Raw genomic sequence first — 144,179 nt, 5'->3', positions numbered from 1 at the left:
GTAAAGGAAGCAGCATTTCATTTAATCAAATCCCAAGTTTGTTTAAGTCGTCTTTGAAAAATTAGTCAAGTTTCGTAAGGATAGCAGAAGAATCCATTACTATAAACCATGCCCACAGCTCCGTGTTACGTGACTTTAGCATTTACCTCGGGTCTCTGTCCAAACAGGATACAATTTCAGAACTGAGCCTGCAACCATCCTGCCCCTGGTGGAAAGGGAATACTTATTTCTGTCTACAGCATAGCAACAAGATACCAGTAGCTACTCAGGCAATTTTTTTGTGCATCTGATGAGGAGATATTGGTGTTTTCATATAGGATTTCATAAGAGGTATAATGGAGAGTTTAGTTAAAATGTTCTTTTCTGTTCTTTCTCATTTTACTGGTGGCCAGTGTCAGGATAGCGGGTCCCTGTGTTACACAGGAACTAATGACCCACGTCCACAGGCATCTGTCATCCTTGCAGGCTCCCTGTCGAATCAGAGTATTGTGAAAAATCTCAGAACTTTTGAAGAATGAGTGGGTTTTTAAAAATTTAACGTTTATTTTTGAGAGAGAGAGAGAGACACCACAAATGGGGGTGGGGCAGAGAGAGAGGAGACACAGAACCGGAAGCAGGCTCCAGGCTCCGAGCTGTCAGCACAGAGCCCGACGCGGGGCTCGAACTCATGAACTGCGAGATCATGACCTGAGCCGAAGTCGGATGCTTAACCGACTGAGCCACCCAGGCGCCCCAAGAATGAATGGATTTTTAGCTAGAGGAAAAGTAGAAACTGCCCAAAGTGTCATCAGTTAGAGGAAGCTCTCTGCCTAGATTCTCTGACATGAATCAGTAGTCCGTATGGTAACCCCCAACTCAAAATGCTGTGCACTTGATTGTGTTTTTTTCAATTTTGTTGTTCTCTCTGGAATTCCAATAATTAGGTTCAACTTCGTTTACAAGCATCTCCTTTTCTAAGAGTGAAGGTGAAGGATTTGTCATTAATTCATATAATAACCAGGGTGAATCAGATTGCTTTCTTCAAAGTAGGGTCCGCAAGGTCAGCCACTGTGAGAGCAGCTAACTGTGTTTGGTGGAGAGAAGAAGCCCTTTTGGAGAGTGGACATTTCGGGAAACGGCTAGGGCAGAACTGGTCAGTAGGAGAAAGTGAAGGCGTTGGGGCAGCTCTGCCCTGAGGACAGGGGAATATTGGGGTTTGTGGGCACTGAACTGTAAGAGGGGAGAGAGAAACTTCTGCTTTTTCAAAATGTTCCTAGGAGTCATCCTCTATCAATACAAGTGGTGCATCCATGTAATGGAATATTCTGCATCCGCTAAAGAAACAAGGTAGATTTATGGTTAAAAAGAAAGTACAAAACAGACTGTAGAGTATGCTCCCACTTCTGTATGTGATTTTTGAAATGTTAATATGCATATGTGCATGCATTTGTTTGCATGAGTATATGCAGAGAGTATTTCTGGATGAAATACAATAAACAGTCGCTTGGCTGCCTCTGGGAAGGGAGCCTGGGGATCCGGGTCTGAGGTAGGATTTGTTTATTTGCAATTTTGGGGGTACAGTTTGATTTTTTTACGTATATTACTTTTAAGTTAAAAAAAAAAAAAAAAGAAATCACTTCCAGGATTATTCTTGCCCTGAGGAAAATTGGTGTGTGGTTCCGGGAAGGAAGGGAGGAGGGGCGTGGGGGAAGCCAGGAGGAGGCAGTAATCTCTTTGTCCTTCTTTCTTCTGAGTCACAAAGCTCAGGGCTCTTGTATGCCAGACTCCTTGTTTTATTACCTCAGCTGGATTATGGTTAAATAAGCTTCTCTGGGCTGACCTGGCACTGAACTACTATTTATAATCTCTTTCTGTAGGGAAAACTCTACAGTGTTCCAGAGAGCATACGAAACTACTAAACTGAATCATCTCCGCCCATCCTCTCTCAATTTTATGTCTATTATCTTCCTAGTTTAAAAAAAAAAAAAAAAAAAGGACTTCAGATTTATTCTAGGAGGTTCTGCCTGTCTCTTCTCACTCATCTCGGAAATGACAGAAACGCTCTACGCAGTTGTGTGCTTGCCTACCTCCGGGCTTTTGTTTGTTCCAACATGCTGTTCCGCACTTTTCTTTTCCAGCTAGCTTATAATTTTTCTGAGGGAAGGTAGTGCCTTTTACTTGTTTGCATGCCTAGTAGAGACCTCGAGGCGTTGAGTGAATGTTTGTTGGATCATAACTTAAGGTGTGGGTGTCTGAGCAGACTGGCTTACGCCCACCGTAAACTATTACAGATAAAACTTTCTTGGCCCCAGACACATCGTGGAAAGGCCTTGCGTGTAGTACAGGGATTCTCCGCATCGGCACTGTGGACTTCATGATCCTGAGCATTCTTTGTTGTTGGGTAGCGTCTCGTGCCTTTTAGGAGGCATAGCAGCATCCCTGGCCCCTCCCCACTAAATACCATTACGAACCCCCCAATGGGAACACTCAAAAATATCTGTAGACGTTGCCAAATGTCCCCTGGGGGCAAAAGTCACCCTAGCTGATGGTCGCTCATATGGAGTGATTTTGAATTTGCTCTTCAGTCTCCAAGAATTGTTCTATCTTGAGAGAAAAGTCTTCAAATCTTGGAGACCCAGGGGTGGGGTCAAAGCAAGACTCTCCGGAAGCTTTACACTGCGCTTTTGTGCACAGTTAGAAAAGGTGGCTCCCCGGGGCGCCTAATTAGAAAAGGGGCGGCGAAGGAAGTGTAGGCTGGATCTCATCTTCCATTGGCCCCTTCCGTCATTCCTGCTGGACTTTTGGATAGGAGGAGTTCCGGTGCCTAAGTTCAGAAGTCTACCTGAATCGGGAAATAGCAGGTTCTTGGAGCCAGGACCCGGGTGAAAGGGGTGGTAGGACAGACCGGACTGGCTTCTACGTGACATCAGCTGACTTCCACATGGCCCATCGGGAAATCTCTTCCTCATTAAATGGGTAAGGGGCTGATTAGGCCTCTCAGATGCTTTCGCCTAACACGTGTTTATTGAACATCTCAATAAGTCAGGAGGAAAAATGCTCTCCTCCCCCCAACCCTTATTTCTGAATGAAGCCTTCTGTGTCTCTGCACTAGGTACGATCAGTGTATTTTATATTATTCAGAATCTTTCTTATTAATACAAAGTCTCCTTTCCCCCCCTTCGCCTGGGTTTACTCACTTTCTGAAGGACCATTTATAATTAAAAGCAAGAGGAACAGCACTCAGAGAGGTGGCTGGAATGCTCACGATGATTCTTAGCTGCGTGTCAGTGCTCCGTGAACACACACATGCTGGGCTGCGTTCTGGAGACCCTCTTTAACTGTTCTTATATTTATAAGTTATCCTCCAATGCATTGGCGTGTCAGCTGCCAAAGCAGTTTGTAGAATCTCCTTCCCTGGAGGTCTTTAAAAATAGAACTAAATACCCATCTGTCCAGAATGGTTTCGATGCAGTCCTGCTGATTAGAAGGAATAGGCTAGATATTTCTGTCAAGGTCCGTTTCAGTCTTGAGCACTCTTAAATGGATAATCAGTTTGCTTTTTGGTGGGGGAGGGAGGGGTGTAAAGCGACACTCTGAATTTACTGATGTAGCACTGTATGCATTCTGGCGAAATAGAACAAATGATATATTTCTCGTGCTTTTAATGTTTCTGGAGCACCTGGTGCATTTGGAATCTCGCAAGAGTCCCACGAGGTAGGTGGGGCCCTTCTTTGGGTCCCTGTGGTACAGAGGAGCGAGCAAGGCACACAGATGTCCAGTTATTGGCCCCACGCCAGGGCGGGGACGCTCTTAACCTGTCAGCTCTCCAGATTCATGCTCTTTTCTCTTGACCCTCGTGCTTCTATGTGTCTATGAGTTTTGCTCTACCTTATGAGTATAAAGAAAATTGATTGGGAACCAGACATTAAAAAAAAAAAATTGGGGAGCCTATTTAGGGCCATTACCTAACTCTATTTCCCCTTCCAAAAAAGGGCATTTTCATGTAAAATGGTAGTAAAAGTTATTGCCAACCTCACACCTGGACACACACATAACGTTCATATGTATGTATTTCTATGCATACATGTGTGGGTTTGTGTGTGCATATACAAATATAGGAGAGCGTGTGTATGTACGTATATTTGTGGATATGTAAGTACAGCAGTGTGTGTCTGTTCCTGTATTGGTCAGGGTTCAGCAGAAAACAGAGTAAAGCCATGTGACGGCAAATGAAGAGACTTTACTGAGGTTTGGGGGTGGTTAAGGGAAAAGGCAAGAGATAGTGAGGCACCCAGAGATTCAGGGGGTCATGATCCCGCTCTGGGGCGGGGGTGGGGGGGAGCCCACGGAGAACTTGGAATCAGGGTTTTATAGTTGTGAGGATGAAGCTCCTACCAGAGGAGGGCACCACAGGAGGATGGGTGAAGGGAAGAAATACCCTCCTTCTCTCTTCTCCTACCTTCTGATCTCCTGTTCCTGGCCAGACTCCATTAGAAGAGAGCTTGCAAGGAAGCCATGGAGATGCAGTGCTCAGGGCGCCCCCTCTGGGACAGACTGGGGCAGAGGAGCGGGGGAGGAGCTGAGTTGGAGGCAGATAGACACTAACCAGGTGTGTGTGTGTGTGTGTGTGTGTGTGTGTGTGTGTGTGTGAGAGAGAGAGAGAGAGAGAGAGAGAGAGAGAGAGAGAGGATCTTAAGTAGGCTCCCTACTCAGTGTGGAGCCTGACATGGAATTTGATCCCACCACCCTGGGATCATGACCTGAGCTAAAATCAAGAGTTGGGGGCTCAACCAACTGAGCCACCTAGGTGCCCCTATTTCTAATTTTTTGAAGAACTTCCATTCTGTTTTCACAGTGGTTGTACAAATTTACATTCCTACCAATAGAGCACAAGCGTTCCCTTTTCTCCATAATCTTGGTAACACTTGTTATTTTTTGTCTTTTTGATATTAGCCATTCTGACAGGTATAAGGTGATATCTCATTGTTGATTCTGATTTGTGTTTCCCTGATGATGAGTGATGTTGAACATCTTTTCATGGCCATCTGGATTTCTTCGGAAAAATAGCTATTCAGGTCCTCTGCCCATTTTTTAATTGGATTATTTGCTTCTTTAGTGTTGAGTTGTACTAGTTCTTTATGTGTTTTGGATATTAACTCCTTATTGGATATATAATTTGTAAATATCTTCTCCCATTCAGTAGGTTGCTTTTTTGTTTTGTTGATGGTTTCCTTCACTGTGCAAAAGCTTTTTATTTTGGTGTATTCCCATTAGTTTATTTTTACTTTTGTTTTCCTTGCCTGAGGAGACATCTAGAAAAGTGTTGCTAAGGCTGATGTCCACGAGATTACCGCCTATTGCCTTTAACGAGTTTTATTGTCTCAGGTCTCACATTTAGAGTTGTAATCCATTTTGAGTTTCTTTTTGTGTATGTAGTGTAAGAAAGTGGTCCAATTTCATTCTTTTGCACGTAGCTGTTTGGTTTTCCCAGGAAACCTGTTGAAGAGACTGTCTTCCAACTGTATATTCTTGCCTCCTTTGTCATAGATTAATTGACAGAATAAGCACAGATTTATTTCTGGGCTGTCTATTCTGTTTTATTGATCTTTGTGTCTGTTTTTGTGCCAGTACCATACTGTTCTGATTACAACAGTTGTGTAGTATAGTTTAAAATCTGGGATTGTGATACCTCACACTTTGTTCTTTCTCAAGATTGGTTTATTTTTCTAATTTCACCTTAGACCTGAAAACTTTGCCATGGACCAGCACTACTGTATTTTCTTTTAACAGTAGAAAATACTGTTGGATAAAATCTTGACATTTGTTTCCTAAATAAAAAAAAAAAAGGCACAAATTCAGTTTCTCAGTGATTATCTCAGATTGTTCATGAAGATAGATTGAAAATCGTTTTTCTGGGGCGCCTGGGTGGCTCAGTCGGTTAAGTGGCCGACTTCGGCTCAGGTCACGATCTCGCGGTCCGTGAGTTCGAGCCCTGCATTGGGCTCTGTGCTGACAGCTCGGAGCCTGGAGCCTGCTTCTGTTTCTGTGTCTCCCTCTCTCTCTGCCCCTCCCCCGTTCACGCTCTGTCTCTCTCTGCCTTTCTAAAATGAATAAGTGTTAAAAAAATTAAAAAAAAAAAAAGAAAATCGTTTTTCTAATATTTTGATTACCGGTTTTTACTGGGTTGTCATTATTTCTAGACATCTTTAGTGGACAGAGTTAGTAAAACACACTTTTTTAGAAACAGAAAAATATGCTACTTACAAAGTAACAGCCTTGTTGGTACCAAATATAGTGAATGCAACATGGCAAAATACTAAAAAGAATTCTTTTTTGTGTGGCTATGCTACTTAAACCAATGTATCATTAGGTCCAATTATTTCAATCTGATTTTAGATTTTAGAGGTTGCTTTATATTTGTCTCTTTGAATTATTTATACATATTAGCTATATAAAATATTTACATGATTTTCCAAAATCAAAATATGAAATGAAGTATATTGGAAGAGATATAGCTCCATTTCTTCCTTCTTGTTCATAAACATTCCATTTCTTTCATAAACATTGTTCCATTTTCTCCTTTTTATTAATTTATTTATTTGAGAGAGAGACAGAGAGACAGACAGAGAATCCCAAGCAGGCTCCGCACTGTCAGCGTAGAGCCTGATGCGGGGCTCAAATTCATGAACTGTGAGATCATGACCTGAGCAGAAATCAACAGTCAGATGCTTAACGGACTAAGCCATGAGGCCCCCCCCACCTTTTTTTATTAGTTTTGGCTTATTCCTTATGTTTTAAAAAAATATGTAAGTAGCTGCGTTTATATAGCATATCCTCTTTCTCACCCAAATGGTAACATTCAGTACATACTTTTCTGTACTGGGCTTTTTTCCTTTATTGCTGTATCCTGGGGAGCACTCCATAGCAGTCTGTGGTGATCTGCCTTATGGATTAGAAAGCTCCTTTTTGTGGCTGTGCTATGGTTTAATTACCCAGTCCCTAGTTGATTGACATTTGGGTTATTTCCAGTCTTTTGCCATTATTGGTCCTGTAATGAATAGTCTTATAAATGCATCATCTCATTTTTTTTTTACCAGTACTTTTGGGAGTTGATTTTTATAAGAGGGCCTGATGGGTCAAAGAGTAAATGCATCTGTAATTTTTCTAGATATTGCCAAGTTTACCACCATTGGAGTTGAATAGTTTTTTGCTCCCAACAGTAATATACAAGAGGGCCAATTTTTCCACAATCTTATCATCAGAGTATGTTGTATACTTTTGGAAGTTTTGCTAATTTAAAAGGTAAAAAATGAGATCTCATGTTTTAATTTGTATTTCTCTTATCATTTAGGAAAGTTGAGCATCTTTTCTAATCCCGAGGACCATTTGCATTTCTTTTCCTGTAGACTGTATGTTCAGCTTCTGTCCATATTGGGTTGTTGGTCTTTCCATCTGAATTTTTAAAAGTTCCTTTTACTGGGGCTGTTACTCCTTCACGATCTGTTTGCAATTACCCGCCCCCACCTCCACTAACTATATTTTGCTTACAGTGTTTTATTTTTATGTGTAAATTTTAGATTATTATTTATTTTTATTTTTATGTAGTCAAGTTTTTGTTTTTGTTTTTGTTTTCACATAGTCATTCTTTTCCCCATTGGTTCTGGATTTTGGTTAGGAATGGCTTCCCAGTCCCTGGTTATAGAGTAATCCCTCCCCGTGATCTTCCATGGCTTTGTATTTTACATTTAGGTCTCATTTAAAATTTATCTTGGTGTGGGGTTTGGGGAGTGGATCCAATGATAATTGTTTCCCGTGTCGTTCTAACATTATTTCTTAAGGCATCTTCCTTTTCCCCACTGACTGGAATGCCTTTTATCCTATGCATGTGGGTCTGTCTCTGGACTATTAATCCCATTCTATGTGTGAATGTTCTAGTAGCACACAGTTCTAATAATAGAGCCTTTATAATAGGTGTTAAAAAATCCTTTTAAGGCAAAAGTCATGGTGACAGGATTCCTGTGTTTATAAAAACACACAAAGTGTGAAATGGAAGCATTTTTAAAGATAACCCATGCATGGGCTACATTTATTATTTTAAGGGAGGCAGGGCTTACAAAGATAGTACGGCCTCACCCACCATCACCCAGAGGGTCAGCAGTGGGACCGGAATCCATATGCTCGCCTAACACATTGCATGATTTTTCTCACAAAAATATGATTTTCTCAGAAAATATGGGTGACTCCTCTCTTAGCAAGAAACTAGATCCCCGTTGGATGCCTTCTCTTGCCATAAAATATTTTCTTAGTTTTGGATATTTAAAATAATTCATGATCTGGTTTATTTTTAGTGATAGTATATTCATTTTAGAACCTTTGAAGAACCCTCATACTGATCCCCAGTAATACTTTAGTATTTTGTTCAATTTTTTTCCAGAATTTTTTATTAAAAGTTACTAATGTTTATTAACTTTTTTAATGTTTATTTATTTCTGAGAGAAAGAGAGAGACAGAGCAAGCGGGGGAGGGGCAGAGAGACAGGGAGACACAGAATCCAAAGCAGCTCCAAGCTCTGAGCTGTCGGCACAGAGCCTGACGCGGGGCTCGAACTCATGAACTGCAAGGTCATGACCTGAGCCCAAGTTGGATGCTTAACCACCGAGCCACCCAGGCGCCCCTGTCCCAGAAGTTTTTAGTGCATAGTCTTGTGCTTTAATTTGATCATGTTAAGGGGAAACAATTTTGAGAGAATGAAAATAATACGAAGGATTTATTAAGCGCTTACTGAAGTGTGCTGATGAAAGTGCTCTAGACACGTGACCTTATTTAATTGTCACAAAACCCAACTAGGGCTGCAATCTTTGTTATTTCAACATTACTGATGAGGAATGCTTGGCTCTGAGAAGTGAAATCACTTGACCAACCACACAGAGCTGCTAAATGACGGAGCTTGTATTCTAACTCAGTATTTAACGCTAGTAGTTAGGTTTTAACCACTGTGCTCATTGTGTCCTGTGTAGATTGTTCTGGATCCTATAGTTTTATTAATACGTTAGCAGAAATGTTTGTCTTTGTTTCCTCAATGATCATATTAACTTCCATTTATAGTATCACCTGCCTGTTAACATAAATTGTTTATGCCAGGTTGTAACAGGAAGGAGTTAAAAATACTTTTCTTGTTTTTTTTTTTTCCCTTCAGATATTAATCATAAGATCTTGGCATATACACAAAGAAGTATCTTGAAAAATAAAATGGAATAATTTTTTTTTTTAATTTTTAATTGAGAGGGAGAGAGAGAGAGACAGAGAGAGAGGGAGGGAGAGCAGAAGTGGGGGAGGGTTAGAGAGAGAGGGAGACACAGAACCTGAAGCAGGCTCCAGGCTCTGAGCTGTCAGTACAGAGCCCGATGCGGGGCTCGAATTCACGAGCTGTGAGATCATGACTTGAGCCGAAGTCGGACGCTTAACCGACTGAGCCACCCAGATGCCCCCAAAATAAAATAGAATAATTATAGAGAAGGTTAGTGTGAGACAGAAAAACACATTCATTTTGTGGACATGTTTGCTGCTCAGGCATTTTATATGCTGTTCAGAGGGAGTTGACTTTCCTATGTTGGCTTAACATCCTCCCTGTAAGTTGGTTTATATCAAAATTGGCATAGCTACCTTGATTTTTTCCAGCCTCTCCAAGATCCAAATTGTTCCAAATTACAAGTTAGAGATGTGTGATACATAGCGATGCGTGGCCCAAGTTGTCAATAGTTTGGAGCTTGGTGTGCATTCGGAAGTAAATAAAATAGTCTACGGCCATACTACCCTTAACGCGCGCGACCTCATCTGATCTCAGAAGCTAAGCGGGGTCGGGCCCGGTTAGTACTTGGATGGGAGAAGTCAATAAAACAGCCATTTCCCGAATTGCCTCAGACTGCAAACCAGCTCCGTGGTGCACATCCCACTATTGACTTGGGTTGTGACATCAACGGATGTATCAGTAAGAGAGATGGAAACTTTACTGCCATTTTACACTTATTCCCTCGGAGAAGTAGTGGAGAGGACATTTTGAAGAGACAAATGAATTAAGTGTGTCAGGCCAGTGTGACGTTACATTAGTGACCATTATAGAGGATAGTGTCAGCACAGAGCCCGATGCAGGCTTTGATCCCCCGAACTGTGAGATCATGACCTGAGCAGAAATCAAGAGTCAGACGATTAACCGACAGAGCCACCCAAGCACCCCTCTTGCTGGCAGTATTCTAAGTGCAATTGTGCGTGTTCTGGGAGGCAACAAAATGGCGGACTTTGGATTCACAAGCTGAGTTTTAACTTTGTAAAAATTGATGCTCTTATCAGCTCTGTACTAGGCGCACACGGGATTATTAGGCCAAAGCAGGATTGTTCGTGTCATCAGGTTTATAATTTAGTGCACCGAGCTTGTCTTTTTCACCATGCCATTCCTGTCAGCAGGTAAAAGTCTGAGCTGATTCCCCAGTACATTTTATATTTACTTATACATTACATGTATGTGCCGCTGTAGATCCAGAAACTAGTAAAGTTTTCTCTCTTGAATGTTAAGACAAAAAAAAAAAATAGATGATATTCTAGTAATTTTTTCTGCAGGTCAGTGCGGTGCGAGATGCCTATGTCCTGTTTCAAATATCCTGTATCTATCTGTCACTCTAGTGGTGGAGTATAAAACAGTTTGTCATCTTACAGAGCTTCAGCTAGGGACGCATTTCATCCCTAAACAAGGTTAGAGGCTTTCAGGGAGCATTTAGAAGTTAGATTGTTTTCTTCAGAACTGCCTGAGAAAGATTTCATAATCAGACTCTAGATATTTCTACATTTTAAATTTTTTATATTTAAAATTGATTTTCCTTCTATTTCTACCCCTCCTTTGTAGCTGTTTCATATGGTTATGTTTCAGGGTTGTGTAGACCAAGAAATTGGGAAGCAATAGTTCTTGCCTGTAGTTTTAGAATTCTGACATTTAGTAATCTGTACTCATCAAACATCTTGTCAAACTAGATGACTGGTTAATTACCTTATGATTCATTATGTTTCACTTCTCAGGAAATAAAAGGCTAGCTGTTTCTGAAATAAGGGAGGACTTAGTTAATAAGGATTTATCATAGAAAGACAGTCTTTTATGTATTACTATGCTGTATAACTAAGTGATAAGGTTATGATAACATTTGGAAATGAGTTTTCGTTATTGTGTTTTTAATAGAATGTTCATTTACTATCCGGATATGAATATGTTCTGTTAGCTTGCGGATCTGATTTAAAACATTAACTTTAAAATTTTCAAAGCCTTCTGCTTTATATATGTAACTGTCTAAAAAGTATTTTTTAGTGAAGTATTATTATAGTGATCGGTTCATTTATTAGATGCCTGCTGTGTACTCTAAAGAACTTTTATTAAGAAAATTTATAAAAAGGTGGGGCGTCTGGGTGGCTCAGTCGGTTAAGCGTCCAACTTTAGCCCAGGTCATGATCTCACGGTCCGTGAGTTCAAGCCCTGCGTCAGGCTCTGTGCTGACAGCTCGGAGCCTGGAGCCTGCTTCGGATTCTGTGTCTCCCTCTCTCTCTGCCCCTTCCCGGCTCACACTCTATCTCTCCCTCTCTCTCAAAAATAAATAAACATAAATATATATATATATATATATATAAAGGAAATCTCGAGAGCTAGAATCATCAGTGCATATTAAATCTGTTATTAAAGTCGTCTTGATAATTTGAAATCCCCACTTCCATTATTTTTACGCTCTCATGCATTTCTTTCAAGTTTTGAACATCTTTCTGGATGTGTGGTTATCTCTTCTGGCTCAGAATCGGATTAGATTATTATTAAATTCAAAACCCACAAGAGCACATTATGTTAATAAATCTTGAAAATACAAATGAAATGGATTTTTAAAAGAAATATAGGGACTTCCAAAATTGATGCCAGAGGAATTAGAAAAGCTGAGCAAAGCAATAACCAAGGAAAACACTGAAAAAAATTATGAAATAATTAGCTTTCTAAAAGGCTCCTGTCCCTAATATTGTCTTAGGGGTGTTTGGTTCCAAGGAATGGCTTAAGAAAAAAGGGATATATAGGCAAGATATGGGATAATATCATAGCAAACAGTTCCAACAGGAGTATTGGACGCCACGGGAATTGTGAAGCCATTAGAAAGCAAATCTCTTTAACCATCTCTTTTAGGGTCTGTGTAGTTCTTTGTCTCTGCTTTTCAATATGGGATTTCTTAGCCTCCTTCTCAGCATCTGATTGCAAAACAGCCATCTGCCTGAGTGTACCTGGCCTTATAACCCCAGCAGTCACCACCCTCTGATTATCTACAACGAAATGTCTTCTCGTTCAAACTCATGAAACACATTCTTATTAGTCAGTGGATGGCCAGTGCACTTCCTTTCCCCAAGTGCAATGGCTGCTCCTGATCTAATGAGCCATGGCTGGATAGTCAGGTCATGTGATTCACAGTCCGCTTACAAGAGTCAGGGACCCGAGCATGGTTCATGCAGGTAGGTTTATTGACATGTATGATATAGCTTTATTGTTGAGTCTGTCCTATTTTCAGGGAACAGCCATTCCAAATGTACATAAACTGGCATAGAACCCCAAAAAAGGTAATAGCCTTGAAAGAAAACTCAAGTTCATGAACATCAGTGGCTCTGGTCATTAACATAAATGTTCATTATTACATACATATTGTTATATAATAAAATGCTATGAAATCATATTCATTTAAAGAGTAATCTACCAAGAGCAAGTAGTATTTTACTCACGAATGCAAGGATGGTTAGATATTAGGAAATCTAGTAATATTATAAAGTTAATATACTATTGATATTAATCAAAAAGTCAAATAAGGAAAGCCACCTAATGCTGAACAAGCATTTGATAAAATTCGACAACAGTTCCCAATGCAATATTTCAAACATTTGGTGTTTATGCTTTTTGCTATTTCCAGTAAACCATGAACATTTATCATTTTTTATAACCAGACAAGAATATGTAAATGGTTTTAAAAGCACCTTTGGGAAGATGATAAATTTCCTAACTCCTACCTCCTGTAAGAGTGTCCTAACTCCTATAAGTTCCTAACTTCTATAAGTCCCTAACTCCTATAAGAGTGTCCCAATAAATACTTTTTTTTCCAACAAATACTCTTAATGTAGCATTCCATTAAAACAAAGTAGTCTAGTTTTTGAGAATTGTTAAGAAAACAGAATAGAGACAATATTTCTTTGTCCCCCAGGAGACCTTGTTTGGGGAGTGGACCTTTTCCTATGTTGCAGCGTTAACAATCAGCAGTGCCTGTGGAGGACGATTTGCTGTTCTTTAGGAGATGCCTTTGTAAAACTGTCTTCTTTACTTTCTCCGCTATTTGCGCGTGCCTGTCTGAACTCGGACTCCTGTCTCAGAGCTGAGCCAGTGCCCTAATCTGACCACCTCACATTCCTAACTGATGGCTCTACTTCACCTGAACAGCTCCACCTTAGGTTCAACCGCGTGGCTAAGCGCACTTCCCTTTCTAGGCAAACAGCTCAACACCTTAAAAAAGCCTTTCATTCTTCACATCTTGTCTGTTGCTCTGCCTACATCTTTTTTTTTTTTTTTTTTCTTTTGAGATAGAGAAAGAGAGTCGGGGGAGAAGGGGGCAGAGGTGGGGGGAGAGAGAGAATCTTCAGCAGGCTCCACGCTCAGTGCAGAGTCCCACGCAGGGCTCGATCCCATGACTCTGGGATCACGACCTCGGCCGAAACCGAGAGTTGGATGCCCAACCCATGAGCCACTCAGGCGTCCTTCTGCCTCCATCGTTATAGCGTCTCTCAAATCTTTACTTTTGGCAACTCCGTGACCCTGGTATCCGTCTTTACTTTTTCCATGGGCTCTTTTGCAGAAATCTTCTGATATTCTCTTTCCTTTTGTGTCAGCCCATCGGAACTAGATTAACCTTTTTATATTGGATTTTTATGTCACTCCTCTGCTTAAAACTTCAAGATGCAACATTTCTGATTGAATTATACATAAAATTGTTGGCTTGACATTTGCAGCTGTCCTGTTCTGCCTTGCATGCATTCCTTACTCCTACACTTCGTCTCTGCACACTCAACTTATTTCTCACGGGGGCTCACGTATGGCTATTCTGCTGTCTTTGCTTGTGCTCTGTCTTCCCTCTTCCCTTTTCTCACTTGTGACAAGTGGACTGGTCTTCCTAATGTGCAGATCAAAGGCAGTGTTCCTCGATTAGAGTCTCCTTGATATTTCTGATTTCTTCCATCTTCTGAATGGTTACAGCCCTCTGCAATTCTCTGACGGCTTTAGTATCCTCTTTAATTGCTTCATGGCTGTGAAAGGCTAGATTTTATTCAGTGTTATATTTCTTGCAATACCTAACGTAATGATTTGTATGTAGTAGTTCAAATATTGATATTTTGATCCAAATACTGAATTATTTTAAAATAATATATACATGGCCAATATATGTTTGCACTTCAAACATATCAGTTCCATTGATTTACTCTCCTTATAAGCCGCAGTCCCCAAGCATTCCTTTAGGAGATGGTAATACAACTGAAAACATAAAGCAGAACTAATATAAAATAAAGTTGTGTTGGTCATGTCGTTTATTTTTAAATAGTGATTTTTATTTTTTCTAGTTCGCATTCATATTTACAGAACTAAACTACTATTAGGGTGAAGAATAATAAAAGTTATTATTATAACCTTGAAAGAGAATGTGTAATTAAATTGAGGGACAAGGAACTTAGGGACACATGCTTAAGATAACAATTGTTTCCCCTTTGTGATGACATGAAAACTGTATTTTCTCATATTGAGTCAAACTGCCAAGAAACTCTTGCAACAGATTGAATGGTATGGTAAATATCTGCTTTTTAGAGCTTTGGACACTGTCATTGCTTGCAAAGCAAGCTTGAACTCCCCATGAGATCATTGTGGAGATAAATGCTTAAAAGCTTTTCAAAGCCATGCTCTTGGCTCTACTAGAATTTAATTTCCCACTGATTATGTTTATATCGACTTTGGAACACATACCCACGAAGATATTCAGCATAGCTACATCACCGATGATTTCCCATGCCTTGGGAATACATCCCTATTTTATGCACATGTGGAACCCTCTTATAGTGTCATCTATATAGGTACCTTGAGTTAATACTCTCGTTTTTAGAATAGACTATGAAAATGTCTTTGTAGTTGTTTAAAGGCCTTGTCTTTATAACAGTTCACGACATACTGATGTGTATGGGAATCGGTTTTATAAATATCTCATGCTTTATTAGCCATTCAGTCATACCTGCTGGGTTTCTGACCTGTAGTCAAAACACAAGGGGACTCTTTAAAAGTAGAGTCCAGCTGTATAACATCACAGTGTTGAATACTCGCCATGGGTTTATATGGGGAGAAGATGCATAAACCTACAGAAGATCTTGACTCCAGTCCTGTTGATGTCACTTTAAAGCAAATTACTCTACCTTTTTGAGCTTCGGTGTGGGGATCCCGACAGGATTTGCTTTCTAAAGAGTTTAGGAACATGCCATGAGATAAGATACGTAAAGGATACTTACCACAGTGTCTACTATTCAATACAGTTCCACTTTTCCCAAAACCAAAAGTGATTTGGTAAAAGAATTTGTTGATCGATGATGTTTTTATCTTCGAACTCTGTGCCCCAGCGATTAGGAGATAAAGTTGGTAATCATACAGTCTCAGAACCTAGAAAGGCTGACCTGATTTTGAACAGATAAGAAAATAAAGGACCAAAAACTTCAAATGACGCCACAGGGCTAGCCAATAGCAGAGTGGGGTTTTGAACTCAGATAGTAGACTCCTCGGGGCAGGGCTGATGCTTTTTACCCTCTGCACACCAGATGGGTTTTGCCAACAATGGCTCAGCGACTCAGGTTCATTCCGTGAGGATCTGGTGGGCTTAGCGTCTCTTCTGTGCTTAGTCATTTTTGCCTGGTCAGTCGTACTGTTTTTGCCAGGATAGAAAACAGCATAAAGTTCTGCTATCAATTCACTGTGGAATATAATTTCAGGCATTTTTTTTTTTTTAGCATAATGTAAAGGATTTGAGTAGAAGCCTCACCGTAACATAGGTCCTGAGTCGGTTGTAATCTTTGCCAAGCCATGACTCCGAATACAGTCGCCAGTCCTGTCCCTGAAATACAAACGTCACAAAAGCCTGTAATGTACTTTAAAAGATACATTTTTGATGATGTTTTGAGAACTAGTTAGTCCTTATATCATAGATATTTAAACCTTTGAATATTTAAACAAAGATAGTTTGTTTAAACAGGACATTTGCTATTGCTGTTTTAGAAAAGTAAAAAAAAAAAAAGAAATTAATACAACACTGAACTTAGAGTATAATAGAAAAGGTAAATTAAATAAAGCACTAGTTAAAGCATAAAATTGTGTGTAGTTTTCTTTGTAATAAAGTCTTCTGCAACTACCCCAGAAGATTAGATTTTATCATATAGATGATTTACCCCTTTAGAGAAACCTTTGTATTTTGAATTGGGCCACACTTAATTGATAATCAGATGATATCTTTAAAACAAAATCTTGTAAGGTTTGTTAAGCAAATCTAAACCTATTCTAAGTTTTTTAAAACCCATGCATATGATATTTTAATGTAGGATAATACAATTTAGCTATTTATTCTGATTAAGTTTAAATCTGAGACTTCCCTCATGATTATTTGTATAAGAGAAAGTAAATATCATAAATAATTATCAAATCAGGGGGCGGGGCACCTGGGTGGTTCATTCAGTTAAGGGTCCGACTTCTGCTCAGGTCATGATCTTACAGTTCACAAGTTCGAGCCCTGCGTCCAGCTCTGGGCTGACAGCTCAGAGCCTGGAGCCTGCTTCGGATTCTGTGTCTCCTTCTCTTTCTGCCCTTCCCCCGCTTCTGCTCTGTCTCTCTCAAAAATAGACATTAACAGAAAAAAGAATTATCAAAAGAATTATATTGTGATTTTAAATCTTTTTTTTTTAAGTTTATTTATTTTTTGAGAGAGAGAAAGAATAGTCAGAGGAGGGGCAGAGAGAGGAGAGAGAGAGAATCCCAAGAAGGCTCTGAGCTGCCAACACAGAGCCTGACGTGGGGCTCGAACTCACGAACCATGAGATCATGACCTGAGTCGAAACCAAGAGTCGGACACTTAACTGACTGAGCCCCCCAGGCGCCTATATATAGTGATTTTAAATCTTAAAATAAGGAACTAAGCACAGCTTTGATCAGATGCACGTGTAGTGATATTTCTGTAGGAAAATTCTTTCATAGGGTTATAATAGTGGTCTGAAAAAAGGTGTCTTTGCTACTTCATTAACGTATGTCAACCAAAAGACCTCCTTTACAGCAAACTTTATCCTTAAGTAAAAATTTTGACACAAGAAAGACCCTCATAGTGGGATTGCTCTTCAAAGAGGTCAGTTTTATTGGACAGTTTTGTCCTAGAAAACCTTGAAAGTAGCTACTCTGTGTTTTAAAGATGGTTAGATTTACAAGAAGTGTCTAGAACACATGCGCTTCACAAATAAACAGTATTGTTAAGTGAAATTGTAATTTTTAGCTCAGAGTACATTTCAGGCCAGTATTTCTTTAGTACAATTATTATTGTCCTTATATTTGAGATGAATTTTTCCTAATATTCTAGTATAAATCCAGAGAATTCAGGTTTTTTGCAAATTATCAGTTTTGTCTAAATCAGGGAATGCATGCTACAAAAATGTCACTGCTGTCACACTGTTTTCAATGAATACTTACAATATTCTGAATTTTTAGTGTTTTTTTAAAATTCTTATTGAGGTATCATTGACATATAACATTGTCTTAGTTTCAGGTGTCGAACAAGATGATTCAATATTTGCGTGCACTGAAATGATCACCACAATAAATCTAGTTAATATCCATCACTATACAGAGTTACAAAAAGTGTTTTTTTTTATGATGAAAACTTTTAAGAATGACTCTTTTAGCAAATTTCAAATGCAATACAGTATTCTCAGCTACAGTTACCATGATGTATATTATATCCCTGTGACCTATTATTTTATATCTGGAAATGTATACCTTTTGATCCCTTTTACCCATTTCACCAACGCCCCCCCCCCCCCACCTGCTTCTGGCAATCACTAATAATCTGTTCTCTGTGTCTGGGAGCTTGGTGTGTATGTGGGTTTTTTGTTTTGTTTTGTTTTGTTTGTTTTTGTTAGATTCCACATATAAATGAGATCATATGGTATTTGTCTTTCTCTGGTATTTATTTCATTTAGCTTAATGCCATCAAGATCCATCCATGTTGTCTCAGATGGCAAGAATTCCTTCCTTTTATGGCTGAAGAATGTTCCAGTATGAGTATATATATATATTATATATATATATATTATATATATATATGTATGTGTGTGTATATATATATGTGTATATACATATACGTGTATATATATATATGTATATATAGATATACACATATATATATACACGTATATGTATATACACATATATATATACACACACATATATATATACACATATATATATACACACACCATATGTTCTTTATCCACTCATCTGTCAATAGACACTTAGGCAGTTTCCATATCTTGACCATTGCAATTAATGCTGCGATGAACATGAGGGTGCAGATATCTTTCTGAGTTGGTGTTTTGTTTTGTTTTTTCAGATAAGTACCCAGAAGTGGAACTGCTGGGTCATATGGTGTTTCTATCTTTATTTTTTTGAGGAAACTCCATACTGTTTAAACAGTTATGCATTGAATTGCATTAAAGGAAAACTTGTCAAATCTTTTTGGGTATCAAGGCAGTTATGTAGAAAGGGGAGACTCTATTTAAATACAGTAAAATCTGCCTCTTACATTACTTTTCATCCCATTTCCTTCGTTTGTGTGTACAGTATCTGATAATGCATTTGAATTATCTTTAAGAGTAACACAAACACAGACTTTATGATCTTAGTATATGGCCATCAGTAGAGAAAAACGGCTGGTCTGATAAATTTGAAATGTTATTTCTTAGCACGATTTCATCAGCATACAGATATGGGACAGAATAGCACTGGGCCATAACTGTGTATCTTGAAATGCCTGTTTTAAAGTTTGGAAGATTAGTCTCTCAGGTCTACCGGCAACCTTTGGTCCACTCACTGTGAGATGCAGGCTTTTCATTGTTGTTACTCGCAGTGCTTCGTGTTTCTGGCTCATGTCAGCTCATCTGAGTCAGTTGTGTTCCTTCCGTGTCCGTCCTTCCTTCCTTCCTTCCTTCCTTCCTTCCTTCCTTCCTTCCTTCCTTCCTCCCCCTGGGAGAGATGGTTGTTAAATATTTTTCCAGCTTACTACTGCTTATAAATGTATCATTATTGAATAACAATCAGGAAAGCTTCTCCAATTAGGTTCTTGCCGGGTCAAGAGTGCTCCTAACGCTTTCATTATTATGTGCTTTACCATTGCTTCCGACTCCTGGGAAGTCTCGTTTTTGCCACAGGAACCCAGTTGTCCCCACACCACAAGCACTCTTCCTGTCACCCATGACACTGTCATCAATGACAATTACTTTGAAGTTGGAAATTGGAAAAGAGGATAGAAAATAATAATAATATCACTCGCAGAAAGAAATAAGTCATTGAATGTTCTCCCATTCCCTGTTTCCACAGATTTTACACAGATTGAAGCGATACGGACCTGGGTTGATATCTCTTAGTGTGAGAACTTGAGCAAATTATCTCTCCGGGTCCCAGTGGCTCATCTGTGAAATGGATGGTGTGAGAATTAAGTGGGACTTTATAGGTGAAGCCCACAGTCACGGTGCTTGGCATCCTGTGACACACACAGTGCTTTTGTGCCCTCTCCTAGTACCCAGCAGGCGGAGTTCCTAAGAGTTCTTGACTTCTAAGAGTTCTTGACTGAGGGATGACACAAGTAAAATTTAAGTCCTTGGATATCACTTTATGTAACAGCATTTTTGATTCAAAGCACTTCATTGCATTTGGATATTATCGAAGATCCTAGCAGTTACAAAATATCCATTTTGCTGGTTCCATGGGTCCTTTGTAGAACAGAGGTGAGAGATACTGTGTTTCCTCTCGCTGCTCAAGGGCTTTTCTGTTGAGAATTTGAAAATTTAAAGTTTTTAATAGAAAAAAATCTCATTTCAGTGAGACACTTCGGTTCTTTAAATGATCCATCAGGCCTCTTTAGCAAAGGATCATTGTAACATTGCTTTATAACAATGGCTTAGGTAACTAAGCCAAGCTGGTAAACAGTTGCTGGTATATTTTAAATTAGGTTCTAGGAGTTAAAAATGGGAGGACCAGTGGAAGATATTTCACTATCTGGACTTTTTTTTTTTTTTTTTTTTTTTTTGTATTTAAGTAGAGAAAGAAAGAGTCAATATCTATTATTCACTCATATAATTATCTATTTATTAGAGAGATAATTAAAGAGTGACTATTTATCCTGAAAACTGCTGGGACCTTAAATATGTCATTCTCATTAATGAAACAAGATAGCATTTTGAAAATACACCTTCGGTGAAGTTAATTAAAACATCATTTAAAGAGTTAATTCATTATTTAGAAGAACCGTTGAAACCTTTAATACAATACATCCCCATACAGGGGACTCTGACTTAAGTAGGTCTGGAAACGAAATTAGATTGCAGTTTTTATTGCTTATTAGGATTCTGAAACCCTCCTCTTAAGAAGTTTAATGTTAAATGTATTTTTTTTTCACATTTAAGGTATATACAATTAAAATGAAAAACATAGCGAATGGTTTACAATTTTTATAACATTATTGTACAGCTGTAATGTGCAATGGTAGGTCACTCTCCAGTACAGCTCATCTGAATTGGGATGAACTGCAAATATGAGATGAAAATACACTGGATTTCAAAGACTTCGTATAAAAAAATGTAAAATACCCCAGTACTTTTTATGTTGATTACATGCTGAAATGAATATAATCCGGATATATTGAGCGAAATCACATACATCATTAAAAGTAACTTATGTTTCTTTTTTAATGTGGCAACCAAAATACTTAAAATTGCATATGGAGCTCACATTATAGGTCTCCTAGACGGAGCCGCTCCAGCGAATAATTTCTGATATAGTTAAAACATCATAGATAGACATTGCCCAAAGGATGCCACTTTAGGGGCAAATCAAAAGTATGCCAAGCGTATTGGGGTTCGGAAGGAAAATTTCCCACACACGATTTGAGGGAAAAAAAAGGATGGAGAAAATCATCTACAGATATAGTGTACAAAATAGGATAGAAAATTGGGGCTCCTGGGTGACTCAGTTGGTTAAACATCCGACTTTGGCTCAGGTCGTGATCTCGCGCGATTCGTGAGTTTGAGTCCCACGTCTGGCTCTGTGCTGACAGCTCAGAGCCTGGAGCCTGCTTTGGATTCTGTGTCCCCCTCTCTCTCTGTCCTTCCCCCATTCGTGCTCTGTCTCTCTCTCTCAAAAATAAATAAACATTAAAAAAAATAGGATAGAAAATTGATATCTGTAAATTATTTGCACATTGATAAAAATTCGTTAAAACATGCTGCTTTGTTGAAAATGTAGGTTTTATAAGCCCAACGCATTTTTCGTAGTCTAAGAAAATTCATATTTTTAACTGAACATACCAGTGAATATTGACGGTCATATGTACATTCAGTACTTGGAATAACCTCGGGACACAATGCTTACTACGGAGCAAGGCACAAAGTAGATATTCAAATATTTGATGAAGGAATATATGATTGAAATAGGAGAGATGGGTAGGGATTTTTATTGGTTTTGTTCATTGATTATTTGAAGAGATTAAAATAGTGCCTGGCCTGCAGAATGCACACAAAGTTATGTGTGAAGTAAATGAATGAAGACACACACACACATACACACACACACACACATATTAAATAATAAGAGAAAGTATAAGAAATCACCCCAAATAATGTTAAACTAGTTCTCGCTCTTCAAAGGGTACCAATTGTTTCCAAACATCACTATATAGCTGTTTTAATTATACATTTACTTTAATTATGATTCTACTTTGATATTATGTTGTATTTTGCATTATACATGAAGAAACTCCGTGGAAACAGTTGGAATAAGATGCAGGAATTAATGCTTCACAAGTTCTGAACTTGTGAGAATCACTTGTGTTGTTTTCCCTGGCTTAGAACTCGGATGAAATCACGATTTCAGGATAAAACAAAGCCTTAGTGAATGTAGGTACAGTAATTGGATACTTAAGGTTTAAGTAGAAACATTGATATGACTTATTTAGGAAAAAGGAAGAAAAAGAGGTGCATTCCAATAATAAACTTGAAATTGTGGAGATGTGAAAATATGGAGCGCCTGGGTGGCTGAGTCAGTTAAACGTCTGACTCTTGATTTTGTCTCAGGCCATGATCTCACGGTTCGTGAGACTGAGTCCCATGTCAGGCTCTGTGCTGAGCAGGGAGACTGCTTGGGTTGTCTCTCACCCTCCCTCTCTCTCTGCCCCTCCCCTCCTCATGGTCTCTCTCTCTCTCAAAATAAATAAATAAACATTAAAAAAAGAAATGTGGAAGTATGAAATTTGTATTATAAACACCTTTGACATAAATTCCATTTAATTGGGGGTGTATATAACACAAATATATTTCCCTTAATATTTTTCTTTGTTAAACTAGTAAACCTGGGAGAGATTTCTTCACTATGAATTTTCGTAAATTCTAGATACACAGAGTATTTCAATTGACTCACGGTAAAATGAAGGGGTAGAAATTAAATTTGAGGCATATGAAGGGACTAGAGTGGGTGTGGAGGTGCTGTTTCTGCTGTTAATTGACCAGGAACTGTGTTCTTTGTAAAGGGTTCATGCTTCAAACTGGTTTAAGCTTCTTGTGTTAAGATAAGTGATTTCCGCCCACGTACTCTTGTCAGTCTCTCCCCTGAGGTGTCCTGTTCTGCTACCCTCAGCTCTTCCCACTGTATTCTCCAGTGACGTTGAACTTTTGGTTCCTTCAACTCTTGTCTCTGGGTCTTTGCAAATGCTGTTTGGATACATTCCCTAAACCCCATCACTTTGCCTAATTCTGGCTTAAATATCCTCCCTAAGGAGGGATCTGTCCGTTCCTTGGTTTCTACTAAATCTCCTTGTTATGATCTCATGTAACTCCCCTTTTAGGAACATTATTCCACTATCTCCAAAAGGGCCAAATTGTCTAGTTTTGCGTGTGTTTATGTAAATTATTGTTCTGTTGGCTGTTTTTTAATCTACAACCCCAAAGCCTTCCCCTTTATTCCTAGGATTTAAGGATTTCCTTATTATTTCCACATTGTAATGCATGATTTCCCCCCTGAAAACATGACAAAAACAGCTTTTCTCCATAAACGACTAGGAAATCATTTACTTTACTGTGTTTTCATAAATCGTGTTCCTGCTTCGGACATGTTATAAATTAATTGGTAGAACATCTATCTCCGAAGAGTTAAAGAATTGCCAACAGTGATCCAACCCCACACTCTCTCTCTGGCTCTTGATATGGTGTTGACAGCCAAGCAAAGAGCTTCTTCAATAAATCCACTCTCATATTCAAGTTTTTCCAGATGTGAGAAATAATTAAGACTTTGCATTTATTGAAGCCTTGTATGCTTTTCAAGAGGGAACTAGCAGCTGTGGTGAATTAACTCTACTCTAGTGCATATGCATGGTGTGTGTGTGTGTGTGTGTGTGTGTGTGTGTGGTGTGTGAATGTACATATATACAAGTACACATGTGGCATTTGCCAATAGTCGAGCGAGATCAGACCTCAAAACAAAACAAGACAAAAAGCTAATTTCAATAAACACCCAAAATTGTTACAGCTATATTTCACAATTGAGAGGAGGGCTTTAGCCAATCAGCAGTATACCTTCTCCCTTTCTAGTTTTGCAAATGTTAAAAGAAAGCGACGAGGATGATTAAATCATTTGCATCTGTTAAAGGATATATTTTTTTTAAATGGCGAAATCATGATTCTCACGAAAGGTAAGATGAACACATTTAAGAGATTTTAACTCATTGATTAATGAGGGCACCAGTAAGAGGTTAAGACTGGGTCAAAGGTACATTTGAAGAATGCACAAATATGAGTAATACGGGGATGCTGAAATGAATTTACAAATAAATGCAAAAAGGCCCTATTGACAAGGCGATAATCAATTGCTTTTCCCCAGGACACAATTAATTTGCATTTGCATGGATAAAGCATCATTAGCATTGTTATCGGTTTTTAACATTTTATGCTGCTGTAAAGCAGCTCAAAGACAGAGAAAGGCCAAATTAGCCAGAAGGTAACACTAGATAACACAGGAGGTAATTTGTGTGAGTGTGTGCCACTTCCCAAGTCTTTCACAATTTTTCCTGACACAGCTCACACCAAATTCTAGGAAAGAGATACTTTTGGGGACAGGCAAGGTATTTATGTGGGACTCTTTGGTTCTGGGCACAAGCCACACAGGGGCCACTCACGCCTCGAGCTTCTCTCAGCGGGAAGGCTTGTGCAAGTGAGCGCATGATTAGCTAACTTCACTGTGGTTCATACTGAACTAATGTCTCAAGGAAGCAGTGAATTAAACCAAAGTCCTTCAGTTCACGGGATGCTTGTGTTAAAGTCGACTCTGAATGAGAATAGCCCCGCCCCGTTCCCAGTCAATACATTTAAAGGAATAGATAACTTTTGATTTTTGGCATTCCAGCTACACCCAGCCCGGACATTGTGCAAAAATGGTTTGCAGCTTTCTGTTTTCCTCCTCCTCCAATACCAGTGTGGATACATAGGTCTCATTTGTGAGTAGCCTCTCTGTTTGTGAAAGCAGGAATATGAATCCAAAAAAGCCGACTCTATTAAATCTTATTTTAATGGCGTAATTAGTAATGGTGACCATTATTCAGGTTGCTTTGTGTTCTTTTGATTTCTAATTAACAAACAGTAATGAAATGGCCATTAAAAAGGAGAAGATGGTCTTAATGAATGTAAATTGTAAAAATAGAGTGGGCTAATATTAAACAGAGCTCTTCTCTTTTTGTAAAGAAGACAAATTGCCCAAGAGAGTTTACATTTCTTTAAAAATTTTTTTTAAATGTTTTTATTTACTTTTGAGAGAGACAGAGAGAGACAGAACGAGTGGGGGAGGGGCAGAGAGAGAGGGAGGCACAGAATCTGAAGGAAGCTCCAGGCTCTGAACTGTCAGCACAGACTCGACTTGGGACTTGAACTCTTGAGCTGTGAGATCATGACCTGAGCTGAAGTCGGACGCTTACCTGACTGAGCCACCTTGGTGCCCAGAGAGTTTACGTTTCTTGTGTGAAGAGACGATTTCAGACCCTCATCTTTTAGTAAAGTTCTCTTCTGGACAGATGCCAAACAATGAGGAAATATGCGAGGCAAATGCGAAGTGACCAGGGATTCCGCTGAGAAGCAAGAACCTTCTGGGGGGATAGTCATAAAAACAAAACAAAACGAAACAAAACAGAAAACCCAGGCAACCGAAAATGAGTATCTAAATGGACTGCGAACACAGGCGGACAAGTCAGATGAACCAATTCCTCTCTGACCTAACCAATCAGGGAGAATATTTTGTAATAAGACATGTTGAATTAATTCTTTTTTTTTTTTTTTTTTTTTTTTTTTTTTTTAATTTTTTTTTTCAACGTTTTTTATTTATTTTTGGGACAGAGAGAGACAGAGCATGAACGGGGGAGAGGCAGAGAGAGAGGGAGACGCAGAATCGGAAACAGGCTCCAGGCTCCGAGCCATCAGCCCAGAGCCTGACGCGGGGCTCGAACTCACGGACCGCGAGATCGTGACCTGGCTGAAGTCGGACGCTTAACCGACTGCGCCACCCAGGCGCCCCTGAATTAATTCTTAAAGTGGAAAAATTCAGTTGATCTCTGTAAGTTTTCCTCCACTCAGAACTGCACCTCCATTTTAATTATTACGGATTTTCATTTGCAAGCCCCACTCATCACCGTGTTGGCGAAAAGCACGTGTCCTATCACTATAGAGAAAAGAGGAAAAAGTGAACTAAGTATGAAACGTTTGTCACATTCTGGGAGATCCTTACTGCATGTGACCAGGATACCGATAGCAGTCAAAGCACTGCATGGCCGGTGATGAAACACAAGAGTCTCCTTGGTCAGGGGCTCTGTCCCCAGAGACCTGAATCACCCCTGGGACTTGGAAGTTGCCATGGAAACACATTTGCTTGCACAAAAGCATCAAACTCTAAGCAGATTCAGGACTTCTGTATTGTACCATGCAAGTTAGCTCCTATCTTTAGACTGTGAGGAATGACGATGCCCCTCTGGCCTTTAAAAACATATCGATGTGATAGAGTCTTACCCTTTCAAATGAGAAGACCCTTTCGTACAGAGTGCTTTTCCTGCAGCTGTGTGCCTTTGTTGGATAGTTGACAAATCTTGTGTTTGTAAGGGGCTTTGCTATTTTTAAACTGCTTTGCTTTTGTTAACTTCTGGCAATTCGGTTTTTCGCGTTAACTATGGAGAATTAGGGTGGAGAGGGATTAAAAAATTTGCCTTAGAGGGTGTGGGAGAGGCAGACCTGGGGAAGGAGAGGGCCTTGCCAGAAACAGTGTGATCCCCACATTGCTCTCATTCTGTATCAGGGCATGGAGAGAGCACTAACGTAAAAGGTAGGCAACGTAAATGAAGTACACGATAAGTAAAAGGGATTAGCGGTTTTTCAGACACTCTCTTATTGGCGTGTCCCAAGGTGAAAACATATATTAAAACACAACATTTAACTTGGTTTAAAAAAAAGAAAAAGAGGACAATAGGGAATTTTGAAACATGATAGCTATCTATGAAGAACTTCCTTCTTATTCCCCAAGTCACATTTGGGAGCTATTGACAACAGAGCTTTGCTGTGATAAAGTGCAAGGCTTTATTTAAAAAAAAAAATATTAAAAAAATTTTTTTAATGTTTACTCTTAGAGAGAGAGAGAGAGAGAGGTGGGGAGAGACATGGAGCATGAGCAGGTTGGGGGGGTGGCGCAGAGAGACAGAGCAGCGCGTGATTGGGGAAGGGGCAGAGAGGGAGACACAGAATCTGAAGCAGGCTCCAGGCTCTGAGCTGTCAGCACAGAGCCCGACGCGGGGCTCGAACTCGTGAGCAGTGAGATCATGACCTGAGCCGAAGTTGGTTGCTTGACTTGTTGAGCCACCCAGGTGCTTAAAATGTTCTAAAGAAAACTACATGAATTTTATATTATAGTTACAGGTGAAAGGGGAAAAAAAGATACATGCAATCAACAGGAATAATGTATGTTGCATGCCAAAGAATCCATTGAGGAGGGAGGTCATCTAGCATGTTATAAATAATAGTTTTGTTTTTTTTTTTTATTTCCTGCCTTATCTTAGCACAGAGAATGCTTTACTCATCATTGCATCCCTAGCACCAAGCACAGTGCCTGGCATGGCAGCCCTTAGTTGAATGAAAGAACAAAGCTCCAGTGAGTTCTGGTCCCGGTGTTCCATTGAATACCTCTGTGAATGAGACAGATGATTAATTTCTCTTGATCTTCATTTTGTCCTCTGTAAAAGAGCGAACTTTTTGGGGTGCCTGGGTGGCTCAGTTGGTTGAGCATCCGACTTCGGCTCAGGTCATGATCTCAGTCTGTGAGTTCGAGCCCCATATCGAGCTCTGTGCTGATGGCTCAGAGCCTGGAGCCTGCTTCGGATTCTGTGTCTCCTTCTCTCTCTGCCCCTTCCCTGCTCATGCTCTGTCTCTCTCTGTCTCAAAAATAAATAAAAACATTAAGAAAAAAAAATAAAAAAAAAAAAGAGCGAGCTTTTAGTAACATTGATTTCTTCAGGATCCCTGTGGCTTTAAAATTCTGACTCTAAAATCTCAAATGGAAAATTTGTGTTTACATTGCATATGGTGTTTGGTTTTGCTTTCAAAACTTCTGTGCGTAATCTCAACAAATTATTTTCTTCCAGCACAGTGGAGAGTCAATAAGAACTTATTACACGATGGGAAATGAGAAAATAGCAGCCGCTGAAGTCCACTGAAGGTAATTTGCATGGGGAATGGATGTCACTGTGAACAACACAAGTCATCTTAAGTAGCTCTGGCAGGATGTTCTGCCTACACTTCTAGAAGTTTGTTAGCAAAGCTCATAGAAATGGCTCTTCCCCTTTTCCAAATAAAGATAATGTAATAGATCTTCTATGGAATATTAGAACAGTCTTTTGGCAGAAGACTTGAGAGAAACAGAGTTCACACATTCTGCTCCTTTACGGAACAAATCTAACACACAGAGAATTTCCTTGTCGAATTCTCTACACAGCCATGTTTAAAATAACAGAGTTGTTATTTTAAAAGTAAAGGTTTCCAAATTCATCGGTCCTGGGGGACTTCTTTTTGGCATTTTGCTAGTAAGCAGGATATGTGATGCCATTAACTTAGCCTGTATCAAAAATCATTTCAGGGTACGCCTGGTGGCTCAGTTAAGCGTCCGACTCTTGATTTCAGCTCGGGTCATGATCTCACAGTTTGTGAGTTCGATCCCTGCATCAGACTCTGTGCTGACCGCTTGGAGCCTGCTTGGGATTCTGTCTCCTTCTCTCTTGCCACCCCCCCACCCCACTTGCTTTCTGTTTCTTTCCCAAAAATAAATAAAAATAAAATAAAAAAAACCAATTTGTGAAAAGACAAACAACTATTCTAGAATACAACATTTTTGTTTTTTCAGAGTAGGATAATGTTTCCCTAAGTAATACTTCACAGAAGAATGTTAGTTTTCTGGAGCTTGGGCATCATTAAAAAATAAGTAGGTAGGTAAGTAGGTAGATTAGATTAGATTAGATTAGATTAGATTAGATTAGATTAGATGAATAGGATTTCATGTTTCAGAAATGCTGGATTAAGGAGAGCTAAATAGTGTTTTTCGTTGTGGGTCTTCTTGGCAGTTTCTGATTTGTCATTATGCCATGTGGATCTCCAAGTGATAGGGGTAGAAATTAGAATACAGGTTTTTCCAAGCACATTTGTGTAAGAAAACCCCTTTTTTCTCCAGAGTATTCTGTGGAACTTTAGCCTCGTGGAAGACAATTCGAGGAATAATCTATACATGATGACTGTTTAGGATATATTTCATGTCAGAATTTTTAGTTTAGGTAAAGCCAAAGCAATTTCTTGAAGAAAATTGAAAACTAGATATGATATCAAGAGAAAATAGCATTATACTTGGCTACTTAGAATAAAATATTTTGAGTAAAGTTGTATTTTATAATTGATTTCATTATACACCGGGAGATTTTTTTTTTTTTATGTCCAACACTGTTATGTTATGGTTTTGTGAAACTTAATTTACCCTAGAATTTGAATAATCAAAATGATAAATTATGAGTTGTATAGAGCCTTAGGATCGCCTAAATTGACAATAAAGAATTTTTTTGAGAAATATATTTTTAATTATATAATTGATGACACCACATTATAAATACCATTATAATTTATTTTTTCCAGACTTTTCCAAGAATGTAGTACACATTGCGGAATATATAAAAAGTGAATATTTTATAATATACAAACTGGTGAATTTGTAAAAATTGACACAATGGGCCGAATTGGAGGAGCACGATTATTATGTTTTTGAAACAATGATGTTTCTAGAATTCTTAAATGATATATCAACCCATGTTAACTGCGACTTCTCGTGTTTAATGATGTTTACAATTAAAATAATACAACAGCAATATAAGATTAACGGTCATAATTAACTCAGAATAGATTCTTTGAAGTGGTTCAAAGGGCTTTTCATAATAAATTACTAGCCTTTAATCAGCTAATTTAAAGCTAGTACTTTTTAGAATGTGAGAAGTATGTGTTTGTCTCATAAAAAAGTAACTTAGGTTAATGAAATGAGTTTGAATGATCCAGATTCACTATATATACCAAACGAGAGCTATGTCTGATATTCCAGTGAAAGCTTTATTTAGATGGAGTCGAGAAATCTTCGAGATAACAGGCTTTTGACTGTGCTATCTGGAGTGTTATAGCTGAGTCGTGTTCCCAGAAAAAGATCGTTAAGTCTCTTTCAAACTATTGTATGAATGCATTAAATTGGCGAAATAGAAATAAATGGTCTCTTTCGGATTCCTTTCCAAGTTCAAAGAATGTTGACTTTAAAAGGTCACGAAGCCGAATTTTGCCTGTTAAAGTGGTATTTCCACTTGAGAGGCTGGCCCTGGCCGGCCTCCACAATCCTGTTCTATCCACTCACATGCAGTTGTGATAAGGAGAGTGAAGTGTAAGCTAAGTTGGGACGAGGCCTGGGCAAGGACATTTCTGCCCGAACACCGGAGACTCCAAGGTCTCAAGGGTGCTGAAGTACAGAAAAAGGGGCTGTCCTAGTGAATGAGAAAAACAAAACAAAACAAAGCACCTCTAGATGTAAAAAGTAAAAATGGGGGTCCCTGTATTTGAGGATGTAAACGATGAAGCTGAAGAGGAAAAAACAGGGGAAGAAGAAAATGAAGACACGGTGAGTAGGAAGGCATCTGCCGAGGAAGGGTATTTGTTTCTCAAAGTTGATCGTTAGAAAAAATGTCTCCTTTCCTTGTTTTTCTGGACAGGTATTCTTTAAGCCTGTGATTGAAGACCTCAGCATGGAATTGGCCAGAAAATGCACCAAACTCATTAGTGACGTAAGTGGCTTAAGTAATTTTTGTCTTCCTTTGCACTGTGTGTATGGCACTATTATGTCACAGAATCATCGAGTTGGGGACGAACATTGAAATCCTCTGTTAAAACACAATTGTTTTTCAGATCATAGAAACTAAGTCCAGAAGTTTTCGCTGATTCCTTCAAGGTCACCTATTCAGAGAATTTCTGTAGGGAGCAGGTGTCCGTGTTCCTAATCCAGAATGCTGTCCCTTATGAATTTCGTTGTCACTCTGGCATGAAATCATAAAGCATTGGATTTCAGAGCACTTTCCTTGTGCGAACCCCAAAGCCTTCTTAGTTTGTACGGTGGTGTAATTTGTTTCGGGAGGATCTCTGTCTAAATGAATGGAGGTTTAGAAAACATTTGGGGGATTTTTTGAGGACTTTGAGAAATGCAATAGTTTTCTAAACTATTTCCAAACCAGGAAAACAAACCATATATATACTTGTATATACATAGTGTGCGTTTACAATTTTGGATTTATGGATTACCGAGCGGCATGTTAAGAACTCTGAACTAGATGATGATGGTATGAGTAAAAAAAGAAGCATTTTTCTTGTGACTCTTTTCATTAACTGAGATCAGCTTCTATTATATCTCCAGGGAATCTTAGGATTGTAGAATTATTTAACACACATGTAATTATGTATTGGTAAACCAGTAAATATGGAAGCTAGAATTCTAGAAGCCCAAGGAAAAAGGGTTGCCCACCAGGGAAGAGCATTTAGATCCTCATTAAAACGATTGTCAACTATTTGCCAGTACAGAGGTGAATAGGTGCCCGGGGCTGTAGAGAAGCGAGCCCAATACTGGCCATTTCCGTGGTAGTGAATGAGCAAAGTGATCAGAATATTTGCAAATGTTTGTTTTCGAAGGCGGTCAATCCAGGGAAGTGGGGTAGTGTGCCGGCAGGGTCTGGGCTGACTGGGCTCAGTTCCTCAAGGACACCATCTATTACGGTAAGATTAGGTCATGGTAACGCGTCTGAAATGTTTAGTGAACTGTCTCGAACATTGTATGCACTCAAGAGATGTTAGCTGTTATTAACTCCTGAGTCTGTAAATTTATGTCTGTATCCATTCTGTCCCATTTTAGATATAACTCTGACTCCCTGTGGTTGGTCAGAAAGAGCCAGAGGATGGTGGGAATCATACGACTTCCATATATTTGACGTGTAATGTAATTGGATTTTAAATGGAGTATTTCTTTGTGCTATTACTTAATAGTCCTAAGCTACCACGTGTGAAAGTTCCCCGTAAAACTGTAAGAATGATAAAACGATGACAACAACGAATCCATCAGCCTAGTTAAGATTTACTTGAGTGACAGGCACAGCGGCGTCTGACGTAGATTCCATCGTTTTTCTCACTTTCGAGGTGAAGAAACGAAGGCTCAGAGAGGTTCATGTCTTGCTGGGTCACACAGTTAAGCAGCGGGGACAAGGAGTAAACACAAAGCCCTTTGGGCCTTAGCTACTCTGCTGTGCTTTCTCTCACTGTGGATTTCCGTGCAAAGTTTATCTTAGTTTTACTCTTATTTATTACTCTAGTATTGCTGATAGTAATGCTACCATTGAAAACCCTAAGTTCCAGAACTCTGGAAACAGTACATCTTCCAGCATTGTTATGTTTTTTATTAAAACAGAATTGTGGATGAGCTAAATTATATAAACCGTTGGCACGGAGGTGGCAACTTCAGTTAGCAGGTGATTTTATTGGAGTTATTTTGGATGAGATAATTTCTCAGTGACTATTTATTTATTTTTGTTTTTAAAAATTTTTTTTAATGTTATTTATTTTTGAAGGAGAGAGAAGCAGAGCATGAGTGGGGCAGGAGCAGGGAGAGAGGGAGACACAGAATCCGAAGCAGGCTCCAGGCTCTGAGCTGTCAGCACAGAGCCCGACGTGGGGCTCGAACTCACAGACTGTGAGATCATGACCTGACTGAAGTTGGACGCTTAACCAACTAAGCCACCCGGGCGCCCCTATTTATTTATTTATTTATTTATTTATTTATTTATAATTTAATTTAATTTAATTTTATTTTATTTATCCCTATTTATTTTTTTAAAGTTCATTTATTTGAGAAAGACAGAGACAGTGCGAGTGGGGGAGGGGCATCCCAAGCGGCCTCCTCACTGTCAGCACAGAGCCCCACATAAGGCTCGAACTCACGAAACCACAAGATCATGACCTGAGCCAAAACCAAGAGTCAGACGCCTCACTGACTGAGCCACCCAGGTGCCCCATTTTTCAGTGACTTTTAAACCGACCTGATGGTGAGGGGCATGGCTTTCTATCATTTTGCAAAAGCCAAAGCCATGTTATTTCACTTCCATGCAGGAAAAATCAAACACGTGGCCGTAAGTTTTGTATATTATAGATCTGTGCGGCATAGCAGAATATCTTTATTACTTACATATTTAGATCATAGACTGTGGCCTAATTTATATCTGTGTACATGTTCACATTTTGTTTCAAAATAGAATTCTATGTGTGTTAAGATACTGGCTTAATTTTTGGAATTTATATATTTACCAAGGAATCATCTGAACAGTTACTTCTTTTTTTTTTTTTCTATTTATTTTTACTTTTGAGAGGTGGGAAGGGGCAGAGAGAGAGGGAGACACAGAATCCAAAGCAGGCTCCAGGCTCCAAGCTGTCAGCACAGAGCCCGGTGCGGGGCTCGAACTCACGAACTGCGAGATCAAAACCTGAGCTGAAGTCTGACGCTTAACTGACTGAGCCACCCGGGTGCTCCTACTTCTTTTGCTTCTAAAACAAAAATGAAAAGAGGAGTTCGGACAATCGTTTTTTAAAAACAAATTTTAATGTACACTTTCTGGACCAAGCAAAAGTTCTAGTTTTTAGAAGTTTGGTTAAAAAGTAAGGTATATTATGAAACAGCCACTTCATTCACTGTGTGAATAAAGTGTGAGGCCGTTTTTCAGTTTGGTTTTTGGTTCCACCTAGTTTCCGCCTTTCACTTGCCCTGCTCATATTGTACAGTTTCCCTCTATGGAACTCACTTCCCAATCTTAAAGACACCTGGTCCTCTGAGGCCACCTCTTTTATTTTTCTGTTAACTATGGAATGCTTTTTATTTCTCCAAGATATTCCCTCTCTCATTCTCTCTCTCTAGGCCTGTTAGTCAACTATCCAGTGAATTCTTTGACTACGTCAAACCTGTCAAACCTGGCTATTGAGCCATCAGAATCATTGATCTAGTGGCCTTTTGTGAGGTGGTCATAAAAAAATACTAGGTTAAAGGGGATGTTTTGGTACGTTTCTTGCAAATTAGGCAGCAAGAGTTTCTGCTGAGCGAGCGCAGCCACATCTGCACAAAGCCTGTGACTCAGTGTTTTGGTTCAAACCTTCCGAGGGTGTTCACTTGCATGGCAGCAGAAAGAACATTTTCCAGGCAACTGGGCATTGTTTGTTGTGGGTAAATCCTTCCAGCGCTGAAAACATTAGATTCCGTGGCAACCCCTCCAGAGAGAGCCCCGACTGTGTGAAGAGAGTCTGGGACAGCAGATTTGCTTATGAGTGTCCCCCACCCCCCCCACCTCACAGTGATGGGGCCACAGTTCTTTCTTCCAGGGTTTGCTGCATTTAGCCAATATGGTTCCATTTGAGAAAAGACTTTGTCTGTACTTTTGGTTGAGCGCCTTAACAAGGAAGTATCCTCGGACATTTCTACATTTGTCATCCACGTTCAGCCATTAGCTAACCTCATGCCAAGAGACTGGGCTAAGTGAACAGATTTAACTCTAACTGTAGTTGAGACATGGCAGGATTCCTGGGCATGGTCAGAGCAGAAGCTAAATACTTGGGGTATCTTATTGATTATTAAGTCATCAACTTTTCCCACCTTTCCCCCCCCCTCAATTAGAAAGGAACTTGGATGGGGGCGCCTGAGTGCTTCAGTCGGTTGAGCATCCGACTCTTGACTGTGGCTCAGGTCATGGTCCCAGGGCTGTGGGATTGAGCCCTGCATCAGGCTCATCACTGAACATGGAACCTGCTTGGCATTCTCTCTCTCTCCCTCTGCTTTTGCCCACTGCTCACTCTCTCTTTCTAAAATGAATTTAAAAAACCGGAAAGTAACTTGCACAGGATCTCGGTTATGAGTGCAAGATGGCCACGAGTAATAGGCAAACCCTAGCACAGAGGCTTAACAAATAGGTGAGGTTTTTTATTTTCACATAATGACACCTGGAGGTAAGGGTCCAGTCTTGGTACAGTGGATGTTGTCAGTCTCTCAGGTTCCTTTCCCTCTGCTTTGTCATCATTAGTTTGATGACCTTCTGATGACACCACTGCTGTTGCATCCCTGTGACGGGGGAAGGAAGAAGGTAGACGAGCAAAATGTCAAGGGATTGTGCCAGGAGGTCTCTCCCCTTTATTCCAGAGACACCAGGGACACTGCTGGGAAGACTTCTACAAATGTCCCCTGGCCAGAGCTGGGCAGCAGGGGAGGCCGCTCACTTGCCAAGGGGAGGGAGCAAAACATGGCTGGTTTAGAGCAATTCGTCCTCTGACACTCAGACAGGGGCCTGGCTACTCTCATAAATACATTTGAGTTCTGTTATTGGAAAAGAAAGGGGTCGCATAGGCAATCTAGCCAATAAATGGGGCCATGGCCATATTAGGAAGTAGCTGTCGACTCAGTGTTTTATTTCCCCTAGGATTTTGTGTCCCTTATAGGTGTAGTTCCCTTTCTTCTAGCTTTTTCTACGATCCCGGTATAGGAAGGCTAACAATACGTGACATTCTTTAGATAAAACTTTAAGTCATTTGCTTCTTGTCACTCATGTTGTAAAATTCACTACAAGTACAATATGAGTGTCCATAAGCAAATCATACGTGTCCGTGTGTGTGTGTGTGTGTGTGTGTGTGTGTGTATCTTTTCAATAAAGACCAAAGAAAGGAACGGGGATCCCACTTAAGACTGAACCATTTGCCTGCACAGCGAAGGAAGGAAGCACTTCACCCTTATCCTGTGCGCTTGTCCTGAACATTCTGCTCAGGTCAGAGCTTATCGGGAGGCCCGTAGCCATAGTGCATACCACTGCAGTGAAGAATGTGGTGGCAAAAGATAAAAATAATGAGCCAAACTTAAGCCTAATGATAGGTTCTTTTCTCTCACACTTAATTATATAAAGGGGCTACTTTTTTTTTTTTTCTCCTTATGATCAAAATAGCCTACTATTTATCATACTGCCATTAACGGTTTAATTACTGGTGGCTGAGGAGGGTGATTTGCAGAGACCTAAAATTATGGCTAATCTCTGAGAAGAAAAAAGGTAATTTAGTGCTCAGATAAGATAAATATGTTCCAATGTTGATTTCAGGAACAAAGCAAATGTTTAACGCGGTGGGCGTCTGATACCTGAGTCGCAGCCGTGAGACACGGTATTTTGAAATAACTTTACTTAGTACGTTCATATCTGGTCGTACCCCAGGTCAAATTACGTCCCTCACATCAGGTTGACACGTGGTAATATCTCTAGGCAATGCTAATGTGCAAGAGCAGTGTTAGTCGTGTCCTTGAGGAACCAGGTAGGTATTCAACTGAACTTCACTTTTAGGTTCTAATTAGGGAGACCATGTAATGTATGATCCGAACTGGGACGTGTTTTTCAGCCAAAGCGTTTACAGTGTTGGGTAGCCAAACATGACTTTATTACAGGGTGATGCAACCTGTAGCAAATTACCTTCATCCTCTCAACTAGTCATAAATTTTGCCTCGCCAGTTTTCAGATCGGGTGGCAACTGGTGTGGCAGGGCGGACAGGGCCTTGTCCACAGATCCTGACTTCTTTTCAGCTCATGTGTTCCTGCAGGGTCTACCCGCAGAGTGACAATTCTGGCCCCTTCTTAAGGGGAAAGGACTGACTCATTTTACTGCGGGGGGTGGGGGGGTGAGAGAACAGATGCGCGTGCTCAGCTCAGCCTCTCTGGCCTTTGTCTCAGGCACCTGCCTGCCCGTGGCATTCTGGAGTGGTCTCCTCCACCAGGTGGCAAGCTTTCAGGGCACCGTCTGCTCCTGTCGGGGGAGGGGAGGCAGCTGGGGAGGCCTGTGGGTGCTCATAAATTCGGTAAGTTTGATTTGAGCAGAATTAATCAGTAAAGGAAGCTCATCGTGGCCACAGTTTGAGCCCCTTCCTCTAATCCAGCACGGAATGATGCTAACGGGAACCTCCACTTCTTTGGTTTCTGCTGCTCCTTGTTAATTGGTTACATCCCTCCCGATGGCTACTTGTTCTAAGCCTAGAGGTAGGCAGCTAAGTTTCTGTTTGATGTAGGCTTAACTGTGTTGTCAGGGGCTTGAAAGTAACGATAAACTAGGACACCTGTCGAATGAAAGAGGAGTGTGTGGTAATAGGCTGAGCAAGCCGGGCAGACAGGACCCACGGTCAACGGGAGTCCACCAATGTGACCCTTGATGATAACGGGATGCTTACTTACTTAAGCAACAGTCTTTCTGTCCTGTGTCTCATCACCCTTGCAGGTCTGTGTTAGATACCTGTGTATGTGACTTGGCTGGTGTCGAGCATTATTCCTCATTTGAGTATTTCCTTCAGAAAACGGGCTTTCTCAAGTAATTCTCATTCTCCTGTTCAAAAAAGGACCATTCAAATGGTTTTTCCTCTTTCTTGTCTTATGTCAGTTATTCTCTCTTTTAGATTCATTATAAAGAAGAATATAAAAAGTCTAAGGACAAGTGTACGTTTGTGCCTGACACGCCCATGCTAAACCATGTAAAAAATATTGGTGCTTTTATTTCCGAGGTAAGGCACCCAAACTTTCAGAATGGCTTGCATTTTCATTTTCTGTTTGTGTAGATAAAAGTCTATGCGTTAAAATTAGAGAATAATAGTTTTGAGAGCACCACTGAATGTTGGCAATATCTATATAATCATGTCATTCTACACACAATGTCAATTAACTCTAAGGTTGACATATTTTATTATATATGTCTCTATTTTGAGTCCAGCTCTTTCATATGTATGTAGGATTACTCTTGAAAAGAAAGATTTTATTCAATAGGTAGAAAGTCCTGGAAAAATTGTTTTAGAAGTTCCATTATTTTATTTCCGGAGAGGTGTATTAGATATAAATTGTTGAATATCATTTTGAAAATCAGTAAAATTTACCAGCTGATTCTATACAATGTAGTGTCTTTGGTAAGTAATTTTAAATCAATTTCAACCATTTTTGAGTAGGATCAGTTCAACAGAGACACTTACGAAATCACAGAGTGAGAAATGCACTCCATTCATTTTCCAGCTGAAAAATCATATAGTCTCTTTCTGAGAGCATTTCAAGCTACAGTTTATTCTGCATTATAAAGCACACTATTAACAATGATATCTGTGAGAAGGCATTTCTGTAGTCTGTGACTAGATCACTTAGAAAAGATAAATGTGAAACGAGGATGAGTGAAATCGTATTGTAATTGACTGACCCCTAGTGTTTCGTCAGCTATGTTGGAAAAAGATCAACATGATGTTCTTGGGATTATTTTCCCTCACGTGAAAACATTTTGGGAACTGGCAAATTTTCTTTTATTAAACACCCAACTCCAAAGAGTCATGAGAACACGAGGTTTACACCTTGTCTACGCTTGATAAACCCACGCTCAAATCTAGCCCCGAGTGGGAGCTATAGAGTGTGGAGAAACGTGGTTTTGTTTGTTTGCGTTAGCTGTTATTTCTCTGGTGCAGAGACTCTCTTGATGTCTTTAATTCCTGATGGATTCTTTTTCCTGAAGGAGTTAACTGCAGAGCAAGGAAAAAAGGAAAAAAAAAAAAAAAAAAAAAAAGGAAGTGGACAATCTGTTGTGTTACTTTGAACCTAATCTTCCTGAGGGAGACGGTGAATGAAATGAGTCTTTCTTTTTATGAGTAATGAATGTTTGGGATCACATTCATTAGTCGTGTGCAGATTGGAGGTGGGAAGGCACAGAAACAGCACCCTCACCGCACCCCCCACCCCAATCCCTGCTGCAGTCGTGGTAGAAGGAGGTTAAAAACATTTGAATAAAGGAACACTGTGCATTCGGGTTCTAGACAGTACACTCTAACAACTTGTGTTTTCTGGAATAGCTCACTTGTCTCATTTTTCTCATGTTTTTCTTTGCTGATCAAACATTTGAAACTCTCAATATATACAAACAGATTTACTTTTAGAAATGTGCACGGGTTTAAATAGAAAAATAGTCATTATTTCCTTGAGCGTCTCATTTAAAGCTTTGTCCGCGATACATTGGATTTCTCTCTCTTCGGAATATGTTCTTCAGCCTAGTATCTAAGGTTCAAATGGTCTTCGGGTTTTTAAATTAATTCTGTTCCTGAAGAAAGTTGCCTTTTATTCTCTTTCAATATTCACAGTGAAAAAAAAAGTAATACTTATTTTTTTTCCCTTTTTCCCCCTCTGTAGGCAAAATACAAAGGCGCCATTAAGAAGAATCTTTCCAATTCTCTGTATAGGCAGATGCCAGCCACAATTGATAGTGTCTTTGCAAGAGAAGTTACCCAGCTTCAGAGTGAGGTGTGGTTTTCCTAAATTGTTATATATATATATATATATATATATATATATATATATATATATTTGTATATATTATATATTATATTTATTATGTTTATAATTATATATTATTGATTATATATAATCATATATATTAATCATAGACATATATGAGTTTAACTTAATATAATTAGTATCTTAAAATATATTAATATTTAAAATATTTAAAATGTATACTTAAATATATTTAGCAAAAAGGTTGTTTATCTTGGGTCTCACATACTGAATGAAACTTAGAAGCTGCTCATTGATGTGCTATCACTAGTCACTGGTGGAGTTACAGAACATGAAAAGGACAGGCAAATCTGTCATCACCCGATGCTGTTTCCCCTAATCCCAGTCACAACTCTTAATAGAGAAAAGTGTGATCTAATTAGGACAGCTTACTTAGGTTGACATCTTACAGCAAATATTAAAGGGTTAATGGTTGAATTCAGAACCCACAGGCCTGTGCTTCCTCCGTTAGGCAAGTGGCTCCTAAATTTCCTTGTCCGTGGATTATGGTTTCCCCGTAGAGTACCTCAGCTGGAAGTAGCCATTTCAGTGGTTGCGCGGTGCAGGGGAAATTAAGGACTGTCATCCTATAAGCCCCTTTTGAATCCAGAAGAGTAATTTCCCCCTTTTGTACATCGAGACATAAGGAATATGTAATGCATTTCATTTGTTGTATTTCTTAAAATAGAACTTCAAAATAGAGTATTCCACCTCTCTCTCACCCACTTACTGTTTCGTTTTCTTCATCGCACGGTTTGTTTGTTTTTTTTAATGTTTTAACTTCATTAATCTGTTACTGGTTCCCTAAGTGACATGAGAGCGGGGACCTCACATGTCTTGTTCTCTGTTCGACCCCCGACCTTAGAATATTCCTTGGCAGACAGGGGGATATTCAGTAAATACTTGTAAAATGGATTTTGTTGAACTTGTTGATTCCTTTGGTAAGGAAATGTTTCCTTTTACATGGTTCATACGTAAACTTTATGCTACATTTTAGGTTAAAAATAATAGCGAACACATAGATGTGCTTCCTGTGTGTCCGGGGCCGTTCTCTGCATATATTTGCATCACATAATCCCCATAACTATACTCTGTGAGATAGTCTCACTTCGGAGATGTGGAACCTGAAACAGAGGAGCTAAGGAACTTACCTGAGCTCACACAGCCAATAAATGGCAAAGCCAGCACATGAATGTGGATCCAGGGTCTGGGTTGTTAACCACACACTGTTATCACCTCTTTTTACCACTGTTTTTCGTATTCAAAAAGTTTACTTCTTCCTTCGGAATCTTTTTAAAGTAGAGGATAATTTAAAAATAGTCTGAAAATAAAGTGCTCTTGAAAACGGCTGAACATCGTTATCTTTTGCAGAACATTTCTAAGTACCTGATTATTACAAATTTAAATGTCTGCTGTGTACTCAGCTTAGCAGTTAGCGAACCTGAGCTGCACAACACGAGGCTAAAAATATATGATATCAGGGTTTGGCATGGCTGACCATGACTAATGTGCCCCCTTTTTTTCCTTGCCAACATCTGATCACATACCCACTTACTGATAATACAGACTACTCTGTAAAGCAAATCAGTACAACACTTGATATGGGAGAAACAACAGTTATACAAGAGAGGAAGAATATTCTTTTTCTAAAAAAATTATGTTTATTTTTGAGAGAGAAAGGCAGGGTGCAAGTGGGGAGGGGCAGAGAGAGGAAGACACAGAATCTGAAGCAGGCTCCAGGCTCTGAGCTGTCAGCACAGAGCCCAACGCGGGGCTCGGGCACATGAACCACGAGATCATGACCTGAGCCGAAGTCGGATGCTTAACCGACTGAGCGCCCCAGGAATATTCTATTCTTAGTTTTATACTTGGGAAGGTAACATTGTCAGATATTTACATCCTCACTGCTATGAAAATGTACAACTTTTCTCACCTTGTTATGGCAGAAACAGAGCTATAGTACATAAACACATGCAACATAGAGCTTAACGTGAAAGATAATCCATAGTGTATATTGTAGAATCTTTTTTTTCCCTCCAGAATAAGTTGTCACTTACATCGTTAACATGTGTTATATGCATAGCACATGTTATAGAGAGTGTGCACGCTGGGAAAGACATGTATGTGCCCCCAGCACTGCCCACTATTGTAATTAGTCACTGAACTTGTGAGGAAGAAAAAAACCTGGATTCTGGATAAAGCATCTATTTCAATGGAATAATGTAATATAATAACCTTTCAGTGTGATGTAATCACATTTCTTGAGATTTGTGTAAATCAGTTTTATTGTTGTTAACATTAAAGTTCTCAGAGCTTACCGGGTAATAAGACTGGCAAGAAAGTAAAACTATTTGACAGTGTCTGAAAAAATTAAACAACTAACCTTTTACTGTGTCCAGATAGTATCAGATTTGTGGTAGGCTAAATTAGAGTATTAGACAGATTCTGGAAGTTCATGGTGTTCTGGGTTCTATTGAAAAGTCTCCTTAAACTTAGGACACTGGATCAAAATATTATGTTAAAATCAATTTGTAGACATTGTCAGATGCTTTCATTCAAACTAGAATAAGGTGAGATTAGCTAGATTAATGCTCCTTATAGAAAACGACTAAGAGGAAGAAATATCTTTTAAAAAAAGAGAGAAAGATGTAGAGGGTTTTGGATGCCATTTTATTAGATATCCTCCCCACCCACCCCTTACAAATTTTATGAATGAAGACCACAGAGAAAGTTTCTGGAAATGCATGGACCATGCCATGGAATGGTGAGATCCTTCTCACCAGGGCTTTTTCACGCAGAGGCTCAATAATCTCTTATCACAGAAGTAATACAGGCTACTCAGGTGTCTGAACTCAGGAGATGTTTGACAGCCTACATTTTATCTGTAGTGGCTACAGGGTCCCGCCTCAGGAGCCTCTGAGGTGTCTATGCTATGGGGTTAGAAGTGCCATTTACCCAGACAGTAGTTCTAAAATCTACTGGAAGTTAGAAATGTATACAGATCTCATGCATATATGTGACATAAATATATACTATCTTATCAAATGTATAGGATAAACGTATACACTACTTTTATAAACATATTTATATATACGTGTATAAGACTGTTGCAAGGTGGGGCACCTGGGTGGCTCAGTCAGCTAAGCACCCAACTCTTGGTTTTGGCTCAGGTCACGATCTCACGGTTTGTGGGATCAAGCCCTGCATCGGACTCTTGGCTAACAGAGCAGAGCCTGCTTGGAAATCTCTCTCTCTCCCCCCCTGTCTCTCTGCCCCCTCCCTGTCTCTCTCTCTCTCTCTCTCTCTCAATAAATAAATAAATAAACATTAAAAAAAAAAGACTATTGCAAGTTGTCCTCCATTAGTTAGGTGTCCAGTACCAAAGTGACTTTAATTCTCAAGGTATGAAGAAAACAGTGTTAATTTAGGGACATGCCACACCATAATGACAAATCCTACGAAATCAAATTTATCGGAAAATTGATTGGCTTGACATAATTTTCCATTAGCTACTCTAAGTATGAAAATTAATATGATAAATTAAAGTTCGGCTGCCTCCAATTTGATGTAATCTTAATTCTAAACTGGTGCTTAGTGGCAGCTATAAATGAAATGACTTTTAATGCTGCAGGGAGAAAATTACACAGCCTTTTAAAGAAAGGGTTCTTTTTAAAATTGTGCTTGATGACTCGCCATTTCTATGATAACCCACTAAATGATCAGCTGCATTGGTTATGTTTATAAAGTCACAAGTAATACAAATTAAACCAGGCACCCAGAAAAAAGGAAATAGTACATGCTGTCTCCTTTTATTTAAGAAGAAGAAACAAATCTGATAAAAGTTTCTTCTTGGCTTAATAGACCTGGCCACCCATTAAACTCTTCCTCCTTTCCCCCAAAGTTATAATATAGAATGTAATGAAACTGACATAATGGTCTTTGTCGACTTAAATGGTGGTTCTTAATGGGTTTCCTGTTTAACATAACTAATTGGTGAAAATGTAAAGATAATGTTCATGAGAATTAGATATCCTGATGGATTAAGTCAATGGACAGATACTAACAAGATGAATCATCCCTGGAATAACATGGGGTGCTGTGTGTAAGTCCTGATAATCAACTAGACGTGCAAGATTGGATGTGAGAACAGAGCGGGGCAGAACCGAACAAGACTTAAGGGCATTAGTTGACAGAAATCTCAACATCGCCGTCGAAAGGAAAACATTGTCATCTATGGGTACATGAGTAATAGCGTATAGCACGGAAGAGGTCATAACCTGGCTTGGACAGTTCTAATTAGGAGAGGTCAGACCATATCTGGAACATTCTGGGCATGTTAAGAAAGAGATGGCCTAATTGTAAATTGTTCACAGGAGGGCATTTAGGGGTATAGGGCCTCAGGGCCTTACTCTGTGCAGGTGGTCTGGAGGAATGGAAGTCATTGATAGCTGTGCACCTACATTTGAAGTTCTGTCCTGAGCTAGACTCCTGCATGGCTTCCAGGGGAAGACAGATGGGGGTTTCATTAAAGGAGGAACTTGGTATCCCAGCTTTCACGATTTAGAGACTGTGATGCCCCAGGGTGAGTTCTCTTTCATGTAGAAGTTTTCAAGAAGAACTTGGTAGGGGAGCCAGAGAGGGGATTTAAATATTAATGGTTGCAACAGGTGACTTTCTTTTTTTATGGTAAATTTCAATGATTTTATTTTTAAAAATTAGTTTTACAATTATCACTTTAATTCTCCAGACAAGTATATTATATCTAAGATAAACAAGTGGTTAATAGTGTTTATTAAGACCCATGAGGAGTTTGAGTTCATGAGAATATTTATCTTTATTAAATTTTTTTAACGTTTATTAATTTTTGAGAGAGAGAGAGAGAGAAAGAGAGAGAGAGAGAGAGAGAGAGAGAGCACACGTGCACATGAGTAGGGAAGGGGCAGAGAGAGGGAGACACAGAATCCCAAGCAGGCTCCAGGCTCTGAGCTGTCAACACAGAGCCCGATGCGGGGCTCAAACCCATGAGATGTGAGATCATGACCTGAGTGGAAGTTGGATGCTCAATCGACTGAACCACCCAGGTGCCTCAATTTTTATTTATTTATTTTGTATTTAAAGTTTCTTTACTTTGAGAGAGAGAGAGAGCTCGGGAGCAAGTGGGAGAGGGGCGGAGAGAGAGAGAAAGAGAGAGAGAGAGAGAATCCCAGGAAGGCTGCATACTGTCAGCACAGAGCCCAACGCCGGGCTTGATCCCACGAACTGTGAGATCGTGACCTGAGCCGAAATCAAGATTTGGACACATAACTGACTGAGTCAACCAGGCACCCCATTTTTTTTTAAAAGTTAAGAATATTTAATAAACTCATTTATTCATGCATTCGCCAAGCATTTATTGACTTCTATACTCCATCATTCACTATGATAGACACAGGATATTAAAAGATATCTAAGAAGATATAGACATCGCTGTCAAGGAGTTTGTATTAGTAAAAAGTTTTCCTCAAGTTTAGCTGTATTCCTTTTCATTAAAAATTAGATCTTGTTTTGTTCTTGATGAATACTCTTCTAGTTTTTCTCTTTAAATTGTCTTTATTCTCTTGTTTCAAGTTATTCTAACTCTATAAATATTTTCGTATTATAGAACTTTTAATATATATTTAAAACTAATTTTAAAATCATTCATTCATTCCTGTTTTATTTTCGTTCGTTCATTCATTGAGCAAATAGTCATTCTTCCTTACTTTATGCCAGCACTATTTTGGGTTCTGAGCATTCAGTGAGCTAAGCAGTTATGTTCTAGTGAGGGAAGACCGAAAATCAGTAATTCTACAAAAAATGAGAGTAATTGAAAATTGCTAGGGAGAGACATAGGATTATAGAATAGACTAGGGGGAAGGGGTTTGTTTGTTGCCTTCTGGATCTTCTTTTTTCTAACTCTGTTGTTGAGTTTGGTTACTTCCATTTTTGAAGCAATCTTTCTCACGCCTTCTCTCCATCCCAGGAGGGAACAGATTGGAGTGATAGCAATGGATAGTGTTGGCATGATGCTCGTTTCTCTCCCAGAGGACATTATCTCAGAAATCTGCCCGCATGTTATATTTTCTCCCAAAGGTTAGGGCGTTTCATGAGGTTTATGTTATAATATAACCGTGCCTACGGAAAGTCATAACAACTAATTAAAAGATGAAAAAATTCCCCTATAAATGTCTGATCATTTCCCCCCACCGTGTCAGCTGCTTTCCCAAGATTTAAACCTTGGACATTTATGACCCCCAAAGGCTCAGAGATTTGGAAGGTTTCCCAAAACTGTAGCTGAGATTCAAGAGAGCTGCATATGGGTGGGAGTTTCAGCGTACAGTGAAGAGTTAGAATTACAAGTCTAACCTGAGGCACTAACATTAAAGCACTGTGTATACTCTCTCATTATAGAAGCTTAGGCGACCATGTCCATCATGATGGTATTCAAAAACACAAACTTCTAGCGAAAACACTGAACTTTAACAGGTAAGAATTTAACATACCCCTGAATGAAACTAACTGATGTGTGTTTTTTAAGGTTGCCTATAAGCAGAAACATGATGCTGCCAGAGGATTCTCAGATTATGCTCATATGAAGGAGCCACCCGAGATCAAACATGCCATGGAGGTCAATAAACACCAGAGTAATGTAAGGAAGCCGTCCCTCATGATTTTCTGGGGAATTGTAGTTCACCACATGAGGGCTAATGGATATGTTGTCAAAATTTAATTATTACAGCTCTCCTATTCAAAAAGGACTGTAAAATTTTTCTTTCTTTCTTTCTTTCTTTCTTTCTTTCTTTCTTTCTTTCTTTCTTTCTTTCCTTCTTTCTTTCTTTTTCTCTTTCTTCTTTCCTTCTTTATTTCTTTTTCTCTTTCTTTTCTTTTTCTTTCTTTCTTTCTTCTCTCCTTCCTCCTTTCTTTCTTTCTTTCTTTCTTCTTTCTTTCTTTCTTTCTTTCTTTCTTTCTTTCTTTCTTTCTTTCTTATCTCTCAGTGTTCAGTCAGAAGTCCATCTGAATTATTCTGTCAAAAGCATAAAAACCTTGTGGAATGCCTTTAAAATGTCAGGCACTTACAGATATTAAAAACTGTGCTTTGGACCTGTTGGGTTATTAGCATTTCCCAGAGTGCCCTTGACTTGATGGTGAAGCTCCCATAGTTTCCAGTCTAGAATTACAGAAGAACTTGGAGAAAGGGCCCCATAAATCACTGATCCAGGGAAGAGTCACAAATGCTAGTGAGATTGTACCCCACTCCTGTTTCTTTTGGAATGTATATGAAGAGCAAATTGTCAAACTCAAGACCCATGGAGAACATGAAAGCAGTTAAACAAGCCCATAGAAAATGAAAATGAATTGTTTTTTAAATTTTTATTTATTTTTGAGAGAGACAGAGAGAGACAGAGAGAGACAGAGAGAGAGCGAGCGTGAGTGGGGGAGGGGCAGAGAGAGAAGGGGACAGAAGATCCAAAGCGGGCTCTGTGCTAACAGCAGTGACCCCATGCGGGGCTCCAACTCGTGAACCTTGAGACGAAGCTGGATGCTCAACTGACTGAGCCACCCAGGCACCCTGAGAATGAATTCTTTTATAAGTTAGCAGATTATACAGTTGTAAGTTAGCAGGCACATGAAAACCTTCATGTGTTTGTTCAATGACCACCACTCTCCTGGTGGCCTAGAAGAATAGTTTCTTCCTGAAATTTCAGTGGAAGCCTGTTTCTCTCCCCGTTGTCAGTTCTTTGCTCTCTAGAAAGAATGCAGGAACTGTGTGTTTGGGTCTTTATGGGTTAGAATCAGTTACGATAAAGGTGTCTGCCTTAGCTGGGTCAAGAAACTCCCTTTCTTTGGAAAGTACCTGATACATCTTGGTCATCTCACGTGGGCTCTGTCCCACCACTGCGTTCCTTTATTGAATGGTGCTTTGCTGACTCTGTCCCCAGAGCCCCGGCTGTTCAGTGTCTCTTTGCAGGTTGGCAACAATTATCTGATATTAAATTGTAATAGGTCAGTGCTTAAGTAAAAACTGAGCGAGGTTTTACATTTTAATTCAAATGTGTAAACATATGCCAATAACAAGACAATTTTCTAAGATGGTTTAACCTTGATAAGAGATGAGGAAGCTACGTGTCTGTAATTACCAGCAAGGCCATTTTAAGGGGATGCTTTGTAAGAACGGTTTGCTTACAGAATGAGGATCATAATCATAATAACTACCACTTAGCGAGCCCTGCTGCACGGCAGGAACTGTGCCAAGACCCTGATCATTTCCAGTTCTCGCAAAGTCCCTGCACTGCATCCCAGTTTGTAGATGAAGAAAACGAGACCAAAGAGTCAAACTCCCAAGCCCACGCTCTCCATTACGCCCTGCTACCTCCCTCTTAAAAGTCACTGGTTACTGGTCAAGATTTTACGTGAAATTTTTTTTAAATGTGGGACCTAATAGGTTATCATCAGAATTTAGATGAACAGATTCAAGGCACTGCAGGAAAGAAGGTGGCGGCGGTGGTCCGGGAGGGGCCGGACCACATTACACGGACCCTCGGGAAGCCTTTTCCAACTCTATAATTCAATGAAATTCAAATACGGAAGTTCCTTATCATAGAACCGGGGTTATTATTTTAACTGTGCCTTTTCTTTTAAAAGGTCTTTGATTGAGGGATTGAGGGAATAGAGTATAAAGGCCTTTTCTCTTCCATTCAATACTGTGTACTTATGGGAGAAGGGTGTATTTACTTACACTCCTCTGCCTTCTCGGCTCAACCTTTACATGCAAAGTTTGTACATATAATAGGATTTAGAAAGTGTTTAAGACTATTTGCTCAGATTTAAAGTGAGAATGATATTTGTATTCTACCTGTGAAGTAGTTGATATTCCCCTAGAGTCAAGGCACTCAGAATAATACATTTGTTGTCCCTACAATATGAGATTTAAACCTAGGTCTGGAACGCCCCAAGAAAGCAGGAACTTCTCTTGGCTCGTAGGTGAGGCGACCGCATCTCCACGGTAGACGACACCCTGTCTCCCATAAAGCTTCAGTCTGGTCACCCTCATCTGCCTAGAACTAACTAACAGAATGACCCTTTCGTAAGGTGGAGTGCCGCTTTACGTTGTGCCCCGAAGTGATGCGATTTAATGTAAACTAAAATGTGTGGCACATGTACATCTGATTTACCTAGAAGTAATGCAAAGAGGCCTCCTGGCTTGCCTTTTTATGTTTCTCCCCAAAGCAAGTGAGTTTCCACTCTCTGTTAAGAGAACCAGGAAACCAGGACAGCTGTGCTTTAAGCCTTGTAATTTCTGCCTCCTTTCGGCTCAAACTTTTATTAGAACATCCACCAATGGGTTTAAGGGTGTGATCTTTCTTTTAGAACCTCTCTCTCCCTCCGGCCTTGAGAGGAGAGGGCTTCGGTGAGGGCCATCTGAATCCTCACCTCTGCGTAACTGAGAGTTTCAAGAGGAAGGCTATTCTAGGGGTGCTAGTCTCTTCTGTCACCCCCAAATTCAGTGAGCACAGAACAGGGGGGAAATCATTTGTCTGAATACCCCCCACGGTAGCACATAACAGAAAAGGAATTCAGAGTCAGACCACATGTTGCCTGGATGACCTTGGACAGGTTACTTAATATCTCCAAATCTCAGCATTCCCGTCTGTAAAATGGGGCAGTGATAATCTACCTCACTGGGCTCTCACGAGTATTAAATGAGATGGTACATGTGAAGGGCTTTGCAGAAGAGCTGTTCCATAAAATATGAGTCCTCTTTGGTCCTCCTCCAATTTTAAAGGGTGATCTGAGAGGTTAGGATGATTTCATAGTCAATTTGAAATAATTAAAAGAGCTTAGATTTAGAAAAGAGCCAACTCAATATGCAATTTATTTTAAGAAGCGTTTAGTTCAGAAGGGCATGTTCAAAATATTTCTGAACCCATATAACTACCTATCTTGTTGATACTAAAATCAAGAAATTATTAAAAACAGCCAATCTAAATCCTTTCGTATCTTAAGGGATGTACCCCTGCCAAATTCTTCTAATGTAATTTAGAGGAACTGGAGGTAATCTATCCTGTTACTTTCCCCTAAAGATGGGCTCGAAATGAAAACCCCAGTAACATGATTAGTTCTCATCAATCTTATCAGAGACGTGAAACCCAATAGGTCTGAAGGAAGTCAAACAAAGTTTGAATTGCCATCTTCAGTTTTGCAAGTAATGTGGTCTGTATAGACTTGGGGTGAAATTGGAGTGATAAACTTTTCCAAAACGCCATATTGGTAATCAATTCAATGTGTATTAGAAGGAAGTATTCAGCAGGGAAACAAGAGACTTAATGTCCTTTTTGAGCATGATGTATATACTTCCTTGATGGCAATAAAAACTTATCAGGAGATACAATTTCTTTTCTTTTCCATCAGAAAGTGAAAAAGCTTAGAGATAAATCAGTAAAATGATACTGGAAAAACATTCGTGGTTCCCTGTGATTTCCTGGTGTGACTTACAATAACAGCACTTCAGGACTTAGTATTAAAATAGACACATTAGTATTTTGTTCATCTCCAAGAGTAGTTAGTAATACCCATTCTGCCTTCTTTACAAGATTACGGTGGTGGTAAAATGAAGTCATGAGTAAGAAAATGTCTGTCAACTCTAAAATGATTTTTGTAAACAAGACAGGCATAAAAACGACAAAGATAAAGCTCCATATTCTACTCCATCTTTTAGGAAATGGAAAACTTTTGTGCCTTCTGATGAATATCAGATCCCGCATTTACTTGTAAATAAAAGGTTTACATTCTCTCAAAAAAACATATGTACAATGTAATATTTTACTAGTTTTTTATGTACAGCGTGCCCAGACGGAAATAAGCGTACGATGGGATTTCCAGTCCATGCGCCTATCTGATGATACCTGGGAGCTGTTCTCATGTGAGAGTTTCCGATGACAATAAAAGTATTTCTTGAGAATGACTTCACCAGCGCTTTGAGATTATCACTAAGTACAGGCCACACGACTCACTTCCGTTCTGCAGACTTAAAAGATGTCCGTCCTATCTAGTCTCTTCTCACCAAGAATCATGTTACCGTTCAGCAGAGTAGCAAAGGGAATGAATGGTTCTGGGCCAGTTGGATTTGATTTATTTAAGTCTACTCAAGTGAACGTGGTGAGCTAAGAAGTTCAAAAAGAAATTCTGATGGGATTAATATCTCTATTGGAGGCAACGAAGAACACATTGGACACTGCAGAAAAACATGAAGTGGAGATGGCATTCGTCGGGAGTTTCTAGAGTTAGCACCAGAACTCCGCCTCAAGTTAGCTAAGTAAAACATGAGAATTTATGGGTTTACATAATTAGACATTCAAGCTGCCTTCAAGTGTAACTGGATCCAGAGATCACAGTGTCACCGGGACTCTTCCTCTCGACCCGTCTCGTGGCTTTGCTTTCGGACGGACTCTGTCTAGGTGGTCTCAAGATGACAGCTGGTGTTTCCAAAATCAAATCGTCCCCTCAGCAGCTGATCCCAGAGAGAAAAGACAGTAGGTCTTTCTCCCTCAGCCTCGGATCTGTCGGTGCCTCTGGCCCCCCCCTGGGTTATGTGTCTGCCCTCTTATCGATCATGGTTTCCAAGGGGTTGGGGTATCTGATTGGACAGACTGTCATGTGGCTGTTTCTGTCATCGAGAAGGTAGGCTGCATTGGACAGCCCCACCAATTCACGTGGAGTGACGGAGAGGCAGTTTCCAAAGGAAAAATCCCAGGCGGATTAGAAGAAAAGGATAAATGTCCATTACAACGGAAAATGACCCAGAGACGTGGGAAAGGGCAGGGAAATAAATTTAGTGGGGGGGGGGGGGGAGATAAGAGGAAGAGATCAAGCAGGTATAGTAATAATTCTAGGTGTTCCTGAAGAAGAAACCGTAATCATTCTCTACAGATATTATTAAAAAGGTAAGGAGTTTATCTTGGATACAGGATCAGCGTATAAGAAAATGGTCATCGTATGAGAATTCCTTTATTGCCTTGGGTGGGACCTATAGAAGGAAACAATCAAACTTCATTGAAAGGTATAATAAGAGATTTAAAGAAGTGGGGAAACACACTTTCTCCTGGGAAGAGACTGAAGTATCTCTCTTCTCCTTTTTTCGTCCCTCCTCCGGCTTTTTTCCTCCTCTCCTATGCTCTGAGGACGCAGTAGGGAGCAACGGATTACACAAAACAAGGTAAAATCAGTTGCTGGCCCTCGAGCTTGCACGCCTCCTGGGCTTGACGATTTTCAGGAGCCTCCTGTTTTCTCCTTCTTCAACAGCGTTCTGTAGAACACGAGAAGTTTCTAAGATTCAAGATTCATGAGAAGACAGCCTGAAGAACGGAGACCGGTCGGTCCACTGTTCCAATACAGTTAGCACTTGGGGGTTTGAAGTCATTCCGGAAATAGGGGGAAAAAACCATATATATTCTTTGACCTTCCACTGCCAAACCTCTCTTCGGCCGCGTACCGTTTTTCCTCTTCCCGGGTTCGGACAGACTGCAGAACGGAGCTAAGACACGTTGGGGACACTTGAGAAATGGCAGGCGAGCCCCCCTCAAAGCCGGGCAGCCGGCACACCACCAAGTTCAGACATCGTTGCTCACGGTGCAGCCCAGGAGCTGGTGGCCCTGCGCCTCCCCACATGAAGCCCCGTTCCCGTGGGATGTCCCCACGCACTGATATTCTGGAAGATCTGACTAGCGACCGGGCTCCCGTGCTGCTCTCCTGTGTGGCTCTGTGCCGTCCGCTTGTTTGAATCTGCAGCTCTTGTCAATCTTCATATTTGTTTTGAGTCACGTATGCCGGCCTCTAATTTGCAATTTACATGGATGATGGGGCCCTATTCAGAGTCCTGCTCCTGCTGCCTTTGTGCCCCTCACCTCTCTTCACGCAGTCATTAGGCTGAGCAGCATATAATTACATAACCCATGCAAAGCTTAGATTTCTGGAAGGTTGCAGCTCTTTTCAGAAAGTAAGGGTTTCCGTTTTTATCCTCATTCTTTTCTAAACAAAAAGACATTCCCCCCCTGTGGTTTTTGTATGAATGCAGTAACTTAGAAACAGTTAGCTTTGTAGGTGGGTAGTAATTTCGGTTTGTTTTCACCTGAGAGTCGGTTTTTGTTTACACAGCTTGTGTTTAACTGAGCGCCGGCTGAGGTTGATTGGCCATCGTTGGAGCGGGAGCGTGTTGCTATTTGAAGCCAATGAAATTGGCTTAATTTTAAATCCCGAAGGATTTAAAATTCGCCCAACAATATAACTCAGTTTCCAGCCCGTTTTCATGTTTCTTTTGCTACCCGTGTGCACAAAACCTCCCTGAATTACTTGCTAAGGTAAAGCCTGTGAAAACAGAAATAGTGAAGAAAACAGATGCTCTTGCTGAAATTACGCGAGTTCTATCGAAGCTGTGTTTACTTGTTAGACAGATTCATGATTATAAACACAGTTTAAAAAAACAGTCTTGGTGGTGAGGCAAAAGCAAGCCCTTGAAAGAATAAATAGAAATGTATGTAAACATTTCACCGAAATGAAATAATATAATGCGTAGGGAGCCTATCAAAGTATTAATGCGTTTTCATTTCTTGTACCTGATAATTATTTTTGAAGGAAGTAAGAAAGTACAAATGGTTTTTAACTCTACAAGACTGAAAGGAAAATAACAAGATACATTGATATTATCTAGAACACTGGCTTATATAGATCAACAGGGGAATTCATTAGAATGCGGATTCTTGAGCCCCATTTACCGGAATTCTGTTACGTAGGGTTGGGGATGGACCTCAGGAATCTAGGTTTTTTTTTTGTTTTTTTTTTTTTAACGTTTATTTATTTTTGAGACAGAGAGAGACAGAGCATGAACAGGGGAGGGGCAGAGAGAGAGGGAGACACAGAATCGGAAGCAGGCTCCAGGCTCTGAGCCATCAGCCCAGAGCCCGACGCCGGGCTCGAACTCACGGACCGTGAGATCGTGACCTGAGCTGAAGTCGGATGCTTAACCGACTGAGCCACCCAGGCGCCCCAGGAATCTAGTTTTTGAATAAGTACCTTAGATGATCCTACTGTAGAAAATTCACAGGCAGCATTAGAAATATTTGTATTGTACCAATATAAATAATTGTGCATTTTGTGTAGATGTTCAGTTGTAAGTTTCTGTGTCTTACCTTTCTACGCCTTGAAAAAATGAAGGTGGGTCTTAAAAACGACCATTGCTGCACTCTTTGCGTTAGAACTTTAATAGAACTAATGTAATGGACAAATCAATCAGCCCCTGGTGACATTGCCAGGTAGAATTACATCTGGAAAATAGATAAATATTCCTTTAACTTATGACCAACCTCGAGAAACAGAGAAGTGGACAGATTGGTGAGGTGTTGACCGGGGCAGGGGGCATTATACTAGTTTTGGTCTGGTCTCACTTCCTGTTTGTCAGTCGAATTCAAATCTGAATAACCACCATCACCTAAAGTAGGTTTGATAAAATTTACATATATTTTTCTCTTTAAATTTACATATATTTTTCTATTTTCCGCGCTTCAGTTTGGTTGCATCTCATGTGCATTCAGAGAATGAATGTTCCTTAATGTAATTGCTTTTATTTTTTGGACTCATTGTGATGGTAGTTGCTAGAAAATAAAACTGTCAGTAAGCATGACTAGTCTTCCCACACACGGGCATTTTAAGAGTCCAGTCAGAAAAAGAAGAGAAAGCCGGAGAGGAACAGCTTCACACACCCTTACCCCAGGAAATGATTTTCTACTTTCATGTGCTGGGCTTATCCTGCATCCACTGGGGGTCAAGACTGTGTGATGGGCAAGTTAAGGCCCTGATGAGGATATTCTGTATGTGAATATGCACATACACACATACCCACGTTGACATGCTTATCAGAGCGGTCTCTGTAAAATCCTGTAAGATTGGTTTTGTGCCAAAGTCTTGGGCTCACATTTTTTTATGTTGTATGAATCCAGTTCATATGCAGTAATGCTAGTGAGACTTAGGTATGGTAGAAAAAAGAATGTATCTATTCAAATAAAGGTTGTGCTTAAAAAAACTTTAAAAAACAGCTCATGGTCGGTGGGTTCTCTAAGATGATTTAGCACAGATAAATGATTTTATAGACATTAAGTCTGGTAGTTATATAAATTTACTAATTTCTTTTTCTTTCTTTCAATCAAAACTGCCTCTTGGATCAGATTTCTTATAGAAAAGATGTACAGGACACCCACACGTACAGTGCGGATCTCAACAGACCAGACATCAAGATGGCAACGCAGATCTCCAAGATCATAAGCAACGTAATCTCTCTTTCTTATCTTGAGCAGAAATGGTTTCTTATTTTTTGCAGGAGACAACCTGTGGCTTTGGTAGTTGAATGGTTAATTGAATTGGTGAAATCAATCTGAATTCATGACGTCTCAATTTTTTTTTAGTCTGAATCATCCACTTGACTATGTAGGTTATTCAGGTATATGCAGAAACTGCTCAAAGTTGCCTTCACTATGGCTAATGCTGCCATACTTTCAGAGAAGTAAGTGCTGTGCTCGCATTCAGATGTCTCAGCCTGAAAGTCAACTTTGTCAGTCATCTGGTCTGATATTATCTCTCACCTTACCTTGTCCCGAAGAATATCACTCGGCCTTATTCCCATCGCGTTCCTGTTAATTGTGCAGATTCTTTTTAGCCACCATTTACCCTTGTACATTTTCTACACATCGTGGCTGTTTTCTTATCTTCTCCAAGATATCCTTCTTGGTTAATACCATTTAACTTAAACATACCTTTGCACCTTGGTTAAAAATGATGACCTAACACAAACCAAATATTTGAATAATGTAGACTATACTCACCCTAAAAGTCAATAACTATTTACGAAATTTAACTTCATGTTAACCAAACAGGGCTAAATTCCTGAGATCAAGCGAGCCATACAGGCTGTCTGCCTGCAGAATTTGGGATCTCAATTATCCAGAAATTTCTTCTAATATTTTTTTTCAGTGTTTATACAGAAACACAATGATGACAATGGTGACAGGGTACAAAGATTCAAACTTGGTAATTATTTTACTACAAAAGGGTTGAGTTTATTTATATAACCACACGAAGTCAATTTCTGCCCTAGCAGTCAGCATTTTATCATTTGGTGGATTGTAACGGATGTTTTTTTGTGGACTGACCATCTATTATATTTTATTTCAGCTAATGTTAATGTAATGCTTCATTGGAAAGTAGGAATATTTAACATTGTCATATTTATTCATTTTAGGCAGAGTACAAGAAAGGGCAAGGAGTAATGAATAAAGAGCCTCCTGTAATTGGAAGACCAGATTTCGAACATGCTGTGGAAGCTTCTAAACTTTCTAGTCAAGTAAGACTCGAGTGATGACTCCACAATGATTTGATTGAGAGATTTTGTTTCTAGTGGCACAGGAGAATATTTCATCTTAGATAATATCTTTAATTGCAAGACTATGCAAAGATAATGTTTCTGAAACTATTTCAGATAGGATTGCAATAATTATAAATTTCACTAAGGCATAAAAATAAGTCCAATTGTAAGCATGAGACAAAGGTTTCTTTTCTCCAGGCTCAAATTCTAACCCTTTTTAATGAGGTGGGCTGTGTTGTCACATTTCCTAGGATTTCGAGAATTCAGCAATCCTGATACCAATTAGATTAGATCAATAATTAGATTGCTATCTATCTATACACACATACACACACTTTGTAACTTGGTAATAAAATATCAATTTCCGAATGCTTTTGTTTAATCACAAGATAAGAAAGAGGTGAGACAAATGAAGGAAACTTTGAAGTCTTACTGAAGACCATCAAATAAGATCTGCAAAAGTATAAAGGCAGGTCATGTTTTAGGCTGAAAGTCTCGGCAGGTAAAAATTGCAGTTCTCCCCAAATGAATATATAAATGTCACGCAATTTCAATGACAAGCCAGTAGAACTTTTTTTAAGTATGGATAAACGATCTTAGAGTTTGAATGGAAAGGAAATGCCTGAGAATAGCCTTTAAAAGTATGAAAATGAAGACCAGTGAAGAACTTTAGTTGTGAGTTACCATAACATAATATAAAACCACTGAAATTAAATCAATCTGGGATTAGTACAGTAAGAGATAAAATGATCAGTAGGCTAGCATAGGGAATCCTGAAATAGACTCCAATATGTATAAGAATTTAATATACGATGAAAGTGTTGGTTCAAGGCAGTGGGAAGAAGTTGTATTAGTTAATAAATGGCGCTGACATAAATGTCCATCCATCAGAGTAAAAATAAAATTGGACCTGAATTTTAAACTACATACAAAATGAATTCCAGATGGATTAGAGATGTGAATGTAAACAATAAAATAATTTTTTAAATCTTAAAAGAAAACCCAGGAGAATATACATAGCACATAGGGATAACAGAGTTGTTCTTAGATAAGACCAGAGATCCAGAAGCTATATAAGGAAAGTTAGGCGTATTTGACTATAGAATTAAAACTCTCTCGATGGAAAATGATAATATTTGCCAGGTCAACAATAGTAATATCAAAAGCGATTTTTATACATTTACGGTGTTTTCAACTTTGACAATACCCGTTCCTCAAGTTGCAAAGTTGGATTACATTTCAAAATGGAGAGGTGTAAATGAGGAAAACTGTGAAACCAGATAGAAGAACATGATGACATTTGCACCAATGAGAAGACCTATTGTGCTCTAGCTCAGGTGTCTCAATACTCAATATTGTAAAAATGTTAATTCTTCCAAAATTAATGTTAAAAACTCCATGCAAGGGGCCCCTGGCTGACTCACTTGGTGGAGCATGTGACTCTTGATCTCAGGGTCATGAGTTCGAGCCGCATGTTGTGGGCAGAATTTATTTTAAAAACTAAATTAAATCGGGGCACCTGGGTGGCTCAGTTGGTGAAGCATCCAACTTCGGCTCAGGTCACGATCTCATGGTTTGTGGGTTTGAGCCCTGAGTCAGAGCTGTCAGCGCAGAGCCTGCTTGGGATTTTCTCTCTCTCTCCCTCTCTCTCTCTCTGCCCCCCTCACACACTCTCTCTCTCAAAATAAATAAACGTAAAAAAAATTCAACAAGTTAGATGGTCTATAGAGAAGGAAGTGTCTGCGAAAGGCTTTTTCTAATTTTAATTTTTATTTATTTTTTAAAATTTATTTAAAATTTTTAAATTTTATTTTGGGGAGTGAGAGTGAGCGAGCATGAACAGGTGAGATGGGCAGAGAGAGAGGGAGAGAGAATCTTAAGCAGGCTCCATACCTAGCACAGAGCCCAATAAAGGGCTTGATCCCATGACTCTGGGATCATGACCTGAGCCAAAATCAAGAGTCAGGCACCCAACTGATTGAGCTAACCATTCGCTCCTATTTTGATATTTCAGATTAAGTCACCAGAAATCCTACCATGTGATCCTCCCTGGGTTTTTAGGCAGGTTAAAACAAAAAAAATTCAACTCCTTTAGCAACTGTACAACCAGATACCTAAGCAGATCGTAATTTGCAAGTTACATCTTTATTTTCCCCGTGACATTCTTGCTGCTCTCATAAACTCATGAGAGAAAAAGGAAAACTGGGCAGATGAATATAGAGGACTTCTGGAATGAAGGCGACACGTTCCGTGTGTGTATTTTCAGGGGGGTGAACTAGAATCGAGGGCAGAAAGTGTGGTTTCTTATTTTCACTGACAATTCGACCATCATGTATTGTCTTGCTCCTCACCTAATGACATATTGTAGATACAGGAGCACTCAAAGGCGAAGAAATGCCTAGAAAGGAAGTGACTTAGGAAGGCAGGAGGCAGAGGACCCCGGGGACAGGTGCAGGAGGGGGAGAGCAGATAGCACCAGGAGCACTGAGGGAGAGGAGGTAATGCTCGCAGCGTATAGTGGAAAGACCTGCCTGATGAAGGGGTGAGAACGAGAGGGCAGGGGGCAGAGTTCTTCCAAGTAAGCAGTAAATTGACCTCTGAGGGGTTGAGCCTGGGAAAGGTGATGGAAACCCAAAACCCTTTGTTAACTTGTACAGCAGCTTTGTTGCCATACTTGTGAAAGTTTCCTTTTTTAAAATCTGGTAGGCACATAAAATGATGGTCAAGTAATCGGGAGAAAATGAGTTAAAAAAAAAAAATTAAAGTGACACGTCGCGTGCCAAGATAATGAGATTCGTGTATTTCCGGGTATCTCAAATGTTAGTGGGGTAACTGTTGAAGCCATCATCTTACAAACTTCTTTTCTTTTTTAAGATTTTTTTTTTTAAGTTTATTTTGAGAGAGAAAGAGAGAGAGAAAATGAGTGGAGAAGGGGCAGAGAGAGAGAGAGGGACAGAGGATCCGAAGTGGGCTCCAGCAGAGAGCCCAGTGTGGGGCTCGAACTCACAAACTGTGAAATCATGACTTGAGCTGAAGTCAGACGCTTAACCGACTGAGCTACCCAAACGCCCCCTTTTTCTAAAAGATTTTTTTAAGTGTATTTATTTATTTTGGTGGGGGGAGACAAAATCCTTTTAAGAGCAGCTGATTTGTTAATATATTCATATATCGTCTTTATTACTGGAAATTTGTCTACATGGTGAATGCAATTCTGTTAGTTTTATAACATCAAGGAAAACTTTTGTATTTATAATAACTAGTGTTTGTTCTAAAATTGCATGGGATGTATTGACAAGAATGGGTTTGAAACATAAAAAGTACATTTTAGATTGCCATTAAAATTTAATTATAAATATTGTCCTCAAATTGAATGGGGATGTTAATTGGTTTGGAGAATCTCCCATTCTGTCTTCCTGGCAAACACTCTCCCAACCAACTTCTTTACCCCCAAATTTTGGCTTCAGTGTCGCATCCTTGACTTGCCAATTTAAATTGTATTGCTCCCTCCCCTTCATTCTCAGTTCTGGTTCTTTATAGTTCTTAACACAGTCTGTATTAGTCAAAAATGTGTGTGTGTGTGTGTGTGTGTATGTGTGTGTGTGTGTGTGTGTGTGTGTGTGTGTGTGTGTGTGTATGTGAGTGTGTGTGAAATATCTCCTTTACTACCACATAGCAGGCTTTATGGGGACAGGGTTGACATGTGTTTAATTCATCATTACAGAATAGCACAGATTGGGCTTCAATAAATATACATAGACTGATTAAACAAATTTCTCTAGATCATTCACAGTTGGTACAAAGTAAGATGTTATTTTGTTATGAAAATAAGGACAGGGATATGATTTTGTGTAAAATTCAGACCTGAAAATACTATTGATTTTATGGCAAGTTCTACATAAGAATCTGGATATACTATCTTCCTTGATAGCTTTTAGTTTAATTTCATCCAAACTTGGAGAGAATTGGTGCCTATAGGTATATGGCATTGTGTTATTTGTTTATGCTTCATTTTCACTGATAATGAAGGTATACTTATCAAATTTTCCATTTTTCCCCTAACATTTGTTTCTGTGGCGATGATGAAAAGCTTTCTTTTGGAGTCTGCTTCTGCTTTTTTCTTCCTTTGTCTGGAGTCATAGGTGGGGCTGAAGTCCAGCACCCCTCGTGGTGAAGCTTTGAACAACTGCTTTAGAAGTCAGGCTTCAGGCCATTGAAACACTGCTTTGTCTAGATGCAGTTATGAGGAATGATTTAAGTTATATTATTGTAGTTTAACAATTCCAGTGTTTTCTCCAAGTGTGGGTCTCTGAAAATCTTGCTAAGTCTTAACATTCCTCATAAACTTTTAGGAGTATGATCCTATATGCCTTTCCTATATTAAAAGGAAAGGTTGGTAAACATCAGGATCATTAGATATGATGGTATTTATAATGTAAATAAAATCAGTCATGGGCATAAGTAACTTTTTATTTGTTTGCAAAGTAATTGACTCAGGTATAGGGGGTAACATACATAAGGAGCAAACTCACCCAACCCAACACCCATTTCTCCCTTTCTCAAGTGGTCTTGAAACTGGAGGGAGATATTTTGTTCCATGGTTGAGTCCCCAGTTAGTCAAGGGAAAGCATCATGTCAGGAGATGTGAGTGTGCATGAAGAGACAGACACTCAGATGTGTGAAGTGTGGGTTGAAAATAGGGTAGGATATTGAATGTGTATGTGTAGTGAGTGAGTGAACCAGTCAGAAGGTGACCAAGGGACCCATTTAAACCATTTGGCTCTTTTCTCACTTCATTTACATGCAACCCTTTATACCAAGAGATAAGAAATAGTTGGGTGTCAGTGTCTGATAAGCATGTTTTTTTTTATGTAATGAAGTTATTTTGCTTTGTGGTTAACTAATGAGGGAAACTCTCGTGTCTTTGTTCCTTAGGCATCTTTGAATCAGATCACATGGAGTACTGAAGCTTAGAGATAAATTTCACAACACTTTGCCTCTTACTACACTTATTAGAAGGATAGGAGTAACAGATATATTTTAAATAACTGATCTCACACTACAGAAATAACCTGGAAAGGTTAGACAGAATTTTAAAATTCAAGTCTTAGGGTGTATAACCCAATGCGTAGCAGTGGTAGAAATCTTTAAAAATAAAGTCCTCCCGAAAGGAGTTGTGTGCAGGTTAGACTAGTAAGTCGAAGGGAGACAATTTGGTATTGAGACAATTTGTAATATATTTCTATATTTGGATAGTGAATTAAGAGTGTGAATGGATTTCAAACCTCCACGCAAACATAACCATGATTTTGTGCAAAGTATGATCACAAATTTTGGGATCATTTGCATTACTCTGTGCTTAATTAGTAATGTCACGAGAGTACTTTATTACACTTTGTTATATTTTTAAGATATTAGACTTCTATTAAATACTTTCAGGAGAATATTGCATTAGAATGGCATTTAGTTCTGAATAGCTTATTTTATGTACCCAATTATTCCTAAGATGTGTAATTTATGCCCCTAGTTCACCCTTATTAGGACCTAAGCTGTGACTAACGCTCATTACATGTGAGGCATGCAGTTTCCCATGCATATTTTGAAAGTAGAATCCTTTACTTAGATGGGAATTGGTATTTTTCCATTTTGAAAAGAATGGTCTTAAGGTATTGAGGTGGATATCGAAACTTAAAAATCAGGGTTCTAAGTAAAGTATGCTGGATGAATGAAAAAAAAATAAAGTTCTCATCAAAATCTATCGCAAGGCTATATCAAAATTTGAGGACACCGTGAAAGGTACCTGCTCCTGCCTTTCAATGAAAGAATCCCTTCTCCATCCATGTATTTCATGTATCTATTTCAAATGAAATGCTGGACACTGTGCTTGGGGGTAGATTTTCAAAGGTGAACAGGACAGATACAGCCCCTGCCATCACTGAGCTTACAGCCTAATGGGAAAGATCCACAGTGCAGCGGTGTGGCAGATCATGACACCACGGTGTGATCTCTGTGACTGGGTAAAGGCGGGATGTTCCAAAAATACACCAGCAGTCTGGGACATCAGAGAGGGCTTTCAGAAAAAAAGTTCCTAATGTTCCTCTGAATGATTTCTGCGCATCCTACAGGTATTAGCCTAAATGTAACTTCTTTTCATCATTATCCACAGAAACCGTGGAGACTAACTACCCATGTATACTAACCACTCATCGATACTAACTTTATGAATGAATGAACGAATGCAAATCCAGCAGGAACTATACAGTAAAATACAGATTCAGTATAATGTTTTTATATCAATCGTTTTGCATTCCTTTCACATTCTTTATCTTCTTCATGGGCTCTAGTTCCAATCGATTTAACAGTGACTGTGGTATGCATGCACACGTGTGTGTGTGCATATGTGTGTGTGTGTGCATGTGTGTGTGTGTACTTGGAGAGTTAGAGAAATATTAGAGATCCTGTAATCTCTGACACGTCTCAAGGTTTGACTCATTGTGTGAGTCATAAAAGAGAGTTTTTGCGTATCATTTTCATCATTAATTTATATATTTCTTTAATAAACATATAGGAAGTAACAAATCCATTCCAATCCATTATACCAGGCCCTAGGGATAAAAAAAATGAATAAAACTTTGTTCCTGGCTCGCTGTCTAATGGGAGAATAGACACACCCAGATAATTTAAATATGTCCAAAATTAGAAAATAGTCTAATCTAGTATTAGCTAAGTGGCAAGCGTCGGTTACATCATCTCTGAGCACAGAGAAGCCATCCTGCTCTCTGCATGCCAGCACAGGTACATGAGGGACGGAGGCCACATGGAGGGAGTGAAACTTGGAAATGAACGTGACGCATTCTCACCTGCCATCGACTCTGGCGTTTGTTCTTCCCAGGCGAAGGTATATTTCTGAAAAGCAATAATCGATCCACATTGCGATGACTGCTTTTTCCTCTCCTCACTACATCGAGCCTGTGTTGAGTTCCTGCCATGAGGTAGGATGAGGTCCCACCCGAGGTTGGGGGTGGGATCAAGACACGCTCTGTCCAGACTGGCGTCCGAAATCCTTCCAGTGGCAAACCTGCTCAAGTCGCAAACGTGCTTAGAATGACCATACCGGCCTTAGGATGAAGCCCAAGATCCATGACAGCTACAGAGCTCCGTAGGGGCTGGCCATTCCTGCTTTCCGGTCTCTAGTGTAATCTCCATCCTCCGGCCACACTTGTGTTCTTAAATTCCTTGATCATGCTGTGTGCCCCTCTCTCGCCTTCCACCTGCTGTTCCCTCTGGGCGCACTCTATCAGCATGCCCCTCCCCCCCACCCCTCTCCCCGCTTTCCCTCACTAAGTACATTCTCTTCGCGCCTTAACTCAAATACCCTCGGTTCCTCAGACTTGAAGAGGGTCTGCCACAAAATGTGGCTCCGTGGCCTCATTGCCCTGTGCTGCTGCAGCCAGCTCACCCTCCCGGAATTTGTCTTTGCGCCTAATCATCAGCAGTGATGCCTGGATGGAATCAAGTTCATTTTTTACTGCATGTCCCCGGGGCCTCCCTCAGGGACAGGGACTTCGTGAGCACAGGAGTATAAACACACATATGCATACATACATGCATATGTATATTAATATATATTATATCAGTGTTTGCAGTATTAAATTCAATCACGTGATTATGATAAGTACAGCCAGTGTAAATGGGGTTAGGGACGAACTCAGCTGGACTCTTGGCAAGTTTATAACGTAGCTAATGGGAGTGGAAGTGCTGGGGCGCTTAAACCACTTTTTTTTTTTTTTTTTTTTTAATTTTTTTTTTCAACGTTTTTTATTTATTTTTGGCACAGAGAGAGACAGAGCATGAACGGGGGAGGGGCAGAGAGAGAGGGAGACACAGAATCGGAAACAGGCTCCAGGCTCTGAGCCATCAGCCCAGAGCCTGACGCGGGGCTCGAACTCACGGACCGCGAGATCGTGACCTGGCTGAAGTCGGACGCTTAGCCGACTGCGCCACCCAGGCGCCCCTGCTTAAACCACTTTTAAGCGACTGATTCAGTCAGATCTGCTGCTGGAAAGACTACCGACCCCCATCTTGACAGAGTGTATCTTGATCCCACCCCCAGCCTCGGGTGGGAACTCATCCTACCTCATGGCAGGAACTCAACACAGGCTCGATGTAGTGAGGAGAGGAAAAAGGAGTCATCGCAATGTGGATCGATTATTGCTTTTCGGAACCATACCTTCGCCTGGGAAAACAAATGGCAGGTGAGAATGCCATTGGCTTCAGGTTCATTTCCAAGTTTCACCCGCTCCATGCTGTGGGCAGACGGTAGGACAGGCTCTCTCTTCTCAGAGAGGATATAACCTAATTTTGCCACTTAGCTAATACATAACTAAGATGCTTATGGTGCCCGGGGTTGGAGAATTTGAATCATTGAAGGAAAACTTGGTGCAAGCCAGGATTGCATAGGTGGATTGGTTGATGGGGTAAACAGCTACCAGAACGTTCAGGGCACTGAGGCCATCCGTTAGAATGTCTTGTTCAGTCAGGGGAGAGTGTTGGTGAATCTGGCTGAGTCAGGAGTGCCATTCAGGTGGAAGACAGTTATGAGAGTCTCCTCTCATTGTCAAGCAAATGTCCTTTAGGCACTAAAAACCTAGAGAGACAAAAGCACAGATTAAAATATGGTGACAAGTGCCCTGGAAGAGGGATGGACAAGTGCCCTGCGACGGGAGTGGAATTTAGAGGAGGACCAGGGAAGGGAAACTTTTGCTGTGGTGCCCATGACTGTGGAAAATAGCAAATGAGATCTAAATTTATTTCATTGGTGATATTGTGCCTGATTTCAAGACATAAATATGTATATTTCGTATAAAATCAGAGTTTTTCTTGTTTTGTAAAGTTTATTAACTAGTGTAATTAATTAGAATAAATGAGGTTTCGCCTGAATTTGTAAGGCAATGTGACTATCAGAAAGTTATTACTAGCAAATGGAGGCACAGCAGATAATATTTCCTGTAAGCCATCCTGGAATCTTTTCCAAATGTATTCTCACCAAGATTTTCACTAGCGGTCTCCCATAGGTACCGGACATGTGTCCTTGAGGAAGACATCACCCAATGTACACTCAATTAAAACAGATAGTGGCAGCCAGGCCCAAATTGCTTCTTGATAAAAATTACTTCGAGGGGCCCCTGGGTGGCTCAGTGGGTGGGTGGCTCGGTGGGTTGAACATCTGACTCTTGATTTCAGCTCAGGTCATGATCTCACAGTTCCTGAGATCGAGCCCCTCATGGGGCTCGGCACTGACAGCGCACAGCCTGCCTGGGATTCTCTGTCACCCTCTCTCTCCGCCCCTCCCCGGCTTGTGTGCGCACGCTCTGTCTCTCAAAATAAATAAATAAACTTCGAAAAATTAGAAAAAATTTTTTCGAGGTAGGGCTTAAAGATATATGAATGAAGATGCAGTAGGACAATGTTGTAAGAACACAATACCGTGAGAATTGTAATATTGTAAAGTTATTGTAAGAGAACAAAAGAGCGAGCTTCTGCTTTTGAGGTCTATGCCTCCTTTTCCTGGATACAGGAATCAAAGCGGGTGTGAGATTCCAATAACTAGTTTTTTGGGTTTTGTTTTTAGTAAAGGACTTGTATCTACATTTCAGGTAGTTATCATAACCTACCTTCACATATTTCTCTATCTATAGAGAAATTGATAGACTACTTTAAAAAGGAGAAAAATAATACAGAGTAAGTATTAGAGATACTTTGCTGCTGAATATAACTGTGGAGCTACAGCAGAGGAATAAAAAATTGACATTAAATAGACCCAGGACATTTCAGAAAATGTAATCCCTAAAAATGAATTTTTGAGCAACTGGGAAATGATGAGAAAAACCATAACCTAAACCATGTCCCGTATTTGGAATAATTCCCTCAGGAAAATTCATATTCAAATTCTGGGTCTCAGGATCCATTTTCTAAATGTTATAGACTTTCATTCATCTGTGGTCTCAATTTCTAATTGATCATAGGCAATAAGAATGCAGAAATGGAAACCTGACATTTAAAAATCCTGAGATTTTAGTGTATAATTCTTGTTAATAGGATTTGAGTTTATGCCTAATTGCATTTATGATCAATGTTCAAGTAGAGGTTGTTTTTCCATAAAAAAATTTTTTATGCCTAATTAAGCTTTATAGGAGGAAAAATACCAGGAATTTAAACTTTGTTACCATTTGTTTTTAAGGTAGCTTAGGTCCGATCTAATTAAAAATCAAATGTTTCATTTTGAAAGCTTAAAGATAAATGTGCTGTTTAATTTATCCTGTTTTCTTCTTTTATGGCAGATTAAATACAAAGAAAAATTTGATAGTGAAATGAAGGAAAAGAAACATCATTACAATCCTCTTGAAAATGCTTCTTTTAGGCAAAGTCAGCTTGTCACTGCACTGGTGAGCGATGTAAGTTATGACGTGTGATTCATAGGCAATTATTTTCAGTATCTTTAGAATCAACTGTATTGTAATTACTAATTGCTAATACTGAATCGAGATAATGCAGTTCCCAAGTATTTTAGTTGCAAACACTGAAGCATACTTTCCTGAGAGCTTTCTCGAGGAAAATGTATTATTGTAAGTTACCACTAATGGTTACTGATTAGTGATTAGTTAATAAGTTAGGAATAGTATTGCTAATAAAACTATTCTATCTGATCAAGAGTAGAACCAGATTACAGAGTTTTGCAAAATAAGTGGTGTGTAGTATGTTAAATTAGTGGTTATGACAACAGTTAACTCGTGTAATTGTGCCCAGGAAATTGGGCTCCTGTAACGTGTAACCTGGCATATGGTAGTTTATAAGAAAGAAATTTTCAGAAATTGCACTGATAACGTCTTAAACAGTGTCTTTCCTATCCCTTATGCAAACACTGTGAAATACCTCTTCACAGGTTTGGTTTCATTTTATGTTTTTAAAAATAATCAAGTTTCAGTTGACATGAAAAGATGCCTTAAATTTTTATTAGAATCAAGCAGAGCATAAACACGGAAACATGGAAAAGAATGGATCACTTTGCTGTGGTTGAAGGATGCATAATACCTTTGCAAGTATTAAGATGAGGAATTGTTGAACTGTTGCTTTGTCAGATCACTGAAACTTTTCAACTCTTGCCCTGTCCTTGGGACTCAGCATAGCTTATTTCCCTTGATGTTTAGTAGGTATTGTTATTTGTGCCCCTTCACTCACCTGTGTTTCGTACCAACACTTGAAATGGGTCTGTTAGGATCACTGGAATATCAGAATGGATTCTTTGTCTTATTTGTTTTTTATCTTGTGTGCGTGTGAAAATGGAAAGCAGATAGGGTTGGAATATACGTAAAGGAACCTAGAGCATAGTGCTTGAAAGCACAGGGTTTAGAATTGGATTGCTTGAATTTGAATCCTGTTCTGCCTCTTAATTCTATACCTTCATCTTTCTGTGCCTTAGTTTACCCCTCTGTAAAATGGAGATACTTAAAGTATCTACCCACAAGCGTTGTGGAAATTCAATATTACGTATAAAATGTTTGGCACAAAGTAAATGCTCAAATATTTTGTTATTAATATTTTAGTATTACTATTACTAATATTGTATATTTAGAATAGTTGGAAATAAAAGAAGGTCTGTATTGCAATAGGATGAAAAAACACCAAAAACCCTTAAATTGCTCCAGAGCATAATTAAAATGTGGTAATTTCTAAAGAATAAAGTTACTGTTCCTTTTGAAAACAGAATGTCTATTAAAATTACCTGATTCTGTGACTGCCACCCTTTCTAAATATGTAAACAATAAAAGCAATTACCAAAATGTTTTCAAGACCCTAGCAGTAACTTTTTTAAGTCATTCTGTAGTAAATGAGCACCATCTTGTGGCCGCCTGTAAACTCGCCTGTTAATTTACCACTACGTGGTGGTTTTCGATGTATTGAAAATAATAATGGCGATAATGCAAAAGCATAATATTTTCTTCTCCTGGACGGTATGTTGTTCCCTGTTATTTTCATAGGTGAAGTACAAGAAAGACATTCAAAATATGCATGATCCAGTCTCGGATCTCCCAAACTTGTTCTTAGACCATGCTTTGAAAGCCAGCAAAATGCTCAGCCGAGTAAGTGGGTTTGTTTGATGGCAGCCGGGGATGCCCTGTGGCCCCAGAGAGCCAGGATGGCTTTGAGCCTGTTCATGAGCGTACCTGCTTCGTCAGGCGTGCCTGGGCTCCACCTCTCCCTGAATTACTAACTCCTTCAAAAGTAGCGGTCTGCTTGCTCGAAGCCCACGAAAGCTGTCGCTTTACACAGAGGGTTCTCGCTAGCTCTTTAATATCGCCCGAATGCAACCTTTCCTGTTGAACAACTACACTTCTAAGTGCTTGCACGAGACTTCTTTCTGTCGTTCTTCTTCCTCTTTCTTCTTCCCCATTAGACAAGCCACTTGAAGGTCAGGCTTAAAGCAGGGATCTTGTATTTTTGGGGGGCCAGAGCAGCATGTCTGGTATTTAAATGGGCCTCAGTAACATACAAGATCATCTTAGGCTAATTCGTGTTTTCTCTGGAAGTAAATCCGACATTACGTTGGCACTCTACTTTTGGTCTTGTGGAGGCTTCCACGTTTTCTTCAAAGCAGTTAGGGGGTGAGAGCGGTTTTTTTCATGCCCTAGTGAAAATATTTGTGCACACTGCCAAGTAGTGATTCTGGCAGAACTCACCTCCTGGTGGTTGCTGTTTCAAACACTTAAAGCGTGTGGACCCCGACTTCACCGGTTCTCATAGCTGAGGACCCCGGCTCACCTGTGCCCCATTGCCTACATCTCAGAATAGCCCCTGGTGATGATGAACTGTAATTTGACCTCAAGTTATTTCTATGCCAGCTCTAATAATTACGTGCTCATCCAGGCACTCAAAATTATCCAGATGTGTTGGATGTCTGCTTTGGGCCAGGTAAGATTAGATGGAAAATATGTTGGGCAAGGAATGTGAAAATAGCTGTCTTCAGGAGATATGCTCACAGTTCAGGACTGAGAACAACAACAACAACAAAACTTGTAGTCCAGACCTGGTTCGCAAACTATTAAAGAATGAGATAAAGGGGCGCCTGGGTGGCTCAGCCAGTTGAGCGTCTGACTCTTGGTTTCAGCTCAGCTCACGATCTCACGGTTCGTGACTCTGAGCCCCACATCAGGCTCTGCACTGACAGTGCAGAGCCTGCTCGGGATTCTCTCTCCCCACCTCTCTCTCCTCCTCCCTGGCTTTCTCTCCCTCCCTCCCTCTCTCTCTCACTCTCTCCAAAAATAAATAAATAAACACAAAAACATTTTTAAAGAATGAGATCTGGCTTCAGATCAGGTTTAGAAATGTCTGCGCTTGGCCTCGAAGTATTGAAAGTTCTGTTCGCTACTTTGCAGTTGTCTTTTCTCCACCACTATCCCTGACCTCCTTCTTGAAATATATTATGCATGTAAAGAATTCGTACTTGCAGAGATTTTTAAATTAATTAATTGACTTTATCATTGGTCCTCGGGAGAAAAGCAGTCTGTCCTTCTTGCTGTCTATTGGGCAGAGAACCATAGAGGACTGTCAGGTGTAGAATGAGACTCAGGTCAAGGACATTTTGTTCATGCTTCCTGTCGTTTCAGTGCTCATTCGTCCCCCCGTGCACACATTCCTGTGCTCCTTTAGTGGCTCTTTGAGATTCACATTTTCCTCCATGCCTCACGGGGATGTTTCTAAAAGTTGATACGTTGCTCTTCTCCGAGCTGGCTGCTTTCTTCACGTTCAGTCTTTGCCATCCTGTTTTCATCATTGCAGCACCATTTGCCCTTGACTGTTTGGGTTAAATTTCCCGAGGAAGTGAGGATTCCTGTGTAGATAAGACAATAAAAATATCATGGTAGTAATTAAAAAATTCGGTAGCTGGAAGAATACGTACCACTCCTAGGCGATATTTCTTTTCAAGAATATTGACCTTTATTTTATAAGAATGGCAAAATTAAGAAATCATAGCTTACTATAAATTGTTTCTATCACCTCCTCAGCAGAGAAACCCAGCAAAGTCATATATTACATTTATTGTATATACCATTTTTAAAGTCTAAATCTTCATTCAGGTGGTGCCTTTGCCTAGATTATAGATGTTTTTTTCCCCCATAGAAAAATTGTGGTTGAATAATTACTTCATGGGAGAAAAAGAGTTTAAGACTCAAATGCGTTACTCTGAGGTGTCTGTTTATTAAAGTTGTATGATAATGCATTGGCTAAAATTTATTGTACATTAGAATTGCCCTCTTTTAAATTTTAATGTAAAGAGAATGGGAATTTTGCTGATTTATAAAGGCAACTTAATTTTATCAAAAGATTGAATAAGAAAGTGCTTAATAAACAGACATTCTGCCAAAATTAGTTGTCAGCTAGTTATAAATCACTGTTTTTTAAAGACCTCTAAATGTCTTTGGTATAGATCACAAATTTTGTAAAACACATAGTGTGTAGAGTAAAATTTGTCCTTATGAGTTTGAACGGCCATTCTAATTAAAGCTTTGAAGGAACATTCCCTCCTGGAAAATAGGGCTCGGGCTCTCTTATAACTGCATAAGTGAAAAATCTACAGCACGTGTTACCCTGTTGTTCCCACTAGGAGGCAACAGAGACTATTGTATAAGGCACAGCAAGTCTTGAAAATGGTTTTGCAGACCTTAGTTCAAATAGGTTTTGTTTGGTTTTTTGTTTGTTTGTTTTTTAAATCGGAGTTTCTGAAATTCCGCGTCCCTAAAACAGATCACCGGGGACAGTACTTATTAACGTGTCCTCAGTCTCTATCCACTATTGCAGACAGAGTATCCTTCGGCTTTACTAGTTCTGGATTTTAAACCTGGTATGGAGTACGTTCTAGAGTGTGACATTTAGTTGATGGTGATTTTAATTACGTATTATAAAATAACTTTTAAGTAAATTATAAAGTCTCTGAGTATGCTGTTGTCCTTCGAAATTGTTTATTTACTTTTTTTCAATTAGCAAAGGAGCCAAAATTTAGAGCTTATGCTCTTCAGTGGAGACGTAGGATGGGAACATTTTCTTGAGCTTCCTGGGGGCAGTTTACTCCCTCACTTTATTCTGGTTAGAGTGTTGGGGGAACCCATGACGTAGTGCTCTAATCGCCTGGGAGCACTTCGGGGACCCATCGCTGCGTCCCCGTGGAACATCCCTTCTCGTGCATCCTTCCCATCCCTGGCTCTGGGCCTCTTCCTGTCTCACTCTCAGATCCCTGGAGCATCTGCTAAGACCTGAAAGTCACTTCTGTTCTGGCCAGCTCTTTCCCGCTCTCTTTTGAATGCAAGCTTACCTCTCCCTACATCCTGCACAAAATTGCCGTTTCCCCTGAAATCCTCACTGCTTAAGGGGCAGCCAGCTTTACCTTAAGTCTCTGTAGCCTTGAGTCTTTGAGAGTTACTGTTTATCTCTAGAAGGCTTTTCCAAATAGGGTGAAATAACTGATCTTTAATGAGAGAAGTCACGAAGCAATTTCTGTCTTATCTCACGCTGTTGTATTTGGAGTCCCACGGTTGCCAAATTTGGCATCTCTTCCAAATTCACCTTTTTGTCTGTGTCTTAATCCAATTTCTTCACCTTAAAAATTCAACCGGCTCTACCCAGACTCCTCTGTTTTTCTCGCAGGCACCACCTACCCTCCTTTTAGGAAAATTATTTGAATTAGTTCTCACTCTCTCATTTTCCTTATGATCCTTGCCAGTCATTCTCGTGGCCGAGCCCTCCTGTACAACTTTTTTCTTTTCCTGCCCCCCACTTTCCTTTCCTCTGTTCGTTCTTCTTTCCTTCTCTTCTCGTAGATGCTATCAAACACATTTCTGTTTGAGGATACGGGCTGGACAGATCGCCTTTATTTTGCCCACCTTGCTTGGTCACACGAGTCCCGTCACTGGCTTTAACATTGCCACTCCCCAGTGTCTTTCACATTGTGCTGACAGCTGGTTGTCCCCTGCTTCTCTTGGGTGTCTTGCCTTGACCACCTAGAGCTGGTCTGCCCGGCCTTGTGGTTTCCCTTCTTGTGGGAAGTCCACAAGAGCAGCCAGCACGATGGGTTTGCCCCTCTTGTTGCCTTGTATTTTTTAGTTTGCATTCCTAAGGATTAGTTGCTTTAATCAGTCTCTTTTATCCTGATTTTATTTTCACGTTCTCTGTTTTAGCGAGAGTATAGAAAGCTTTTTGAGGAAAACAAAGGAATGTACCATTTTGATGCGGACGCCGCTGAACACTTGCACCATAAAGGCAACGCCAAGCTCCAGAGTCAGGTGCGCGACCCCTCCCCCCACCGCCTTCTGGACCCTTTAACTACCCACCACCACAGGCCTCCCCTGAGCCGGGGCAACAGCCGAAAAGGACCTGCATCCTGAGGAAGTGAATGTTGCTTTGGAAGATCTCAAACACTATTCAGTCTCACTGGGTTGGGAAAGCTGGAACCGTGTTTCGGGGGCAAAGCATTTCGTAAAGAAAGATCCTTCACACAATTTTAAACTTCTGTATCAGTTACTTAAATGATCAGATCTCCTGACGATTTCAGTTTTTATAGTGTACCGATTTGTCATTTTCAGCTGCAGAATTCATTTTCCGGGCGCAAAGTTTATTATAATTTCTCAGCTCAATTACCAGTGTGATTAAAAATGGTCTTACGTTAATGTTTCTTTCAACGATAAGATTCTGTGTATTCCCTGAAAGAAATTTTAAAATTTCTTTTTCCATGCACACTTTAAAGTTGGTATCCGCATATTTCTTTTATTCTGAGTAGTTACAAAAGATGTCATTCTAGCATCTATTAAGATATAATTTTACATCAGTCTATTAAACGTACTCTGTGGAACATACACATTGCTTAATGATTTGATACCCACCTTCTTTTATTTAAAAAATGTACAAACAAAAAGTTAAAAAAAATAAAAATATACAGATCAGCTCTCCTTTAGCTTTTGGAAACATACTTTTTTTTTTCTCTTTGTATTCTTATTTTCATTTAATTTTTCCCACAAAGTTTTATCCTACCATAGTATGTTACTACACTTCAAACACTCTCATTGATCACTCTAGCTAGTTCTCCGAAACAAAAGTCATCCTACAAATAGGAATTCAAAAAAATCTGTTAGATTTCCCGCTACCACAAAGTTCTAAGTATTGAAAAGCTGCCTTTGTATTGAAATGCCATTAAAACTGCTGTTATTATATAACTTGAGCAATTTCATAAAAAAAAAATTATTTACACCTAAGGATTTTAATGAAAATACATTTCTGAAGGAAATGAATCATGATCAAAACTTTTCTGGGAATTTAATTTAAAAAGGGACACTGCTAAGAAAAGGCCAATCACTCTGACAGCTACGTATAATTCTGGTTTCTGTTATTAGGAGATGGAACTTATCGATCATTTTATAAACTAAAATAAGATGGAGATTGGTTGTAATTGAAATAAATAATTCATGACATGATATTATTAAATAATGCAGGGTGAAACTGAAAGCAATCTCATAAAAGCTCTGTGTGTGTGTTTTACTCAACGTCTATGGAAAAATTCAGTGCCCCCAGAGAACACTGCCTTCCCCTTGACAGAAAGACAAAATCGCACTATGTTTTCCTCCTTGTTCATGATTTACTCATAGACTTTTGAAGCCATCGCAGGGATCTCTGTATCTCTGTCTCTATGTGTATAAAATGATCGTATCCATATTAACCCCTTATATGTGAGATATATCTGTGTATCGCAGTAATTTAAATACTTCATCCAAGTCCCAGAACTACGTTATTTAGTAGTTCTAAGTTATTTTTACTTCTTAAATATTTTTATATATATACCTGTTTACTTTTTTTGTACGTCATTAACCACAGGGGACCCACTGACCAACCCAAAGTGGCCAGAATAATGTGATTTTAGAAACTAGGATGATTAATTTTGGACATACTGATTTTACTTCACTCTATTTGTGGAAGGGCTAATGAACTTTATGTGCTCTTTATACTTTTTTTTCAATGAAGGTTAAGTATAAAGAAGAGTATGAGAAAAATAAGGGGAAATCAATGCTTGAATTTGTTGAGACACCATTGTATCAAGCTTCAAAGGAGGCTCAAAAGATGCATAGTGAGGTGAGTCCCTTTGATTTGCTATCAACTATTTTTTTCGTTTCTTTATTTTTAAGTGTTCTCTACGCCCAACGTGGGCCTTGAAGTCATGACCCTGAGATCGATAGTCACATGCTCTCCCAACTGATCACATCCTGTGATTACAAAGTTGACATTTTCAGTTTGTGTCCAGGTAAAAAGTCTGATGAGGAGGAAAAAAAAAAAAAAAGGAAAAGAAAACGAAGGGCTGGTTGCTTTATTTGCCTTTTATTTTTCAGCGACAATAGAACATTTATTAGATACTTTGTGCTAAGCAATATGATCAAACCTTTATGTATGTCAACTAATCCCCTAGATTGATGATTATCCACTGAAATTAATTGTCTTATCTGAAATTACATATCCAGGAAATGCCAATGTTTTAGGGCCTGGGAAAGTCATGAAAGATTCTCGTGTCTCTGTTAGCTTATTTAGTTGATTCCTCCCTCCCCCAAATAAACAGTGACATGGAAGTTTTAAAATATCAAGAGAAGAGAGAAGCTAAGAGTTTTTTTGTATGTATGTACTTTGTTCTCTACTTAAAATGATGCTGAGTCGTGTCCAGATATTTCCCAAATGATTTTGCTCTTTCCCAGTGAGATTTCTTTTGTTCATGTTTTGTCCCTACATTTTGGGGGACCAGATACCAGGGGACCAGATACCAGGCACAGAAGGTTTTCTCTGCAGCCAACATCCAGATTCTATGGGTACACCAAGTTATTACTTCAGAGGGACAGAAATAGTGGACAGTACTGTCAGCTGACTACAGCCCAGTGTTCTGGGGTGTTCCAGCTATGTGTGCTCCATGGGCACCATCTTTTCTGTTCTCCAGTAACAACACCGAAACAGGGAGAAAAGATAACTTCTGGACAATAGAACTCTCACAAGAATTTTGAAAACAGTTTATGTGCTGTTGGTTGAAATGTCATAATTCCTCTTCTCAAGGAAAGGGCACTCAGACATTACTGTGGCTTGTTGAATTGTCCAAGTTGTCTGATTTCTTCTTCAAGCAAGAAAGGAGAAGATAATCGCGTGTATTTTTCATATCTTGTAACTTCTTAAGCCAATAGAGAGGAGTCTGATCAAGAATAGTCAGGCGAATCTTTCGACTAAATTAGCTGTTGGTTTTAACTGACCTGGCGGAGCAGGTAAATTTGGTCATAGTTGAGAAGCCCTACCACAACTTAGGTTTAGGGGGATAGCTCTTACCGGCCTATCTTTGTCTTTGTCAGTTTGGACTGCTGTTAACCAAGTACCACAGACTGAGGGGCTTAAACAACAGAAATGTATTTCTTATGCTTCTGGAGGCTGGAGGTCTGAGATCAATGTGCCGGGAGGTCGTGTTTCCAGCGAGATCCTTTTGTGGGGGGCAGATTGCTGCCTTCTTTCTGTGTCCTCGTGTAGCCGAAAGTAGACAGGGGAAGCAAGCTCTCTCGTGACTTGTAGGAGGGCGCTAACCCCATCATGAAGGCCTCCTCCTCCTCCCCTCATCGATCCTGATGACTTTCCAAAGGGAAGTCCATCCAAAGGATGGATCCTAATGCATCCATCACACTGGGGGTGGGTTTCAACATATGCATTTTGGAGTGACGCGGACATTCAGTCCTACCACCTTCTCTGCATTTCAAGAATAGTATGTCAAGTGCTGTGATGATGCCAAGTGGGGAGCTGGAAGGCAACCTCCGGGTTGAGCCTCCGGGGCCCGTAGAGTTTATAGTTCTCGCCCGGCTCGGCTCCTTCTCCCCCATCTCTCACTCATAGTCCTGCCTCCTCCTTTAAGGAAAAGACCAGCACCTTCAAACTGGGTTTTCTATGTTCTTCCCATCAGCCCCGGGCTGCTATTATTTAGCTGTTTGTGCTACTTTGCCTTGCTTTATTCACAAAGGGACATGTTCCTGTTTTCCTTCTCTTTGATCCTCTCTGTACTTTTTCTTCTGAAGACCCCATTTTCCCGGCCCTTCTTCCTGCCCATGGCTGTGGTGTTTGAACTCTGTGTCTCAGGGAAGCATATTGGGAAGACACATCCCTCGCTGCTGCCTCAGGATGTGCTTCCGTGGGTCTTGCTGTGGAGCCTGGGAATTGGATTTTAACAATATCCCGGGAGCTTCTGATGTAGGTGGTCCAGCGACCACGCTTTGAGAAACACGGACTCATGGAAGAAAACAAATAGTCCCCTAACTTAAAGTCATAAAAACCAGATGGATTAAAAAAACAAACAACCATCCCCCAAAACATAAAGAGAATCTTCTTAGAGAGTCAATGAGCAAAGTAGGCCAACTTGTTTTTCTTTGCATGAAATGCTCAGTTGATTTTTTTTCTGTTGGGGATGGACCCTCAAAAGGGAAAGATTCTCTAAGAACAGATTTCACTATGCCGATGACAGGAATTTCAAAGGCACCTTCTGCACTGGAAAAGTGCTATTGTTTCTAGAAGTCTGCTACCTTTGCCTTTACCATTGCTGTGGCTACCTAGTACAAAAGGAAAATAAAATGTTGCCAACTGAAAATAAAAATCTGTCAAATGAACTAATCGATTCCTTTTGGTTGGCTGTTTTGACATCAGGTGCAAACAGCTTTAAGGTTTAACTGTAGTAATACATTTATTATATGCTGTGGAGTTTGCTTACATTGGGGGCTGAGTGGGCCTTTTGTTAATATTGGCTTTCAATTTTCACTGTTCTGATTTCTGATATTGTCGCTAGGGGGGGAATTATCTTTTGCAGAGGCTGAGACATGTTTTCCCTTTAATTATAGCCATTGGCTATTGGATTTTTAGGCTCAGCAATTATGTTTCTGCTCAGCAGGGTTTGAGGAGACAGAGAGAGAGAGAAATATCCCAGTAGAAAATATCTTGAGACCAAATTTATACTCTAAAGGTTAGAAACATAAAATATCTGAAAATTTTAGATCAGTCGATGTGAAAGATATCCAACAAAGTGGACACAGAGAGAACCATCTGGCTTAGGGATGGTTTTTATCCTTAAGAGGTAAGCTTGTCAACGAGCTTCCTGAACCTCCTATGGGTAAAGCCAAGTGTTTATGATCTCAGGAATAGTCACTAATGTTTCTGTGACAGCCTATAATTAGGCTTCTCTCACTTTCTTCTATTCTAGGTATAGGTTTAATCAGTCGGCTTTCTAGAAGAAACCTCTAAATCTGGCTTTGGAAAGTTCTTTGTCTTCTGTTGCATAAATATAGCTCTCTTGACAAAAAGCATACTAAAGGTTTTTTTTTTTCCCCCCTTAGTCATGTGTTGGCCAGTTCTGGTCATAATCAACCATCCTCAATGACTTATTTCAGTAAAATATTTTTTTCATAGAAGAAAGGATTTTTGAAGTCAATTATCTGAAGTAAATAAACATACCCATATTTATATTTTTACTTTTTTTTAAAGAGACATTTTTAGTCTGGAAATGCCCTGGATTCAGCTTTATAACCGTATAATTTTGGTTAGTTCCACATTAAGAAGGGGACAATTTCTCATTGTTCTTTAATAATATCTATAGTTCCTTTAATTCAGAATGTTCTCAATGCAACTTCTTAATCACTTTGTTAAATTTAGTATTTCCAGGACATCTATTGTGGCCTTTTCTGTGTGTGTGTGTGTGTGTGTGTGTGTGTGTGTGTGTGTGTGGTTCTACATAGGTCATTTGTTGAACCTGCTGTTCGTGACACAAATACAGGTGAGGCAACGACATACTTCTCTTACCCTCCCTCGTGGCTTGGGAGAACTCCTTAATACAATTACCTATCTCTGCAATAAGTATATTATGAACCTGGAAATGGCTTTTCATTTTGCATTAGTAATAATCTCATGCAGAAATTTACCCTTATCATCTTTGTGATGCAATTTGAATAAAATACTTAGCTGGTAAAATACGGGCTTTTGTTTGTCCGTAAGTATGGACATGGATGGACATGGATGGACAGTTTTGTTATCGGGAGAGATTGGTTTTATAGTCCTAAAGCATGAGTTGCCGTTGGTTTTCAAACGCATCGTTCAAACGTTGGAATTGAGGGAATCTTAGCCAAAGGATGGCAGAGAATGTCGAAGGGGCAAGTGGGGGTATGGATGCCTGCCCTCCACAGCACTGTGCGCATTCCCCTTTTCATTCCTTGTTGTGAACCTAGAGAACAATTTGTCAGGTTGGAGAGAAGACTCCTCACAGTGTAATTTAATTCATATCAAACCCCAGAGATGGTAGAGAAATAGTCTCAATGCCAAAATCATTAAAGGAAAATGTGCACCAGCCTCCATTACATTTTAGAGATGGTCTTTGCTGAATTCACAAAAGGATAACACTGAAAGGGGTGAGAAGAACCTCAACATTAATGCTATTGTGCTTTAAATGGCCTTCCTTGAAACCAGATTTTTTTCCCCCCGTGGATGATCCACTCCCTTTAGCACGAACCAGTCACGTGATTCGCAAATAGCCAACTTTACTGGTTTTCCTCTCCAATCCAGCTGACGTCAAACAATGACACGCTAGTAAGACGTTAAGTAGCCTCACTCAGAGCGCTCTCCCAGAGGCAGTTGGTACTTAACGGTTCTGCTTTTGGTTGGTAGAATTCTAAAATTTACGGTAAAGGTGGAATCGTGTTCTTGTGGCTCTGATGACTCTGAGGGGGCAGAATTATATAAGGAAAACATCAATTTTGTTCTGGGAACTCTGGTACTAATATCTTCTCAACAGTCACTAGTATTTTCTAAATTTAAAATTACGTGGTTTTATTTAACAGAAAGTTTACAGAGAGGATTTTGAGAAGGAGATTAAAGGAAGGTCATCACTCGATTTAGACAAGACTCCAGAATTTTTACATGTTAAGTACATCACCAACCTTCTGAAAGAGGTATGATCTTGTGATTTACTATTAAATATTGTGAAAGAAAGCTAAAGAAAGAACCCAGGAACTATTTACCCAACAATTCTCTACTGTTTAAGATGTTAATCCGTTCCCCCACTCTCACTTTAACCTTTGTTAATAGAGTTTTTCATTTTCATTAAAAACAGGAAAGCGTGTGTTAATATTTCCACTTAAAGTTGGGGGGAAAACTCACCCAGATTTCCTGGAAAAAACTTGAAAAATATTCTGATTTTGTGTTTGGTTATATCTCAGAAGATCTATAAACAGTTGGTTTTTTTCTGCAGCACCCCTGTAGCATTCTCATGACATCTGATAGCAGAAATGAGATGCTCCAAGGTGAAGGTTTGAATAAACGGCACATTATTTATGAGTGGATTGTGTTCTCAGGGGGACAAATATGTAGCATATAGACCATAGGAACTCGTGTTGATTTTTCATTTTACTCTCAGCAGGATTCTCCCCATCCCCTAACTTGGTGCATTTTGGCTCACAATTAATGGATTACGTTTGTTGAACATTAAGGTCTTCGAACCTAACAATTAAAAATATCATGCTCCTAGTCCATCCGTTTAAAAATTTATTTTTGTTTTTGTTTATTAATGCCTGAAAAGTAACTTGGAGCTCTTCCAACTCCCTGTTTAAATAGATTCTCCTTAGGGGCGCCTGGGTGGCTCAATTGGTTAAGCATCCGACTTCGGCTCAGCCAGGTCATGATCTCACCATCTTTGGGTTCGAGCCCCCATCTGGCTCTGTGCTGACGGCTCAGAGCCTGGATGGAGTCTGCTTCCGATTCTGTGTCTCCCTCTCTCTCTGCCCCTCCCCCGCTTGTGCTCTGTCTCTCTCCCTCTCTTCCAAAAAAATTTTTTTAATAGATTCTTTTCACATTAAGGGGAAGTATTAGAAAACTCCATTTCACCCTGAATTTTGAACTGAAGAAACTATTCCTGAAAGAAATATCTTAAACCAGTGAAATAAATTCAAGTACAATTACCTACATGAACTTCCTTAATAACTGACTGCCAGTTGGCCTTTACCCTTGAACTGCTTTTAGAAATTTAATGTGCTTCACTGTTGCGATGTATGTGGGACTGAACTAGGTGTATAATTTATGGAAGAGTGCTTGTGCTATCCTACCTTTTCTCACTGCCAGTTCTATAAAATTTTTTGAAGTTGAAGGCTAATCAAATGGCAACTTCCTACTATTATTGTCTTCCATTTAAAAAATATGCACTATTTATATGAAATTTTGAAAGGGAAATCTTTTTCGCATTTATATACAAATGACAGTGTAAGGTCTGTTTTAAGGTCCATAAGTGACTTTAATGTACATGTCATTGACTTTCTCTTTCATTTCTCTTTTTGAATGAATCTTATTTTAGATTTATTGATTCAGAACGTATGCATCAGGATAGGAAATGGCCCAGAAGACGATGATTAAAAAATCTAATTCAGTTCTTTTAAAAGGACTCTCAGTAGCTTAATGAAATTGTAACTTTTCTAAGTATAAGCACTTAGCTTTAAATTGTCTTTGCAGTTTTTACTTTATTATGGTTTTTACATTTATACTGCCATTCAGAATGTTCAAAATATTGTTTCATACTTCATTTCATTCTCCCAATTGCCCTTAGACATTGGTGGAAAAAGTATTTTTATTTTCATTTTGCCTGTGTGTGTGGAATCAAGGCTCAGTTACTTAAAGTCTTTTGGAGGTCACATGACCAAATAAGTGAAGCACTCTGACTTTCATCCAGATCATTGGACTCCAGAGCTCTTTCCGAAATTACATTCGGGTCATTACAATGTCTTGTAGGCTATTAGTTAAGCAGAGGACTAGCTAATTTAATTATGCTGGACAAGGAGAAAATAACATCAAATAAACCCTAGAATTAACTGGAACATGACTTCTTATTATTAGAGGAAGCCTCATCTTTTATCTGCCAAGTTAGTCATAAGTGCGACTTAGTTGAATTGGATCAAGATATATATTGTTTTCATAATGCATTCAGTAGGAAAAAAAAAGAAATTCATTAGCAGAAAAAAAACCCCGAGTTATATATAAATATTAGTAAAGACATTTGGATCTACTTAAAATATAATGTTAAAATAGATGACACTCAAACTATGTATTATCAATCTGTAGGAAATTATTTGGTTTTATGAATCTGAATAAAGTGGGGTTTTTTTTTTTTGTAAACTTTGGCTACATCAGTCCTTTTGATTTTGTAATTTTCAATTCTTTTTCAACTGTGATCTGTTGGTGGTTCATATTTTGTAGACAGCTTTCAAAGAAATACTTCAAATAATTAATAAGAAGCATCCATTCCTAAGACCTTCCTCACCACTTAAAAGGGAGACATCTTTTTAAAATATGGCACCAATATGGTACCAAAATATATTGGAAGAAAGGATGAAAGGGAAATTACTGATAATACTGGAAGCCACCCTAAACATGACTAAAAGAGAAAATGAAGTCTCTGTGGGAAATAAGGAGCGTAAATACTCAAGAGTCTGATTCATTCCCTCTAGAAATATTTTCTCCTTTCTGTGATCTCTAGAAAACATGAGAAACGGTTTATCAGTTAAAGAGTGTCCTGGGAAGTGTTGAACTGTAATGTTCTTGTCTCATAGAAGGAATATAAAAAAGATTTGGAAAATGAAATAAGAGGGAAAGGAATGGAACTTAACTCAGACGTTCTTGATATTCAGCGAGCAAAACGCGCATCTGAAATGGCAAGTGAGGTGAGTATATTTATTCACCAGCTGAGAATGTATGGATTTCTCAGCTGATTTCCTTGTCTGTAAATCTTTCTCCAAGATTACAGACAGTCCACAACCTCTGTGTATGAGATGAATACGAGTAGCTATGTCCTAGTTGTCATTTCCCAGTCGATGAATTAAAAAAAAAAAAAAAGTATGTTCACCATCTCCTTTCCACGTGGCATGAGAACCATGACCGTCTCCCCACTGTAGAGAAATATACATAAACCAGACTAAATAAGAAGCCCGACTACTTTTATGAGATTTAACTTGATCTTTTAAGTAAGTGAAAGGCAGAAGGTTGGGGACGGGCATTGTGTTCATCAAGAATTGCAGTACAGTTCACGAGCTCTCCTGCTCCCAGCCCAGCGGAGCCCCCCAGCCCTTACCCCAGCTGCTGGGTGAGCCCACAGCAACCTCTTTGGGAAATGAAATCCGTTGCTCACTTGGCATGGAATTTGTAGGAAGGAATGGAATGCTCCTGAAGCACTCAGTGCTTTCTTGCATCCTCATGATATGTTACTTTGGTGTCGGGTAATGACACTGTGCACGGAGGAGAGTCTAACTGAATTGAGCAGTGAGAAATTTAAAGTTGTGTCCCCGGATGTTGGTAACCTGTGATGGTGGTGATGAGGGTGACCCCATTCGTCAGGCTGCAAATGATAGGAGCCCAACTCAAACCCGGTTAAGCAACCAAGGGAATGTTTTGGCTTATGAATAGCGAAGTTCAAGGTCAAGTCTCCTTCAGGTTGGAATTCAAATGATGTCTCTCTTCCCTCATCTCTCAGTTCTGTTATCTTCTCTGTTGCTTCAACCTCGGGAGGCTGCCTCCAAGTGATGGCCCCTCCTCTCAGTAGGGTGACTCACATCTGTGCCAGTAATCTCAGTGGGAAGTGAGCATCTGTTTCTTATAGTGACAGTGAAGGTCCTAGGATTGAATCTCATTGGATCCACTTGTATCCTGTGCCCACACCCATCCGTCCTAATCATTGTATCGGGAGCCAGAGGAGTGTAATGTGCGGATGATCTGGTATGGTTCTCATGGTCACTCATTTGTTTAGTTAACTTCTTTGGTAGTTTAGGCGTATCGTATTTTAATATAAAAGATTCAAGATTGTTGTGTGTTTTTAAAAAAATGTATCCTCATCGTTGGCCATATTCATGTTCTTTAAATAAACTAAAGAAAGCATGAAAAGCCACTATGATGTCTTTGGCTAATACTGTCATCACACATTCTGAAATTAGTAATTCTGTACAGATTTTTCTGTTAGGGTGACATGTGCAGTCCACATTCAGATGCAGAGCTTGTAATCACTTGTCCGTAATGCTTGGAAAAATCGTTTGACTCTCAATGGCAGAGTCCATCCACATACAGTTGAATGGCATGATGGCAGAAGGAACAGCAATAAATGAGCCTTAGCATATGAAAATAGGAGTAAAAGACCAAAAGAAGCTATCGGTTATTGAACACTTATTCTGCCCTGGACACTATGCGATATGCTCTCTCACTGATCCTCACATGGATCCTGTATGCAGGAATTATTACGCCCATTTTGCAGATGGGTAAACCGGAAATATTAAACATTCCTTGTGTCACACCGCAGTTGAGAGCTCTGGCCTCAAAGCCAGCCTTCTTTCTCTAGCATCAACTCTCTTAAACCTACCTCTCTATCCTCCAGCCCTTCAGACCGTTGTCAGTGAAAATTCTCACCATGTATGGTAAAAACCTTCAGAGCGTCCTATACTCTTCTTCAGTGAGAATAGTGATACAGTTTTAAGCAGCTCAGAAAATTGAGTTCTAGGTGATCATTCATAGTACGAAGTAAGCTGTATTTTCTTCTTATATATTCAGCCATCTTTTGGTATCATTGATTATAGATAGTATGTTTATCCCCAGAGTGTATGAATATTATGAAATGTAGCCTTTTTTCTCTTTTTCTTTTTTTTTTTTTTTTTTTTGCAGAAAGAATACAAGAAAGACCTGGAGTCAAAAATTAAAGGGAGGGGGATGCACATTGGCACTGACACCCTTGAAATACAACATGCCAAGAAAGCTTCAGAGATAGCTAGTCAGGTTAGTGGAGCGAATGGTGCAGATGCCTTAAAACCTGGATTTTGGAATTGAACAAATCGTATTAACAACCTGATTAACACATGGAATTTCCCAAAGCTTTGTGACTAGTGTAGAAGTTTGGAATGGAAACCATTCCAAATCATCATGCTTGTTTGAAAATTTACAGTTTCTGCTTTACTCACTTCCTTTAAATATATCAAAGAAAACTTGGGGGGAAGTCATGTTAATAGAACACACACACACACACACACACACACACACACACCTTCTTACCTTATTCTTGTAATACAAAAAATTTCACATTCGTCTAGGCTACAACAAATGTTTTCATACTATGGTTGTTTTATTTTAAAGGATAGGTCACGTGCTGCCTGGTATATCTGTGTTTCCCACTCTCTGAACAGAACTTGAAGAATCACATATTGAGACTCCAACATGAAAGCGATAACCATTTCTGCATGATTTGGTTGCACATTCTTGAAATAATCCCTGTTGACCTCATCACCATGCCTGAAATTCTTGCAGGGTTAGCATTTTGTATGAAAGTATTTTGTATTAAAGTATTCTATATCATGAATGACCATGTTCATTCATTTAATATTTTCCTCTTCATGTAATACATGTAACGACAGGATTTTAATTTAGAAGTTTTGGCTTAGATGCTATGATATGATAGATAACAGATAACACAGTGTAGGAGTCAGCCCATATGTGTATTTTTTGGAAGGAAATACCTCGGAATCAGTTCCATTCCTCTTGAACTCCTCTAGCAATTGTTTTTAATTTTATTTTTTTATTTTAGGATGGAATTTTATTTTTTTTCTTAACTATTTATTTTTTTAATATGAAATTCATTGTCAAATTGGTTTCCATACAACACCCAGTGCTCATCCCAACAGGTGCCCTCCTTAATGCCCATCACCCACCCTCCCCTCCCTCCCACCCCCCATCAACCCTCAGATTGTTCTCAGTGTTCAAGATTCTCCTATGGTTTGGCTCCCTCCCTCTCTAACTTTTCCAGCAATTTTGAGACTATAAGGGTGTCACTGGAGGGGGTGCCTGGGTGGCTCAGTTAACTGAGTGTTCAACTCTTGGTTTTGGCAGAGGTCATGATCCCAGGGCTGTGAGATCGAGCCCTGTGTTGGGCTCCATGCGATTCTCTCTCTCTCTCTCTCTCTCTGTCACTCTCCCTGACTCGCACAATAAATAAATAAGTCAGTCACTGGAGCAGAGAGTATTTGGAAAGAGGTGATTTTGTGAGAAGCATCTGTAAAGAGAATATTGGGGTGCAGGTTAAGGCACGCTGCTCACTTACCTCAAGGCTGAGCAGGGGGGTGGGAGGCGGGGCGGGTTCAGTGGAACTACCCTGAGAGCTGTAATGTGACCCTGGCAGTGACCTCAGGAAGAGCTGGCTCAGGATTGACTCCTCTCGGGAAATCTGGAGGGTAGGAGGCAGCCACTGATTAACTGCCAGGTGCTGCATGCCCAGGGTTAGGGACTGGCCAGGGGGATGGGATGATTCTAACTGGTTTAGACAAAGCATCTGGGGATGCCGTAAGGTGCTTGACCAACAGGGGTTTCATTTAGAAATGGTGGAGTTGGGGGACTGCATGCCGAACAGGCGCTTGAAAATCTTTCACTAGACCTCTCCTTCCATTCTTCTCCTGAGAGATTGCCATTGTTGCAAATTTGCTGTAGAACCTTCCAGATCTATTTTTATGTGTAATAAAATAAACATACACGAGGCACACATGGACTGAAAACTCCGTAAATACCATGTGTTTTGATCTGTGCTGTGTTTTTCTCGCTTCGTATTATGGACCCTTTTCCGTGTTGCTTCATATAGTTCTACCTCATTCTTACAGGAGGATTAAGCGTTTCATAACATGGATGTGAATACGCAACCATTTACCTTTCGATGTGTCACAGGCATTGCCACATGTAAACGACACGTAAAGTGTGCCAACATGCTCTCGATATTACGTGCCAAAACCAGAACCCTTAATTTTCCCCCAGATCTGCTTTCCTTTTCCACTCCCTTCTCAGCAAATGGCATCAGTGAGGTCTCAGAAGCCACTGAGATTCCTTTTGTCGGCAACTTTATTGACTCCACCCCCAACATGGTTTCTAAATCCATCCACTTTGCTCTGCCCTAGTCCAAGCTCTGTCTTGTTACTCATTTCGTAGATTTAATCGTACTTTTTAGTGGTGGCTTCCTTGGGCCACGTAATTAACTACCAAGAAACTACCAAATCACTACTTACAATTCTCTGAGATTTGTCTCTTTATTAGGAGAGGGCAATATCCAATTCAAGGTACCGGATTGGGGTGAGGGGGTTGGGAGTGAGGGATTCGAGGCTGGAGAAGAGGATTCAAAATCATCCTCATGGGCCTGAGAATTGAAACCAAAAGAAAGCATCCTTGCCCTAGAGAAAAACAATGTGGAAAGAACATAAATTTGCGATTTTACATTTTTACCTAAGACAGGTTTCTAAGACATACTCCTTTTATGACATGTTTGAATGTCATGTCTTTCCTTCTAATGGTATAGATTTGTTTTACTCAACCATACGCTGCTTTCAATTTCTCTGTGTACCTTAGGGCTGGATGCTAGTTATTGAGAAGAGGGGGGGAAAAAGGCCTGGGGGGTCAGCTGTCCTATGACTGCCCATACATCAGGGTTGTGGTGATGTTATTATCTTTGCAATCCAAAGATCTCATTTGCGTGTAATCATAGCCATGTCCCATTTTACCCAATTGACAGGCTTTCACATTCATTTCAGCCAAACTTTGGGACTTTTCTGTAGTTCAAGGTTTAATTTTTCAAAGAAATGAATGAGGTATATATTGCTACATGAATGACTCCCAATAGTTAAACCCTCCAATACCTATGGAATTGACCATAGGACTTCCTTTAGCCAAGAGGACATTAGCACACATGACTCAGACAGAGCCTCTAAAAGCTCTTGTGCACGGGGGCTTGCCTTTTGGAATAAAGGTGCTGTCATGTTGTTTTAAGCCTTCTAAGTTTTAGAGTGTTTTACTGTGCATTAATACATAAATGATGTAACTAGTGTCCTATGTAGTCTATGTGCTTTAGAACGCTTTTAGATTTGAACATTCATATTGCAAAATTAAGTGACATACTTCTACCCTGGGACCGTGGTGGCTGTGTATGATCAGTGCCTCAGTTTCTTTTTTAAAAAAATGTAAATGTGTATTTATTTATTTTGAGAGAGAGAGAAAGAGATCGTGAGTGGAAAGGGGCAGAGAGAGAGAGAGAGAGAATCCTAACCAAGCTCTGTACTTTTAATGCAGAGCCTAATGTGGGGCTCGAATTCACGAAACCGTCAGATCGTGCATGACCTGAGCTGAAACCAAGAGATGGAAACTCAACCAAGTGAGCCTCCCAGGCACCCCGGTGCCTCACTTTCTACATATATTATCCTTCAAATGAAGTGCTTTGTTTCAGGGCCTTAAAGAGGCTTACTGAAAATGGGGGGCTTTTTATAGACATACTGATAATGACTTTTGGTGATCTTGCAAGTTAAATACTATTACTTAAACTGTATTCAGAAAAGTGAAGTTGTGGGGCGCCTGGGTGGCGCAGTCGGTTAAGCGTCCGACTTCAGCCAGGTCATGATCTCGCGGTCTGTGAGTTCGAGCCCCGCGTCAGGCTCTGGGCTGATGGCTCGGAGCCTGGAGCCTGTTTCCGATTCTGTGTCTCCCTCTCTCTCTGCCCCTCCCCCGTTCATGCTCTGTCTCTCTCTGTCCCAAAAATAAATAAAAAACGTTGAAAAAAAAAATGTTTATAAGAAAAGTGAAGTTGAGGCTCTGAGTCAGTGAAAATAGGCCAAGTTATGAATAGAAGATAGGGCAAAATATAATATTTCTCTGCGATTGAGATCTTTGTTTATACCTTTTAAAATTTAGGATATGACAAATAAGCCAACATTTACTCTATACAGGGAATGTACAAATCTCGATTATGGCACACCTACAGTATGTTAACATAATAGGAAATAACTGTTTCAGAAGAAATTTAATTAGATACAGTCAATCGTTTTCTTTGAACAAAATTTTTCATTGAAGAATACATACGTACAGAAAAGTGTACAACTTGTGCACATCTTGCTCTATTTTTTATGATGAGTTTTCAAATGTGACAAGTCTCTGAGCCATGTTGTGTCTGTGTAATTATGACTGTTTTGTGCGTAACACATAATTCAGTTTAAGCCTCTCGGATAATTTATTGTTCTTAGAACCAAACAGTAGAGGAAGCCCTAGGCACGGCTTGATCTGGAGCCCAGACCATGTGATTCGGTTTTAGTTTCTATTTTCGGGTCTCAGGCGGGCTTTCTTCTGTTTGCAAAGAGGCTTTTCGTGGCTCCTGGGGTCCCCTTCTTCTCCACCCATGTCTAGAAGAAGACAAACTTCTTGATATCTTGTGTAGTAAAAGAATCACCCTTATCCCTGGAGCAGTCACGAAGCACCAGGGATGGGGTCTAATGATTTATATAAGCCCAAGAGGACCCTCAGACTTAGGCCAGTCTCACCCAACTGCATTGGGGGAGCAGTGAGTTGCCTGTTGGCCAGTCAGGGAGCTAATGGGGGGGGGGTGGGGGAAAGAGGGACGGGATTCCAGAAAAGCAACCAACAATGATTCGCTACAGAGCAAAAAGTGACAGTGTTACAATCACGTTTTATTGATATTCATCAAATGAATTATATATTAACCAATAATTGATCAATTTGATCACATTGAAATATAAAAACTTTCCCCTTGGCTGTGTTCTCTCTCCTAATTCAGGTTAGTAGAAAACAGCCTTCTGATTACTTGTGAATAAGTCGCTCCAAGCCATGTTCCTCCCACAAGTTAAAACTCTTCCTAGTTTTGTAGAAATAAAAGAAGTAAGCAAAAGCCAAGATCCTGATGCCAAAATGACATCACAGTTTTCAACGGTTTTTCAAATTCACGTGGAGCCCTCACTGCGTGTTTTATTTTCTCCAGAAAGACTATAAGAGAGATCTGGAGACTGAAATAAAAGGGAAGGGCATGCAGGTGGGCACAGACACTCCTGATATCCAGAGAGCTAAGAAGGCATCCGAAATGGCCAGCCAGGTAAGAAACAGATGGGGATACAAGGCTGACATCGGACACAGGGAGTTGTGTATAGAAAAAGCGTAAATGGCGTCTTCACACGTGTGGCTTTGACAGTCAAACACGCAAATATCTGCATTACGATGGAAGCTTAAGCAAAGCTCTGAAGATTATTTTCTGTTCTTTTAGAAAGAATATAAGAAAGACTTGGAAAATGAAATTAAAGGGAAAGGGATGCAAATAAGCATGGACATCCCGGACATGCTTCGAGCCAAGAGGGCATCGGAGATCTATAGCCAGGTTGGTAGGAATGCGTTCTTCTGATATTCAATCACCATATGCTTCATGTGTCTCTAAGATTGATATCTTTTGAGGGCATTGTATTCAAAGTCAGTGCACTCGATTATAAAGGAGCTATTGGCCAAACTTGATTAATCTCACTAACAAAAGGGACAAGTGCTGTAAATTCAATTCAATGGATGCTACTGAGTGTCCGGGCTCCCCTGTTTGAGTCCAACGACATTTTGATCTTTTTATTTTTATTTTTTGACTCTGCACACTTGAATCCAGTGCTCTCATTACAGAAAGTGATTACAAAATGAGTTTGTCTCTTAACCGTTTCATAATGCATATTATCCTTAAAACAATCAGCTCCAACTAAGAGTGAATAAAACCACACAAGGTGGAAGGTGAAATAGAATATTAACTAAAAATTAAGAGAAGAACTGTTTTCTTGGTAAGATTTAATTTACCAAGTGTACCTACCTGTCACGTGTCCTCTAGAAAACCCTTTAGAAAAAAAAAAACAAAAAACTCTCATAGAAAAGCTGGATATGAATATGACCACAAAAGACCATATGCAATGGAAGAAGAAGTTCTTGATAAAATCTGATCCGGGCAAAAAAATTCATTAGTGAATATTGTCTTTGCTATCCAATGTACAAGGAAAAGAGTGCATCCCAATGGAAAAAAAATAATAATAAAAGGGGAATGAAAAATTAAAATGGTTATAGAAAACTGACCAAGGAATTACATTTGATTAACGGGATTTATGAAGAAGATACTTTTCAACAAAATCTGACCAAATTTGTTAACATTCCAGTTAAAACATAAGCAGTGGGTCCAAACACCTCTTGGTGCAAAAGGGGGTGTCCTGATGGCCGTCAAATGCCAGGGGACTTGTGTGCTTCGCGGCCTCCTCAGATGATACAGCTGTTGGATGGTCCTGAAGTGCGTGTTCATCTGTCCTCAATGTCTCATGCTGGCACATGAACTTGTAGAAGTTGGCTATATCGGCTGACTAAACTTAGAAGTAAATACGTAAAATAGGCAAATGGCCATTGGAATCAGTGGAGGAAATTTACTGTGTCTAGAATGCCAATCTCATTCATTCATTCAGAAAATACTTTCATTTACATGCAAAACTAGACCTGGTTTTGCCCTTGGGGAACTGCAGACTAATCTAATAATCAATAATCATGCAAATATTACAAAGCGTGATGTGTGCCACCAGGAAGTAAGGCATCGGGCGTAAAGGCTTTCCATAGGAAGTGACACCTGAACCATCAGAATTCCTGCTTTAACTTGATAGCTTTGCTTTTGTGTATGTGTGACAGAAGGATACATCTAACTTCAAGGAGTTTTAATTATTTAGGATACAGTTGTAATGATGCTGTGCTGAGTCTCAATAATAATTACCTTTCTTCACAAGCCGCCGCATGCCATCATGGCTAACTTTGCTGGCTCTAGACCCAGAGTGCCTGGGTTCAAATCCCTGCTCTGACACTCCTTAGCTCGTGTCTCAGTTTCCCCATCTGTAAGGGGAGACAGTGATAGTATCTGCTTGTGGGGTTGATTCGGTGTGTTAACGCGGGTCTCGGACCAAACCTACAATGTAAAAATGCTGGTACTCAGAGAAGGTATTGGAGCTCTCAGTAGCAATACATTTACTAGACAGAAGAATTGAGATTTTTATCTCAACTACAGAAATCCTAGTACCTTTCCATTATACAAATGTCTCTTTTTCTGAAGTAGGAAGCAAAAAGCTTAAATCCAGAAGCGTGAGAAATAGCGGGTAGAGAGAGCCAGCTTACTTGCAGGAGCTCTAGGGGCTCCTTTGAACAGGGACCGGGCTGCTCATCAAAGAGTAGGTTTCTTCTGTGTTCTCGTCACCAATTCCAATGCATGTATGTGGAGGCTTCCCCACCCCGACGGCCAGTTCTCAGACACCAGTCGGGTATGGGAGAATTCAGCTCATCTCTGACCCCATCTACTGGAAGACAGCACCAAGTTCCATAGGTTGAGGGTTCAGTCCTACGGGACTGTCCCCCTCCCCTCTTCAGATACCAGTTGCAAGCTGTCTGTCACCTGTGCTTTTGACCAACAGGCTATAGACCAGAGGTTCCTGGGACCCCCCCCCCCCCCACCTTCCTTGGGTCTGATTCATTTGCTAGGGCAGCCCACAGAACTCAGAAACATTTTACTGACTAGATCAGTGGGTCATTATAAAAAGTTATAACTCAGAACAGCCAGGTGGAAGAGGGCACGGGGAAAGGTCGCAGAACTTGCAAGCCCCCTCCAGGTTCATTCACCATTTCCCCCAGATCTCCAAATGTTCACCAACCCGGAAGCTCTCTGAACCCTCTCCTTCTGGGTTTTTATGGAGGCTCCATTACATAGGCATGACTGATGAGCTCATTGGCAATTGGTGACGATTCAGCCTCCAGCCCCTCTGCCATCCCCAGAGGTTGGGGGTTGGGACTGAAAGGTCCAACCCTCTAATCACAAGTTTGGTTTCCTTGGCAACCAGTCTCATACTTCAGTGTGTCCAAATACCATTTCGTTAGCATAGCAAGAGATACCTTCATCACTCTCACCACAAGAAATTCTGAGGGTTTTAGGAGTTCTGTGCAAGAAATAGGGACAAAGACCATAGATATATCTTATTATAAATCACAATATCACAAGGTTCTAAACTTAGGAGTGACCTAGAGGCCAAGCCCTCCAGAGGCCTTTGAATGGACTAGGATGGGGACCATCGCCTGAGAAGAGGGGAGGCCGCTTTTCTACTCTGTTTTCTTACTCTGTTTGCTTACTCCCTTGATTTTTGCTGTCACCTCAACAACTGCTTTGAATCAACATATATGGAAGAGGCATCATTTTCTTTCTATCTCTCATGCCTGTGGGCACACACAAACGCACACACAGTTTCAGATTCATGTTAAGCTGTTTCTATTTCTAGAAAAAGTATAAAGACGAAGCAGAGAAGATGCTTTCTAACTATTCTTCAGTGGCAGATAGTCCTGAAATGCAGAGAATCAAGACAACTCAACAAAACATTAGTGCGGTGAGTAGTAATTCCCTGACAGTTGCCACCTTGAAATTTTGTTTCCGTTAGGAGGGCCTTTGTTCCTCATTGTCTGATTGTGGCATTGTTTGAATTTTCTGTCAAACATATTATCTTTACTTCTTTAACATAATAAGAGTACTTTTAAAGAACCAAAATTCGGGGCGCCTGGGTGGCTCAGTCGGTTAAGCATCTGACTTCTGCTCAGATCATGATCTCACAGTTTGTGAGTTCAAGCCCCGCATCGGGCTCTGTGCTAACAGCTCAGAGCCTGGAGCCTGCTTCGGAGTCTGTGTCTCCCTCTCTCTTTGCCCCTCCCATGCTCACGCTCTGTCTCTCAATAATAAGTAAACGTTAAAATAAAACATTTTTTAAAGAACTAAAATTCAACCAAGTAAATTTAGAGATCTAATTGGTTTTATTCAACGATTCAGGAATCAGGAGGCATCCCATCTAACAAATAAATAGAGGATGATCGGTAGAGAGGTACAAAATGTAAGGCCTTTATAGGCCAAAGCTGCAGGACAAGGAAGTTATTAGCAAGAGAAAAGACAGGATTGCTTCAGACAAGGTCACCTTCCCTAGGAAAAGGGTGGGGGTCTATCATGCAGATTACCTCTCTAGAGCTGATCAGGAAATTCGAGGCTGATTGGTTTAAAATTCTGCTCTTGGGAGAGGCTGAAACTGCAATTAGGTTAGGTATTAAGTCTTGATGGGGTTTAACATAAGTGACTCCATTTTGGGCCTCTTGTTTGTTCTTTAATAGTACCATATGTTCTTACAAGGTATAATTTATCATGATTGTTTTGGAATTACAAATTCACATCTTCTTCTTTGGTATAAGCAAGAGTTCTTTTTAACTGAAATTTAAAATTTTACTGAGGAAAGAGGTCTTAATCTTCTACACAGATTTTACTTCGAAGAGGAGAATAACTATATGAAGTGATTTTCTTGCAGGTCACTGATTTAAAATGATAATGTATTTAGGGATTTACTAGTTTGTAACCAATTCTTAAACTTTCATATTTTTTATTTTCAGGGATAGGAATTAAGGGACTGGGTCTACATTTAATGGATATATAAATTTGAATTATAAAATTATAAAAATTGACCAAACAGCCAATATTTTTATGTAGAACTAGCTCATTAGTCCTTTAGGAGTTAAGCAGATGTCTCATCAAACTGTAATTGTGTTAAGTCTGAGGGCTTTTGGAATCTTTTCTACTTTGAAATAAATTGGCAAGCTCCAAACCTCAAGGTGTGCTAGACAGATGCCTCTGGGGCTTTCAAAGCAGGTGTGCTAATAAATGGAAAAGTCTGGCTGGAAGGGAAGATCTGGGAAAAAAGCTGTTTCCACCCTTATCTCCTGTGATTCCATGGTATTCTAGATTTTTATCTTGTGGAGGAAAACATCTCTGGGGCCTACTCTCCTACCCCCACCAGGGCCTCCTGGATCACCTAGTCTCAACAGAGGGAGTGGTTCTGTCCTCACATGCTTTTCTTACAATTATTCTATTATTCTGTAAACATTTTTTTTTGTTTTTGTTTTGCTTTGTCTTTTAAAATATTTATTTATTTATTTATGAGACAGAGGAAGGCAGAATACGAGTGGGGGCGGGGGGCGGGCAGAGAAAGAGAGGGAGACACAGAATCCGAAGTAGGTTCCAGGTTCTGAGCTGTCAGCACAGAGCCCAACGCAGGGCTCGAACTCACGAACCCACAAGATCATGACCTGAGCTGAAGTCAGACACTTATCCGATTGAGCCACCCAGGCACCCCAGTTTGCTTTGTCTTTGAAAGGGGTGGCTGTTGGTAGGAGTGGAGAGACATGTGGGAAGGTTAATGAATAAGTGGAAGACAAGGGAAATAGAACGAGTAAACTTTGATGTTGGTGACAGAACCAGTATTTTCTTTGAAGAGAATGAAGGCATCTTTGTGTTTGGAGAGTAGCACTTGCTTAAAATTTCATGCTGTTTTTGAATTAAATGATACTGCTTAGTAAGCTTTTATAATAATGCACTTTGATTTTCCTCAAACACACATGTGACATACATTCATATTTAAAGTCGGGAACTCTAGTTTGCCAACTTATATCCTTAGACCAAATAATCTGCGGCCACCTAGGGTAGCATGCATGCTCTAGAACCAAGTATGAGAGGGTTACTTGGGGAATACTATGCAATATGAAACCAGAATTGGGCATTTATTGTGATAATGGGTTATTTAATTGATTGATATGACCTTGGTACTTGTAAATAGAGGCTGTATTCACGTTACTTGAGAACCTGAGACATTGTCTTTCTTTTACAAGAATCTAATCTAGGACTTGAATTCTAATACGCTTATAGTTATTCTTTCCTTCTCTTATAATTAAGGTATTTTATAAGAAAGAAGTAGGAGCTGGCACGGCCATAAAAGATACTCCAGAGACGGAACGAGTGAAGAAAAATCAGCAGAATATTAGTTCAGTAAGTTCTCCATAGCATTAATTATCCTTTCCAAAAGCAAACATCAGCTAGATAAATGTTTTCAGTTCTTTGCTAAACTGGCTGCTTTTCTTTTATTCTTCGCTTTGTTAAAATGCTGTTTCATCAAATATCAAAGGTCTCAGTTTCAGAAGGAAAACTGTAGCCTTGTTCCCCTTGAACCTAAAGCAGTGTTTCATCTTGATATATCATAGTACACAAGAGATAGATCACTTTAATAGTCCAGTAATGAAATCTGGGATTAGATTTCATCTTTTGAACAGAATTTTAACTGTATTAAATTTTTCAGAGAAAAGATAAATTTCAGTACCTCTCCACAACTTGGAGGAAAGAAATTTTACCCTGTAGAATGATTAAAGGCCCTTAGCACATTGATTTGGTGGCTTAAGAGAAGGTTTCAAAGGCCCCGTTTGCCTTTTTCTTTCTCCAGCCCCCAGCAAAACAAAAACAGGCACCTTCACCATGATTTGTAAAATAATTTACCCTCCAGTTACCTTTGAGCTTGGGGGGAAGGGTAGAGGAGGCAAGGAGCAAGTCCTGTGATGGGTAAAAAACTTCTCCATTCAGTGCTTGACAATTTACAATGAATAATTGCTATCTTTACCAACAACAATTCTTCCATGGATATTTAGTTTCTTGTTGAGGAAGTCATAAGGTTCTTTCCTGAAATCCCCTTCTTTCCTTTCCTTTTCTTTTCTTTTCTTTTCTTTTCTTTTCTTTTCTTTTCTTTTCTTTTCTTTTCTTTCTTTTCTTTCTTTTTTTTTTTTCAGAGATAGAGAGAGAGTGCTCATTTTCAGAGCATCTCAGTCAAATGCTCAGGGCTCCTGGGTGGCTCAGTCCTTTGGGTGTCTGACTCTTGATTTTTGGCTCAGGTCATGATCCCAGGGCCTTGGGATCAAGCCCCATGTTGGGATTCGTGCTGGGCATGGAGACTGCTTGAGATTCTCTCTCTCTCTCTCTCTCTCTCTCTCTCTCTCTCTCTCTCTCTTCCTCTGCCCCTCTCCCTTGCTTGCACTCTCTCTCTCAAAATAAAATAAAAATAAAAATAAAAATAAAGAGTCAGGTGCTCAATGAACTGAGCCACGCAGGCACCCCTGAAATCCCTTTCGTGACCTTTCTCTTCACCTTCACTCTTAGACACAGAGCCTTTCGTTAACTAATTGAAGCAGAACTGGTCTGGTTAGACTTACGTATCAGTCAGGACAGTATGTGGCATTCTAGAGTATGAGTATGCGTTGGCTTTTGCAGAGAAAAAATAGAAAAGGCAAGGTAATGCTGTATTAAATCATATTTCAAAAAAATCTGCAGAATACTAGTGCAGTAAAATTTCTGTCGTCTGAATGAAGCTAGCTCCTGAAGGAGGCTTACAGAGAAGACCTTACAATGAGGGTGTTCCCGTCCACCATGGCGAGAGCCTGTGTCAGGCCATGCTGGGGTCCAGCTGGAGAAGTTTGTTTGGCAGAGAAGGATGAAATGTTTGTTTCCTTCACTTTCAAATGATAATATTTGAAATGCACCCATCAGTGTTCTGAGATACAGTGTTATAAATGTTCTGTGGTAGGCGATTCCATTGCCTGCAGTAAAATGACTGCCTTTTTGATTAGTTTAGAGTCGTCTGAAAAACAAAAATGTTCATCTTTAATCATGTTTAGCTTCTCACCCGAGGAAAATCGCGCAGAGTAGTGCGGTTTATCATTTCTTTTTCCAGCGTCCCACTGCCTTTTCCAGCAAACAATAAATGTGTAGTTCTGTATCTCTATAAGGTTGGGCCATAAACTCCTGCTTAGTATTCAAATGGAAAGTTGCCCTTTCAAGATTAGCTAGATCTGTCAAACGAAGATATGATTCTCTAACATTTAAAGATCTCGACATTTTCCACCTCCACCGTACAAGCCTTTTAGCTATTAGCTTTCTCTGTTAAGGAGTGTTTTTGAATCTTATTTAGAGGTAGTCTTTCTTGGTGTAGTCTCAATTTAACTGTTTCACATCTGAGCTAACATTGTTATTGTTACCCATATTCAACCTACGGCTACTAGGACATGGATGATATCTTAGATATTTAGGTTACCATTTCTTTGCAACTGTCAGTGTGGATTTCAGCCTTCATCATTTAAACATTACCAAGTGATTTCTAAACCCTGTCTTGTGTAGATTTAAGTCTTTGCTAAATTTCAGCATGTGCCTCTTAAGTCCAGCCTGTGTTTGCATACAAATAAATATTTATGTGTGTCCTTTTTCTTGAATCTAATCTTCCGTGAATTTTAGACATATTAAAATACCACCAGATAGGATGGCATTACTAATCTTTTCATAAATTTAAAGAGCTGTTTCTTGTCCCATGCCTAGCAGTGTGCTGGCATTATCATTTTTGTCGGGTTGATCTTCCTCTAAATGGATTTGAAGGAAGGGCTTTTGAATAGAATGGGTGCCAGACTACATACAGGCTGGCTTTGTATAATGTGATTATGTGGGTACAAGACACTTCCTGACTTTTTGCCACTGGCCCTTCCATAGTGAACAGAGGTCATGGCCTCTGCTTTTAGTACATTTCCCTCCACCTTCCTCTTTCTCTTCTTTTATTGTGGCCACTTAATTTTTTTCCTTATCCTGGATTATTTGTGTGCTCTCACTCAGATAAGCAGTCTTCCCGAAGACTCTGCCCCTAACTCGGTTTGACTTTGGACTTTAAATGCATGATAAATTGTAATTCATACATTAATGAGTAGAAACTGCTTTTCAGATAGAAAAATGATAAGTTATTATATTACTTAAGATACTTCCCAAGGGTTTTTATGTGTGTGTGTGAGTGTGTGTGTGTGTGTGTATCTGCCTAATGATAAAACTTATCCTCGTAAGCGGCATTTGCTTATTGTAATTAAATAAACTCCTGTAGTATGGCTAGGTGAATAAATATGAGTTTATTTGCACTTTAGCGTAAAGGAATCCTAAAAGCATCACCAGCTGAAATAAAAATTTGTGTTCCCATGGAAGGAAAATTAACGTTGGCGGTGAAAAAAGTTCAACTATGTAATGGTTACAAATGCAGAATTCTTACCTTGCAAGCCTTGTGTTGAATAAAACCCACATTGTTCTTTCAATACATTATTCAGGGGAAATACAAAGGAGAGATAAAGCAGGCAACAGCCATCTCCCATCCTCCAGAGTTAAGAGAGCCAAAGAAAACCAGAAGAACATCAGCAATGTGTGATCATGTTTCTTTAAGTACTGTTTTCTATTTTATTGGATGGCAGTAGACAATGGGGGGCCCAGCACTTACACAGGTGAAGTCCCGTGATGATGCCTTCTGTTGCTGGAGGGCCCGTTCCCGGAAGGTGGAGATAGGATTTCGCCCTTCTTTCTGTTGGGCTAGCACAACACTTTGTGCGTGCATTTATTTATCCGAGAACATGTTAACTGAATGCCTGCTCTGTTCTTGTTCTTGGGAAATTCAAAGATGAGTGAGGATTCTCAAGGCCTCTAGGAGAATCAGACAGAGGCATAAATACCCATTATGCATTAAGTGCTGTAACCATAATTAATAGTTATTGACTGTTTACGAGGCTTTTGGAGTACTTTACGCGCAGTGTGTCGTTTAATGATAAGCAAGTATTCCCTTTGCAAAGTGTTGTGGAAACGCAGAGAAGGAAGGGTATGTCCTTGAGAGAGAGAGGAAAGCCCTCGGAAGAAGAGTAACATTTGAGTTGGATCTTGAAGAATTAATCACAGTTGGGGGGGTGGATGTCGTGAAGAAGTGCCTTCCTGGCAGAGCAAACTGAACCTGTTCAGAGTCCAAGTTCTGTCCAAGGAGAGGAAGGTTTAGGTGATGGGTGCACGCGATGAAAGACGGCAGAAGATGACGGTGAGAGAGAAATTGTAATTCGGGCTCTAAGGAGTCACGTCGGGAACCCCAGTGTTTCCTAAAGTATGGTTGGTATATACATGATAGGTGCCTGGCCCATGAGCAGGCCATGATTTAGGGATTGTATTGTTTTAATGTGTCTCTTTTTCGAAAGGAAAGGATAGTCGTGTTCAATTTCTCAGAGACACATAACACTCCCATAAAATAACTTTATTTGAAGGTAATAGTGACTTAATTTAATGGAAGACGAATACTGCAAATCACAGCACCGTTGATAGCTGGCCCGACATAAGGCAAGTGGTGTGCACATGGTAGAAATTTGGACAATATGGAATAACGGGAAGAATGTGGACCCTGGTCTCCTGGCTTGATCCCAGCTCCAGACCTTACCTGCTGTGTAACCTTTATAAGCCACCAACCTCTCCCAGCCTCAATTTCCTTATCTGTGACACAGGAGCCATACCATTAAGGGAGGTATTACCGGGAGAGCACTTAGCATATTTGTGAATGGATGAAAACAAGACATGATCAGTCACCATTATCAGTTTGATTTCCCCAAACTTACATCCACCAGAAATTGGTTACGATAGTTTCTCCACATCAGTAATGCCGTTCAGCAGACTTTTCCCCTCCGAGCTCTACTCGGAGTAATCTTTCCTTATATCCTGCCATCCGTAGAGATTACACTGGATCTTTTCTCACTTCAACGCAGACACAGACACAGGCACAGAATCTGCCTAAACTCTCAACTACATATCACGGCACAAAGAAAGCCGCCCGCTGAGGAAAGCTGCCACACGGAAGGGGCCTGACCCTTTGTCATTTATTTTCCAGGCTTGTCAAGCTTCTCTTCACTGGCACACTCACGGTTAAGGGTGTGCATCCCGGGTCCATTTTATCTGCAGGCCCTGAAGGTCTTGTGATGTCTTAAAAAAAAAAAAAAAAAAAAAAAAATTCCCTTACACTAAATTTAAACTCCGGAAGATCATTAAGACCGTCCCTGTGGAGTTGCTTATAATAGGATTTTAACCTCCAGTTTAACTTTTGCCTGTCAAAAATTCATTTGATGGACCTACCATTCTGTTTCTTTGTGCTGGAGGCTCATTTATTTCCCGGGGTGTTGCAGAATTGCCGGAAAACTGACCACAAATGTTGGGGCCTGGTCCTCCAGCTAAGAAAGAGCACCTCAACACGGCAGGTCAGGAAAATTTCCATAAATGCGAGTCAGAGCACAGGCCTTCCCACGTGGGCACTTTGTAGATAAGGAAACTTTGAGGTTCGGGGTGTGTTTCCGCAGTGACAGCCTGTCACGAAGGGGCAGGCATGGTGCCATCCTCCTTGCCGATGAGAGGAACGTAGGAGTTTTATTTTTAAATACGAAATGGTAGTTTGCTAACGTTGCCTCTGTGCTCTGAAGAAAGGAACTCACGGAAGGGATCACGTATTATTCCCGGTACCGATCACACTCGGAGGGGCCCCCGACAAATGATGCGACGCAAAGAATAACAGCCAAAGGTGGAGTTCAGAAACATTCGGGCGAGAACGAGCTTGCAGCCTGGGCTCGTGGCGATGGTGAAGTCTGCTAGCGATGCGCAGGTCCCCGCGAACTCCTAAGGACGCTTCTTTTAATCTGTTGCACGCTGTGGGTGCACCTTTCCTTCACATAACCCCGCCCTGTCTCGCACCTTGTCTGTCTCTCAGCTCCGGTACAAAGAGCCGTGCCACAAAGCCACGCCCGTGAGCGTCACGCCAGAGATGGAGAGGGTGAGGAGAAACCAGGAGCAGCTGAGTGCGGCAAGTGTTTCCTCTGTGTTAGCAAGCGTCATGCACTTTTATTCTTCACGGTGCTCTCCGGAAAAGCTCGAGCCCTCTACGGATCGGATGCTCTTTTCTGCAGTCCCATGCTCAAGGGCAGGAACCTTGGTTCTCCGGTGCGATCCGGGAAGTTTGGGATTGTCTGGCTATGATTTAGCCGTGTTCGTTTAGTCAAGAAGTCTTCGTTAAGCACCCCAGCGCGCCAGGCGTGATCCTGGTTACTGGTACACAAAGATGGGTGAGACCTAGTTCCTGTCTCCACGGGCCTCGTAGGTTCGTGGGCAAATCTCTCCTTTCGGGGAAGGACCTGGAGAGCAGTGGGTGTGTTGTCAACCTGAGAAGAAGAATTTAGCTGTTAGAATAGAGCAGGAGAAGACCCGGCTTGACTGGGCTGCTAAGACATAACGTCAAGGCAGGGAACCTTGTAAATAAAATGAGAAACATTAGTCAATCATCAATGATTTATCGTTAATAAAGGAATGAGAGTTAATAATCGTGAGATACTTCCAATATGGCATGTGTGCTGAACGCTTTCTGTGAACCCGTGCGGCTGGCGCAGTTTATTTCTCTGGTTTGTAGGTGTGGGAAGCTGAGTCTTGGAGAGATCAGAGGACATGCCAGGGACCCACAGTTTGAAGGGCCGAGCTGGGATTTGACCCCAGGTCTCCCTGGGTGCCCCTGGGGACCGCAGGTGCCCCCTGCTAGCTATTTTTCCCATTTTTTGGACCCTTTTGTGGAACTTTTACCAGTATAAACAATAGCGTTCTTCCTCCCAAACAGGTAGTTTTGAAAGACTTTACAATGTGAGTGTGAGTTCTTACAGGTAGAGGAGAAAATCAGGCTGAACACCACCTGATCCTTATAATATCCCTGGAAGGCAGTAGGAGGGAGAGATCTTTAGCTTCTTTTGAAGGTGGAAGCCCCAGGTCAGAATGAGAGTAAATGGTCCTCCCCAGGCTGGGCCAGCAGCTTCACTGTGGTTCTCTTGGAATGGTTCATTCCTGTGTTTCTCCCTTATATTCCCATTGCTTTTAGTGGTGGGATTTGCAGTTTGCTTTGGCATCGAACAGCAAAATATTTATTGAAACCATCATTTATTTATTTATTTAAAAAATGTATTTATTTGGGGGACAGTGCAAGTGGGGGAGGGGCAGAGAGGCGGACAGAGGTTCCTGAGCGGGCTCTGCGCTGACAGGCTGACAGCAGCGAGCCCGATGTGGGGCTCCAGCCCACGAATCACACGATCGTGACCTGAGCCGAAGTCGGACGCTCAACCGACTGAGCCCCCCAGGCACCCCTTGAAACATCATTTTAAAGAAGCACAACGCCATTTTGTGCTTGCCACATCAGAAGAATAAGGATCCAGGTGTGGCTATGAACTGACCAGTTTCTGCATGTCTACTGTGGGGACAAGTGTGGAAAGATGGGGTTAATTTTGAGGCTCATGCTCTGTGGGGTGTGTGTGTGTGTGTGTGTGTGTGTGTGTTGACCATCCTGCTATCTACTAAAATTCTCATTTATCGTCCACAGGTAAAATACAAAGGAGGGGTTAAACAAGCAACTTCAATTTCTGATCCACCAGAGCTGAAGAGAGCTAAAGAAAACCAGAAGAACCTCAGCAATGTGTGACCTTAGTAACTTTTTTCCTTATGACAGCAAACGTATTCTCAACATGTCAGTGAAGAGTTGTGTTTATAAAGTTCTCAAGTTGATACTGTGCTCTCAGTTGACTGCCTGTCTAACTTGAAATGGTGCAGAGTGTTAGGTGTGGGTACAGCCAGGCATTCCGGGCTCCAGAGTTCCCAGTGACCGCCAATTATGATTTTTGGCGACCGATTATCGAGGCTCCCTCTTGTCTGCACGCTTACAGTTGCTGTAGTTCCGCAAAGGGATGCGGCGATGGCTCCTAGCGTCTTGGCCCTTCGAATAAGCTTTCCCACTGCCTTTCTTACCTGTATGTGTTCTTGTTTGTTAGCCTGTGCAACCCTGTCGCCCACTCCCAGCTCTCGTCGCTTTATTTTTGGATGATGACTTGGGGGGTAAAATTATAAAGTGTGCAAGCCTGCACAGGTCACACGGGACAGGCCCATTTTTCAGGGCACTTGTAAAGGGGGCTGTTCGTTTTTCCTCAAGCACCAACTCCTGGCCTGTTCTTAACCCCTTTCTGTTTTTGTAATCCATAGGTGTAGTTCAAGGAGAGCATCGTTTTTTGAAGTCATTAACCTACAGATTGGGTTCTCTGTGGATGCCTGGGTAGCTCAGTCGGTTAAGTGTCTGACTTTGGCTCAGGTTATGATCTCGCGGGTTCCTGAGTCTGAGCCCCGCATCAGGCTCTGTGCTGACAGCTCAGAGCCTGGAGCCTGCTTCGGATTCTGTGGTCTCCCTCTCCCTCTGCCCCTCCCTGCTCACATTGTGTCTCTCTCTCTCAAAGATTAAAAAAAAACAGTAAAAAAAATTTAGATTGGGTTCTCTGGAAGAGGAAATCTAGAAATCTATTAGGTTCAAAGAAATATTTTATTCTTCAAACCTTTTTTTTTTTTTTTTTTTTTAAATATTTTTTAAAGTTTATTTATTTTTGAGACAGAGAGAGGCAGAGCATGAACGGGGGAGGGTCAGAGAGAGAGGGCGACACAGAATCGGAAGCAGGCTCCAGGCTCTGGGCCATCATCAGCCCAGAGCCCGACGCGGGGCTCGAACCACGGACCGTGAGATCGTGACCTGAGCTGAAGTCCGACGCTTAACCGACTGAGCCACCCAGGCGCCCCTATTCTTCAAACCTTTAAAGTCTTTGGGGGCAGATCATAAAACAAAGGCAGGCCGTTGTTTGGCCATTTTCCTAACAACTGTGTTTTGGAGAAGTAGGTGCCCATCTCTGCCCGATATATCTAGGGGCAAGGTTGATATAACTCCATTACTCTCAGAAGGGAACTTAGTTATTGAGAAGGAAGAGTGGGGTCGTGGGAAGTGCAGCGACCAGTTTTTGGATGACCACAGTCGCCTATTTAGGCATCTTTTTGAAAACCCTGCTGCAGTTAATTACTAACAGACTACAACAGTATATGGGTACGAGTGCCTTTAAGCGATACCCATGAAAGACATTTCTCACCATGTTCCTTTGTGATGCAGGGCTTACGTCCGCTTTCCTGACAGTATGCCCATGTATTTGAGTGTATTCACAGTGACGTCATTCCCAGCCATAGACGCAATGGGATGAATTGAAATTGATTTCAGATGCAAGCCTTTTAAATATGGCTACCCCTCCGATACCACCCTCTTTTTTCCGTTGTGCCCTTTTCTCGGCTAGCTCTTTAAAATAGCTACTGTGAGACTCTTATGTAGGTGAATTGATTCACCGTGCTCTTTATTTTTTATTCTCCGCAATGATAGGTTTATTATAAAGGTCAGCTGGGAAGAGCCACGGCTTTAAGCGTAACTCCTGAAATGGAAAGAGTGAAGAAGAATCAAGAAAATCTTAGTTCGGCAAGTTGCTTTTTTCATTTTGGTCTGTTACAAAGGATGCATCCTTTATTATTTACTTGCAGTCCTTTTCTTGTTGTTTTTTTTTTTTTTCCCCTGTGAAAATAAAACGTACTCTCAAGAAACATTTGTGATACATGCAGTAGGTCCACGTGTAATTTCAGATGATTTCCAAAATCTGCCGTTGCGCAACTCGACGTCATCATGCAAGCCCTTCCTCGGTATTTCCAGATGTGACGAATGGTTACATTCAAAGTTTAGTTTTAAACTATATTATGCTCCTTTAAACAATGATTCATGTTATTTTAGCCAGTGTCTTTGAAAGTGGTGAAGTCTTTGATGCGTAAGTTAAATAATTGTCATTGTGCAGATGTATCCCATTGAATGTGAATTGTTAGATGTTCTCTGCAAAGCAAAATCAGAAATGACTCATTACTCCAGAGTAGGGACCTAGAGGGAAAAAAATCTTTAAATGCATTGCGTATAGCATTCAGTTATTCATTAAAGGCCCGTGGTGCACATCAGTGTCTCATTTGGATTGTATGCTTTCTTTTAGTAAATATCAGGGCTTCAGTTCCGAATTGCACATATGTCCTCAGGTCCTCAATCATTGCTTTCCTCATATCATGCATAACCAGCTTCATAGATAGCAGAGTTCTGCTGGTCTGTTATCAAGAAGATAGCTCATGCCTGGGAATCAGCATTTAGGGTTTACGGTTTACAGTTCGCCAGTGGCATTTCTGTCCAGAGATGCTGACCGTATTTGACATAAATTACCTTTAAGCTGTGGCCGCTTAGAAGGAAATTAGATCTGATACTCAAAGTTTCTTATTCTCCACAATGGGGAAAAAAAAATAAAAGGAAATAGAGGGATGCTTGGACTTGGTAGGTATATATTCTTCAACAGTGTTATGGTGGAAAACGGGGAAATATTAGAAACAGAAAAATAAATTTAGGTTTCATTTAGTGTGGATTTTTCCTGTTTAAGTATGGTAACCACTGTTCCCGACTACACTGTTAGTGGATATCGCTCACTCACACGTTGGTTTTTGGTTAATCGAGAGATTTAGGTGGTTTTTGCTTTAGTTTTTAAAACTGAACTTTGAGAGCAAAATTTTAGATTGTTACCCTAGAATGACATGTAATTCACTGAACAACTTACTTGGGGAATCATTTTGAATATGTTGTAGATGTGTCACTCATTTGGAACGTTTGAAAACGTGGTGTAATGTTTTCTCTTACAATTGTCGTGTTGTTTAAGTACGTTCTACTGTGTCCTTTGCAGGTAAAATATACCCAGGACCATAAACAGATGAAAGGTAGACCAAGTCTGATTTTAGATACGCCTGGTCTGAGATATGTCAAAGAAGCACAAAATCATATTTCCATGGTAGGGTACAACCAGCTCCTTCTTCTCATGACTAAAACATACTAAGGAACGGCCCCACCCGGTGTACAGAAGGCGTTGTTCACCATTAATCTGGATAACTAACCAGCATGAATGCAAAGCAAAACGCAGATGGGACCCTCCTTTGGCGGCGGGGGGGGGGGGGGTGACCGCTAACCACACTGAAATGTAATGGAAATATTTAGTCTAATAAAGTAATTTTTCTCAGTGATATTTGGGGTGTGTTTTTATTTCTAACATGACTACTCTAAATGCATTTTGTGAAAGACATTTGCTTGGACTTCTTTTCAGTTAATTTGAAGACAGAGTTTGGTATGTTTACATGTTGCAAAGAATGTAAAAGTTATGTATTTTTTTTTTTAAAGCAGTTGCCTGAGATATAATTTATCGGCCATAAGGTTTCTTCATTTAAAGTGTGCAATTCAGTGGTATATAGTAAGATTTATAGAATTGAATAACTACCACTGTAATCCAATATCAGAACATGAAAAAAATGTGTGTTTGAACTGTGTGTGTGTATGTGTATATATATATATGTATATGTATATATATATATATATATATATATATATATATACAAAAAAAAAAGTCATGTCAATGTGTGGAAATAGAGTATCATTTTAAAACCTATTAAAAGTTAAAAAATAGCAAATTAATTTGTACCTAAGTTAGTACATTTTAGGAAATCGCCAGGATTAAACAATATATATCTTTTAAACCTTCTCACTGATATACCGGTTTATATATAATTTAAAAGAGCTTCTAACCATAATGAGGAAAACCGTTGTGAAAATCTCAGCACTTGATTTCTGATGCCAGGAAGCTGACATTTCAGACACTATTTTCGGAGTAATCGGAAAAGACGCATCTGTGTGGAAAATAGTCTAGATGTAGTCGATTCTGTAACAGTTGCCGTTATGTCGAAATTGTGTGAGCTCTGTTAACAATCAGGACATTTCAGTTGGAGTTTATGTTGTTTTTCCTTTTTTTCAGGTAAAATATCATGAAGATTTCGAGAAGACGAAGGGCAGAGGCTTTACTCCTGTTGTAGATGACCCCGTGACAGAGCGAGTGAGGAAGAACACCCAGGTTGTCAGCGATGCGGCCTACAAGGGCGTCCATCCTCACATTGTGGAGATGGACCGGAGACCTGGAATCATTGTCGGTAAGCTGGCGGTTCCCAGCAGGTGTGCACGGTCAAAACGGTGGTCCTTGCCCCCGCTGTAGAATCAGCCTCCTTATTCATTGGACTCGTCCTCAAATGGTGGATGCGGTGCCCAACTGAAAAGGGGTGACAGGCTAAGTGTCAACTGTTTGTGCCATGTTGAATGGGATTCATGGTCCTTGTCAGCTCTCATTGCACATCTTTTGGATTATTGGACCTTCTCTGTCTTCAATAACTTGCCGGTCTTAAGAGCGTTCTTACTTCTTAAGCCAAGGAGCGGCCCAGATACCAGCCAGGAGTGATAACAAAGGCCGGACAATTGTTTTGTTTTCCTTTAGCTAACGTACTTGAGCAATGCCTTGTAGTGCAGACATTGTCTACATGGGGGACAGAAATAATAGAACTGATCGCATGTAGGACCTTTTACCACAAATAGTGCCAGAGAGATTCTGATGGTATTCCACAATATGAAGAGCTTATACATTTTTTTTTAATTTTTTTTTTTAACATTTATTTATTTTTGAGACAGAGAGAGACAGAGCATGAACGGGGGAGGGTCAGAGAGAGGGAGACACAGAATCGGAAACAGGCTCCAGGCTCTGAGCTGTCAGCACAGAGCCCGACGCGGGGCTCGAACTCACGGACCGCGAGATCATGACCTGAGCCGAAGTCGGCCGCTTAACTGACTGAGCCACCCAGGCGCCCCTATTTTTTTTGATATTATCCCCGAGTGGGGATAACCGAGAGCTGTCTGCAAGTGCCATAAATCTGAGAGGAAGGAAACTTCTCACTATTCCTCCTAGTTCGTCTGGGCGCATGTTCGGAACAAAGTTTTGAATGGTGGCTGAGACAGCGGTGATCACACCGGAATCTAAGGCAGGGATAGAAAGGACAGTTACTGAGTTTTCGGTACGCACAAACGACCCATACTTCCAAATGATTGTTCTTCTTCAGAGCAGTTAGCGTCTGAATTTTTGTAGCTAGCCCAGTTCTAAAGCTCAGATAATATTTTTGGGAACCATGCAACATGCTCACCGGCAATCTCCATGTTAAGTTAGCTTCATCTTCCCAAGTAAGAGCTTGCCTTTTGGAACTAGTGAAAGGCCATTTAGAGGTGAGCTGAGGGACGGAGGTGCGTATCTGACAGGGTAATGTCTTAATATAAAACAACGGTACTGAAGTCAGGGTATAAGTTTGTTGAGTGAATCTGCAAGTCTTTTCCAAGAGGGATTCCAAATATATTGGCACACCTTCCAGATAGCTCTGCACACCTTCCAAAGTTGATTGTTTAAAAGAATCATATTAAGTTGGGTGGATGGGTTGAGATGTTTTTGTTGAAAGTAACATGGAATTCGTTTCTTTTCTTTTTTTTTTTAATTTAAAAAAAATTTTTATTTTTGAGAGGGAGGGGGGGGGAACAAGTGGGGGAGGGGCAGAGAGAGAGGGAGACACAGAATCTGAAGCAGGCTCCGAGCTCTGAACTGTCAGCACAGAGCCCGACACGGGGCTCAAACTCACGAAGCGTGAGATCATGACCTGAGCCGAAGTCGGATGCTTTAACAGACTGAGCCACCCCGCTGCCCCATCATGGAATTAGTTTCATTGCTTTGCATTAACATCTCATAAGGGCGGGTGAGCGCAGAGGGGTCTAATTCATTCATTGAGGGTGGAAATGCTGACAGTCTGCACGTTTACACCAGGGTCCTACTCGAGAGCAGGGGCCAGGAATGATGGTGGAAGCCTTGCTCCTGTGATATTGTCTAGACTTTGAGCTCTCAGACCTCATTACTCATTACCTTCGAGATAGGAATTATTGTTATTTTTAAAATATTTATTTTTGAGAGGGGGGTGGGACAGAGGATCCGAAGCAGGCTCTGGGCGAACAGCAGACAGCCCCACGTGGGGCTCCAGCTCATGAACCGCGAGACCATGACCTGAACCGAAGTTGGACGCTTAACCGACTGAGCCACTCAGGTGCCCCTAGAAATTGCTATTTTTTTCTAAATGCAACATATATGTCTCTAAATTATTCCCTTACTGGGTAATCCAGAGGTCGGTGCATTTCTTCTTTTGGGGTGGGGGGAGACTGTTTTCCACGGAGGACTTACCTACGAAGCCCCAAAATGAAGTACATTCCACAAACGAACTTTTGAACCAGGCAGGGAGTAACTGAAGTGAGTTATTTTTAAAGTTTACTTATTTATGTTTTGAGAGAGAGAGAGAATCCCAAGCAGGCTCCACACTGTCAGTGGGGAGCCCACCGTGGGGCTTGAACTCACGAACCGTGAGATGACCTGAGCCGAAATCAAGAGTTGGATGCATCTACTGAGCCACCCAGGTGCCCTCAGGGGAGAAGTTTTTGTTCTTTCTTTGGTTTTCTCGGACAAAAGCCTCTCAGTCACTCCCTGGGAATTACTCACGCGTCCTTAATCAGCAGTTTATGTCAAACATTTTACTTCTTCGAGCACGAGTGTTGGGGGTTCAGGGATGCGGGGGGTGTCTGGTATGCATGTGTGTCGGGTGATGAGTCACAGGCTGCAGACAGAAGGACAATGAAAAATAAACCAGGCAACTTAAATTTGCTCACAAGATTTTCCTACCAAGTCCATGTGGGTGCAACTGTCCCTTCGTTCTCTGATGTCTGCAGGACCGTGGGTTTGCCTCTACGTGTTTGCTTCTTATGTACATCTTTTTCCAGACTTGTGCTTGACTCCGGTGCTGGCTTTTTAAAATTCATTCTTGATTTGTTGATTTCTTCCTTTGTGGTAAAAGACCTCAAAGTTTGGCGCACAGATCCTGGCTCCATCTTCGACATTGATCCCCTGGAAGACAATATTCAGTCTAGAAGTCTCCATATGCTCTCTGGTACTGCTTACATTTTGAGTTCCTCCTCATTTACGTGGTTTTGTCCTCAAAGTGCAGCTCATCTGAGCCTTAGAGGCACCTGGTGCCAACGGTAAATTGTGAATTTTTAAAGTTGAGGATTTGAAAAACCAAAAAAAAAAAAAAAAAAAAAATGCCATGCCGCTTTAAAATGCCATTCATCATGCATGAAAACAAACCTCGCAAAACAGCTTTTTAATATATCGGACCTAGATTCGTTTGTCCCAGGTTCACCTAGAAAGGTGTCCAGAGCTTCCTTGTTTCTGCTTTTCATTAGTGAATGTGATTTGATAGGTTTTCTGGGCTTTCAAATGCAATTATTTGGATTGCGTTAAACTGCTAAGATATAAAGGAGATTCGTTTCTCCTTTATATAAAAGGTGGGGGAGGTGTCCTATATAGCATCATGAATGTGTTAAAATAAAATAGACTTTTTGGTACCCTTAAAATTTATCTCTGAGTTTTCATATAATGCAGAATTTATGGCGTATGTCGCAAGTTCACTCGACTTTTAATTTAGACCGCGTGTTTCTAATTAAAAGCAAAAACTGAATGGCTTGGATATTTGGGTACAGGGATAGCATGCTTTGACATTTCAGACTTTCAGACAGTGTTGAACACACAGAAGCCTTGACAGTTATGCAGTTATTTCAAACCATATAAATAGATGTATTATATCCTTTGGGTCTGTCTCTACCCCCTGATTTATATTCTACATTTAATTACTGACATTAATAAAATGGAAAGCCCAAGGGAAAATAGGGACTCTAATACTTTTGTCCTCAGTTTGATCTACATAAGCAGCTAAGCTCTCATTAAATTTTCTGAAGGTAAAGAAAAGGCAACAAATACTTACGCTTGGCTATTCTTGAAAACAATTATGTATAACCAGATGCTATGTTTGATAGAAACATTTTAGTTTGCTAGTGTTTCCTTAGTTCTTGTTAATTCCCCACCCCACCCCCATTTCTCCTTTAAAATCTACACTTAAAATGAGCATAAGTGATTGTTCAACCTTGATGCACTTGACACAGCATATGTGGAAGTTTGGTAACAGGTGGCTAGAACTTGTAATGCCTGAGCTTTGGGATTTTTATTTATAAGAGACCTGCTTTGCGTCCTTGTTACACTTTTCAGTAATTTTTTTGTTGTGGTTCTTCAAGTCACTTAATCACAAATACGAATATTTTCCTTCCGCTGTAGAAAAGGCGAGTCACTATAGGAGACATCGTTCTCGCTCTCATTCGAGCAGTACTTTTGGCACAGGTCTGGGAGACGACAAGTCAGAAATATCCGAGATTTACCCCAGCTTTTCATGCTGCAGTGAGGTAACCAGGCCGTCGGATGAAGGAGGTAGTAAATTTGAATCAGTCTCAGAGAACAATAATACAGTTTTGCAAACCTGTCGTAAGTGTGCCTAACATTCTTCACCTTTGCACAAACATGTAGCCTGGGTGTGTTTGGAAATTTTAAATTCTGTTCAGAAAGTGGAGTCCTTTTCTTTTATACTACTAATTTGCATTCCTGCACGTTTGTTTCTTCCTGTCTTTCTTCACTCTTTTCACCGCCAATGGATTTTTAATGACAAGAGGGTCTTGGGACCTGCTGTGTGAGTTTGTTGCATGATTATGTGATGGAGGTACACAGCCAGAGTGGACACTTGGGTTCTGTGGAGTTTGTGTTTGATTTCCATTGAGGGAAATCAATCTTACAGTTATATTGGAAGAGCTAGAAGGGGTTGCTATGAATTTGTGTGCATTTATTATTATTTTATTATTACTTTTTTTCAAGTTTACTTATTTATTTTGAGACAGAGAGAGCGAGTGCGTGCAAGTGGGGGAAGGGCAGAGAGAGAGGAGCCGAAAGCACAGAGCCCGATGTGCGGCTCTGACTCAGGAACCATGACACCTGAGTCAAAGTGGGACACTTAACCGACTGAGCCACCCAGGCGCCCCTTGTGTGCGTTCTAACTTTGATATACATTTGCAGACAGAGTTAGATCTTGCCTAAAAGAAATAGGCTGTAGGGGCGCCTGGGTGGCTCAGTCGGTTGAGTGTCCGGCTTCGGCTCAGGTCATGATCTCACAGTTCGTGGGTTCGAGCCCCGCATCGGGCTCTGTGCTGACAGCTCGGAGCCTGGAGCCTGTTTCAGATTCTGTGTCTCCCTCTCTCTCTGCCCCTCGCCTGCTCACACTCTGTCTCTCTCTCTCTCTCTCAAAAATAAATAAACATAAAAAGAATTAAAAAAAAAAAAGAAATTGGCTGTGATACTTGAGATACGAGATTTTTTTTTTTTTTTAATGTTTATTTATTTTTGAGACAGAGAGAGACAGAGCGTGAACAGGGGAGGGGCAGAGAGAGAGGGAGACACAGAATCCGAAGCAGGCTACAGGCTCTGAGCTGTCAGCACAGAGCCCGACGCGGGGCTCGAACTCACGGACCGTGAGATCATGACCTGAGCCGAAGTCGGACGCTTAACCGACCGAGCCACCCAGGCGCCCCGAGATACGAGATTTAAAAACAAAACAAAACTGGAAAATAGTGTGCATTGTTAATAATCTTCCCTATGTTTTATGTAGTCATCCTTTCTCCCGTTTTCTATATCCAAACTGGCAGATTACATCTAGACCTTTTAGTTGAAATTATTTTGGATGTTCAACTAATCCTGCTGACAAAGGTCTTAATAAAAGTTAAGACCATGGAACAGCTCCATTTTAGTGCCATGGGGAAGGAGGTGAGGGGTCTGAAGCACATAAGAATAAAAAGAACCCCGAATTTCCTCTTCAACCACAGAGGTCCTATCGCTGACATCCCAACGGCAGGAAATTTTGATGTTGAGCAACTTAACATGGGGGTGAGGGGCGGTTGCGGACAAGGTAAAGTGACCAAAGACCTGATAAAACCATGAAAGCCCTTGCAATTGTGTGATTGGTGTTTTTTTTTTTTTTCATCCATTCAAATAAAGCACTTATGAGGTTAGAGTCAATTACATCCCATACATCTTAAACTGCATATTTAGACTGGCCTTAGCTGGGTAGAAAGTTTTGTTTTCTTTGATGTTTCAGTTTTGCTGAGGTACAATTGACATGTGAAATTGTAAGGTATCCGAAGTGTCCGTTGGGATGGTCTGATATGTGAGTACATTTGTGAAATGGACTCCCCCCCACCCCCCAGCTGGTTACTTAGCACATCCGTCACGCCACATAGTTATCTTGTGTGTGTGTGTGTGAGAACGTTAAAGTTCTACTTTTCTAGCAAATTTCAACGATACAATACAGTGTTGTCAACTGTCGTCACCACGTTATACGTTAGATTCTCGGAGCTTGTTCTTCATATAGCTCCAAGTTTGTACCCCCTTTCCAACCTCTCCCTGTTTTCCCCACAGTCCAGCCCCCGGGCGTCCACTTTTGTGCTGTTTCTATGAGTTTGCCTTTCGTTTGTTTGTTTGTTTTGGTTTGGTTTTTAAGATCCCACCTTACTAGGACGTTTTTAAAGATCTCTTTTCTCTATGATTCTAATGAAATGTCTGTCAGGTACTTTTGCCGTCTTGTAGACACAGCAGTCATGGGGGAGCTCCCTCTTCTGTGGCTGGTTCTCTAACAAAGGGTTCAGTAACTTCTTGAGTTTTTCGGTTTTGGACTTGGGGTTATTGATTTCTCCCTTCGGTGTCCTCTGTGGTTCTGGAGGTACAGAATAATGCCGATGTTTGATGAGACGAGCAAAATGCAAAGCAAATACAAGAATAAACTCGGAGCCATCGTAGTCAACTTGACTCAGTCCAGTGTTTTAGAGTTGATGCGATGTACCTTAGAGACTCTGCTTCAGCAGTGACCCTTCGACTTCACGTCTGTGCACCCAAGACAGCATTCGTTCATTTATTCACCAAATGTTTATTGAGTGCTCTTTTACACCAGCCAAGAGCTCAGATCTGGTGATGCACAGTGCAGTGAGCAAGAGAGATGTGCATCTGCTCTAAGGGACTCAGAGTCTGGCGGGGGACTCTGACATGAAACAGATACTGACCCACGTAATGTATAATTAAGAACAGAGAAGGGGCTTTGAGGGGGAGAGCGTGGGGGCCACAAGACGTACAACCGGGGGATTTGATCTGGCCTTGATGTCAGGGGAGCCTTCCCAGAGAAGGAGGATTTGAGCCGAAACGCAAATGCTAAATGATGTTAACTGGGCCAAGGAGGCTTTGGGAGAAAAATGTCTTTGCGAGAGAGAACCGAGCACTGAGATGGTGTGTGGGTGAGATGTTCGAATGGAGGTGTCGAGTAGGCAATCAGAGTCCAGAAGGAAGGCTACACTGGAGGTAGATGTGGAAGGTGTCAGTGATGAGGACTGGGATGAGCCTGCGTAGAGAAGAATTCAGACCCCCTCCCCCAAACGTCTCCAGTCCCTCTGCACCTGCTGACTCTCCGTTCTCTGTCCCCAGGACTGCACTGTGAAAACCCGCTGTTGTTGGCTTCTCTCTTCTTTCTCTTCCCAAGCCATACCTTCTCTTTTCTGATTACTTCTAGCAAAAGGACCCCATTCTATGCCAAACCGAATGAGAAAATGTCTCCATTGAAAGACAGTATACGCACATATCCTTATGTTTATGCCAGAATGTAAGATTAACACTTGATTGAGAGGGCATAATTACATTCTTTAAAATGGAGGAATTTCAGACGCCATGTTAGGTGGCGGTGGGGGTTGGGGGCTGGATTTCTGACAGGAAGGTGTATCTCAGTAGCTTAAATAATGTCTTGTAAAATGCCTTTGAAAATGCCTTGTCATTCTCAGCCCCCCGTTATGGGGTCAAGGTGCTCTGCTTTTAGTGACGTTTCCTAGTTTGGAAAATGGATACTGAAGTACGAAGCAGAAGGAAAGATGTGCCGGTAAGCGTTCTAACGTACATACGAGTATGTGTAACACCAGATGTCTGTGTTAATTTGAAAAGATTTTAGAATACATGGGAATATGCTCCCAACTCCATTTATTTTAAGGGAGGCAAGACGCATTCCAGCTGTTGGCACCTTGTGTCTGTATTCAGATGATTAGTGATATACCAAACCCAATACGTTCAAAACAATATCCCCGCCCCCCACCTTCCCCCCACAACAGTCTGCTCTTTCCCAGGTTTTCAGTTTGCTAAATGGCAACCGCACCCGTCCAGGTACTGAGGTCAAAGCCTTTGGGGTCATCCTTGACCCTTGTTGTTTACTCACACCTCCCTCCCACCCATTAGCAAACCTTATCAGCTCCACCGGGAGAAACACACGCAGAATCTGACTGCTTGGGCCCCCCTCTGCCCTCACTCCGCGTTTCCGGTGGGGCCCTCCTTGCCTCGGGCCATCACGGTAGCTTCCTGACCGCTTTCCTGTCCCTGCTCTTGCCTCTCACGCCGCCAGCCCTCTGTCCTGCTCTTTCCTCCACCTGGTAGCCAGAAGGGATCTTTCCGAAAGTCCAGTCACGTCATTCTTCTGCTACCATTTCATTCTGGATATAACCCAAATCCTCACCGTTGCCTGCTCTGGGCCCTGGCTGCTTCCCCAAGCTCGTTTCTTTCCATTCTCGGAACACTCCTGTGGTCCCTGCTTCCCTCAAACCTTCCAAGCAAGCTCCCGCCCTGTACTGCCGCCTTGTACGTAACTGCTTCCCTGCCTGGAACATTCCCTCTCATCGCCATATTTGCGTTGGCCGAATCCCGTTTTTCTCCATAATTCTGCTCAGAAGTCACTTTATTTGGAGACACCCTCCCTGACTCCCAGAGACAAAGTAGCACCTTTCCTGTCTGTCCCTTTTTTTCCTCCTTCACTAGCACTTGGTACCATCCGAGATATTTATTTGCTTGTCTGTCTCTGCCTCGCTAGAATAGAAGCCCTGCAAGAGAGATATTGGCTCTTTTGTTCACGACTCTGTCACCAGCCGTTAAGAATAAACACTCAGCAAGTATTGGGAGAATGAATGAAATGGCCAAATTAATATTTTTTTTTCCTGTTTCTTATTTTTTTTTTTTAATTGACATATGATTGACATGTAATGTGGTAGTAGTTTCGGGTATACAAGAAACTAAGATCTTAAAAACTAGAACTGCGTGCATAAATATATACACTATAATTATTATTTTTTTTAAATAAAAGGCTGTTGTGGAAGGCTTTCAAGGAAATTCTCCCATTTTTGTTTGGATGATGTTTTGATATGTTTCAAGGACATTAAAGCATAGCTGAAAAATAACCTAAAATAGAAACATTCCCAGTGTTTTGTTTTGTTTTGTTTTGTTTTGTTTTGTTTTCTCCTGATGGTGAAGGGAAGAAGCAGTACCCATGACTTCTCAGTTTCTTTGAAATTTAGGGTCCCCTTTGAAATGTGTACTATGCTGGGCCCTGGGAAGGAGGTGCCGATTGACTCTGTAGAAGGAAGCAACTTTTATGGTCTTGACGGCTGTTTGATGAAAACCTTTGGTGTCTTTAGTTAATCATATGTATTGGTTTAAGTACCATTCTAGAAACGGAATAGAATTTTAAAACCGTACTTGTTAATGGTAAGATGAAGAAAAAAAGACAACGTAAGTATTTGGAAACGCCAGCTTTTCTTCCATATTCGATTTTTTTTTTTTTTTTAGATACAGATTAGGATTTTATAGGATAAAATGTGCTAAGTCCCAGCGAGATGTCCTTGGAGACCGGGTTATCTCCCTGCTGTCGAGGGTGTGTGTGTGACCGTGCTGCACTTTAGTGGACACAGCTGTGTGCCACAGGACGAGGCTTTGGACTTCACCCTGGCTGTCTCCTCCTTGAACTGAGGTCTCTGGAGATCATCTAACTTGATTAGGCACAGAGTCCACTTGTGTAACAAGAGGGGCATAGAACAAGAAGCTCTCAAAGATATTTTACACTTCTTAAGCTACTTGCCATAAATTTAAATAAACTCCCCCCCCCCCCCCGCTTTCTTTTCTATGTATGAGAATACGTTTATGTTCTAAAATTGATCTGTTCTACTTTGTGAATTAAGTAGCTGGGCAGTTAGGAGAGTCATCATTTTAGGGTTCTTCTTATGAGTCAGAGGAAATTCTGATTGTTAGGATAAAGGATTAAGCAATCGGCTCATTTCCTTGAGGCAAAAGTACCTTGTTTTCGTCATTCCCATTTGGTTTTCATAATCATTAGCATAGAAGCCTTCTCCTTTAAGTTTTTATCGTTGTTTTCTTTATGTGTTTCTCATGATATTTTCCCATCTAGCTTTGATTGCTGAATTTTCTTATGCGATTATTTTGAGCTTTCTTACTTTTCCATCTACTTCCCAAGGTATTAAGTTACCAAAGCATTTTCATGCTACATCTCTACTGTGTTACTTTGATTCAATAAAGGAGGCTTTTTATTTAAACTTGATCTGATTTTGTTTTGATTCTTGAATAGTATCATTTGAAATTACCTTTATTGCCTTTTGGTATCAGATTAGGTTACCTTGTTTTCATTCGACACGCAGTTCATTGAGTTGGAAATACTCCTGATGTCTCCTGCTCCGTTCACTGCAAGGTTTTCTTTGATCTCTGTGTTTGTCTTCCACACACTTGTCTGCAACGTGTATTTGCCTTCTGGTACTACTTTGTATTTCTTTGGTTTTCCCTAACTCGCAGTGTTCTGTGTTGCTCGTGTTGCTGTGTGTTTGCGGTCTTGCCCAGTGTCTACCCTTCTCAGTTTGAACTTGTGTTTCATTTTGCTTCAGGTATTTTATGTGCTTCTGTTTCCCTTGAGAGCGTACAAGGGTATGGGGGTGCGACAGGGAAAGAAAGACAGATGTACTTTTTAAAATGGACATTTTTGGTTTTCCAGCCTTGTGAACTTTTTCAGTTCTGTTGTGAAGGAGTCTTGTTGGGATGACCTTGTCCTGCCTTCACTGGTGGAAAACAAGCTTCTGAATTCTGTGGCCGCCCTGTCTGGGCTGTGCTTATTACAGCATTCTAGCCCGTGTCCTACGCCCTCTTGCGAGAGATGCTTCGGCACATTCTGGAACTCTCAGTAGATTGTCTGTAGGTGTACCAAGAGGGCAGTGCACCAATTAGGGAGCCGATTGTCCTAAACCTGTGCGTGTTTTCAAGGCACCCATAACTACATCTGTTTATCCACAAAACATTTATCTCCTACGTGTGGGAGACGCTAGAAACTGAAAAATTAAAGGTCTAGTTGTTACCCTCAAATAACTCACATTCGGACGAGAGAGCCAGATGCATGAAGCCATTGTATCCAGGAAGGCGTTGTGATGGACTGACACAGAGAGTTGGAATCAGCCAGGTGGGGACACGGGAAAGGAGTGTTTGGGGCCGAAAAGTAGCTTATGAGCATATGGGAAACTTGGGGTGCTCTGGCATGTCTTAAGCCCAGGGGCCATGTGTCTAGGAAATAGGTTGAAGACCAGACCAGAGTGTGGGGAGTGCCAAGCCACAGCCTCCTCAGGGACAGGGTGCAAGTGAATATTATTTGTGGGCCTTCTCCTTGGGCTCTATCCAGCAGGAGAGTTGGAGGCTATGTAGAGGACCCGTTCACTAGACTGGTAGGTAATTGAATCTGTGGCTTGGAAGTTTAATCCCCTCTAGGAGCTTGTCTACGGATCTAGTCTGCATTGGATGATTTAGATCCTACCAAGAGAACCGACTTCTTGGGCATCCCATGACCAGAAGGCCTTCTTCGCAGTCTTGTAGAGGGGCTCATGGTGTAGAGACAGCAGTGTGGATTTTTATTTCAGATGTCACAGCGTCTCTTATTGTTGATATTCAGCATCAATGTAGAAGAGCAAAAACTCCAAAATCATAGCATCTTCCTACTCTCATGACTTCCAGACTCCAGACAAAATAGCCTACTGCTGGCTGCTTCATAGGCGTATCAAATCCTACGTGTGGAACCAGTGTCTAATTTTCTATCTTCCCACACAAACAAACAAACAAACATCTGTTCTTGTCTTTGTTCACCATCTCAGCTGGTGACGCAATCATTCACAACACTAGACCAACAAAACCCGTGATGTCCTCATTACCTTTCTTCCTCTCCCACTTCATATTCAATACGTTGAATACGTATTGACTGTTGACTCTGTTCACTACAGATCTGTCCCAAGTCTATCCCCTCCTTGCTAGTCGCGGTACACCCTGAGCAAATCCCATCCCGGCTCCTGGAGATCTCTGAAATAGGCTCCTGATCTTCATAATTTCATTTTTGCCTCTCTCTGAGCTGACCTCTGCCCAGTGACCAATGATCCTTTAAAACCCTGCATCAGATCACATACATGCTTGCTCAAAATTCTCCAATAGCTCCGATCACACTTCAACTAAAAACCAAGATCCGTAGACTACAAGGGGTTGCACGGTCTGGTACTTACTTGGTCATGTCTCCAGTTTCCTTTTCTGCCAGACTGTCTGCTCCAGCCACACAGACCTCCTGGTGTTAGGTGTCCTCTCACCGTGGGCTCTTTGCAATCACTGGTCCCTTTGCCTGGAACACTCCCAAGTGTTTTGAGGTGCTTTGTGGCTTGCCTCCCTTGGTTCAGGTCTCTGATTAAATGTCAGCTCATCAGAAACGCTTTCCTTGACCACTCTACCTGGAAAACTCTCAATCTACATACACCCATAACTCTCTATCCCTTTACCCTGCTTTATTTTTCTCTGTAACTCTTCTTTTAAGCTTTATTGATAAACAAAATTTGCACGTATTTAATATCAAAATTTTGATGAGGTTGGACATATGCATATACCCATGATAACCATCACCACAATCAAGATACTAAACATTTCCACCATCTCTAAAAATGTCCTTGTGTTCTTGTGTGTGTGTGTGTGTGTGTGTGTGTGCGTGCGTGTGTGTGTGTTTGGTGTGTGTGTGTGTATGATTGATAAGAACACTTAACATGAGAACTATCCTCTTAACATCTTTTCCAGCGCACAATACAGTATTTTTTAAAAATTCTTTTACTATTTACCTAACTTTATATTCATGCATTTGTATATTAGATAATTTGTATATTACATTTTATCTTTTTTTATATAATTTATTGCCAAATTGGTTTCCATACAACATACAGTATTGTTAACTAGAGGTACTATGTTGTACAGTAGATCTCGGAAGCTTTATACTCAGTGAGCAACAATTTCCCATTTTCCTCTCCCTCTGCCCTTGGCAACTGTCATTCTGTTTTCTGCTTTATGAATTTGACTATTTTGGATACCTTGTATAAGTAGAATCGTGTGGTATTTGTCCTATCATTGGCTTGTTTCACTCAGTATAATGTTCTCTAGGTTCATCCATGTTGTCACAAATGGTAGGATTTCTTTCTTTTTCAAGACTGAGTGATATTCCATCATATGTATATATCATTTCCTTCATCCATTCATCTGTCAATGGTCATTTGGGCTATATTCATTTCTTGGCTATTGTGAATAGTGCTGCAGTGAGCCAGGAGCCACAGATATCTCTTCCAGATCAGGTACATGCAGATCAAAACCACAGTGTGACATGATGTCATATCTGTTAGGATGGCTATTGTCCAAAAACAAACAAACAGACAGACAAGAAACTCAAACAAACAAAAAAAGATAAATGTTGGCGAGGATGTGGAGAAATTGGAACCCGTATACTTTGTTGGTGGGAATGTAGAGTGGTACAGCCACCATGGAAGACAGCGTGGAGGTTCCTCAAAAAATTAAAAAGAAAATTTCAATATGATCTAGCAATTCTGTTTCTGGGTACATAGCTATCATCCTGTTTATCATCTGATACTGCATTGCATTATGTATTAACTAATTATGTCTCCCCCAGAGTATAAACTCTATTAGAACAGAATCGTTCTGCCTGCTTTGTTCTCTATTCTGTAACTACATCTAGAAAAGTACCAACAAAACAGACACTTAATATTGTTGACACATAAATACATTCAAATTAAAGTTTGATCTGAAATACAAAGAGACAGCTTTGTTACATGTGCTAAATCACTAAAACTTGGTATCAGTCTTTAATTTATTAAATCTAATTAGAGCTAATGTGGCTGAGGGTAACAGTGCAATAATAGCCTTTTTACTTTTACTTCTTTATTTTTTTTAAGCAGTAACGTAAGATGTTTCGCTGGACCATAACATGGTAACCTCTGTTTATTTTTTATTTTATTTTTTTTAATTTTTTTTTAATTTTTTTTTAACATTTTATTTATTTTTGAGACAGAGAGAGACAGAGCATGAACGGGGGAGGGTCAGAGAGAGGGAGACACAGAATCTGAAACAGGCTCCAGGCTCTGAGCTGTCAGCACAGAGCCCGACGCGGGGCTCGAACTCACGGACCGCGAGATCATGACCTGAGCCGAAGTCGGACGCTTAACCGACTGAGCCACCCAGGTGCCCCGGTAACCTCTGTTTATTACAAAGCCTGAGTCAGCTGGTGACCTTTCATAACCAAGAAATCAGTAAATTATTCCTACATTAACACTTCTGTTCTCACATAAAGACCTCTCATTTCAATGTTTTATTTCACTTGTGACAACTGTCCTTAGTAAGGACTTCTGAAATTCATACCTCGTATCGCTTCCGTCTCAGTGTATTCTAGTTTATTGTTTGATCGTGAACTCCCTGGTGGCAGAGAATGAAAGGTGCCATTTAGCTTTGCTTCTTGTACACAGCGCAGGGCCGCGAATGCTCGATGAATAAAGGGTGAACGAGAGGAGACAGAGTGCAAGCACAAGTCCCCCCTGTCCTAGACACAGCAAAGACCCCAGAATGCACCCTGAGTTCCGAAGGATAACAGCCATCATTAAAAGTTAAATTTACCACTAAGTTGAGAACAGCAATAGTAAATGCAGGCACAATACTAGACTATTAGTATATTTTGAAAGTGATGGATATGCATCCAACCAGCGGTGTTTCAAAATCTCCTTTAATAGGAGCAGTGTCCATGTCACAATCCTTTGCTCGGTCTCTGCATTAATTTTTCTGTTGATCCTCTTTGTGCATGGAGGATTTACGTTTTATGCTTTATGAGTGGTATTCTACCCAAATACAACATTTGTTTTTAATGGTGAGCATAGTCTTAAAATGAGAAAGCCAGAACTACTTAGTAGGAAGTACACTCTTGATTTTGAACTCTTCGTACTTTTGTCTTTGTTTAAAATAAATGTGCCAGTATTTCTAGGGAAGCCAGTACTTTTGGTTTCTGACTACCGATGGGCAGCTCTAGACCCCTGAAAAAGTCCAACTCCTTCTTAGCCCGACTTCCGTAAGGAAAATGCGTTCAACAAGAAAATTTCAGTCGCATGATTTCCCTGTATGTGAGAGCTGCTTCCAATCTGAATTTGAGAAGTGCGCGGTATCCGTCAAAAAGTGATGTTTTCCTGTCTTCGTTTAAGTGCAGGAAGATTTAAAGAGTTGATAGCTGAGATACTTCTGTGGTCAATTTCTGAGATAAATTTCTGTGATGAAACTAATCTATAGGAAAATAAATGAGTCCTTTATGATGTAAAATCCTATTGTCAGCTATTACCTGATCACATGTAGCCATCTAGCTGGTGCCTCTAGCCTGCAAAAAAGCACATATTGTAAACTGGTAGAAACTTTTCGTTTGTTCCTGGAGAAAAAGGTTCCGGATTCTGATTGAATTTGAAGTCCTTAGAGAAAAAACTCCTATTCCTGATATCAGTAGACTGGGAATGAAGGCAGCGTCACAAGTTTCCTCTTCTGAGTGTGAAGCTGGGAAAAGGATCAAGTCCTAATGAATAGCACTTGTTCCAAGATGCACATGTGTCTTTCATTGATTTGCCAAAATTAAATCAAAGGGTTCCATATGTGTGTGAAGGAGAAACATCTGACGCTGAAAGTAGCAAACAATAAAACATTAGAAATATATTTCCTGCGAAGCCTAGTTGATTGGGGAGAAAGAGAAGGTTTGATCATCGGGAAGGAGATAAATGTGGCCATAGCATATGTGTCAAATGCGAAAACTTTGGAAGAGCTTTGTAAATTGTGAAGTGATGTACGTGGAAAGGACAGAATGAGTTTTTCATGTTGAACATCAGCAGTGAAAATGGAAAGAGTAGTTTTGGGTTTTAGGGATCAAATTTAACATCCAAGTTGGATGGCGGACTGAGTAGATACACATATTTGCATATCTGTCTTAGAGATAAAACAGTCACAATGTTACCTTTGCAGTCATGCATTTCCTTTCCTGCCCCGACTTCCTATTTCATCCAGGTGCCCCACATCCTCCCGCCCCAGGCTAGTAGGTCATGGGGATTGGATCCTGACTTTTTACAGGAACTACTTAAAATTTCCACGGGCTGATGCAGCCGGGTGACGTTGTGTTGAGTCTGTGCCTTTTGTTTGGTCATTATCTCCTGTTGCCCAAGCTCACTGTTGTTTGTTTCCTCTCTTGTGGCCAGATTCCCTACTCCTTGCCTATTCTTATTCCAAAAATGTTCCTGATCTGCCCGTTCCACATTTTTTCAGACATTCTGGCTTTGGATCTTTATCTTACAGCATATATCTGACCCTTGTGTAATGAACTTGTTTACTAGTCTGTCAGATTCTTACCTAGATCCTGTCAAAATATCTTTTAAAATTGCATGCCTTTGATTCCAGGGGCCTGTTCCCCATCTCCCTACTTGACTATGACTCTTGGTACCTGCCTGTTTCTTCAGCCCCAGCCACTTACCTTAAACTGAACCTTGGGCTCCGCAAGGCCCAGACAATCCATTATGCTCATTTGCCCACATTTCCCTGTCTTCAAATCATGTCAGGGACACATTGATTCAGTTTTGTATATGTCTGTTGGTTGAAAAAATATATACTTGCTCATTCAGAAGTGTTCCCAAGCCTGAGATGTGTCTATATATGATATTTAGTGTGCCTTGTCACTAAGGGTGTCTAATATAAAACTGTATTTGGGAACTACTCGTGGACTGATGCTTTTCCCAAGGGTCAGTATTTGAATTGATTAGCGCAAGAATAAACCAAGTGCATAGTCTGTTTTAAAGTCTTTAAAAATAGGTTATGTCTATTTCTCTAACAGGTATTTATAGACTATCCTCTACAATGGCATAATGAGAATTTCTTTCATTGTTGAATAATGAATCTTTCTGGATGAGACTGACTTACACAATATGGATGGTAGTATTCATTGAGGAAAATCGGGATTTGCTATGAACTGACCTTTCAGTCATGGCATAACTTGTGTCGAACACTAGATTCAGTGCTGTGGTTTACCCAAATGGAAACAGCATCCCTGGATCCCTGCTATCCTTAAGTTCTTTATTGCTTTCATCTTATCAAAGAACTGCCCCAAATTATGTATTTCTTGTCAGAAAGTTATAGATATAGACATCTATCTATCTACCTATCTATCTCTACATTATCTATATATCTATATCTATATATCTATATACATCTATATGTATATCTATATCTATCTATATCTATCTATCTATCTATATATCTATCTATATCTATCTATATATCTATCTATACATCTATATCTATCTATATATATCTATCTATATATATATATATTTCCATACTGTGAATTCCTTTATTTTCTTTTTTGTTTTGTTTTGAGAGATGGCATGCATGTGTGTGCATAGACACCGATACATACCTTATTGATTTTGTGCCACGAGAACATTTTTAAAGACTTTGTAATTTGGGGCGAAAATCACTTCCTTTCCCCTCAGTGACAATGCTGCTTCTATGTGTGGTTTGTGTTACAGTTACAAGTTGGGGAGTCTCTCCTGGATTAGATAGCTAAAACCGAGAAACAAATCGGAGAAGAAACACACAAGTTGATATTCAAATGTAAATGTACGAGTAAACTGGTTAGATTATTCTGAAGCAAAATAGCAGATATTCCTAACTCTAAATCTCTCTAGTTCTGTTCAAAACACATTGTGTCCTGGTTCCATTCTGCCAGAGAAGATTCACAGACTTATTTTTTCGTGACAAAAACCAGTTAGCTTTGAAATCGCGACCTACTGCTTTTCCTGGCTTGTGAGACTAAGTGTACCTGGCTGATAATGTAAAAAATAGCTTATTTTGTGATTCTTTTTTTCAATATTTAGTGATTTTTTTTAATGTTTATTTATTTTGGGAGGAAGAGAAAGAGGGGGGGGGATGAGTGGAGGAGGGGCAGAGAGAGAGGGAGACACCGAATCGAAACAGGCTCCAGGCTCTGAGCTGTCAGCACAGAGCCTGATGCGGGGCTCAAACTCAGGAGCCCTGAGATCACGCCCTGAGCTGAAGTTGGATGCTTAACGAACTGAGCCACCCAAGTGCCCCTTTTTTCAATATTTACGAACTGCAGAGCCTTAAAACAGTATATTAGAAATTCTTATTTTGGGGCAACTAAGCCAAATCTAGAAAAGAAGTGGTAAGATGTAATGCATATATGCATAGCGCTAGAAAGTACATAATCTGGATGTTTCCTTTTGCGATTAATAGGTAAGTAGGAATCTTTAAATATCCGACTTCTATTTGGCTAGAGCAACATTGTAAATCTATTATTTAAATTTAGAGAAGAAATGGCTAAGCAGTCTTCTGGACTTATTATATTTGCAACTGAATTCTTAGCATGACTGTAGTGCTTGTCGCCATTCTGATGCTGACTTGGGGGAGTAACAGTGTCCTTGCAGGCAGTGTCCTCCAGAAGGATTTTGAAAATTGTCAGGTGGCATCATGATGGGGGTCTTCCTTGCTCAGTGGGAGAGTGGCTGAAGTCCTATTAGGGCGTGTGGCTTAAACCCAGACTTGAAATTATTCATACAGGATAAGGTGACTGAGTGACAATTGTCCTGAGTAAAATAGGATACTATTGGCAAAGGGAAGAAGAAACAAATCTCTCTCTCTCTCTCTCTCTCTCTCTCTCTCTAACACACACACACACACTCCAGAGACTTATCAGATGCCAAAATGAGCCTTAAAAGAAATCTGAAAGCCATCGCTTCAGAAGTAATGCTGTTTTCTATGACTTGAGCTGGATTTTCCAAAAGTGAATGACTCATTCTCACCGTAATTTCTTCCAGCGATGTAACTAGCGTCCCATCATCAACCACAGTCACCTAAACTTCCTGTGGAGTTTCTACCCTGAATCTACCACGGAAAGAGTCCGTGCTAGTGACAGTGACCTCCGTGAACCCGACGAAGCCGACTTCCACATCTCCCCACGCACGAAACTTCTTTTTCTTTCGCCTTTCCCTCTCTGCAGTCTGCCCCACCGCAGGAGTGAGTGGTCCACTGAGGAGTCTTCCAACTCCACACAAAGCCCTCCATGCTGGAAGCTCCTGTGCTCTCCAGACCACAGCGCCCTCTTTCACACTTCTGATTTCACAATGCTTATTTGCACATTGATCTCACACTGTCTTGTCATTTCGTCCATATCATTTTGCTGTGGTACAGTCGGACGATAGAGTATAGACTGTAGGGTTCTAGGGTCAGACTGTTGGTATTTAAATACCAGCTCCACGTGGCCCTGATATTTTTTTTTTTTACCAAGTTACTGCACCTCTCTAACCTTCAGATTCTTCATCTGGAAAATGTGGGCATTTTGCCACCTGTAAGGGAATGGCGATTTCACCAGCTGATGCGTGTGACCCACTGAGCACAGGGCATGTTGTAGTAGGGGGACCCCAACTGGACTGAGACCAAGGGGGTTCGTGGGGAGCGGGACTTCCTCTGCTACAACTGGGCGAGTCCTGAGCAAACTGAATTAGTCCTCTAACATATAAGCACTTCATCCAATCAAATTTTATTGTATTCATAGCGTATGTTCCTTGGAAGGCAGAGCCCTATGTTACATCTTTCCCCCATGAAGTGTCACAGGGACACATACCTAGGTGATTAAATATGTTCCCATGTATTGAATTGTCTTAAAGGGGGTTTGCAACACCTTAGAGTAATAACATTTATCCGAGAATAGAAAAGAAAACAAAGATGATATCGGAGTCGAGAAGGAGAAAATTGTAGGAACCTAGCACTGGCTTGGGGGATGATTTTTGAATCTGTAAAGACATTTTTTGGCTGCACAGCCCCCTTTCTCTCTGAGGTCCTGTTCTGGTCAGCCTCGCCGAAGCGGGGTCAGCTTCCATTGGTTCGCCCTCCCTAGGTGGTGCCTCCTGGTGCTCGCCTTACTGGAACAGCTGGACTCTTGGATTCTTCTGCAGGGAGCTTCCTCTCGCTAAGATTTCTTCTGACGGTCTCCGGTTGCTTCTCGTGTCTGGGGCTAAACATTCGCCTCCACAAATACAAACAAGTCACGGAGGGGGAGACGTGTATTTTCTTTAGCCTGTTTCCCCTGCTGTCACAGAATACCACAGACCAGATAGCTTACAAACAACAGAAATCTGTCTCCCCCACTTCTGGAGGCTGGGCCTCTGAGATCAGGCAGCCAGCACAGTTGAGTTCGGCGAGGGCCCTTTTCCCAGGTTGCAGACTGGTATCTTCTGGTACCCTCACCTGATGGAAAGAGAGCTGGCTACTCTCTGGCCTCTCTTGAGGGCACGGATCCTATTCTAGAGGCTCTGCTCTCACGTCCCAGATCACCTCCCAAAGTCCCCACCTCCCAATACCATCACCTTGGGGGTTTGGATTTCAGCATATGAATCTTGGAAGCAGCCACCACAAATATTCAGTCGGTTTCAGGGGGAGAGGGCGAATTTAGGAATCACGTAAATAGGGTCACGTGAGCCTCCAAATTTGTGTCGGGTTGGGGAGAAAGCTGATAGATAGCTCGGTGGTTCTTCACTGTGGCTGCCCATGTAAATCACTTGGAATCCTTGAAAAAATAAGACAGCGACGTTTAGTCCCTTCACTCCCACCCCACAGATTCTGATTTAACTGGTCTGGGGGACCTGGACATAACATGGTTTTAAAAGATCCCAGGTGAATTCAGTATGAGGCCCGAATGGAAACCCACCCACAGAGTAACTGATTCCCTGTCTGTCTCTGTTCCCTTTTCCTTCCCACAAGGTTCTGGCCTGGCCAGAGCTGGAAATTTAGCATAGGAAATAGTAATGATTGCTTTTATTTTTACATATGATTTCCAAAGTTTGAGCACTTGTTTTGTATCCCAGCGATGATTATGCTTGTCTTTAAAACTTGGTGATTTTAACTCAATTGTAGGTTATCTCACTTTTATGTTAAAGTCTGTTGATTCATAGCTTATTATGCAGTAACCTGGTTTCTTAGGTACTTGTCTATTTACAGCTTATAATTAAAAACCAACAAACAAAAACCTGGAGGCAATCTGGCTTGTTTCTGTCTTCTGCAGGGATGGGAAAGAATTTTCTAGAGTGCTTAGAATTCTATCAGATTAAAAAAAAAGCATCTTGCCGCTGAATTCAGCATAAATGTTGTGGATTTAGCGCTCACTTGGGGCTTGTGGAGAGAATCAGATGCCAGGAAGAAGTGAGGCTCTGAATTGGAACCCTTGATGGCACCCGTAAAAGCTACTTGAGCAAAAAGGTCTACATCATGGGCCTATTTTATTACCAGTCAGCTCAGCCACCTTGCTCATGGCCAAGATGAGATCTGATGAAGTTCTGGCTCCTTATTTAATACTTACTTCAAGGCCAGCAGTATCTTCATACTTTCCCATTTACGGTCATCATTCATTTTTGCAACTCCCCTGTGGTTGCCCAAATCGAGATTCTTTATTCTGAAAACAAAAACATCCCACGATTCTCTAAGTTCTTTGACACATAGTAGGTGATAAAACTGTAGTCAGCTGTTAAGAAAATAGGACAGTAATGTGATTGTATCCTCTATTCTTGATTGCAAACCTTCTGAAGGGTGATTTTCTCCTTATTCTGAATTTTTTTTTTTTTAAGTAAGCCTATGAGAAACACTCCCAAATTATTTTCTTTGCTTATGTTATGTTTACGGTTAGCCAGCTGTTACAGACTAAATGCTTGTGTCCCTCCCCAATTCACATGTCAAAATCCTAATCCTCAAAATGATGGTAGTAGGAGGTATGGCCTTTAAGAGGTGACTAGGTCCTGAGGGTGGATTTAGTGGCCCAGAGGGCTCCCTCAGCCCCTCTGCCATTCGAGGGCTCAGCTGAAGGAAGTAGTTTATCTATGAACCAGGAAATGGATCCTCATCAGACTCTGAATCTGCCAGTGTCTTTTTTTTAAATTGTTTTAAAAATGTTTTTATTTATTATTGAGAGACAGAAAGATACAGAACATGAGCAGGGGAGGGGCCAAGAGATGGAGAGACACAGAATCGGAAGCAGGCTCCAGGCTCCGAGCTGTCAGCACAGCGCCCTAGGCAGGGCTCGAACTCACAAACTGGAGATCATGACCTGAGCTGAAGTCGGACGCTTAACCGACTGAGCCACCCAGGCGCCCCTGAGTCTGCCGGTGTCTTGATCTTGGACTTCCTAGTCTCCAGAACAGTGAGAAATGACGTTTGTTGTTTAAGCCATCCAGTCTATGGTATTTTTTTGTATACCAACCCTAATGGGCTAAGGCACCGTTCTTATTTTTGTGTGTGGCGTTTGGCCATCTACTATTATGCTATGGTCATGGTGAGGCTTTCTGAACCTCTCCCCCACAGTGGGCTGGCCTCCTTTTGAATATTCTTCCCCTTTTATTATGGGTGCATACCCTTGGTTCATTTACTCTACTGCGCATGTTTACGCGTATTTCCTTATTTTTGCAGCTTCAGATTTGCGAAGCTTCCAAAACATGTTTCCTCTTCCATTCTCACCCTCTGTTTTATGATCTTTGTGTCTGCGTGCTTCTTGATCTTGGCTTTATCTCCTTCCGTGATAAGGAGAAACGTTAAATAGAAAATATTAGTATTGGCTGTTTGTGGAAGAACTTTACGGTGCACGAGAGGAGAGATTTTGGTTTTCTAAATACTATGAGACATTCCAAATAGAGCCTGAAATCCTTAAAGCTTGAGTCAGCTTCCAGACCTCTGGTCAATAAATCTTACCAGTGTGAAATGAAGATTGAGTCACATTTGTGTGTTTGCTGTTGCCTTAGGATAATGAAACTATTGTTTTATGACTCTTACGCCGTTGTAACAAAAAACTCTTCAACTTCAAGACTCTTGAATTGGAAGACTGTCATGGTACCTTCGCCGTTATTGATCTGTATCAGTGCCGGTGGAATCTGACCCCTGGTTGAAGGAAGAGGGCACTATATGTTTTTCTCTGATATTAGGCCTGAGCCTAATATCTTGCTTTTGCAAAACCTTTGGAGTTCCGTATTTTCATGGAAGAATGTTACACACACACAGACTAGCTATCTTCCACCCAAATTCTTAATAAACCCAATTTCCAAAGCCATTGTTTTAAATCTCCTATTGCTTATTTTACCTACACTACATACAAAAGAAATCACGTACCAAAACAATAAAAAAAAAAAGCAATGTCTGTGCCTCTTTTTAGATTGGCATGTGCTTTTAGTAAGTTGATTCCTCTGGGCTCTCAGTTATGTTTTTCATAGCTCTAATAGGAGCTTCCTAAAAACTCTTTTATTGTATCAGGTATAAGGCAGATAACAAGGTTTGATAGCCCTTGAGGAACGTGCATTAAGTAATGCAGCTGGAGAGGGAAATGGAATCGATAAAGGCATGAGGAGAAACCGTAAGAACAAGATAGATTATGTTTACCCCAAGGTTCCTCCTTCTAAACTCTCCCCTGTTCTCTCCAACCCACACAGATTTAGGGCAAATACATCACTTTCTTCTCTTGCTATATTTGACAGTGGCTACAGGTTCTCTTTGAAGGTCAGGTTTGAGCAGTCAAACAGGCATGAATACACTTGGTTTTTAAAAGCCAAAATTAGAGAACGCTGTTCAACAACACTCTTGAATTGTCAGTCCTGGGATTATGACATACAAATTATATAAACATGAACACATTACAGCATACGAGATAGCATGTTTAAAAATATTTTTCATCATTGTCTTTTCCTAGTGGTTGTCCCCCAAAATATTTTAAGATGGTTTTGCTTAACTCTGCACATCAGAAGGTGAAGGTCAGTTTGATAGTGTAACAAAGGATAAAAGTTTTTTTTTTTTAATTTTAAGCAAGTTTATAGGAGTTTTACATTTAACTTTTAGAATTTACCAATAGATTAAAATAATAAGTTATAAAGCACTGACTTGTTTAAAATTTTTTTTTATTTTTACATTTATTTATTTTTGAGAGACAGACAGAGCACAAGTGGGGGAGGGGCAGAGAGAAAATGAGACATAGGATTGGAAGCAGGCTTTGGGTTCCGAGCTGTCAGCACAGAGCCAGATGCGGGGCTCAAACTCATAAACCGTGAGATCATGACCTGAGCCGAAGTCGGACGCCCAACCGACTGAACCACCCAGGTGCCTCAGCACTGATTTGTTTCAATGGCTAAAAACCAGTCACGGCTGCCAGTCTGGGGGTACAATTGGTGCCCTTGACTTACATATTTAACTGGAAATGCCCTAAGTATTCTGAGCCATGTCTTCAGCTCGGCAAAGGACAGATGTCCAGGGTCACTATTGCTTGGGGAGAGCAATTGTTTTTGTCACTCCTGTCCTTTCATGCCTGGCATGCCTTGAACGTAGTGGATGGTGATAGTTGTTAAAATTTATGGAGGCTTACTAAGTGACAGGCAATGTAGTAAGCCCTGGGCACACATGAACTCACTCAGTCAATATTTGCTGAGTATCGAGGGAGTGAAGAAATGAATGGGCAGGGCATCCAACACACAGAAAAGCCTCTTCTCCTCAGCTGATTAAGTGGACTTAGATATTTTTAGGGATTTCATTATTTTTTCTTCATGAGTGAATTTTGACGATATGCCTGACTTCCTCTTGACATTAAATATTTAAGTTGAGCTGATAATGTTAAGAAGTGCGATGTTCTCAAGTATTTGATATTTAATGCTTTAATAACTTTAGAATGTTCTACAATCCAAGTAAAGGTCTTGGCAGCTTCTCTTGGCAGCTTCTCTTTGTCTCTTTGAACATCGAGACAATAAATAAACACGATCTGTAGCCACACTGTAATATGAATTAATTCAAGAACTTTTTAAAAATTTCCATTCAACCTAATATCACTGTTATCTGGCGAACACATTAATGATTTGTAATTTTCTGATGATTCAACTTCTTTAAAGTTTGACGTTCTCATATATCGTTAGACTGCACATGCCACTTATAAAATATTAATTATTTATAGTACCCAAGAATTATATCAGCTTTATTCTTTTATTATAAAAACTGTCCTAAATCAATCAACCTAGGGTAATTACTTTACATACTCAACCCAGTTGAGCAAAAATGGAAACCTATTATGGATTTTTATAGCACATGTATAAGTCTTACTAATGTATCATATGATTATTCAAGATACAACGAAGGGCGTGCTACCAAAATACTCTGATTCATAGCCAGCCCCATGCTTCTAATTACAAATAATTAAATATACTTAGAAACACACACGCAAGCATCCACCTACTGAGTTTGTGGGGTTTATCTAGTTTCTCTGTTGGTTTCTCTAGAATTCAGTGTTCTTCAAAACAGGAATGATGTCTTTTGAATGTCCCAATTAGTGATAAGAACAGCACACAGTGAGTGAATGTTATGTTACTATTTTCTTTTCTTTTGCTTTTTTTTTTTTTTGACATAGAAGGATGTTTATGAAATTCTTTACATGGTTTGATTTGTTAGGCTTTCGTAACATACTCGGCTGACTTAGTTAGTCTTGACTTACAGGCAAAATAAAATGGAGAATTTATATATTCTAAATAAAGTCTTCTTTTAGGGGGATAGACTCATTATTAACTGCTAAGCTAACCATATGCTATAGTTATCATCTTTGTAAAGTTGTATTCAGCTATATGTCTTGAAATATTGAGAGCATTCGTTATTTCTGTGAAAACATATATACTCTATCATTGGTTTGCCAATCCGATTAAATTTTTAAAAATTTCTTATTTAAAAAAAATTTCTGGGGCGCCTGGGTGGCGTAGTCAGTTAAGCGTCCGACTTTAGCCAGGTCACGATCTCACGGTCCGTGAGTTCGAGCCCCGCGTCAGGCTCTGGGCTGATGGCTCAGAGCCTGGAGCCTGTTTCCGATTCTGTGTCTCCCTCTCTCTCTGTCCCTCCCCCGTTCATGCTCTGTCTCTCTCTGTCCCAAAAATAAATAAACGTTGAAAAAAAAAATTTCTAAGTTTATTTCTTTATTTATTTTGTGAAAGACAGAGAGTGTGGGAGAGGGGCACAGAGAGAGGGGGACAGAAGATCCAAGCGGGCTCTGCGCTGACAGCAGTGAGCCCGATGCGGGGCTTGAACTCACGAACCGCGAGATCATGACCTGAGCCGGAGTCGGACGCTTAACTGAGCCACCCAGGCGCCCCCAACATTTCTTCTTCTTATTTTTTTTTTATTTTAGAAACTGTCTAAGGGGATTACATAGCTCAGTAAAAATGAGATTTTGTTAAAAGGTTATGGGAAATTTTTGTTTTGTACTTGTGTTGTTTGCACGGAGCATCTGCTGTCGAGTAACACAAATATTTCTAGAACATATTTTCACCGCGTGTTAAACTGATTCCCTCTGTCTGTGCTTAGTGGCCGAAATGTGTGCTAATCTAGAGATCACTATTAACATCACTACCCCAATTGCACAAGACACTGGACATGGCATTTTGTTTCAGAGGATTCTAGCAGAGCATGACGTCACTTGAGGACTTGGGAGGGGTATTTTGAGACTCGCTTTGAGGCATCTGTGTGTGTGTTTAATGTGCAGCACCTGTCCTTCCTGGAGCCTATCAGCAAAGCCATTCTCAAGGCTATGGGTACATGCACCAGACCAGCCTGTCATCCGTGAGGTCAATGCAGCACTCACCAAATCTAGTAAGTATCAGTTTGAAGTGTTTGTTCTTCCCTGCTCTTCCCGTTTTGTCTCCAAAATAGAAATACATATGGAATCGATTTGCATGGAATATTTTCCATTTTCACATAAAGGGTAAATGCTGACCTTGCTGTTTGTACCCTTTTGAAGAAAGCAAAAGACTTACAGAGGTAAACCACTGAGAAAGGAAAGCATGATGTGAAAACATGTAACCAGTAAAACATAGAAAGACTCTACCAGAACGATATCCTGATTGTGACCTCACGATGGGCATTAGCCAACTGTGATCTTCCTTCAGGTCGAGAAAGCACAAATATCGGGTCACATTAATCCAAATGGCCGGCAATCCAAATGGCCACTACAGCCCAAATGACATGGCCAGCGTATGTCTTCGAAACCTCCCACTGGAAATCTTGAAGTACTTCCTGATTCCTTCACTAAATGTGAAGTTTGGAAGCACTGTTCAAGGTCATCTAGTCACATGGGCATCTTGTGCTAAATTCTCTCCACCCTCCGGACACAGTAGCTTAACCTTAGCCCTCAGCAACAAGCGGTCCTTCTAAGCAGTTGGAATTCAGCTTTACCAGCTCTGACCTTCTTTGTGTCTCAGCCAGTTTCCTCAGTCCCTGAATTCACTGAATTTTGAGATTTTCCAGCGTTCACATTAACTAAATTCTTGGTCTGTAATGAAAACAAATGTGGTGAAACTAAATTTATATTCTGGGTACGAACCACACGGCAGACGTGTGATGTGCAGAGATCTTCTCCCAGTTGGTACGTTCCTTTTTGTTTTGTTGGTGGTTTTCTTTGCTGCACAGGAACGTTTTAGTTTGATGTGGTCCCACACGGTTATTTTTGCTTTTGGTATCAATTCCAGATAATCATTTCCAAGACCAATGTCAAGAAGCTTCCTGCCTATGTTTTGTTTTGTTTTTTTTTCCCTAAGAGTTTTATGCTTTTAAGTCAAACATTCAAGTCTTTAACATATTTTGGGTTAATTTTTGTGTATGGTGTAAGAGAGTGGCCCAGTTTCATTCTTTCACATGTTGTTGTCCACTTTTCCCAGCACCATTTACTGAAGAGGCTGTCCTTTCCCGCTATGTATTCTTGGCCCCTTCATCATAAATTAATTGACCATATATGCATGGGTTTATTGCTGGGGTCCCTGTTCTGTTCCATCGATCTATGTGTTTATGTCAGTACCACAGTGTTTTGATTACTATAGCTTTGTAATATAGTTTAAAGTTAGAAAGTGAAAATTTTCCCTATTATGTTATGCATACCTCAAGATTCAGAACACTTGTGTACTAAATTTCTGTCACCGGGATTCAGAAACCTACAAAGTAAGTATATTATGTGTTTTTCTTTTATTTTGTGTTACGTGTTTTTAAGAGGAAGCAAAAATCCTTTGTATCTGTTTAAGAAAAATTCATTTCCTCTCCCTGGCGGGGATGGGGGACAGCAACAGCGACGTGGCTGTGTCTCCACTAGGAGAGCTTTTCTCTGAAGAATGTGGAAGAGGGGAGAATCTCCATGACCTGAGGTCTCTGGGGTTATCTGTAGCTGGGGAAGGTGGCTTTACTGCTTCAAAGCTTACTTTGTTGATGGGCTGGTGATTGTAACTAGGGCCTTTCTCTGTCCCCATTCTGGGCCCCCAAACATTACCCTTTTTGCTAGACTGGTAAACTGGAGCCGGACACAACTGGGACAGACGCTAGGCTCAGGTGTGCAGATCTCCAGAAATAAGTCCTATACTGGGGAACATTCCTAGTAGTTACCTTACCGCGTGGGGGCTGGCTTGCTGTGATTGGCATTTGTGGCCGTAACGAGTTCGTCTCCGTCACGTGACCCGCTCTTTCCTTTCTCAGAGGACCTACCGAGCCATGTACGATTACAGCGCCCAGGATGAAGACGAAGTCTCCTTCAGGGACGGCGACTACATCGTCAACGTGCAGCCCATCGACGACGGCTGGATGTACGGCACGGTGCAGAGAACTGGGAAAACGGGGATGCTCCCGGCGAATTACATCGAGTTTGTTAATTAATTATCTCCCCTTGTCTTTGAGCTTTATTCTAATGTATACTAGACCTAATCTTTTTAAAGGCTAGAAGATACTTTTAAGACAACTTGGCAGTTATTTTACAATAATCTCTCTCTACTTTGACAATTAGACACGCAGGTACCAGGAAGAGGGAATGACTTCTGGGCTGAAAACAGCAGCATTTTCAGGAGTTGCTGTAAACAAAATCTTTAGGTCTGGAGACCCTGGTGCTGCTAACTGTGTTAATGGTTTCCTTTGACTGGCTTTCGAACACCGCTGGGAAATGTATTTTTGTAGACTTTAATAGAGATGTTGAGTGTCCCTTAAATGTAACAAGTCTCTGAAACTTCTTAGCTGTCACTTTGGAACCACCAGAAGCCGATTCTCTTAATTCAGTAACACGGCCAATGGTTTAAAAACAGTTAGCTTTTGAGTCATTGGGGAATTTCCAATTCAAGTGAAAATTGCCTAATAAACATAAGCAGTGGCAGAATGACAGTTTGGTTACAATTATACTGACTGGTGGCCTTAGGGACCTAGAAACTTCTACCGAACAGACATTTCCTTGTTCCCTAGGCTGACTTGGGTCTATTTATTTCTCATTTGTATCGAGGGATACCCTTCTCTCCACTTACATCCTGTGGGCCCGAGTCTACGCTTGACTGCACAGAATGTCAGGACCAAATGATGTCACAGCTACTCCGCAAAGGGCAAAGTTTAAAGTCATCGCTGTTCTTTCCCTAGTAGCTTTTACCCTGCTGCATGTCGCGTAGGTTCAAGCTCTGTAACATAGGCAGCCGCACTGCCCGTCCCTGTTATGAAAACAAAAACCGTGGCTGATAACCTCACAGCCCCTCCCTCTAGCGGCCAGCTCATCAGAAAAACATCTTTGGAAAAGTTGCTTGAGATCCTCTCGCTGTCCTGCACTCTAGTTTCGAAGGATTTACACCTTTAGGAAATAGACATCTACTCTAGCACATAAGTGGTTTAGGTGTTTACTGAGCAACTTTCATTAACTTAATGCCGCCGTTGATTGAAAAGGAAAGAAAACGGACTAGGAGCCAGTGACGACGCAGTGTACTAGAGGCGACACGTGAGCAAAAAGTCCCCCCCTCCACACCGAGATGAGCCGGTTTCCTGTTTTGGAAAACGGCATTCAGATCTGGGAATGGAAATCTAGCCACCGAAACCGCTTAGACTTGGAAAGACTTCCCTTCCACTTTCTTCTGGTTTTTCTTTTCTAAACCACATTCAGGGGGTAAGGTGAAATTGCCAACCGAGATTTTAGGTATAGGCCCAATAGGTTGTCCACTGAAAAAAGCAACTGTTGTCCTGTCTCGAATTTGAAATGAGAGAGCTTGCAGGCTCTTTCTGGACTCACAGCCATGCTACAGCCCTTGCTGGTGGCTCATGAAGGTTCGCCTGTGGTCCACAGTCTAGATCACTGGAGAAATGCACGTCCATCAGCGACTCTGTGTCTTTCTGATGGGTTCAGACGTGCAGGAGGGTAGTGTTTTTGGAGGTCTGACTCTACAGACTCACTCTACAGTGATGAAGCTGGAAAAGCCAAGTCACAGAAATATGGTAAAATGTATGGATCTTGGGGATATCTCCCTTCTATAGTATATGCAAAGAAATTAACAAAACATCCTATAAAGTACCTTTTTTTTTTTGAAGTGTTTAGGAGTCCAAAACCAAATGCTAACTCATTTATACTTTTTGAAAAGTTAGCGCATACTTTTGAAAATCGATAGTTTCATTCGATCCGGCTAAAAGAGCAAATAAAGCTTTGTTACACTCGAGCTGCATCTGTAAGACATTCACAGAAAAAGAAAAGACAGGAATTTGGGTAAAAAAACCTAGAGAGTCTTTTTGAGGGGGTTTCACAGACTACTACATAACCAACTGGACTGATTTTTTTCTACCAGTGAAATGGCCGGTCATGATTAAATCGACCCCATTCGTGTTTTGATAGTCTCGCAGGCAAACCGACAAACACAAGCTGAAATTGAAACATTCTTACAAAAATTTCTGTGCGTTAAAACCTAGGGCAATGAACTTGCTCGATTTACTTATATTTCCCCCAGACAGTCCACTTTTTGTGAAGTCGTTGATGACATCTGCAGACTAAGTGTGGGACGGGTACAGTTTTTGAGAAATAGCACATTTGAACAGCAGCAGACTTGACATGATGCTTGTGATTTTGAGAAAATACCGTAAGGCAGCAGTTTGATGCTCCACGGTCATTCTCATCCACTAATTTCAAAATCAGAGTCATGGAATGTAGAAGTCAATAATTATTAGGGGAATAATTCTCCTAAGATTGGAAGCTTCCCATAATGTTTGCACAGCGGGATGTTTCTGCTCCCAGCCTCTAGGAGTCAAGGCCTGCTCAGAATTTAACTAGAGAGCAGTTACTCTACCCTAAAGACTGAGGGAGACCGAGATGTCACGTGCTCCCGACACCATAACTTGATAATGTCACTGTTACTAAGACTTGTCAGGATATTGAGCATCTCGGCAGAAATACAGGAAACATACATGTATAATACCAAAGTGCTATTTTTACAGGATCATTTTTCAAAACTACATTCTCGAACAGGTGTTCCACTTTGCACGCGCCTCCCCCCTTCAATTTGGCGACCCGTATCTCATACATAACGCCGGCGGCGAAGGAAGGGTTGGAAAAAAAATCCGTCTTTTACAAATCAAGTTAAAGGAGACTGGGAAATGCTCAAGCACAGGGAGCATGCACTTGATTTTCTGAATCTGATGCATTCTCAAGCCTGATAAAAAGCACAAAGGAGCAGGTTGACACGTGCGTATAAGGTTCCCAAAACACAACTCCACGCGGATCCTGTCTCTCTTGAGAAAAGCAGAGCCAACAGGATAGAGGACCTGTGTTGTGAGTTTTTGTAGCAAGCGTTTTTACTAATTCTCATTCTTTAGGGAGGATTTCTATTTCTCACCTGTGGCAGAACAAATTTCTTCACACCCTCTTGTCCTGTTTACACATCCGCAGCGTAGCCCAGTTTAAAATTTGTATCTGGTTGTCAGATCCCCGCGTGGTCCCTGCCTGTTCCTCAGGCTTCCCCCACCTCCAGAGTCCACACAGGAATTTGCCAGCACAATTTCTCCGGGCACCTTGTTGTGAACGTGGAGGAGGTTGGACTGGCCCCTCTCTTGCCAAAGAGCTTGGTTCTTTGCTCGAAGATGATGGAGATGTGGTGTTGGCAGGCCGCCCGCGGTCTTTCTCCCCCGTCATCTCCCCGTCGGGCTTGACGACGCTGCGGGAGGGCGGGAAACAGACTTTTCTCGAACAGTGAAGTTCAGGAGGTACATACATCTCTTTTTCAGATGCGTCCACGTGCAGCGACATGTTTTTAATGAAAAGATAAAGAAAACGTGTGTGATCCTTTAATAACACATCCCCTATATAAAGTGGATGGAGTTTATACCAAAATTATAATATAGATATATTTTAAAAAGGTGCCTTTTTGATTGCCCTTGTTAATCCATGATGGTCTTGGAAAGAAAACCAAGCAAGCAAGCAAACTTTTATCTATTCTATAGTAATATTTTATTATACACGACTGGTATTTTTGTGGTGGGGGAGTGAGACGCTCCTGACAGATCCGGAAGGTGGTAACCGATTGTATTTTACCTGTAAAGGTTTAGAACTTTAGAAAACACTGACTTTCCCCATCTATTTCTGAAAGGTTCTTTGTGGATTTCTATATATAGTCAGGATGCATAAACATTAACTTCAGGCCTGAGACTTAAAATACCTATTGTAAGATAGAAGCATTATGTTATGAGGCTGAATTCATTGCAGAAGATGAGATTCACTTCATAAATGTCATTATACCTTAGCTATTTGCTTCTGATAATCTAAAAGTGGCTAGAGCGTGCATGTTCTGGGTAACGTGACTCCGAGGCGAGAAAGCTTCAGTTAAGCGAGGAACAACGCGAACTCAGTTAAGAATGCTAAAACGGAAGTCTCTTTCTGAAGTATTCCATGGCCCTTTGGATCCTTTCCAGGCAGCTGACTGTCAACTGTTCATAAAAAAAAAAAAAAAAAAAAAATCAGGACACTGTATGATGCTTGTGTGGCCGTCATTTCACGATGTCTAGACCGCTGGGGTCCACAAGCCTGGAAGGATCCCCAGGGCAGACTTCTCCCCAGCTGTCCATATCACTTCAGTACAGCCATGGAATTCAGATGCTTTTTGTGTTTGCTACACGGTGTCCGGTTCGCATAGTACACGCTTCTTTGTAATCCAGTTGCTGTAAAGAATGATTTGCTTTGAAGGTAAAGAGAAAACCGCATCACAGTCCCATTTCTTCAGTGTCCATACAATGAATGGTGGAGCCTTTAGAGGCAGCACCAGACCTGTGGCAGGCGTGGTGTGGACATGTTGGCCTTTGACCTGTGATGGGAATAGAGAACTAAACCAGTGTGCAGTTTGGATTCTGTTTGCTCCAAAAATGTGCAGTTGTGGTTGATGATTCATTTGCAAGGTTGTGCTAACTTTGAGAGCAGACGGTTTGGGTGGAAACGATGTTTTTTGAAACGAAGGGGCTTATAGAATGATACGATGTTATGAACATAATTTGGCTTTTGTTATGCAAATTAACACCAGCTATTAAAATATATTTTAGTAGAAATGCTTTAATTCATGTTTTTTTCCTCTACACTGTGAATCTTTAAGCCTTGGTGGACTAGAGCAACATCGTGCTGCCCAAAGGACTAACCTATGCAAACTAGTTCACATTTTAGTGGATGTCACAGTAATTGTGTACTAAGACATTATTTCCCCCGGGATAATGTACAACGGCACTGAAATAACACCTTAAGCCGAGCATCATGTGTGTTTAGTATAGTCACTCACAAACCCTTCAAGGCTACTATAATCATGAGTAGTGGTATTTGTTGAAAAAGCAAATCGCCGATTGATCTATTAAATCTCCTTGAACGATGTCAGAACAAGAATGACAGGTGGATGTGTCGGCCATGGCTTCAATGTGGTCACTGCAGATGTTCTGTGATACAACTGTGTTCGGATGCACTCTCTTCAGGGTATTATTATTCTGTGTCTTCTTTCTGTATTTGTAAGACATTACAACGCTTTAATTTCCTATCTCTACACATTCGGTTTGCTTAAATAAATGCAGGATATAACAAAATGGTTCTACTTCTTGGTTCTCACCTTGGTCTCTTGGTGCTTGGGTCGTTGCTGCTACCCCGGGAATTAGGTTTACCGTGACAACTTACATTAAATCACACCGTAGTTATCTGCTGGCTTCAGTGCACTTCCATTAGAGAGTCATTCAAAACGTGTCTTCCTCCCCCAAATAAACACAGTTTTAAATGATAATAATCTTATGCTTTTTCCAGCTCAGTATCTGAGTTTATATCAAAGCACTACAATAGGACAGCATTGTAGTTCACTTCTTTCAAGATTAAATTCCTCATATGTTCTCAATGGTAGAATTTTAATTTTCTTGTGTTAGCAAGATGAAAGGAACAGCTCGGAGCAAAGCACAGAAAATGCACAAATCGAGTACATGAAACAGGGAGTTGCTCTGATTTCTCAGCTAAGAACGGCTCATTTATCATAGCACATAATTGCTTTTTTTCCCCTAAACTTCCCCTAGTTGGAAAAAGTGAGTTAGTCCCTGTTTGTACCCTCCTAGGAATCTACTGGGACTAGGATCTTCGCTTTACTATATTATTTTGTAAAAGTTCCTCTTTCATGGTGCATAAACCCTCCTAATTGTAAACTGATAAACAGTATGGATGACACATTTAGAACACTGACTCACAGAATAAACAAGTCTTCCTGACCTTGAGCTTTTGTTTTTCATATTCCAAAAGTATCAAATGAATATTTGTACGATATTAATCATCCAATGTGCTGATGATATTTCAAATTACAGAACAGATTATTTATTCATTTGACGAATTTACTTTTTCTCCCTCTAAGATTTTTTTTTCCCTCTGTGATAATAAATTTACTCCTTATAACCCAAGCCACAGAGTAATGAATAACTTAGCAGGATTTTTTTTTTTCCCCTAACTAAACTAATTTGGATTTAGGATATATCATGCTTATCATTTTATTAACTTAAACATCGTGACATCAGTTTTCTAGGTAATTGAGATCTACGTGACCACGAGAAGGCGACCAAAATAATTTTTTTTTACAAAAATACTCGGACATAATAAATTAAAAAGTAGATAGAAGGAAAGTTTTGTTCTTTTCTTTATTGTAATCTTCTTCTCCTACACAGGGGGATTGAATAAGAGTTTTGTGGTGGCAGAAAACTGGATATGGGCCAAGTGTGAGCTACTTTCTGCAGTTCTAAGCAAAATTCTCAGGGCTTTGTCTATTATATTTGTATTTGGGAGCAGCAGAATTATGAAAAACAGAATGAGAAAACAGAGTTAAAGGGTACAAAGTCAATATGAGAACAAAGGACCTAGTTACTGATTTTGTATTTATACCATGGCATTTGATCTTTAACACTTTTCTATTTTTTTTTTTAATAAGTAACAAACATGAAAGAGAATAGTAGACTGAAACAGAGAAATGCACTTGAGAGAGTAAGGAATTTTCCTGCGGCCCAAATCTAGTTATTAGATTGTTCTTTAAATGAATTAGTTTCTGGTTCTTAGCCCAGGTTTTCCAGAGGGCCGCTATCCAAGACCACGGTGGCCCAAATTAATTTTTGTTATCTCGTGTCATCTCACCACCCTGATCACAGCTGATTGGGTCTAGGTGACCAACTCATAGGCTGCCTGGGAGCCCTGAATGGGGACTGCACAAGAACTTGGTCCAACAGGGATGGTGGTGACTGATCCTGTCCACATCTCTCTGACAAGACCGAGTTCACGACAGAGAGCAAGTTGGTTAACTGGTTGTATTACGAAAAGTTAAAAGGCGCAAAGAAGGAAGTCAGGAGTAAGCCTACGCTTTGAGTAAGCAGGAGTCATGAGTAAGTAAAGTCACGAAGTGGGGGAAATGTATTGAGAGTCGACAGAGGAAAAAGTAAAGGTCAGTAGTGACATATGGCATATGATAGAGCCATAAGGAGACGGGAAGAAACTTGATTCTTGTTAAAAGGTGGTGCCCCCCATTCAGGAGCCCCAAACCTTGCTGCAGAGGGTGACACTTCGTGTCACATGCCCGAGGCTCGGTCCTGCTGCCACCGTGAGGCCACCTCCTCTTACCTGGACAAGGAACAAATTTCATGAACGATGGAAAGATATGCACGATGTCCCCCACCACGAAACACTGAATGATAGAAGTGACTGGAATGCCAATTACGTTATTGCAGTTCAAACGTTCCCAGGTTGTCTTAAGTAATTTTCTTTTGTTTTCTTTTGTGATATGTTATACTCTATTTATCCTATTGAAAATCACTTTAGTTAGAAGTTGTTTCCCGGGGCCCTAGGAAGGGTGTCCATAGTTGATATCAAATGCATTTAACTGCAGCCAGTGTGTATGTGCAAAGAAGGGCTTGGAGGTTTAAGAGGAATGTTCTCGCTGATTTCTGTGTTTGGCAAAGAAGAAGGGAGTAAATGGGGCCACCTTAGAGAGAGACATTGGCACTGGTGCTCCAGGGATGAGAGCGTAGTTATTTTCTGCAGAGCTTTCATAAATACCCAATTCGAGGTGGGTTTTGGGAGTGTAGAGTTTATCACGTTCACCTAATAGAAGTACCTACTTCTGGTTTTCCTCAGTGACAGCTGTTTAAGGTGGACGAAGCAGTAACCGTGATTTATACATTTAGCCTCTATCGATTTAGTGTTTATGTGCTCTGAGGAACAGAACACAGAACTTTCCTCCTATAGCTTATGAACTGGTAGGGGAGGCTGGCATTAAACGACCAAGGATACACATTTATACACTTGTATATACTTGCGTATACTTAGATGATTGCCCGATTGCACTGTAAGAGATGCTGTGAAAGGGAAGCCTAGTGTGCCCCGAGTTCTGGCAGCTGGGCAGGGGTGAGCTGTGGACCCATGGGGAGGGGGTGGGGGGCTTTCCTGAGCAGCTGCTTTGGGAACTGAGTGCTAGAAGCTATGCTGGCAATGGTCTCTGTCCATCCAAGCATTAGACGTGGGGGGATATTTTATCGCGGGCAGCTTGCAATAGAAATGCTACAGTCTCCGGCCAATTTTTAATTTAAGTAGCAATGGCAGCTTTGTAATTTTCATAAAGTGAAATTCTTTGTGGACAAAAATCAGGGCATGCACCATGCATGAATACAAGGTACTGCCCTTCTATTATTCCGATTAAGATTTTTTTAGGGGCGCCTGAGTGGCTCAGTCAGTTAAGCAGCCAACTCTTGGTTTTGGCTCAGGTCACGATCTCACGGTTTCGTGGGTTTGAGCCCCACATCAGGCTCTGTGCTGACAGTGCAGAGCCTGCTTGGGATTCTCTCTCTCTCCCTCTCTCTCTCTTTGCCCCGTCCCCACTCATGCTGTCTCTGTCTCAAAATAAGTAAACTTAAAAAAAAAATTTTAAGATTTTTTTTTTTACATTAAAAACAAATTGAGCAGGTTGCAAAGAGTTAATTATATACGCAAAGTTGTACAGATGTGGAATACTTCACTTCCTTTTTGGACAACTGGTTATTACATAGGCTTTCCTGTGTCTTCCTCTCTGAATGTTTTTTGAAAAGCATGTGTTTACTGGAGTTTATTTTCATACAGTCTGCAGCAGAACCATTGATTAAAATGCTGTTTATTCTCTCCCGTTTTAGATTTCACAGATTTGGGAGTTGTCATTTCCATCTAATATGTGATATGAGTTAGATTTGCTACATTAACCAGGCAACACAGGGAAAAATTATTCGCAATGCAAGGAAGTTGTTGGTAATTTTTTATAATAAGTCCTTGCTCTGAGGTAAATCATAGCTGTGCATATGGAATTCTAGCAAGAATATTGAACCTTTGCCTCCTTTAAAAGTCCGACGGTATGTGTGCACTTTATCTTGGGTATCTTTGCCCCATTTAAATTAACAAATGATGATAGTTTGGGTGTATTTGGTTCCCTTAATCCATGCCTAATAAAAAAGCTTGCTGTGGGAGC

At 40.5% G+C, this 144,179-nt stretch overlaps 1 protein-coding gene across 1 annotated transcript; it reads left to right on the top strand.

Moving 5' to 3' along the window:
• The first annotated feature begins 30,348 nt into the window (after positions 1 to 30,348).
• Positions 30,349 to 140,908, top strand: LOC102971982 (nebulette). The gene is given in 29 exon segments (XM_042991190.1): positions 30,349 to 30,571; positions 30,663 to 30,734; positions 37,442 to 37,546; positions 39,198 to 39,308; positions 45,898 to 46,008; positions 54,575 to 54,676; positions 55,645 to 55,746; positions 66,105 to 66,218; positions 67,803 to 67,904; positions 71,994 to 72,098; positions 73,828 to 73,935; positions 78,690 to 78,800; positions 81,444 to 81,554; positions 83,536 to 83,646; positions 88,658 to 88,768; positions 88,937 to 89,047; positions 91,989 to 92,093; positions 94,469 to 94,561; positions 97,690 to 97,741; positions 97,744 to 97,781; positions 100,140 to 100,232; positions 101,784 to 101,876; positions 103,641 to 103,733; positions 105,016 to 105,120; positions 106,132 to 106,303; positions 109,076 to 109,168; positions 110,389 to 110,538; positions 132,929 to 133,035; positions 134,902 to 140,908. Coding segments are annotated over 29 exon segments (3,036 nt in total). The 5' UTR covers positions 30,349 to 30,493; the 3' UTR covers positions 135,079 to 140,908.
• The last annotated feature ends 3,271 nt before the right edge of the window (positions 140,909 to 144,179 follow it).

The sequence above is a fragment of the Panthera tigris genome, chromosome B4 (genome assembly GCF_018350195.1).
Source record: "Panthera tigris isolate Pti1 chromosome B4, P.tigris_Pti1_mat1.1, whole genome shotgun sequence".
NCBI lineage: Eukaryota > Metazoa > Chordata > Mammalia > Carnivora > Felidae > Panthera > Panthera tigris.
This window is presented reverse-complemented; position numbering and strand designations above follow the sequence as displayed.